The following is a 144179-nucleotide window of genomic DNA, read 5'->3' as shown; positions in this document are numbered from 1 at the left end:
TGGTTGTTTGCAATTCTGTTTTTGTACAGCATTGTTCAGGTATTAAAATAAACCGTTTTACATATTGTTACACATTGGTGACTTTATTGTAATACACAGTGAAATAATCCCTGTGTCCACATATGAGGACTTTTTTTTTTTTTTTCAAAAACTACTTCCTCTTCAAAGATGATTCTTGGTTTTTTGACTTCTTAGGTCCTAAAAATCCCAAATACCTTGGAAAAATAAAAAATGCATACCAAACAAAAGCTCAGGTCTCAGGAGGATATTCCTCAGCTAGAAAAAATGGACACATCTGCACTTTCAAATTATATTTTGACATGAAAACTTCTTTAAAGCGGTAAACTGATAACGATGGTAACTTTGGTATATCAACAACAACAGCTAAGGAAAGACGTTAAATTTGAATGCACAGTCAGGAAACGACAACAATAGCCACAAACCGGCAACTAAAGCTCACCTAAAACACATTAGATGATGTTTAGAAGTGATCACAGATGTATTTTGCTACCTTTGACATAGCCATGCTAGCTGTAACAAAGCTTTGCATAACAATAGACACAAAAATGTTTTTCTGGACCGTACGTATTTTTTAAAGTCTTAAATTGAGAGTTTCAGGATTTTACCTTCAGACTGAGCCAGGACAATTGTTCGCCCCAACAAACTGTCTTCAGGTTCAATATTTCACTGTTTTATTATATTATATTCGTAACACATTTTATGAATTAAAGTAGATTATATATATATACTGTATTATATCCTCAATAGGCTGTCATCTTTTCTATCTACCCCCTTGTTAGAGCAATATTCAAATTAAAAGACTAATGTGAACTTTAAGGGCTCGACCTCCTTGCCTCTTCTCTCTCCATTTTATACAGGCACAAAAGCATGTAAGCCGTGAGTGCTTCCGCTGTACTCTTTCCTTCCTTTGCCACTTCAAACCGCGGCTTCAAAAACAACAATTAATTTATCACCTTCTCCCGCCAGAGATCAGAGCAGACTCGTACCAGGAAGACCGTCTTTGTTGCTCAGGACAGACACGTTACAGCCGCTTTTCCCGGTTGGATTTATCTTAGCTAGCAGGGAGCGTGTTCTTTGGGTTTTCCAAGTTATGGATGCAGGAATTCTCCGCTTCCCATCCCTCTCCGGTCTCCCCTCGTATCTGCCGTGTCACTAAGAGGTGACAGCTGAGCAATGGCCTTCCCCGGGTGTAGCGATAATTGAAAAGTGTGATGGCTGGCTGCCGGCATAGCGGCCATCTGTGAGTCTGAGTGGTTTGGTGAGTGCACTGCGTTCGTGGGTGGGGAGGTCGGGGGTTATGTGAGAGCCAGACAGCCTCCCCTGGGGAGCTGTTAACACCTCATAGATGCCAAAAGGCCCCAAGATGGCCCTTCGCCGAGCCAAGGCTCCTAATGAGAAAAAAGGGTGATTATCCCAACGTGAGGCAAACATGAGCAGCTATGGATTCTGTTGAGGCAACAGCCAGCAGGAATCTGGTTAAAACATCAGCGTTTAGAGATAAATAATCATAAAATGTCAGTTTACAAGTTCTCCAACGCAAATGGCCTTCATCAACGGAGACATTGAACAGTTGGACTGTGATAATCAGACAGAACTGTAGCTGGAAAATGCATGGCCCATAAAAATCAATTAATGCAGAAATGATTACTCAGTTACACAGCTGATCCACAGGAAATTAATCCAATCTGGATTTGATAATTATTTGTCTTAGCCATCTATCAAAAGAGCCTCTAAATGTAAAACAGCTCAATTAAAAATTGTGATATTTAGTTGAAGACATTTCTTCATTGTGTGTTTTATTTGATAATCATAAAAACACTATACAAATAAATGAATCATGTCAACTTTTTATGCATTTTGGTTCATGACACTGTAGTGCCTGTGCTACGGATACTTTAACAAACATCCGAAAATCAGTATGTGCCTCATGTGCGCTCCCCCCCGGTTAATGCCCGTACGCAGTGCTCAGACGACCGCATTAAAAATGACAAACATCTCCAGCGGCAGCAGCGAGAGGAAGAGCCGAGTGATACATTAACCAATGCATTTCTAATATGAATGTTCCCGAATGCATTTCAGTCAACCGTTGCAGACAGATTACCAGATATTGCATTCCTGTCTAAGAATGAAATGAAGAAATAATTATGCAGCCTGCCGGTAATGGGGAGGTGGAGCCGTGATAGATTTGATTAAAGTTGTCAGTGAAAACACACGCTAATGACCGTGTTGATTAGTTAGATTGCTCTAATGCCGCTGCCGGCGCCATTAATCTGCAGCATAAACAAAAGTATGGTGTTGGTCAGTGCTGCGCTTGCAGTTTGTGTTTTCTTTTTTATACTCTCCAGTCAAACACATAAAGTTTTAAGGGTCTTTTTGAAACAGGATGGAAATCAAATGAATATTTTTGTCTTCCTTATCTACTTCTTAATTCCCAGCATTGTTTCCTTTTCTATTTCTGCATCCACACAACTCCCAAAGTCCCCAAAACTGCATGGCAGCATCTTATTCAATTAACACATAGCCTTAATTGAATGATATCTGTACCACAGATGATCCACCGTTTCATCCTCCTCCTCCTCCTCCTTGTCTCTCTCTCTCTCCCCCCCCTCATCGTTTCATCCTTCTCCTCCTTCAGAGGTCCCAAAATGAAAAAGAGCACACTGCGTCTGCATACATTTGCACACACACATGCGCACCCACACACACACTAAGCAGCCTCCCCTCCGCTGCTGCTCCATTAGGTCTGAATTGTAGCTGTGATGTGTGGGACCCAAGGGAGGTGTTATTGTCAGGCCTGATTTACTCAGCACCATCTGACATGGGGCTGGAGGGGGGCCTTGCTTGTGTGTGTGTGTGTGTGTGTGTGTGTGTGTGTGTGTGTGTGTGTGCCCGCATATGAAAGACAACAGGCGTACTGCCAGGCTTAGAGTCCTTTACAGAAGGGACAGTTAAAAGCAACAGTTTAACAATAGCTGCAAAGCAATGGGCACCCTTAGCGGCCATTGAGATTTCAAATTCTACACCTTGTAATTTATAAATTAAAGGTGTTATACTGCCAGCATGGGCAACTCTGTGGGCAATATATATTTTCTATTTTTTGTTGTAATTTAAAAACCTAAAAATCACAAAGTCCCAAATACTCACCAGTTTCACCCAGACACAAAATCTGTAAGACATAAAATGTTGTGGTTCCTATTTAGAGCAATAGTATATACATTATAAAAAAAAAAAACAGTCTCAACTCAGAATTTCAGAATTTACCAATTCTACATCCAGAAAATTAGTGAACAATTCAATGTTTTATAAGATATCTGTTCTTAAAGCATTTTAGCGTAATATATATATGTAACTTTAAATTAAAAAGTGTGTATTTTTTAATTAATGGTCGGTTCTGTTGCAGAAATTGTTTTTGTCTTCTCTTTTCCAACACCATTATTTATGATTTTTTTTTTTTTTTTTTACACACTCGGCTAACGTACAAGTTGTTCACACTCAAGTACATCTGACTTTCTTTGGCAGGCGCGGTATTCTCGTGGTGTGTAAGTGGTCGATATAAGTTGTCCCTCCGCTTTAGAGAAATAAGAAAAAAGCCGAAATTGTGTCCTCATTCTTATTTTAACCTAAAAACAGCAACCAGGAATAATACAAATCAATTCAGTAAATAAAATTTGGGACATGTAAAAACTCTGAAAAGGGGCCAAACAACGTTCGGTGTAATAGAGGAAATGGAAATAATATTCTATAAATAAAAATTTTTCTTTTTTTTTTTTTTTTTAATCTACCAAAAATGTATTACATTTAATGTAATTGCTATGTTTACCATGACAATTGATTTTAAATTTTAATTTATTGAAAAGGGAACCATCTCAGGTTGAGAATTAGATGAGAAGGGCCACAATCCCATTTATCGTCCTTTAAAAACTGCATGAATCAAACCAAACATTTAAAATTTTAAAGGTAATCTTGTTTTTATTATATATATTATCATATATTTTACACACACACACACACACACACACACACACACATTATAGTGGCAGATTAATGAAAAATATGAAAATAAGTTTAATGAACAGCTAGGACATAAAATCTTCCATGCCCAGAAACTGCTCTTGTCCTTAAATACTGCATAAAAGTCAATAATGATGTGGTATTAAATGTGTTTTTAATTTAGCACATGATCAAACCCTTTTGACTTTTTCCATACGCAGTAACCGTAGATTACCATCGTACGTATGATTAGATTACATATCCTTCTATCTCTTATTTTTTTCTCATGTCATTTTCCCACCATTTACTTAGTGCCATCCTAACAGCACTTAAATTGACTCTAACACCCCGCAAGAACACCTTTTCTCAGTCATTCTTATGCAACCCATCAGACAAATTGCATACCTCAGCGTAATCTATTTTCTTTTTACTCAGAAAATGGTGGATTTCCATCTCAATCTGAAAGAGTGGGGTGAGATAATCCCAGTTATTCACTTAGAGGAGTTCATCCCGTGGTCACTAAAAACTCACACCTGCTGTGTGACAGCTGAGAAGTCACAGGGAAGGATAGTATGATTATTCAAAGAGAAATAATTTGACTTCTTCTGCACCAACACGAATAATTACATAACCGTTTCATGAATTGCATAAGATAGGATTGACCAAGTGTGTGTTTCAGAGTCCAGAGGCTTTTGCCATTGAAGCAGAGTGCGTCCTGTCTGCAACAAATGGGCCTTTCTAACCCCAAACACAAACAGCCAATTAAACTAACCAATGTGAGTGTTGTAGGAGAGTAACGCATCCTTTGACTCTTTACTCTCACCCCTTACTGTCTTTGCCAAACACTCTTTGGGTCAGGTTACGCACCTGTTGGTTTTGCGGGGCAACAATGATACCTGCCACTCAGTTGGAAGGATTCAGCTGGATATCCTGTCTGATGTTCCTTTTCTTGTTGTGGGAACATGAGGAGCGAAGCGGGCGGGCATTAGTGGTGGAGGAAGTTGGAGGTTGCACTCCAAAACAAAGGGAATGAGGACAGATGGCTATCGCCTTTGTGCGTGTCATACTTTACAGATCTGCACCCAAACGCAGACAAAACTGCACAATCACTTAGCCAGACACTTTAGCATGAGTTGAAAAACACAGTAAGTATGCAAGAGTATTTACTTTGCCTAAAAAGTGAAAGAATGTACAGATTAAACTATCATTTAAAGGTGGAGTAAAGAAAGAAAGCAATATTTTAAATGTAATGCATGACGTCACATTTGTCCCTTTCCCTTGCATTGATTGCTTTAAAAAAAAAAAGAAAAAAGAAAAAGAAAGAAAGTACTTTCTAGATACTACATCATTCTTGGTGATCGCCAAAGACGGTGAATTCGTAGAACCCAGGTTACATCTGTAACTCTCGTTTCTCTGGCATAAGTTCTGCTATAGATGTAAGCTGCAGACTACTGTACTCTGTCTCAGTTTCTACAGTTGCTCAACTCTTGGCTTTGGCAAACCACTGTGGTTGACGTAAAAGGCAATAGAGCGTGATTGTTGCTACAAACACCGGATTTAAAACTGCGGTATACCGAAAAAAAAACGAAGGAAACCGAAAAATCCCAATCTCACAAAGGGTGTTTTGGTAAAGTAGCTGCTTTAAAAACTTCCTACGAATTTGCTTAAAGATGATCAATCAATAAATACATACATGACATACATCATATATATGTTGTTATGGGAGAAAATATTACACATAATGTTAGGTAAAACTAAAACTTTGAGTCTCCTTTTGAAGGGTGTAGGGGCCATTATGGAAGCAAACACATAAACATGCAACTGCACACCACACTCCTACACTCCCGCACTCACACTCACATTTAGTGTTTAATCTATTTAATTGAACCTGACTTGGAATAACTAAACAAATGAGGAAATTCACAAGGGGCACTTGATCCCTTCTTGGATAATGGATTGGAGATTCCTTTCCCATAGGGGCATTTGGGCAAACAAGACCCAGTAATCTCTGAATTGATGAGTTGACTGCATCAAATTTCTCCACTAAAGAGCTGTTGAACCCCTGATACAGTGTTGGTAGTTAGCCAGATACTCAATTTGCAGACACAGGCAGAACTGCCAGCTTGCTCTGGTTTCACTGTCAGCGCTGTGATACGTATGCTTTCGGATAAATATATAGATACCGCACATAAGGTAAAAGAATGGCTATACCTTGTTTGTTGGCTTCAGTTCCTTGGCATTAGATTTCCCAGTGATACAAAATATATCCAAAATTTTAATCTTCCAAATGAATTGTTTATCCTCTGTACTCAATTACTTTTAAGGGCAGCCATTATTCATACTGTCTCACACGATGCGCAGTTTTGTACACGAACCAAAAAGGATCAAACTCCATTTTGATTTAGGTGACAAATTTATTAAAGTCCTGTCATTTAATTAGGAATCATCATCATCATCATTACCAGAGGGAATAAATAAGACATAAAACATTTTTTTCCACATAAACAAACATATACATCAGACCCCAGGTACTACAGTTCTTCCTCGGGGGTGGGTTTCAGTAGAACGAAACGAACAAGATACGTACATCTGAGAACACACAAATGCATAGAAGTAATTGGACCCCTATAGGTACCATTTAAGACAACATCTACATTTTTGCCTATATCCCTGTTCAAGAATGTACAAAGTCCTCGTATCTGGGTACATACTCATGTCCAAGAAGGTGTTTGTATAAAAATAAAGTCTCCACAATGATAAACCATCATATATATATACTGTATATAGACATTTGGCAACAACCAGACATTTAAAGACTCTGAATGTTGAACTGAATTCTGCACCTGAACACGTTGTCGTTAACAAATATTGGTGGGAGGAGATGTGGACAAAGATTGATGGTTGGTGATCGGTGTCTTAACCTTCTGATCATTGGTCTGTGGTCTCTACATTGTTCTAAAAGAGCTTATAAGTAGTATCTGAAAATGTAGTATTTTGACAGATCCCTTGCTTTGCATACTGTCTTACTACTCAAGGACAATTATTAGGCCAAGTGCTTTAAACGCGGGACATTTTCTTCCTTACTTCCATCCAGATTACCAATCCTGAATGGATTTGCCAGTCGGATACTGGTGAGATCCAAGGACAGCAGTCTACTTCCATTATATAATCACTGTCCTGTGTGACTATTTTTCAATTCATACGATCCAACAGAAGACACAAAAAGCAAAGCAAAAAGAAAAAAAGTTTCTTGTTGACCAATCAAAACTGCCCGTGGTCTACTTCGTCTAGCCAGGAGGCAGGACTGGCAGGAAAATCTGGATATCCACCGCTGCTGCCGGTGGACAGGTCCGAGCTGGGGCCGTTGGTTGCCCCCATGGAAACCCTCACGGCAGGGTTGATTCCAGGCCCGCTGCCCTGGGTCATGATCGAAATGCCAGAGTCGGGGTACACGAGGCTGGAGATGAGAGGCTGGTGTCTGGGTAGAGCCTGGAGTGACCCCGGCGACTGCGGAAGGCCGTAGGGGCTGTTGGAGCGGATGTCGTGGAACTGGTCTTGAGAGGGGAGGACCCCGTGCTCCAGGGGGAAGGTGCTGTGGTTGTTACCCCCTTGCCGTCCCCCCATGGCTGGAGAGGACTCGCTCAGGCTGCTGTAAATGCCGTTGGTGTGACCTAGCTCTGACATGGGCGGTTCATCTGTGCAGGGACAAGAAGATAAAGTGGTATTTGTTATGCTGATTGGACTGCATTTACTAAAACGGTCATTTACAACAATTAAGAAGATTCAATTAACTACAAATACAAATTAATTCACTTCAAAAAAACCTTGTGAACTTATTGTTCAGTTGGTGACATAGCTAACATGCCTGCTTTGCTAGCTTGGAGAGCTTTTCCTCTCTTCGGTATCCCCTTTGATCGAAATGGTACACTAGCAAAATGCCAGTGGCGAAGTACACTGTAGGGTTGCAAATGCGGCAGCACGTGACCGATGTGGTAGCAACTTGCTTACCGGTTGTTCCCAAGCTAAACATCTATGACTAGGAATAATTGCTGCATCATTACGCCTGAATTTTGCGGTTCAACTTTCTGGTGTGACTGCATCTTATTCCTTAACGGAAGATCATCACAATAATCCATGACAAGAATACCCTGCAAATAAGGATGGAAATATGAAAAGCCGAAACCTCTCTTGGAGATCAAACACCTGGTTGGTTATTCATATCTTTTCATATTTTTTTAGTCCTTCGTTATGGCACTGTCCTCCTAGGAGGAAAGGCCCAAGTGCAACTGCTAACAATAATGATGGCTCCATTCAGTTTAGGTGCTCTATAGAGACATGAACGTACTTTACACTGGCTGTTGCACTTACACACCTAAATTGAATACCATCTGCTATGGAAAGGAAGCCAATTTAACACGTCACATTCAGTAAAGAACGTGTGTGGACGACAAACTTAAGTTCATACGTAATAATTACGGAAACACTCAAATGGGATGGAGCCATCTTTAAGTTATTAGTAACATCTGTGCTTATCCTCAGATATGCCGGAGCCGTTTGTCCAATGACCGTACCTGTGAAGGACACCTCAGCGTCACTGTCCATGCCCTCCTCCTGGATGCTGTCCTTGTCCGATTTGGAGCTTCCCCGCGACCTCTTCATATTGCGAAAGTACTGGCCCCATCTCTGCCGCCCGGCGTCTTTCTTCAGCCTTTTCTCTTTAGCTCGCCTGTTCTGAAACCAAACCTGGAGGGTGAAACGGACAAGACGTTTTATCAGGTGATGTTTTGGAAAACACATTTGACTACTAGTACAATGACAGAAAACAGTTGGAGTATAAAATAGAGAGGAAAAAGTATTATTTTAAACGTGTTTGGCTTAATTTATAGGTTATAAAATCTGACTTTTTAACACAGTTTCAGTTAAATTTGGCTAATTTACATGATTTTTTTTTAAGATGTTTTCATAAGTTAACAAATAACCAATGTCTGCATCACATCCCTTATCAAATCCTCTGCTCTTTCCTTGATGCACATGTTCTAAAAGAAAAAGTAGGGGACTGCAGGAGTGACACTGAGCAGTAATCCTGGCTGCAGCATCCCCTACATCAGATTTATCATTTAATTAACTTCACGAAGGCTACAAGTTGTTCTCACCCAGGGTAGCAGACAGGTTAGCGACCCACCGAGTTAAATGATTCAAAATTTTCTCGATTTTGATTTTCTGATCTCATTTTTCCTTGACACACTGCGTACAGCACACACACGTAGTATGCGGCCTAAATCATCTACAATATCACGATTTGAAAATGTATGTGAAAATGCCCTTCTCCTTGTTTTACACTAAATGCACTCATTTCAGCCCCAAGAACAAAAAGCGGCTTCACATTCCTCTTAATGATATTCCACCCGGAGTGTGCCCTCTTCACCCCTTCCCTTTCACTGAATAATGAGGAGCATTTTAGTGGCTTCTCTCTCTACTTTTGTCCTTGCAAATAAAACAATATATATGGCCGGCACCTATAGCAACCGACGCGAGGCTCTTCAGCAGCAGACAATATGCGAGGGGCCCCTCTTAGCATTGTTAACGAGCTTGCACTTAAACCGTGCTGACTTTCATGCGGACTTCATTTTACTCCATCTAGCCGTAAATCCCCCCCCCACCCCCCAACACACACACACAGACACAGGTTCGTACTGTCCACTTGTGCCAGTTCAGCCACAATTGTCCCTAGATAATGAAGTCAGGACACTAATGGAATAGCCCTTAATGGATAATAATACACTTTATACCTGCACAACCCGCATATCCAGGCCCGTCTCTGATGATAGCTGCTCCCGGACGTGGCGGGCCGGTTTGGGAGAGTTATTGTAAGCGTTCTTCAGCGTTTCGAGCTGTTTAGCTGTGATGGTCGTTCGTGGCCTTTTTGCAGTCGAGTCTGCTTCTGAAAAAGTGGACACACAATTCACAGTGTCAGCAAACGCTCAGCAAACATTGCTCTGTTGACATGTGAGTGGATGAGACATTTGAGAAATTGAATTTTTAAATAATTGTATTGTTTGTGCTTAAAAACTTTGCTTTTTTTAATCGACTGTACACAATTTTTTGGAGATAATACAAATATTACTGTCAGAATAGCAAATTTTCCCCAAATTGCCAAAATACTTTATACCATTCTGAGTCAGCAACGTGATTTTTAGAAGCACAACTAATAGCCTAGGGTTTATATAATATACAACTTTGTAATTTCACATAAAAAGATGAATTATCTTCTCGCCTATAAACCCTAATCTGGCACCATGTGCATACTTGCATCATGTCTGCTCGCCAGCACAGCAAAATACAAAAAAAAAAAAAAAAAAAACTATCATCCAAATGGATGCCGCCCAAGTAATTGAGCCCGGTCATTAGTAAAATAAACGTGTGTGTTTTTGGTGAAAACTTGTTTTAACTCGCCGCATAAATCAGCACTTGGTGTGTGGAGCAGTAAATTCAAACAAACAGATGGGGAGATAAAACTTGAACGTGTGCGGGGCTGCCATGTCCGGAACGAGCCTGCTGGGATTTTCAGCATAAAGTAAGGAAATACTCTCGGCTGCTACAAGTCGACTATATATTTCAGTGCAGGACAATGGAATAATCGATTTATCAAAAAAAACAAAAAAAAAAAACACAACCACAACATATAAATCAGTGCTTAGTACTGTACTGAGAAAGTCCTTTAAAAATGAATGGGGTATTGCTGAGTGACAATATCTTAGTTAATTAGATATTGACCCTTATCTAAAATATTTGTTCATATATTGCATATTTGGGGGGTAAACACATATAGCAAGCATCAGTATTGTCACTGGGAGGAATTTTCTTTAATTAATTTTTAGCACATCCATTTTATTATGCACCTCACTTAAAATTGTTTCTCTTTAAAAAAAAAAAAATGGCCATTCATTAATATTCTGCTTTTAGGTTCACACTGTAATTATGCATAATGACCAAATATACATTAATAGGAATGAGATATTATGAGAAATAACCAGTAAATACAAATTCACTGCACTTTTTTTCAATTTAGAAATGATAAATTTAAAAATATTTGCATGTTAAAGTCGTTTCTCAGTCAGATCTTGCACACACAACAAATACAATATTCTATTCCTGCCTTGCATACAAGAGTGAACACTGGACACAGGCATCTTTTAACATGTGCGTCCAGCTCCTATTCTCTGAGTTAGCTACTGTATGCGTCTCTCCCTTTCCGAGTCTCTGCTCGGCCCACATGATCACCATAATAAGAGTTATTGAAAGCTGATCTCTTGGAGTGCAGAGTGCAAGCCTACGCCTCCCGGCCTCCACTTTACGCAGTTTAGTATCGATTGGGTTGCAGGCAATGATGCAATTAGCGCAGGTGGGTCAGAGTTTATGGATGACCTCACAGTTAAGCGTCAGGCGCAACTCAAGGTAACTTAAAACAAGTCTGTACGAAAACACCTAGAACTCGAAACCCTGTAGTGGGACTATTTACTGTGTCTTTTATACCAGTGTTAGGCGCCTTGAGACCAGTGTAGTGTGGCAGCTCACCTCTCTGTTTGGCGGTCTCGTAGTCGGCCTTGCAGACCAGCCTGCTGTCCTCCATCAGATAGTACTCATCACCTGTGGCCAGTTGCCTCTTGCACACGATGCAGGCAAAACAGTGCAGGTGGTAGACGTAGTCCTGCGCTCTCCTCACCACCTGTGTGGGCGGTATCCCCTGCTGGCAGGCTGCGCATTTGGTCCCGAATCTCCTTTTGGGAAATTAGCAGGTTGCGCATCAGAACATACTGAGCAATCATTTTAAATTTTATACACACCAGCTACAGGAGCAAATATATAAAATACACAGAAATCATGACTGTTCGCCCTCTGAAAGGTACTCACTTGAAGAAATCGTCTTTGCAGTAGACGCTGTCGCCCCTGCTGAAGCACTTGTCCGCCAGCTGCGCCTGGCAGTCGCTGCATTTTAGGCACTTGCTGTGCCAGTGGCGATCCAGCACTTTGAGGATGAAGCGGTCCACGATGTGCTGATTGCAGCCCGCGCACACTGGGATTTCTGCAGGAGGCGAGAACGGAATCACGGCGTTTTAGTCAAACGTGTCAGACGACAAGTGCGCATTTGCAGCAGCCAAGCTCCAGATATTTATCCTTTTATTAAGGACAGCTGTTTAATTATGCAGGGCTCTCAGTGAGAAGAAACGAAATAGGATCATCATTATGAAAATTAAATTTACTTCTATATTTCTCACGATTTCTTTTTTTTTAATTTTTGGTTTCAGTAGCCTATTATTTAGTCATTTCCTTTTTTAAATGATTTTATAAGGCACTTAAATTCATATGGAATATATACACAACTGCACTCTCTATTAATATGCACAAAAAAACTGAAGAAAACAATAACTCGGTCATGTTCTTGCCAATATGAAGCGTGCGCGTCGTGAATCTGTGTTAAGGATTATAGAATGGAGTTTTTTTTTTGTCTTGTAGCCCTTTTTTATGAGGGCTACAAGACACACTGTCTAGCCCTCATGTCTATATATGTTATATATTTTATTTTAATAATACAGTCACGATTAAATGAGATGATTTGGATTCCCTAAGCCTGACTCCATGTTACCAAAACAAAGACTGCCCGAATGTAGAACTTAAAATCTGTTGATAAGATTTATCAGTCTTCATCCAGTACTTAACAATTAAGATATTAATTTCTTTGTTTCAGATTTTATAAAATCACCAAAGACCTCAAATAAAACCAATAACTTGTAAAATAACGCAGCAATCATTTCTGCATTTTGAAGGTTGAATTATAAAGAATTACTGGAAATAAATATGAATGTCTTTGCTTACAGTCTTTAAATAATTATACGGCTAAATTACTTATTAATGCATCCATGATATAAAGAGACAATCACGTATTTATTCTGCCCGTATTAATACTGGAAAAAGGACACTAATATTCCATACTGTGCGTAAATCCAAGTGCCTCAGGAATAACTAAAATAATTACTACTGTGACTGTAATGCTGTACCATGTCAGGATTAACAGCTCATTAATCAAACTGTAATCCTCTGGTTATTATGTTTGCCATGAGATACAAAAGACTGCCCTACACTGTAAAAACTACTTTCGAGGTACAAAGTCTTCCCTCTAAAACAACATCCGGACGTATTCCAATTTTAATGTCGCAAGAGAAACAAACAAACAAAACCAAAACAAGCCAAAGTGAAAAATTAGGACAAGTAAAAACGACCTCACCAGGCCTCTTTATTACTAATTAAAAGAAGCCAGACCACTTCATATTCCGTCCGTGCAAGGAATCGCTTTCCCATTGTTCTGCTGTGGACAATTCCTGAAACTTTAATGAACCATTTCTCGTGGCTTCGCCGGCGAGCCCTGCACAAGTGCAGTGGCCGCCACGTCAGGAACAGGTGTAGCCGGGCCATCATTTATTCAGTGCTCTGTAAAACTAGAAAGCTGCGGCCTGCGGTCTCACGGCACAGGCCGATATGATGTCCAAGCACTGTGCTCCCCTCGTAGGGTCCCATTTGAATCGGATAAAAACATATCTGACTTTGGAGGAGGTGCTGCTGCATGCACCACTCCACCAGGAATCAAAAAACGTTGTTTACTCCTCACACGTGGCTAATACAACGTCTGCACATATTTGCAAGACGGCAAAATGCCAAACATGTTCCCATAATTCCAAATTCAACCACTAAACAGCGCACTGGAGGAAATTTAAACGACCATTCAGACAGATCAGAGCGTAAAACCTTATGCGTATTTACGCTTGCCCTGCAGAAATCTGGAGCAACAAGTATGACACATGTGTCCTGTCTCAGCAGCGTTAAAACTGAATCGAGAAATCCCAGAATGAGTTCCAGGCTGCATCTGTGCAGCATCCAGCATCCATCCAGATACCAGCGATGATGTTGCCAATAGGCCTACAGACACACTTGAAGGCTTGCATTTTTCTTCACATGACCACATGCTATATATACACACACATTTATGTAAAACAGACATTTACAAAACGATTTTTTTTTTTTTTTTTTGGCCTTGCCTTTACCTCTCCGGAACTCCTCACTGTGCGACAGCAGCGCGAGGAGCATCTCCGCGTTACTTGGTGCCTCTTTTGGAGAGCCGCGCTCACCACGTCCATCCATCGCTCATGATTTACGCTTACATAAATGCATAAAGCTGTCTCGCTCGCGTCCGTCCACTCGCACGCACGAACGAACGAACGAACGAACGCACGCGGCAGCACGAGCCCCGAAGGGAGCACAGGCGCGCGAATGTGCGGCGGAGTTTGCGTTTTACGCTTCGCCGCGTTGAAGCCTGTGCAGGATTACGCTGCGCCGTTTCCCGGGCGACAGGGAGATAGATTAACATCACCTACCGAGTACCTTACCCGGAAGGAGAATGAAGACGAGGTGAGGGGTTGAAGCCAGGAGAGTTTCAGTGCTCAGAGACGCCTTATGGTGTTGCAGGCGAATACTTTTTCCGCAGAAAATGATCGAAAACATAAAAACTTATGCTTTTTCTTTCAGCTTTTAATTTCGCCACCAGACTGAATTCAGTTCATCTAAAACATTTCACTCCTTTTAAAGAATGGAATCACTTTGTCCTGGTGATTTATTTCATGTTAGTCTTGCCACTGTGACACTAAATGATGCGATTGCAATATGTTTTTGGCTTGTCCTCATCCACAAAAGGAGAAGGCACATAATAGAATCTGTTATTGGATTCAAAAACAGCCTTTGATTGTAAAACTTGAAATTTATATATTAACTATTGTATTTTTTTGATATTTTTATTTTAATCAGTTAGGCTGTAGTGTTGTCTGAATAGTTACAATGCCAAGCGTTTTATTTAGGAAGCACCTCAGATGTCAGTAGCACTCATGTGGGAGCTGAACTGATGCAAGGAGCATATGGAAACAAAAAAAAAACTATAGATCTGCAGCATTAAAAGAAGAAAATGCTCATTATTTATTAAGAAAATGCACCAAAGTGTGTTTTTTTTAGTGTGTATTCACATTGAACCTTTGTTTTAAGACTAGATTTCAGCACAGCCATGCGTAAAGGAGCGACTGAGGGACACCAGGATAATATTTATGTTTTATTTTGGCCTCTTAATATAAAACAAGTTATATTCCTCTTCTTCTTCATCTTATTATTTCGTTTATTAACAATGCATTTTAGGAATTACTTGATTTTGCTGTTTTGTATCAGGTCAGATTTTAAGTCAGTGATTCTAAATTTCTAACGAACACACACACAGACACGTGTACCCTCTCTCTCTCTCTCACACACACACACACAAACACACAATCTTCATTTCAAGTGTGCCGAGTGCCCAGAGACAAGTGTTTATTTAGGGGAGAGATTGGCTGTTCAATAACATGTTGATCGGGCCAGCACCCCAATGAATTTTATTGACACTGATCTTTGGCACAAAAGAGCGCCTGGGGAAATCACGGGTAGTGCCACAACCGGCCCCGAGCGCTGATGAATCTAAAATCAATGTCCCATTTGCCTGTATTCCCGAAGTATATGAAAGGCGTTTTGGAGAAAGGTGTGAGGTGTGGGGTCCGTGGGTGCCCCTCTTACTTTTCAGCTTAGTAATAATTTTTATGTCGCATTGATCGCTTACTTTTGAGCGGGGGAGCCGACAATAATGTGACGACAAAGCCATAAAACGGCCATCAGAGTAATGGTCAGTCAGTTAGAGAAAGTCGCAAAGACGATCAAGTAAATTCTCTCTTTTTTTGCGTTAATGTAGATGTTTAAATTTATTAAGAAATCGCTTTATTAAAACAAATTTATTTTGAAATTCCTCTTAATTTTAGACATAATTCAAAGTGGTTTATGCTGCTTGAACATTGCCAAAAAATAAGTAAAGAGATAGACAAAATTAAGAGGGATCAGACATGCTGTTCATGTTGGTTTTTGGATGCCACAGTATTCTCCCGTAAAACCACTAATAATTAATGTTTTTTTCCAAAGCTCCGTGCGACCACTACCCTCAGACCTCACCACCTCCACCGCCGACCTCAGGTGTCCCACCTGTCGGGCAGGAATGTGACACCTGTTGAGCGCGCTGGGTCGCTGGACTGCGGCTGGGAGCGGCTTTGCGTCTGCTGGCTCAGGGGGGGCTGCTTCGGGCCCGGTGCGCTCGCTCTCTCTTTCTTTCCTTCTCTCTCTTTCTTTCTCCGCTCCCCGCGTCCTGAGCTCCCGTGACAACCGAGGGCGGCGGTGTGAAATGACAGCACGCGCATAACATCTGTTCGTGTGATTCTCCCAACAATGAAGGCTCATTACGGATTCATAACGTCTCCCACACGCAGTGCAAAACAGGCGCCTCTAAACAGTCTGCAGACACCAACTTAGGTTCTGCAACTTTCATCTCCCCCTCTTTTTCTGTTCATAAAGGAACTTTAAATGTCCTACTTCACAGCAAACAATTTAACCCAGAATACTCTTAAAACGTCTGCATCTTTGCTTTTCACCGTGAAATAAAACATAGGGGCCAATTTCACGGTTTCACTCAACACAGCCATCCGTCCTGCTGGGCTAATTTGCTGCATTATCCTCAATTTCACACCCAACGGGGTGACACATTCATGGACCTCAAAAGTCACTTCCTGCATAAGATAGCTGATCTGTCCCAATCCCAATCTATGATTTGAGTGAAAATCGTTAAAAGGCTTCTTACCTTGGCCCGAACTGTACCGGGAGAAATTCCCCGTGTTTTGGCAACTTGACCCCGGGTGCTCAAGCAGCATTTTGAAGATGCTCCAGTTGAAAAAGCGCAGAAATACGCACGCTTGTGATTTCTCTTCTTTTTCTTGTTAAAGTCAAACAAGCTGCCGAGCGTGCAGACACACACTCGCACACACTTCCCAGACGATTTATCCTCTCGACAGCGAGACGAGGTCTGGCGATTTCTGGAAAACGTCAAAAAGAACTTCCGTCGACTTCTGTCCTTTGACGAGCCACCGAGAACGGGAGCTTTGAACCTTCATCAAGCTGCTCCTTTTGATGTCGCGTTGCTGAGCCGGATGGAGACGCGGTGGGACCGTGAGCCCGCACAGCCTGCAACTTTGCTTCAACTAAAACCACCGGCGGTCAGCGCTGCCTCTGTCCAGGGTGCTGAAAGGGGAGTTTCTCTAAACGGGCTTGGAGGGGTGTGTGCTGCTCCAGTGTCCCCAGAGGCTATCTTTAAGCGCGCTCGTACACACACACACACACACACACACACACACACACACACAAGCATATATACCACACACACTTATCCTGCCCCCCTCCCCTCCCCTCTGCCCCCCCCTCTCTCTCTCCTTATCTATGTTGTGTTGCACGTGTCTGTCTTTCAAATCGCACAATGGGCCAATTGGGCATTACTCGGGACATTGTTGCCGTCGCTGCGTCTCTCTTTTGTTCAGTTAAAAATAGACATGCATGACAATGATAAAAGTGGATGGAGCGAACATGCCGTTATCTTATGGAGTTAGTGTTAAGTTACAATAAGATTGAAAAAGAGTGCTACATCTAAAAAAAAAATAAATAAATAAAAAATCCGTACATGTGTGAACGGGTTATAATTATTGACATACATTGGTTTTAATTACGCACGGTGCCATTACGCACGAAGCTCAGAGGAAACTAATGAATAAATCCTTTCTCTTCAGCTGAAATTTAAAAGAAAAAGTGACCACTCGTGCACAGCAGAAAATATAAACTGGAACTCTCTTAAAAAATATGTTAAATTAAATGTTGATTTTTCAATTCAAGGACGCGTTTGCTCAGAGCGAGCTGGCTCTGGGGCCGTTTGGCCGGTTGCCATGTTTCACGCCTTTCAGAATGCATGCGCCAATTACCACCGTATAACGCACGTAACTACTCTGACGTGGTCCTACAACTTTGATTCAATTTTACTCGCCCAGCACGCCAGCCCACAAGTGGTGCAGTAAGCCAATTAGGACTACTATGCTGTTCATTAGTCCACTCGGGGCAATTAGCCTCCCAAACCTGCAAAGAAACAACATGCTTTTTCCTATTTTTGGGCAGCTTTGCATCCTCTCTCCAGCCATCCCACACCTCCATTGTGCATTTACATAATCTTTGCATCTAAAGATTTAAAAAAACAAAACAAAAAAACAAAACAATGGTGGGATGCTTGTTTTCATGGATGAGTTTTTGTGTTGTTAAGGGCTGTAATCCCTGTTCAACATGTCAGCATAGATCTATGCACAGATTAAGGGAGAACTGTTTGTAAATCTGGAAGAAGCTGTACAGAGTAACTAGAATCCTAAAGCCAATGCAGAATCAAAGAAGCTTAAGCTGCAAGCACAACAACAGGACGGCATTTCTTCTCCTCTCATCCACAGTGAGAAGAAAGATTCTCATTCTTTCCTCATTATTTTGATGTACCTATAACAAAACAATTTCATATATATCTTTAAAAGAGAAACAAATGATTCCACGACCTAAATTCAGGTCATAAAAATAAAAAAAAAAGCACATTTGAAGACCTCTGCTTTTCTATCGCCGCTTTCAAACGTTTTGTTTTACGGCGTCCTCGCCTCTTTGGCATGAATATAATGATGAGCCGAGCCTCTCGAGCATGTCAAGGCCCCTCTCCAGTTTTGTTTGTCCTCGGCGAAACCCGGAGCATCTTCGCAGGGAAATTGGTAAGAGTGTCAATACACCTGGGGCCTCCTCGAGAAAGCAGCTGCAACCAGCCATTAATGGCCCTCCATAAAGACTCGGCCCTTTGCACCTATGAGAACTTGATTTCTGCCCTTGAGTGTGAGTCGGTTCAACGAGAGCTGTGCGGATGAGGGTTTACTTCAAAAGAACAAACGCTCCACATGAAACCTCTTTTTTTATTTTTCTCCTCCTTCAAGCGGAGGCACTTGCCTGAAAGGAGAATGGAGCAGTTTCCTGAATACAAATATTTACGCAGATCCGTTGTTTTTCAAGTATAATAGAAAAATCATCTTGACATATGTTTGTGTCTTTGCATTGAAATGATTTTATTTGGATAAGAAAAGAAAAATACCCAGTTTCCCCCATTTTTCTCTCGGATGTAAACATGAAACATGGTTTTAATACAAGCTATATATACTAAAAGATCCCAAACCCTTTAATAGTTATTTAACTATTATTTATTTTTGCCAAAATATTCTGTAAAATATATATAGAAGTTTATAATCTTGCTGTTTACAGAAGCAATTTGCAAAAAAAAAAAGGAGAAATAAATTGATTTAATGAACAGCACTGAAATTAAGCATTTTTTCTGCACAACAAATAGACTTTACAGAAATTCTCTGAACCTATAGTTTAAATTTCCCCCCAAAATGACTTACCGTCAAAGCTTTTATGCAAATAACTCCGCTTGCACATATTGGAGCATGCTTCTTTCATGTCCACAAGTGTCCTGAATTGTACTGTATGTGCATGCGTGTTTGCGTGCAACTGTTTGCGCACGGCAGAGTTGCACGGGCTGAGTGTTACCGCGGGGGGTCCGTGTGTACCCATGCCACCCCTCTGACACCAGGCCGTCATTGTGCTCCTGTCATGATCAATCATGTCCTCCAAAGACTGGCCTTGTCCTGGAGGGAGGGGACCAATCACACGCCTCATTACCCAGGCTTGGTTACTCCTAAGCGGAGTGGTCCCAAGGCACCTCAGCCTGTTGCTGTCTGGAGAGGAAGAGGAAGAGAGCAAGTGTGTGGAGAAAAGGGGATCGGGAATGGTTTGCGAGACGATATCAAAGGTGGCATTAAGAAAAATAAAAAGGAGTGACGGTACAAGTGCAAAAGAATGAAGTGCAAAACCTTTGCAGCAAGATTAGGGTACAACTCGAAACCAAACTTTAAATGCGACTTAGTTTTAGAACCTAAAAACACATCCAGGTGCTCCAAACCATTTGATAAAGTTCCACCGTCTGTGTTCCCCGAGTAGCCAGCCTCTATTTTTTAACCATCGCGAGCAACTCTCATTGTTTTGAAATGGCTCCATCTGGCAAGGTTTCACTGACCAGGCCGGCCGAGACTCGCTCCCCAAGCAGCTGGCTAAACTGCCCAACCGCTTTTCCGCTTGGCCCTCGGACTAACCGACACTCTCTGGTGGCTTTGCCCCTCAAACGTACACACAAACACACTCACACAATACTACACAGGGCTAACTGTCCACCGGCCTGCCAGTCTTGGGGTCAGCTGGCTTGAGTCGAGGAAGGGGAGGGAGGTGAGGGGCGGAAAGGGTGACACCATTTAGCCCATTGTTATTGAGGGAACTGGAGAAATGGGTCAAAAGTGTCTAACGTGGAATAGCAAGACATTTGAGATGATCTTTTTAAAAGGAAAGGGCAAGTTGACAAATGCTCCGAGCTGTGATCCAGAGTCGTGATGTGATTCATCACACTTCTTCTTATCAATTATGTGCTTAACTCAACAGCTGGCCCTCAAGGGCTGAATGCAGGTTTCATTATTTGTGTAGGAGCGTCTACTCCGGGCTAAAAAGGCAGCCACCTCTGCCCAGCATCGGCCCCTTTGAATATTGATATGCTAATGATGAACAACGCGGGGGAACAAAGGTGGGACGGCTACCGCTGGTAACCAGTACAATGGCTCTTCAGTCAGGCTTTGACACTTTTACCACCCAACATGTGTCCCCGGTTTCATGCTCGGACAATAAAAGGGCCAACAACTGTCCGTCCATTTACAAGGGGACGCTGTTACTCAGTTCCGATGCACCGTCTGGGGTCCTGACCGCTTGTGGGGTGTTTTACACGTCTTTGTCCAGGGTGGGAAATATCAGCTTTCTGGAGCAATGCTAAGCCACCCCAGAGCCAGACTTAATGCCTGGGAGGTCAGAGTTCAAACCTTTCAGGCAGAGCTGAGGCTTGACCTGCTGTGTCATTACAGATGTTGACCTGCTGTGGGGTCTATCTGGTCTGCAGGTGGTATATACACATACATATATATATTAGAAAAACAACAAGAGAAACTAAGGAATTCGAAAGAGATTACCGGTTATCTGTGCTTTACATTTATAAGTAAGTTGTGTAGTCCTAATCAGCTTTGGGAGCCTTGATAGGATTATTTATTTTTTCTATATATTGTTTGCACGGTAATAATGTTTTGATCGAAAAAAGGCGTCCATGCTGCTAAGGATGCCGTCTATGACAGGCTGTTTTATCAGAAACAAATCAAAATTGACATCACCTCAATCTCTTCGCATGTTTTTTTTTTTTTTTTCCTTCTGCAGAATTGTTTTCAGGAACAATTAAAATCCAGTTCTTGCTCAGCATGTTGGATTTTTCACAGCAGGAAATGCTAAAAACATTAACACAAATGCAACGTTCCGGTCATTCATTCATTTATTCATTAATTTTCTGTAACTGTTGTCCTCTGGAGGATTGCGTCCTCTGGTAATGCAACACCTATCTGGAATGCACGCATTAATAGTGGTATTAGAAATCTATACTGTGGGTTTACGGTGGCAAATTCAAAGGAAATAAACCAAAGTGTGTTATCGAAGCAGCAAAACTGTTCCATCAATCGAAGATTTATCTTATTACAGCTGAAAAAATAACAAAAATGTGTTCCCCCATATAGAGAAATGAAGTATTTCTAAACCTAATGATGATTTAATGCGGTCTTTGGATTTTTTTGAAGGAGGTTGTGTGCTGCAGCATGTCTTACTACTTATAATTGAACTGTAATTGAAATCTCACCCCCCCCTGTCCCTCCATTGAACCCTCCAAGACACACAGAGTCATCCAGCCCCTCCTTCCCCCAAATCTGGACCAAAACAATGACACGAGCGGATGAGTTTCCTCTTTTTGGCCCAAACCAACAACATCCCCACACAAGCTTTCTCTATCTGTCACTGATTTACAGTATTTCTTTATATTTCCATCGCCAGGTGGACAGCACAGAGAGGAAAACTGATCTCAGACGATGGCTGCAGTCGTTCTACCAAAAATGTATTAATTTATCATTAGTAATTTATTTGCAGATTAATCATTGTTCCATGTTGGAGCACACCGAGCTACGGGCTGCCATTAGCGCCGCAGGGGTCAGCTGTTTTAAAAGCTAGCATTTATCATGATGTCGCTAATATCGCTGAGCTGGTTCAGGAAATTAGGAAAAAATTTTGGCTTTGCGTCACTTTCATCTCTTGCTGTTATGTCAGAACTGTCTTAGACTAACAAGCTTATAGCTAAAGAGGAATGTTTGTGTACCATGGTGTTGGAGGACACAATGTGTTTTTCTCTTTTTTTTTTTTTTTTTTTTTAACCACTGAAGGGAGGAGGTGGGGGGGGGGGGGGGGGGTGGAGCAGGGCGGTATGGTCTAAACATCACGGATAAGAGGCAGCCCGGCACACGCCCGCATGACGGTCAGTAATCCTACAGTCTCAGACTCATGACCCACTTTCTTGGAGGAGCATGATGGAGCGGCAGCCTCCTCTTACCCAAGAGGAGCCTCCAGACGCAGGGTGGTGGGGTAGAGCTGCCACCGCCACCCCCACCCCCCTCGCTCACTTTGTCAAGACAAAGGAAAAGGCAGACTCCTGTGAAGACCTTCTGAAAGCCAAATAAGAGCTTCAGGAACACTAATACCTAAACCTGATGCTCTTATCAATTCTATCTTATAAATAATTCAGAGGACGTGCCACTTTGTTCTCGGTGCAAAATATCTGTTAGTTGGAGGCTTCATGCTTCCTTGATTGCACCTGTTGTTGCTGCTTTGGATTCTTTGTGGATATTTTGCGGCCAAACTTTGACCTGTGGGGAAATGTCACTTTACGCTGACGATGCTCTGTTTTACCGGAAAGATTAAGAATCAGCTCGGTCGGTGGAAAAACATGTCAAATGCAGCCACTTTGAGACTTTGGCTTTCACGTCAGATGGCCCGTGATCCCTTCTTGTGACGCTTCTTAACACTCAGTGCCCCTGCGCCGGATCCAGCGAGTTTCTTTTGTTTGCCAAATCAAGAAAATGTGCGACTAATAATATCAAGCCATTTCCTGATTAAAGCGCCGAATTAAGCAGAGATCATCCACAAATACAAAGGAAATGAAAAGAACAGCTTCTCCACTATTGTGTCTTATCCCTCGGAAACATGCTGACCGGCATCGCGGCACGAGCCATAGGCAAAATAGGTCAACAAATGCTGCGTCGATGCATTAGATCACATCACCAGCATACATCTTATTATCATTTGTTTTATTAACCACCACCCTCCCCTGCTTTTTTTTGTTGTTGTTGCTGCTGAATACATCTCCCCACGCGCACCACAATACACGCCGCTCTTACTTCTCTCTTTATCTTAATCCCTGGCAGACTTTAAGTGTCTGGCATCGGGGCAAAATCCCAAACTGGAGAGGAGCGTGTTTGGAGACCTAATCCCCTTACCCTTAGACTGGAGTTGCCCTCAATTCACCTCACCCAAAGTAGGCCAAGAACAAGGAGCCACAACAGAGAGGCAAGCGGCTTCGCAAGGCTCAGCATTATCACGCTGCCAGACAGACGGACAACACATACACTGGAAAATACGCACAGAAGGACATGTGGACAGATGATGTATAAGCTGGTGCTGTATAGGCACACTTGCGACAAGCTGACATGCTGCAGACACAGATGCTAACCTTAAAATATGCAGACATGTCAGGGTTACTCTCTTGAAAACACAAACCTCTCCATATTTGAAGGAAAAGCCGTTCAGCTCCACTCCACTGTGCGTCTTCTCCATTTCTCCTGATTAGATGATAACTTTCTTTGAGCGTACAGCGGCTTAATGGGGGAGAGAACGCCCCTGGTTTTCAGTGACATGACGGGAGGGGCTGACTATAAGCCGTGGACACAAATCAATACGTTTCCAAATCACATCCCCATATGCTGTTTGTTTTAGGAACGTCTAATCTTGTGTCGGTGGTCACCTCACAGTCTACGGGTAAAGCTCAAAGATCCGTGAAAAGGCGCGTGCGATCCAAACTTTACAGAAGCTGACATGACAACCCTGGACAGAAAAGATGAAGCTGATGTTAACATGTGCATGTACTGTAGGTATGTTACGACCCAGCTCTGGTAGGGGTGAGGGAAGCAACATTAAAACCAACTGGCGTTTTAGTTAAGGTTTACTGTGAAACGATTAAGACAACAGAAAGCGCAGCACTAAGGCTGGACAAAGGGGTGATGAATAAATCAAAGAAATTAGTGAAACAAAATAAAACTAAACATATAGACCAAGTCCTTGTTAAAAATGAAATCTCAAAAGAAAACCCTCCCTCTTTAAATTACAGTTTTTTACAACCTGGACCTTATTTCTGGCATAAAATACAATCGTCATTTGGAGTCGTTCGGACGATATTTAGATCAAGCGTAGTGCAGTGTATATCCATATAGTTGGAGTGACTGGGGCACCAAAACGCAGCCTCTAAATAACGCATTATCTGCCGCGAAACTCGTTCATTTCACCAATATTTTGTTATGATACACTAGTGCTATTCCCCGTTGAGTCCGGAGTTACCTGTTGTCTATTCGTGGACGTGCAGCTGCCATTGGACGAGAGGTGGGGTACACCCTGGACAGGTCGCCAGTCTATCTCAGGGCTAACACAGAGAGACAGACAGCCATTCACACTCACATGTACACTTATGGCCAATTTAGAATCACCAATTAGTGGGACAGTGGGAGGAAGTCGGGGTACCCGGAGAGAACCCAAACAGACACAGGGAGAACATGCAAACTCCACACAGAAAGGCCCTGGTCGGCACATGGATTCAAACCCGGAACCTTTTTCTTAAATCTTCCCAATTTGAAAATGTGAGTCCAGTGTGAGTCACAGGGACGGAATTCAAATGACGCGTTATGTTGGAAATACATGACTGTACGATGACCATTTACACGGGTCTGACTCAAAGTCGTTCTAGTGCCAACTTGTAATCTTTTTGTCACATAAGGGACATTTAATTTTGGAAAAAACATCTTTATTCACCTTGTTTACCAGAATAATGAAACCTCATATTACCTTCAATGCACAGATTTTTTTTAGGACCACAAGAGAAAAATTTTAGTGCTAAAAACTGTTTTGATGTACAAGTGTGTGACTAATATTTTAACATGTCACAATCCACGACTCAGTGCATTGCAATCATCACCTCATCAAGTGCCTATCTTTAGTGAACACTGACCAGAGAGGAGTAAACAACACTGCCACCCCTTGGCTGTTCAGAGGAAATTTACCCACATGTGTCGAGTCTGTAACAAAGCAACAGAACTTACACCGATCAGCCACAACATTAAAACCACTGACAGGTGAAGTGAATAACACAACTTCTGGACCTGGCATTTGTGTGGATGTTAATTAGACATGTAGCACCCACCGAGACCAGACCAGGCACCCCCACCCCATAGCAATGACACTCCTTGATGGCAGCAGCCATCCCCAGCAGCAGGATACAGCCTGACACAGGCACACACACAAAAACAGTTTAGGAACATCTCAAAAAAACATGAAAAACAGCACAAGGTGTTGACCTGGCCTCCAAATTCCCTTGATCGCAAATCAAGTATCTGTGGGATGATCCACAGAGGCACAAGGGAGACCTATACAATATAAGGCAGGTGGTCATAATGTTACGCCTGATCAGTGTACATACTACATACTGTTATCTATACTTATGAGGCTAAGAGACCTCAACTCCCGTTAGATTCTGATTCAAAGGTTTACCACTTCCCTCCCTCTTCCTCCCGTCCTTCCTCTCCTTCTCCTGATCTCCACCTCATCTTCTCTCCAAGCTCCCAGGCTGATTCCTAGAGAGGATCAGGTCAGATGTTTTTTTTTTTTCCATTATGCTAATAGTTTCATCCTTCCCACCCCACTTAATTTGGCTGAGAGACTGCTTTAGCGTTATTACCAGACTTCACAGAAAACAGGCAGATTTGGAATAAGTGTATCGTGACACTTGGTCCTGATTTAAGAAATTAGAAAGCCCGCATGTTTGAGGAGTAAATGCACCTCCTACCTCCAGAAAATGACAGTATTGTGATGGATTCATCTGATGTTCACCATGTCATCTTGCACCCACAGTCTGTAGCATACTGCCTGTTATTTGGCATGAAAAACAACAATAGGTGGGACGACTGCTACTTTCTTTACTCCACCGAAATTGACTGGACTACAAATAAAGTGACAATATCTTAACATTAATATAAAGTCAAAAAGTTTCTACAAATGTCTTTATAAAGCACTAAATCCCCCTGATTAAAACAGCGAGTACACAGATTTGAAGGTAATCTTCGGTCTCTCTCACAAGAGAGAAAGAGAGGTCAAGTGTTTAAACAGGCTTAGGCTCTGATAAAATATGTAAAGCTTGGACTTATACAATCTGTACCGTATTTTAAATGGCCCACTTTACACCTCTGTGTAAGTAAAATACTATTATATTCAGTCAGTGTGTGCCTTTTTAAATGAGCTATATTTTGCCCCTGGATAGTGGACGTCTTAGGAGTGTATATATAATAAAAGTATTAACCGCCCGACAAGAAGTCTTATATTATTCTGGGTAAACTCATAACACATTGATTCATATGCAGCCCAAGCAACTGTAATAAGAACGGAAAGCTGCAGCCGTGCCAAGTTTCAAGCAGGTTTGATGTGATATCTTAAGGATCCATGGCACAAAGATGAAAGGATTGATTAATTTTCAACATTTTTAAACTCCCGGTAATTTTTTCCACCTGCACATTCCTCGCACGCACACTGTCTCACTAGATCCTTTCAAGGCTACACCTGTTTCTTGTAAAAGCTGGATGAGCTCCGAAAGGTTTTGGCACAAACTAATCCTCGGATGCTGAACGGAAAAAGAGAAGACCCATGGGCTTCTGATGGGAAACGTGTCTCAAATATACAGTATACTGGTTAAGTAATGTACACCGGACAGCCACAACATTAAAACCACTGACAGGTGAAGTGAATAACACTGACCATCTTGCGACAGTACAATGTTCTGCTGGGAAACCTTTGGACCCGGCATTCATGTGGATGTTACTTAGACATGTAGCACCCACCTAGACCTAGACGAGGCACCCCCACCCCATAGCAATGACACTCCTTGACAGGAGCAGCCATTCCCAGCAGGATGCAGCCTGACACAGGTTTAGGAACAACTAAAAAAAAACATGAAGAACAGTACAAGGTGTTGACGTGGCCTCCAAATTCACTAGATCCTAAACTGATCAAGTATCTGTGGGATGATCCACAGAGGCCCCTCCCCTAAACCCATAGGACCCAAAGGCCCCCCACTAACAACATTCTGCTGCCAGACACCACAGGACACCCTCAGAAGGCCCATGTCCATTCTCTGATAAGTCACAACTGTTTTAGAGGCACAAGGGAGACCTACACAATATTAGGCAGGTGGTCATAATGTTACGCCTGATCGGTGTATAAGTAATCTCAACATTAAAATTAAAATTTAGTGCAGCTGCATTGTATATGACGGCCGCTAGAAATGGATAAAGGTTTAAGAAGCACCAACAGAGTAACGCGTTCATCAGTGGTGTACTTAAAGCTCCTGATATCATGCTTTTATTATATATTACGGAATGAAATGAATGTGTTTTTCCACTTTAATTTTAGGTTTTATTGCCTTTGGTTCATGTAAAAACGACGGCTTCTACAACCTGGTGAAAAACAATACAGAAATTTCCAAGATCATCTAATAGGCGCAGGCAGATGGTTTTGTTTTTGTTAAAAAACAAAAAAAGGGCTGCCTCACAAAAGAGAAACAAATTATAGTTGCTCAGTTTAAATCTGAAATCAGCTTACCTCAATCTCATTTTGCTTTTGTTGCTCCTTGTTGCCTGTAATGAGCCGTGGCCCACGTGGCCCGCGCGCAAGATCCCGCCGAGGATTAAGGCTAGAACAAAACAAAATGTAAAACAAGTGACGACGGAAGAAAACATGTTTTTTCGAGGGGTGAGAAAAGTGAATTTAAAGTAGCTGCCTTGAGGAGCTTATTATTCTGGAGGTACAAATAGAAACTCATTCGTGTAAGTGGTCTCTAGACAAAAACAAATGAAGCGTAAACAGAGCCTGGAGATTAGCGGCTGGTCCTTTGTCCTCCAGGAGTATTTTCTTAACAGTTTATAAAAACCAGCAATTCAGAAGAATCAAGTGATTTCATATATTAATGATCTGAATCTAGTCATGAAAATGCTATTTAATATGCCATTGAAATACTAAAAACAATCGATTATCGCTAAGAAATCAGCACAACACAAATTCTGTGGAACATTGTGGCTTCACCAGCTGTGTTTTAGTCTTCTATCATATTACAGAATCCTTGCATTCACTCACAGATGAGGACTCTTTAAGCTTATCATACACATTTAATATTTACTGAGAAATTCTTGATTTCTTGTGCTTGTGCGTGACGGTTGTTGGGTATGTACGTAAGGACACGTGGCTGCATCATACCCCTCCATAATCGGTCTGATCAAAAAATGCATCTTACATTTTTATATCACATTCAAACAGACCAATTTTGTTCATTATGGGGGAAAAAAAAGTATTAATCTACGTTTGTGTTCATGCAATGCCAGGTGCTATGAGTTACGGTCTTTCATCACAAGCAAATAAAGTGACAGGTCAATGATGTAGAGCAATAAACAATAAATAAATAAAATAAATAAATATTAAAATATGAATGATTTATGGTTTTGTGTCCACCCTCTCTGCTTGCTGTCATGTGTTTCTGTCTCTAAAGATGCTTCAGAATGGACAAATAAATCTTGGGCCTTTTTTAGCTTGTCATTCACCAGTACAATGCTGCCCTCTTATGGTGAATCGTGGTACTCAAGATACTTCTTTAGACAAAAAAAACAAAAACATAACAAGATGATAATTAGATTATATAGTGTGTATAGATGTAGGACAAATTCATATGGAAATGTTTTGTATTTAAAGTCTGAACTATACACGGATCAGGTATAACATTATGACCACCTGCCTAATATTGTGTAGGTCTCCCTTGTTCCTCCAAAACAGTTGTTACTCATCAGAGAATGGACATGGGCCTTCTGAGTGTGTCCTGTGGTGACCCTTCAACCCATAGGACTGTTGGGTCCTATGGGTTGAGGGCAGGGGCCTCTGTGGATCATCCCACTTGATCAGTTTGGGATCGAGTGAATCTGGAGGCCAAGTCAACACCTTGTGCTGTTCTTCATGTTTTTTTTTAGTTGTTCCTGAACCGTTTTGGTGTGCGTGCCTGTTTCAGGCTGCATCCTGCTGGGGATGGCTGCCGCCATCAAGGAGTGTCATTGCTATGGGGTGGGGGTGTCTGGTCTGGTCTAGGTGGGTGAATACCAGATCCAAAAGTTTCCTACCAGAACATTGTATTGTCACAAGACGGTCAATGTTGTGTACTTCACCGGTCATAACGTTATGCCTGATCGGTGTGTTTCTGAAAGTACAAACAGAACTCCACGCGCATTTGGTGCAAACACGAGCATTAACAGTGTGTGACATTAACACTGAGATCAATGACTGTAACGTTTTAAACCACTGACTTGGAAACACATGATGTTACTGCCGGTTCTTTCCGAAAGCATAAGGTTAGGCATTGTTTTAATTTCTTAACTTCTGGGCATCTAGCACCTCATGTCTTCCTGTTGGTAATCTCATGAGCATTGTGAGGGATCATGATGCTCTAAACAGCACACAGTATGATATAACAACCGCTGGCATATCAACCTTCTATGAAGTCACATGTGGCATATAACTAAATTAGGCTGTGAATGGGAAAAAACACAACATTTTCTATGTGATATATGCTTTCCTTGCTAATAATGCTACCCCATAAATGTCTGAGACAGCTCAAACTAGTTGATGACCAGTAGCTGTATACTGCAGCACAAGCATGTACGTGTGGATTAAATGCAGCATTAGTAGCATGTAACCACCAACGTCAGCCACTGTCTACACTGACATCAGGAGTAGTATCACTTGGACTGCTGTCTCTCACCATCTGTTAAGTGCAAATCCGACATTCGCTCGTGTTAAAACTGTTTTTCTCACACCGCCCACCTTTTTTCCTCCCCCTTCTACGGTGCAGGTTGCTGTGGCAGCAGATGCGCTTTCTCCGACGACCGACTCCTCAACACGAAGAAAGAGTTAACATGTTTTCTCTTTTGCTTGTTACACAACTGACGCGACCGATTCGTGCCGGTGACCTTGCTTAAGGCCAGTAGATGGAGGGGTGGAGAGGAAGGTGAGTTTTAATAGAACTGCCAAACACTGTGCGCAGTCATCTGTCGTCCACCTGCGTTGAGAATGATTTATTGTTTCTTTGTGGCACGAACAGTACCAGAGACGGTTAATTGTGTTTTCTTTCAAAACCTTGTCTTTGATTGCTGTGTATTTTGGCAGGAGTATTGAATATTATTACATTATTTGTGCTAAAAAACCTGAAAGAGAAATTGAGAAAGGCCCTCTGGAGTCAGTATTTGGTGTGTCCATTCTGGGCTCCTGTAGAAACGTGGCATAGCAAACGCACCTGCGCCCCATTTAGAAACAAATCTCATTTAAGGCAACAGTAACAGATCTAACAGTCACAGATCAGAAGTTATTAAGTTATGAAGAAGTTGCGAAGTCCATGGTAAGGAATTGACAGAGGCAGGCAGCAAGGAGGTTGTCATAGCTGGAGTGTTGACCTCATCATAATCCGTCTCCTCCTCCACACACGCACTTTGGAAGCAGGCGAAGTTGCGCCGTAGACGCAGTTTCTTTCATGCGCAGGTGTACTCCCGCCTCATGTGACATCAGTGTGTGTACAGGTAAAATAAAGACATATAAGACTCCACGCCTCAAAGTAGGCAGTGGAAAAAAAAACAACTGAGTAGTCAGAGTGTGGAGAGGGAAACAGGCCTTACTTCTTCTAAGTTTGGGAAAGTAACGCTAGCAGGCTTGTGCAGGCTTGAAAACTTGGATGAAAAGCTGCCTTTTTAGAAGTTACTCTGACTAAGTTACTCATTAGAAGGCAAAAACAGTTTTTAGGGCAGCAGCCCAACATACACCGATCAGGCTTAACATTATGACCATATTCCGATATTGTGTTGGTCTCCCTTGTGCCTCCAAAACAGTTCATCAGAGACTCATCAGAGAATGGACATGGTCCTTCTGAGGGTGTCCTGTGGTGTCTGTCAACCGAATGTTGTTAGTGGGGGGCCTTTGGGTCCTATGAGTTGAGGGGAGGGGCCTCTGTGGATCATCCCACAGATACGTGATCAGTTTGGGATCTAGTGCATTTGGAGGCCAGGTCAACACCTCATGCTGTTCTTCATGTTTTTTTGAGTTGTTCCTAACCCGTTGTTGTGTGTGTGCACCTGTGTCAGGCTGCATCCTGCTGTGGATGATTGCGAGCATCAAGGAGTGTCATCGCCATGGGGTGGGGGTGCCTGGTCTTGTCTAGGCGGGTGGTACATGTCTAAGTAACATCCGCACAGATGCCAGGAGCAGAACATTGAATTGTCACAAGATGGGTCAATGCTGTTCACTTCTCCTGTCAGTGGTCATAATGTTATGCCTGATCCGTGCAGATTGTGTGAGTGCATATATGCGTGGCATGTGAATCCACACTTTGCCCTTGCTCACCAGCTAACAGCACAAGTTCAACCGGTGACGTCATCTGGGGGGCGGGGCCTTGGGATTTTTATGGTTTATTTGCCCAATACCTCACTTCCGCCTCAGTAGCTGCCATTACTGGGGTGAATGAGGGAAGAGGAGAGGGAGAGACCGGAATAGTAGAGAAGAAGGAGAGAGAGAGAGGGGGAGGGAGGGACGTGAGAGAAGCGGAACGGCTCAAGAAAGAAGAAAAAAGGGGCTGCCGCCTCTGACATAACTGTGAAAGTGGGCCTCGTAGCGGGAGGAGGAAGCAAGCGAGGAGGCAGACCAGCAGCGCTTCTATGGCTCAGTCGGCTGCTAACGGCGTGGACCAGGATCTGGCCAGCAAGAGGCTGCACTCCAGGTAGGAACCCAGGGGGAGTACGTAGGGAGACAAGGAGGGGTGTCACCTCAGTAGCATGAAAGAAAAAAAAAAAAACAGTGAAAGAGTCTGGGAGCGGCTGCAGGGACAGAGCAGAGTGCGGGGGGGGGGGGGGGGGGGAATAATAGAAGCTGCCTGCCAGCTCACCGAGGAGGAGCTAGGCAAGGGGCAGCTTTCACCCGGTTTTGAAGCCCGAGACCCAGCCACGCAGCTGCAGCCAGAGCCCGGTTCCAAGCCTCATTCCTGGCTCGGGTCATTGAGCTGCTGTGGCTGGAATGTACAGACTGAGAGGAGCCTCATGAGATGTGAAGGAGCGCAGAGGAGAGAGCATGTCTACAAGCTGGACACACCAAGCACTCAGGGGGGTTTTGATTTAAAAAAAACGTGTCATGTGGACATCACGCCATATGTATGTCAGGTGAGGGTCACAGGGGATGAGACATGAAGAGGATGTCCATCACAGTGCACCCTCTCATTTGCAAATAACTCATCACTGCTTAATATCAGCGTTATAGCTCTATCTGCAGGCCATTTGTCTTTCACTGACTCTATAGAGGACTTTTTCCTTTATGCAGGAACAAATCATACACATTATTTAATTTATTACTGGTTGTAATGTTTAATTAAATAGTTTATATTGTCAGATTATTGTCCGATTACTTAATTTTGACAGATCGGTCATATATTAAACACCACTGATGAGAATTTCGTAAAGCTTGTGGAAACTACACCCACTTGCCAGTTCATTAGGTACACTAGTTGAAATGAATTCATTCTAGCATAACAGTCCTGCACTAAGTCTTAGCTTCATGTGGGTTATCGTATCCAGCATTTGTTCAAAACACCTCAGAGAGATACCGATCCAACCGTGTTTCGAATTGTACTGCTTTGTACCGACACATGTTTCTGTTATTTTGACATCCCTAGTTTAGTCAGTGGACCGGGGTAAAAAAAAAAAAACACTTTTGTGCTCAATTCAACACAGTTTAACAGCACCACAAACTACATCCTCCAGAAATCATCAGTTGAATTACCGCATTTTTAACACTGTTGATGCAGCTAAAAACCTTAATGTACTCAATGAAGTGGCCGGTAGGTGTATATCTGGATATGTTGGAAATTGGTAATCACTGTACCACTGCGTCGGTTTCGGCCATCCAGATTCCTAAACTGTTCAAATATCACTAATTGATATATGCAAAAAAAAAATAAATAAATAAATAAAATAAATGCTTTGTCTTAATTAGTGCATTTTTTTAGAGGAACGGTTTGAGTGGGATGATTAGTCAACGGGCTTCTTCCTCTATAGGGAACATATCAGTTATTATTGTGTAATTATTACATTACTGCGCTGGGAGTGTTTGGAGAAGCTTTGTTAAGCTAGCTAACAAAACAGACTGTCGCTCTGTGTTTGCCTACTGTCTCCGCCGTCTGAGCGGGCCGCTGGAAATGTTAATAACCGCTGAGTTGAGAAGTGACATTCATAAACCCTGCAAGGTTGTCATGTCCCTGACAAACACACACATTAACACACATTAACACACACAAAGATAAATACGTGGGCAGATCCACGGTGCCGGTCATGATACGACCGCTTCTCCTCTATTTTACAAACACACAGAGTCAATACATGACCTTTCTACAATGAGGGTTGTGTGTGTTATCTGTAGCTTCCAAAAAAAAAAGATGAGACACAAAAGGGATATTATCTGTAGGGTCTTTGTTTACAGACAATTCCTGGTAAAACCTTTTGTTTTGTTGCCAAAATGGAAACGGTGTCAGGCCGTAGAGCGAGGCCACTCTGGGAAATGTATTCCATGGCTTATATGTCTGCTTATATCACATGTTTAACAGATCAAAGGCCTTCTACCTGTCTTGCTCATCTGAGTGAACGCAGAGAAAAATAGATGTTAAACTAGATGGTAAATCGTTGGACTGAAACCTCAGCCGGCCTTGCTTCTTGTGCAATCTGTGTGTTTGCTTAGATGAGCAAGAAAGGTAGAAGGCCTTTGTATCTCACTTTTGTGCTCATTCTCCTTCTTCAGTCTTCTGCCAAATGGAAACGGAGATGTCCTTAAAAATCACCTCGCTCTTGAAGGAGAGATGCAGCACCCTGGAAACATGTCCTTAAATCCATCATAAAAAAAATAAATAAATACAGAAACTCTTATTTGGTTGCGAAACTTTGTCAGCTTTGGAAATCGCAAAACTCACAACATTTGACATAATGACACAAAAAGTAGGTTATTTTCTCTGTGTTTTTTGGGGCCATATTACACGTCGCCGCCCAATTAATAACACTTCCTGCTGAAAACACGGTTAAGAAAACCAGAACCAGAGAGAGTAAAAATGCAGCATTATTAGAAAATCATACAAAAGAAGAAAGTAGGAGACGGCTCTGCTCTAACTGAAAGAGACGTGCACTGCGAGAGGAAAAACATTCCTAGAGAGTTTCTCTTTGGTTTCCCTGACAACTAGTCATGGCACTCTGTAATTATGGCTGGATTACTACCCTGCGCACAGGGTTTCTTAGCTAAGCGAAGAATCGTGGGGACAGTAGTTTAGATCCATGGATATGAAACAAGCATCCGTCAATAAAACCGTCACCAGTTTATAGGTTGTCAAGGATTTTTCTGATTCCCTAACTATATCTAAGAATGATCTGGGCTGTCCTGTCTTTGATTATGAGTTTCTTCATACATCATGTACTATTTGAGGTTAATTTAGTTCAACTGGAAACACAAAGAGAAAGACACTAAATTTAAGTTTGTGTACTTTTGCTCCTGAGTGTTTTATGCTTGCTTTGAGTGCCAACTGAAACCAGACCGGGAACGAGTCCCTAACTGCTGGGCCAAATATTTGTGGATTTCCAGGATTTGGATTGGACTGGATTTACCCCAATACAAAATATACTCAAAAAGTGAGAGCACTGTGTGTGTAGTCTGTAGCAAATGTATGTTTTAACATTTCATACAACTTTTGATAGAAAAATGTTCACGGTTTGAAACTGGTTGCAGAGAACCTACTTTTATGTATCAAGAGCACTCCAGTGAATAGTCCAAGCTGCTTGTTATGAGCTCGTAAAACATGAGCCGTTTCAGTGCATGTAGCGTTGCACCAAATCTTCTTTCATGCCTCATTACCTTACAGGAAGGAAGTACTGTATATGAAAAACATGCAGTACCATCAATGGGCCACAAGTAATGATCATAAAGCTCTGGCTTTACTGTGAATCCCTAACCTAGTCCACCTGTAGCCCCGTTGCAGGACTGCACTGAGGTCAAGCAACTTTAAAAGGGCCAGTCCTACTGTATATTGGAACTATCATTCTTCATTTATCATTGTATTTCACTAAGGACTTCGTTGGCTAGTCATTTCCATGTTAAACTGGTGCAACTTCACCATTTCCTAACTTTACAGATGTTCACATACCCCTCAAATTAGTTTTTTTCCAGTTGTCTTTTGCAATATAATCTTCCCATTGCAGCAGAACACGATCTTCACATATATTAATATGGACAATGAATACACTGCAATTCCTCACATGACAGTGGTTTATTGTTCCCCCTGAAACGACAAACCGTTGACATGGCGTAGTTGAGCCCACACTCGAACGTATTCCTTGAAACCTGTACGTAGCATGACCACACACACTCTTTGCTGCCATGGTAACTACACTGGGAGATCTCTCCTAGACCACAAGCAGGCTATTATGGCATGAGTGTCTCCCAAACAGACCAATTAGAGGGGTAATCAGAGAAGAGAATGGCAGACTGTTCCACAGAGATCCATTCTTACGCCGAACCACAAAGATGTCAAGAATGAAAGTGACTTTCTGGAAACCCTGTCATTGAGACCGAGCTGCCTTTTGTCTTGGGTTTTGTTGTCCCGTGCCTTTTTTTTTATATGTTCATAAATGTCTTTTCATCACTTTTTGGTGTGTTTGACTTTCTGTCTGTCAGTTAGCTCTCATGAAGCGCAATTTGTCTGCTTACGTTGATTAAATTGAGCGATGTATTGGACTCTAACTTTACAATTGTGGTGCTTTAGTTTAGCATTTTTCTTTTATCCACTTTGCCAGACATTCTTTAGGCGGCACCCTTTTCCACAGTTTGGTTTACAACTCAGGGGGTTTTATAGCTCACTGGTTGTTTTAAAAGTCCCCGTCACCATCTGTGACTCATCCCACTATTCTTACTTCTGTCTCCTGATCTTCTGGCTTTCCTCTGTAACAGCACCTCTGAGGTTACCTGCCTCAACTTTAATCCTCATCATTGTCATGCTCCCAGGAAGACTGCACTGATGTCTTTTCTAAGCCTCAGCATCCAACTTTAATTGGGTTGATCCTCGTCTTTATCCATGTATTCGTCTGCACTACCTTTATTTGCTTGGGTTGGACATAGATCCTCTTCGTATGGCTCTAAAAGAGAGTGCAGCCTTATCTACCTTTACCTTTTAAATTTTATGTCTGGCATTTCCCAGATATATAGTATGTGATTCTCTTTGGCAACGGCCAACAGTGTCTCTTCCACTTTCCTGTTTGCAGCCTTGGCACGGTCTACAACTCTGTCGGCCTATCTTTAGGTGAATTGTCCAGATCTGGAATTATCTTTTCAGAGCCGGAGAGTTTCCACTGATGGGTTACAGAGCGGCTGTTACAGAAATAGCTGTTGCTATTTTAAGTTTACCGGGATGATGACCATGCACAAATTTAAGGATTGTTATTTAAAGTGGTAACCAGGTCCATTCATGCAGTCACATTCCAAAATATTTCGTGTGCTTTTGCCCCATGGCTTGATGTGTTGCTCCAACAATAGCAAAATTCATTTACTCTGTGCAAGGACGGAGAGGGCTGTGGAAAATGATTGATTTTCTTGCCCCAAACCCACTCTTTTGTTAGCTGTAGTAGTTTTATGAATTCTGATTTAATATTTTTATTGGTGTAATACAAAACCTTGTTGTCTAAATCAGTCGGGTAATATACAGTATTATCACTGATATTTGTTAGATTGGGGTGAAATGTCAGCGTGTGCAGAGGAGAGGACTGATAATTTACCTACTACATTACAGCCATTAGTATCTCTGAATTAGTGTACTGTTGACAGTGTTGTTGACTTGCAATTCAATAAATCAGCAATGTTTTATATGCTTTTATGGCCTTTGTTCTGAGATAAAGTACCTTTTATTTAATTGCATAATTGTTTTATTACTACCTAATTAAATGCGTAGCTAAATGCGTAGCGTAATTTCTTTTTGGATATTTCATCCATATATGAACCTCATACATACAATGCGAGTATGTTTTATACCAAAATTTGAAATTAGATTTTCCCACTCCTAAAGAGTAATATAGGGATTAAAAAATACCCTTCTACTAGGTTGGTTTTCTTCGAGAGAGGTTGTTCTGCTTTGTGAGTTTCAGAGAGGTCTACACATTTAGCCATTTTGAAAAGTATCAGCAAAAAGCCGTGGGTGTAAATACGAGTTCTGTTCAGCTTCTTCAGTTTCATTGTGCTTGTGTCGTGCACGCTGGCTCGCCGACATTGTCGCGGCTTAACTGGAGGTCTTGAATACAGTAAAGCCATTGTCTTCCCCGTGCTTTTCCCACCGAGTCAAAATGTCATCTGTGAAGAAGGCGGTCAAAGTGATTAACTCGGTCACCCAAAGAGCATGCAGGGAGCCGTGTCGCAATACTAGAATGAGAAAAAAAAAAAGATGGATGTTCTCTGTGTCAAGCCTAACGGGCACAATCAAGCGTCTTTACCGGGCTGAATAATGGGTGCTCTATTTATTCCTGCACTGGCGTAATCTTGAATCTTAAATAATAATAGTATATTGCTCCATGAATCAGGAGGTCAGTTTGAAATGAACACTCTAGATTTTTCATCATACTGGCGTCCGGTCCAGGGTATACCCCGTCCTGCGAGGACAGGCTCTGCATATGTTGAATAAGACCTCAAAGTGAAGAAAAAAAAATTACAATCCATACATTTGTTGTGTGTGTGTTTTCTTTAAGTGAAATAATCTGATTTGTATTCACCTACTGGATCCATTACACCTCGTTTACTCACAACGTTATTTGTCTTGGCCGGCGACCTAATCATGTTTTCTGCTCATGTCAGCAGATAGTTGGATTAGTCCAGGCCACTCACCGCACTGGATGGTCTTTACCAAGGAGGTGCAGGTGGATTAGACATTCTCATCCTTTCTCTCCGTCTCTCATTGGGCTGCGCTCGCTTTGTCATTGCAGACTGTACCCCTGCCCTCGCACCAGAATGTTCCCTATGTTATACCCCACTCCCTATTTTACATGGTGGTTTGCAAGGCACAACAATGGATCTCACAGCTGAGGACAGGATGAAGAGGGTCAAAAGGGAGGGCCCGTTTCACTCGGCAGTAGTAAGAGCTGAATGACGTAACAGCAATGGACGTCTTGGCTTCGTGACCGAATGCAAATGGAAAGTTTTTTTAAATCGACATGTTTTTGCTGAGGAATGCAATTGTAACCAGAGCTGCTCTCTGTTGGAGTTTTCTACAATCAGCTTTTGTCTGGCTCGACTATGGGAGTAGATGGCTGACCGTTCAGTTTTTCGGACTCTCTTGAGGACTTGAAAAGCAGATGTTATTCTTGGCTGTTAATGGACTGTGGTCAGAACAGCTAGTTGGAATGTGTCCAGGTTTGCTGCAATGTTGCTGACACCGCAGATCCTATTGGAGCCTTTAAATAGACAATATGGACTTTATATAGAGACATAATCCGTTCTAACTGGAAATTTCATCTGATTAGTACCAGTAGATATGGCAAAACAAAAAGTTTCAGCATTGCATTATCAAGGATAGATGCACTGCTTGACTGGACTGCAGAATCTGAGAGTTTGTTTTTTTTCTAGTCTTGTTAAACATTACCCTCATGGCATCTGAGCCTTGCCCTCTGACTGGAGCAGAGAGAGCTATGTGTAGACTGGTCCACCACGGCCCCCGACCTCAAGCTATGCTCAGGCCTTTGCACCTGGAGCTGCAGGTGTACGTGGACAAAACACGAAGCAAACAAAAACGCAGGTACTGCTGACCGGAAAGGAACGATTCTGCGGTTATTTTCCTGCTTGGCAGGCAAAGATTCACAAACCAAGCACACTGTATTGTAGTTTAGGACGTGTGAGATCATGCTGGTGCTTAATTACTTCAACAAATTATTTGGGCATTTAAAATCTTAACTGTTGCAATTACAGTGTTGTTATTTGGAAAGCAGAAAGGCAGCTGTATTTACATTACGCCTATACCTGAATGGACCATTTTATAAAACAGATTAGGTTCAAGGATAATCCTTGCTTAACTCTACATTCTAGTGCCTTATCTGGAATTTAGAGGTACTTCCACATTGGCTGCTCTTTAGTTTATCCTGGATTACACAGTGAATCCCGGGTTGTATGTTTTCCGGGGACAACTCACTGACGAGGCCTTGCTGTGCTTGTTGTGGCAGCAAAACTGGGTTTTAAAGGATCTAAAAGGCAGTGCACAGTCAACAAATCCTCTCTTGTAATGTGCAGTTTCAGTTATACGTCTGCTCAGCAACATAGAGTCGGTGAGTCTATTTTCTTACTGAATCCAGTGAGAAGATTAAACTGCATCACAAGAGAAGCGTTGCTGGAGCACATATTGATTTTTTTCTTTCCAATCCTCATGCACTGGGCAAGTATTGGCCAATAAATTGCTAATATTGGGTAGATTTTTTCACTTTACAGAAAATGCAAGGTTGGGTTTAATTTAAAAACCGAGGAAGCAGCTTCATCAGCTGAATATACAATTCGACAGAACTGTGCGTCACTGGAAATCAGATTCTCATGCTGATATGAGCGAAAAAGTACGACACCTTTTCAAGGTGCTCATCTCAGAGCTTAGGTTCAGTTGCTAAGGCAACAGTCCACAGAAATGGTTACAGACCTTGTTGTCATGGCGATACTGCCAATTTGTTCCCGACCGCGAGATGATGTTGCGCTGCCACTGCAATAGTATCCACACTACTGTACGTTGTTATCTCTGACGGTGAACGGTGCACTTGTGCCGTTTGGTGACCTTCCCCTGTGTTGCATGTGTGCACCATTCAGGATGGAGGCCTCTTGCTTGGAGTTGGCCCTGGAAGGAGAGCGGCTGTGCAAGGCCGGTGACTTTAAAGGGGGAACCGCGTTTTTTGAGGCGGCCGTACAGGTGGGGACGGAAGACCTGAAGACCCTCAGTGCCATCTACAGCCAGCTGGGCAATGCCTACTTCTACCTCAAGGAGTACGGAAAAGCCCTGGAATACCACAAACATGACCTTACATTGGCCAGGTGGGTACTGTACCTTTAATAGCTGATAGTAAACAATGGGCACTACTTAGTTTTATTGTAAAGCAGTGATAGATTTAGTAGCATCTTCATTTTAAAGAACGTAACAGGTCAGTAGTCATGTTGATAAACCAACCATATTTCTTTTCATGATCTACAAAAAATATGCTGAGTGCTGAGCTATCTACCAGTATGTAGGAGTGATATGCTAATGATTCTGCTATTTCATCCTCCCAAAGTCTCAGAAGAGAAGGTTTCAAATCACCATCTGCAACAGATTTTATTTACTCTTTTTCGAGATACAAAAGAGCATCAGGAATTTCATCAAAAGGACAATAGACGTCACAAGAAAAGTGAGGGCACTTTTCTATAGTAACAGTCGATAACCACCAGCTGGGTATTTAGCTTGTGAGTAATCCGGTCCCCTGCAGTGAGTGCAGCTGGTACTACAGCAGGGAAGTGATTAAAGACCCCGGGGAGATTTACCTTGTTACATTACAGTCTCACCAGGCCCACTGGGACGTGATCCTAGGATGTACTGTACAGCCTCTCGCAATTAAATCCCGTTGCAGTACTTTAACAGTTTGGAGAAGTGAAAATATAAATAGCCTTTGTTCCTCGCTTGCCAAACGATGAAAATGATGTGTTCTCCTGCTTTCTCAGAACAATAGGAGACAGAATCGGAGAAGGAAAAGCCAGCGGTAACCTTGGTAACACATTAAAAGTGTTGGGGCGCTTTGACGAGGCGGTTGTCTGCTGCCAAAGACATCTGGATATTTCTCAAGAGCAAGGCGACAAGGTGCTGCGCTGAGGGACGCACGTTCACAAATCTTGGAGGGGTGCACCATCTGCGCTGTCTTTTAGACGGTCTTTTCTTTACTCTCTTGTTGCAGGTCGGCGAGGCCAGAGCACTGTATAACATAGGGAATGTCTTTCATGCAAAAGGCAAGCAGCTGTTATGGGGCTGCACCCAGGAACCAGGGGACCTGCCTCCTGATGTCAGAGACACTCTACAAAGAGCTACTGGCTTCTATGAGTATGTATTCTTGACAAGGAACTATCAAATAAGGCCAAAAAATACGAAACTGTTCAGTACAAATTGGAGAGAGACGAGAAGTAAATGGGCGAGGGAGTGGGGATGACATGCAGCAAGGGGCATGGACTGGAATCAAACCTCGGCCCCTGCAGTGAGGACTATGCTCTGATTGAGCAGGTGCAACCCGGTTTTATTTTAACTTGCAGGAGCAGTTTAACTTCGCAGTTTATTCACCAATTCATCATTCTTGTCATGAGTTTTGAGTTCGATATTAACTAACAGCTCTAGTCTTCGAGCTTGCCTACTCATAAAATGAATAACATTTACATTAATTTGCCTGTTAGTCTCTGAGGAGTAAAAACAACCACCACTCCGCAACATGTTGTGGCAATGAGCAGGCCGCGGTTGCATCCACGGGCACTGTGGTTAATCAGGTCGGTCAGGTGGGCAGGACCATGAAAATCAACACTCTGATTAATAGAGGATGTGTGAAATAATAGCCTACATCAGTAAATGAGGAAAATATCAGATAATTACACTCTCTAGCGAGTGTCTGTCGGGCATGAATTTGCAGACTAAAGATGTCAACCTGTGTTCAGGCCGTTGCGGAAATAGCTGTTTTTGGTTTAAACAAAAGTTTATGTAAAACCAGATGACTTCAGAGTTATATCGCCATATCATTAAGCGTACACTGTATAGACTTAGATTTAGACTAAGACAGACTCTATTCAATCACAAGGGGAAATTGCTTGGTCACAGTAGCTCAGTTGCACATAAAAAAAACACCCTTGAGAACCACAAGTAAAAAAATAAAAGATAAAATAAAATATAAGTAAAAATGTAGTAAAATGAAATAAAATAGAGATCTATTACAGAGAGGTGAGTTGTTGTACCACTTAGCATCAATGATCTATGAGAAAATAATTTGTGTAGGAATGCAGATGGGGTCAGAGTTGATCTGTGTATCACCAAGAAGTTGTTAAAGTTTTCATCACAGTGTAAAACTCCAGGCGCGCATTTGCTACTTGGAGTGCCTCTTAGGACTGCTTTTCGCCAATGTTCAGAACGTGTGTCCTTACCTCTGCAGGATGAACTTGTGTTTGGTGAAAGAGCTTGGCGACCGAGCTGCTCAGGGGAGAGCCTACGGGAACCTGGGCAACACCCACTACCTGCTGGGAAACTTTGTCGAAGCTATCAAGTTCCACCGTCAGGTGAGAAAATGTTTACCAGCTTCCACACTAGTGTAGAGCCGAGATAGGAGCTATCAGCCATGTTGTAGTGCCAGGACAGCACGGTGACCTTCAGCAGCAGAGTAGCGGTCTAATCTAGTTTGTGACACAATGTCGTTCACTGCAGCTGTTCAGTGACTTTGTGGCCTGACATGACATCACTTACTTTTGGAGGACAGGATTGCTAATTAATTAAACTCAAAGAAGCAATAAAATTCTTTAATTTACATATTTTTACATCCATTTATATAGAACGAGCAGGCATAACATTATGACCACTGACAGGAGAAGTAAATAACATTGATCAGTTTGTGATAATACAATCTTCTGCTGGGAAACTTTTGGTCCTGGCATTCGTGTGGATGTTACTTAGACATGTAGCACCCACCTAGACCAGACCAGGCACCCCCACCCCATAGCAATGACACTCCTTGATGGCAGCAGCCAACCCCAGCAGGATGCACATAAATGGTTTAGGAACAACTACAAAAAAACAAAACATGAACAGTACAAGGTGTTGACCTGGCCGCCAAATTCACTAGATCCCAAACTGATCAAGTATGTCCTGTCCCCTCAACCCATAAGACCCAAAGGCCCCTTCAGGTCAGAGCAACTTGTTAAATTGGCAGCGTGCTTTCATCCTGTTCAACCTCAGCTTCTATCATATGCAGCACAAAGCAAACAAGCGGCTACCATAAAATCTGGTTTACTGTTGAGTCGAGATAAAACATGTTTGCAAAGGTGCAGCCTGACTAGACTAGCTAGACTAATGCCCTTAAATGAGTTCACTGAAGAAACAAGACAGTACGTGTATGTTTTACGCGCAGAGACAAGATCTTGCCTAGTTTGACTTGCTAAAAGCTGACATGCAAACTAACAAGATTCACCAATGTGCTCTTGGTTTGAGAGGGAAGGAGGACAAACCTTTTGCTGAAATACCTTTTTTATTATATTGTTTCTGTCAAACAGCACTGTAGAAAAGATGGAAGGGGTGGTGATCACGATATGTGCAGTTTTCTTGTGAAAAGCCAGATGTTACATAGCTAACTGTTAACCTTACAAGTTTTACTCCCAGAGTTCATTTCACCGATGCATGTTTTTCAGGGTATCACTGTTCATCCCATGCTGTACAAGCACACAATGTGCAGAGATTGATGGCTACTCATAAAGAAAAGGGAGGAAATTGGTTTCTTGATGAATCACTGGAAAGTATGGCTTCAGGCTCTCCCTCTGTGTGTTTCCTGTCACTCTTCATTGTAAACCACTTGTTTCCTAGTGTAAGAAAACGGCCTCTCCTCTTCTCCCTATTACAAATCTATCAGTACGCCACAGAGGGGAGCACACTGCCTGTAAAGAGAATCAGAGGAGCTTATTTGATGCACCACTGCTGCAGCAGCACCTCTGGTCATGTAATAATGTGCCCAACAGAGCCTGCAGCTCCAGCTTGTGTAACTGCCTCTGCTAAAAACTGTGCCAAAAAAATACCGTCAAGCAAAACACACTTGCTTTAGGATGCCATTATGCACTGCTACAATTAAGAAACTAAATGAAAATATGTGTTTCATTTTATATGACTGTGCTCCACTGTCATTTACAGCGGTTATCCATTGCCAAAGAATTTGGGGACAAGGCTGCTGAACGGCGAGCCTACAGTAACCTAGGCAATGCTCTGATATTTCTGGGACAGTTCAACACAGCCACGGAGTACTACAGGTGAGGACAGAGTGCAGACTGACATCTAGTGGAGAGAAGGCGAAATGAATCCAGTTCAGATGAGGAGAAAAGAGGATTGAAGTAAAAATTCACTTTGAAAAAAAGGATTCTGCTGAATGTCATCATGTACGATGTAGTTTTGATCCAACTTGTCTCTCTCCGTCAGCCTTTTTATCCTTTGTTTCTCTTCCTGCAGGAAAACTCTTCAGCTATCCAGGCAGCTTAGGGACCAGGTGATGGAGGCTCAGGCTTGCTACAGCCTGGGAAACACCTACACTCTTTTGCAGCAGTATGAGAGGGCCATAGAATACCACCTGAAACACCTTTACATAGCCCAGGAGCTCACTGATAGGTAAAGGGAGCAGAAACTATAATAAATGCATGAGCACAGGAACAGTATTCAATATTTATGTCTACTACGTCCATTTCTCGTAAGGGTTGGCGAGGGTCGTGCCTGCTGGAGTCTGGGAAACGCTTATGTGTCTTTAGGGAACCACAAACAAGCACTCCACTATGCCCGAAAGCACCTAGACATCTCGAAAGAGGTGAGAAGTTTTTTTTTTAACAATAGTAAAACAAAGTACATCTTTTGCATTTTTACCTAAATTGTTTGTCCACTCCCTTTTATATCATCTTTCAGATTGGTGACAGGAACGGGGAACTGACAGCCAGAATGAATGTGGAGCAGTTGATGGAGGCGCTCGGGGTCAATGAGAGTGACCTTTCACCCTCCAGCTCAGAGTTTGAGATGCAAGGTACCTTTTCCTTGAAATGTAGTGTGATGATTGTCAGTCATTCATCAACCTTTTAAATGTCTCCACTAATTGCGTTTGATTAGATATCGTTTATAGTTTAAATAGCCTTCCTTGCCAGTTAATTAGATACGCATAAGGTGAAAATTAATGCATTATAATAGCATTACAGTCCTGTGCTAAACCCCCCTTCATGACTGTTTGTAACGTTTAGTGTATGTTGAATAAGAAAGGATGTACTTAAACTCTATGAATACCATTGGAGGATGTAGTTTGTAGTCAAAATAAAAGATACATGTGTCGGTGCATCACAATACAATTCAGTAGTGCTAAACACCACAGCCTTCAAAGTGAAACAGCCTTTTTCATTATTTTAAAGAAATGCTGCCCCACAATGGTGCCCCACAATGGTGCCCCACAATGGTGCATCGGTTACATTAGAATGTGTGTGTTTTCACAAGGGGTACCTAGTGTAAGTTTATCAGTGTAAATGTAACACATTTGGGGTCTTTATGAACAGCACATAACTAACTAAGCTGTTAACATTTGGTGTCAAATGCCCACTGATTTTAGGTTTAAAGTTCCTGTTCAAAAAGAGGCATGCTTAAAAAAACAAAACAACAACAACGGTGTCTTTTTGCACCTGGGAACAAATAGTCACATGCAGCTGTTCGGCTGTTTAGACCCAGGGCTGTAGATCAGCCCCCTCATATCCCGCCCCCTCTAGCAAAAAAAATAACTTTTGGAAGGTCAGGTGAGCTTGTATAAAGAGCCAGACTTTTACCCAGGCAGTTTGAAGCCAAAAGTCAGCCCAATTTGCATATTAACCTATAAATAACAACAACTCCAAACATTTCCCTTTGTTTTAGTGCAAAGAAGAACATTATGAAGGTGTTTAAATTTCTGTATAGCTCTAGGTCTCAGTGTGGTGTTATGTCCACAACTCTTACTAAAACTTAGACCCTCTGGTGGGCCGGTTTTGGCCTTATGCTTGACACCTGTGCTTTAGATCTTGTGCATTTAGCATTACTGGTCACAGACACCTGGGTGCTCGTCTCTGCATTGCTATACACTTGGGTATAAAAAGCCACATTGGCTATCCCACCCTGGTGCAAATAGCATTGCTGCCCACTGACACCTTGGTATCAATGGCATCTGCCAGAAAACAAAAAAGATTAATGTGGATTAATCAGGTCACTCTTTTTTCCCCCCATTTGTACTTATATAACCCAATTTCTTCAACATTGTGTAAGCAAGTTTCCTCAGTTTCCTTAATCATGGAATGGGAAAGGGTGCGGCAGGAATAAAAGCCTAGCTCTGTGTGAGTGTGTGTTAATAAGTCACCGTGTGAGAATGTGTATTTAAAACAGGGACATGTCTGTTTATCATCTTCAAACTCAGTTTGACAGTGGAAACTGTCTTGGAGCTGTACTGGCCTCCCCATTAATGGAATTAGAAATGTAACCCAACAGTAGTCATCATAGACTGCTGATGGGTAATGAGTTAGTAAAAGGACACGGATCACATAAGAACATACACTGCCTGGCCAAACAAAAGTTGCCACCAAAAAAAAGGTCACCCACTCTAATATTTCGTTGGACTGCCTTTAGCTTTGATTATAGCATGCATCCACTGTGGCATTGTTTCGATAAGCTTCTGCAATGTCACAAGATTTATTTCCATCCAGTGTTGCATTAATTTTTCACCAAGATCTTGTATTGATGATGGGAGAGTCTGACCACTGCACAAAGCCTTCTCCAGCACATCCCAAAGATTCTCAATGGGGTCAAGGTCTGGACTCTGTGGTGGCCAATCCATGTGTGAAAATGATGTCTCATACTCCCTGAACTACCTCTATTCAGGTAGTCAGCTGACCTCATTCTTTGGGCACATAATGTTGATGAACCGAGACCTGACCAACTGCAGCAACACCAGATCATAGCACTGCCCCCACAGGCTTGTACAGTAGGCACTAGGCATGATGGGTGCATCACTTCATCTGCCTCTCTTCTTACCTTGATGCCCCCATCAATCTGGAACAGGGTAAATCTGGACTCATCAGACCACATGACCTTCTTCCATTGCTCCAGAGTCCAATCTTTATGCTCCCTAGCAAATTGAAGGCTTTTTCTCCTGTTAGCCTCACTGATTAGTGGTTTTCTTAAGGCTACACAGCTGTTCAGTCCCATTCCCTTGAGTTCCCTTCACATTGTACGTGTAGAAATGCTCTTACTTCCACTATTAAACATAGCCCCGAGTTCTACTGTTGTTTTTCTTTGATTTGATTTCAAACGTTTAAGTGATCGCCGATCAAGATCGTTAATTTTTTTCCGACCACATTTCTTCCTCAAAGACAGTGGTTCCCCACTATCCTTCCAGTTTTTAATAATGCGTTGGACAGTTCTTAACCCAATTTTAGTAGTTTCTACTATCTCCTTAGATGTTTTCTCTGCTTGATGCATGCCAGTGATTTAACCCTTCTCAAACAGACTAACATCTTTTCCACAACCACAGGATGTGTCTTTAGACATGGTTGTTTAAGAAATGAGAAGCTACTCATTGCATCAGTTGGGGTTAAATAACTTGTTGCCAGCTGAAAGATAATCACCCATGCAGTAATTATCCAATAGGAGGCTCGTACCTATTAGCTTAGTTAAATCCAGGTGGTGACTTTTTTGTTGGCCAGGCAGTGTATATCAAGTCTTTAAAATCAACTCTAAACGTCAGTGTTTGACAAAAATAGCAGGTGTGGGCTTGAGCAAGCTAACTAGAATATTGTATGTGTACACAAAGAGACTATATTAAATGTAAAACTAACATAAGGTGAGACAGTGTCTGTGTTATGTCTGAACTGAGGCTAAATGTGACTTTTTTAATGTATATTTTTGGGGTAGGATGAAGATTATTGTTTAACCCCCCTGTGACAGGATTATGGGTCGTTTCTAAAGGTCTTAGAAAAATATTTTCTTCAGCAATCTCTTCAAATAATAAAACCGTTTTCATAGATTCCCCTCAAATAATCCCCAGACTTACATATTTAGACATTTGAGCCTTATAAAATGAAGTGCGGAGAAACTGTAATATCTGCACAATCTGCCTGGCCTTTGTGTGATATTTGCTTTCATGAACCCCGGGCAGAAACTCACACCCATGTCCTACATTTCCCCCTTTGAAGCAGAGCTGGCAAACAGACTCTTATTCAGTTTGTTTGCCTGGTTGTCTGCCCAAACCTCACATCCACATCGAACATCATGGGACCACTATTGACATTACAGGCTACTACAAAAATAAAAGATAAACAAAGAGCTGCTTGCAAGTTTAAAACAGCTCATGAATCTATTTTACACTTAGATGTGCTTGTTGTGAAGTATCTTATTTGCATTTCTCTGTAGGAGCGAGACCCAAATTCACCAAGAGAAACAGCATGGACAGTGTAGAACTGTGGAAGTACTCTTCAGATAAGGTGATTTTTTTTTTTTTATTTCTTATCACTCTTGTCAGTACACTCCAGAAGAAAATGTGATCCCCACACCTCCCCCTCCTAAACAGACGGCAGCCCCTCTCTAACAATATGTTCTTTTACTGCAGAACGGTGAGAGCCAAGACATGGAAAGTATACCTCGGAGATCCAAGAGTCAGCTGTCCCAGCCGGGTAACAGAAAAGGCTGTTCCGACAGTCAGTCATCAGATGAGAGGCCGTGGTTGGACTCTCCTGTGGACACTGATGATATCACTGTGCAAGTCCCGCCTCCAGTGCCGGTAAGTAGTCGTGTTATCAGCTTCATGAAGGGCAATGTCAATTTTGGGTCGCCGACCAATGTGAGCGACTGCTGGACACATGACGCCAATACAGAATTCCTTCCACACCTTTGGGTCCTACAACTAAATTCACCTTGCTGATAGTGGGACGGGAGCGCTGGGATGAACCCAGATGGAACGATGACGCCAAGCTTTGTTCAATATGTTTAATTTTTTTTTGCTTGTTTCACTTGAAAACACTTGTATTCGGAAATGTACAAGGTGGTTACCAAGACAACCAGAGCACGGACTTTCCACTTGCGTCCAACTGTCTACAAAGCTACAAATTGATTGGCCTTATATATGGACTGAGCTTTACTCTGACCTCACATTACTGCATGGTCTTTGTGAATACTCACATCTGATTGGCTTCAGGGTGTTCATTAATGCTTGATATAAGAACCCCTATTAAGTAGTTGTAAATTGTTAACCAGTCTAAATTAATGTGCCGGCTCAGCTAGCAGCTAAAGTGGCTAACCATAGCAACAGAGCCCTGAAGCCAATCTGAGCTGAGTATTCATAAAGACCAGGCAATAATTTGAAATAAGGAACATGGCCTCTCTTGCTCTGGACATACATGCAGCAAGAAGGAGGCCACGGTGCTAAACTTCATCTTGATCTTACATCTCATAACCTTTTTTAACTTTAGCCGACAGCACTCGTGGGGTATCACTGGTTCTGGAAAATCTTGATACTGATTTAGGGAAAGTGACAGTGCTGTTGTGTTTTTTTTTCCTGTTGTGTTATTGACTTTGAATCTTGCTGGCATAACCTTAAAACCCTTTGACTAAACCATGAGCCAGAAAGCTATGAACTCAGCAGACGAGTTAAATCTCCTGCTGCCGTTGTATCCAAGTTTTCTCATATCACTGGAGTAGTGAACAACGCTATAAGATGGATTGATTTTTCCACGTATTAGTCAAACCCTCTGGTGTTACCAGGGCAAACAGGTTCAGTGTTTCCCATGCAATGTTAATACTATGGCGGCCCGCCAGGGTCTAATTCACTCCGCCATGGTCTCACAATGAATCGCAAATATTTTTGCATGTCTCAAACAACGTTGTGCTTGCTTTATCTTTTTCCTATTGCTCCCGAAAGCATCTCTCCCTTCCATCCCTCCCCTCCACGCCTGCCCCCAAACCCCCCCTGCACACACACCTGCCGCTCACCTGCTGAGTTTAACCTGACGGAGAAAACAGCGCGGTCAACTCACATAGCACGTGAAGCTATTTGTGTTGTTCACCAATAAAAATTTACGTTACCGCCGCCGTTTAAAATCCAATATTTGTGCTCTTGACCATCGACATTTAGAATTATTTTAAGAGAGTTGGTCAAAACCCCGTCTAGATGTGACGTGAACTAGCTTAACTTTATAAGAGCTAGCGCAGCTAAATTTAAAGTCGACTGTTGACTATGACTTCATTTTATTCGCTGAATCTTGTGGGAAACACTGAGGTTGCTGTGAAGAAACTTAGATTTTTGGTTTTCTGAAATCCTTTGTAGTATTAGAAGTGAATGTGGTATAAACAGGACAATGCACTTTGAGGTATCAGGAATTAACGGACAAAGTATAGGCAGCACATTGTAATGGACGCCTTGCTGCACATTATCCCTTTTTATCATTTTTATCATTATATTCATGTCTACTCCACTCATAACTTAATATTCAAAATTCTTAACACAAATTCTTGCAGCTTTGCTCGATAGCACCAAAACAAGACTTTAAGTGTCGACACATTTTCTTCTTTTTGTTTTTTGCTGACAATAGAATAAAGGGCTCCCAACTACTCATGCTCTAAATTTAATTTCATGCCTCAGAGTATTAAGCACCTCACCAAAACGTGTACCCACCACCGTCTAGTTCATGCTCACCTTGTAACCAAGATGTGTCAGACATTTAATCCAATCACCGAGAGCTTATCTGAGAAAATGGGGAGCTCATTTTTCTCCCCAGAAAGCCCCGAGCAGATCTGAAAGGCCGTCTGTTCCACTCAACTTCACTTTTAAAGCTGCTGTTAGTTATGCCGTGTGATTATAAGATGTCATCTTAGAAGTGATTTCTCAATTAAAGCCAGCAGTGCTCAATTGGCTGTGAACTAGGCTCTTGATTAATATGTTTTTTCGCAGCTGCTGTGTCTCCAAAGTCCCCGAATGTCCTCGCAGCACCTAATCGTGGCTTGTTTATATGACACAGCTAATTGTTGTAATCAGTGAGCTGGTTTGCGAGAAAAGAGTGTAAATTGCTGGGCTGTGAGATAACAGTTCATCAGGACGGAGTAAAAATAGTATCGAGAAGTAAATGTTGGTGATCTTGTTGACGTTGACCAGGCCAGCTGTGTGTCTGTAAACTTGGGCACCGCTTTCCTTCGTCTTCATCGGGTTTATCTTTCATTTTGATCCCTTTTTAGGTCATTTTTCCGGTATTGTTGCCCTAAAAGTGAAATTCAGTGGGTCATTCTTGTTGTTAAAACTAGGGATGCACCGAAATGAAAATTCTTGGCTAAAACTGAAAATGAAGGATTCGGAGGTGCAGCAGATAAATGATTAGACTAACATCTAAAACATTTTTATTTATTTTTTTTTTCCCCCAATGGCACGCGATCTACCCGGACTGCCTTCATGATCTACTAGTTGATTGCGATTGACATATTGCACCATCACTGGGAAACTTCCTTGCTTGGATGTTTGGATTTCAGGTGATAAATTAAACCCGACATGGAGAAATTCTTTGTAGATGCATGCCTCTTGAAATACTTTATATATTGAAACGTCCACACGGTAGACATGCCCGTGCTGGCTGCGGTTGTTGCTTGCGTCATCACAATGTCCTGTTTTGGCCATGTTGTTTCTGTGATAAAAGTCTTTCGGCCAAAACCCGAAAATGCACTTTTGAGCCATTTTCGGCCGAATTTTTTTGGTGGCCGAATATTCGGTGCATCCCTAGTTAAATCCAGGTCGTGAATATGTGTAAGACAATCGATACGTCTTTATGGTACAGCCGTCACGTGGTACGCGCAGATTTAACGCCTCCTTGTAATATTGGAAACAAACGCGTTTCTGTATGTCCCAGGCGGAAAGTCAGCCTCCTCTCCCGTTGATAATCCATTTAGAAGACATAAAAAAAACAAATAGTGTTCTTGTTTCGTGATTAGTATTGGTATTTTAAATATAATGAGGAAGAAAAAAAAAGTTTTATAAGTGGGCATTTTAATTTCTGAACACATGTTTAGTGTGTTTTTCGCTATAATGGATCCATAACTACAGCTACATTCAAATGAGGAGCATAAGATCAATAGTGATGGAACATTTTATACACTCGGATCTGATCTGTTTCACACACACACACACACACAGTTTAGACAGTTTAGTTTCACTCGCCCTCCTTCTCCCTCTCTCCCCCTCATCATCATCATCATTACTATCACGTGTTCCTTTCTCTCTTGTTCCGTCTCTTTGGCCTACTTGATTAATTGGACGGTGCGGAGAGGGAAGTGTCGAGCTCCGCGCAGATACTGTCGGGGGGCCAAGGACACAGGACAGAGGCTGGTGTGAAGCTCAAATGCCCTTGATTGTAAAGAGCGTAGTGTATGTGCTATTATAGCTGCAGATAGATAGACCACATGAGATTTGAAGAACTAGGAGGTGACATTGGTGGTCCTCGCCATTTGAGGGCAGCAGGAGCTCTGCTGGCAGAGGTCGCTGGCATGCAGTTTACTCATAACTGCACTCCTGCGCCCATCCTTCTACCCCCTATCACCCCTCCCTTCCCCTTTGTCCACCACAGCTCTCCCTCTTCAGCCGATAACGTGACCTTGATCACAGAAGCACTACCCTCCCCGCAGGGTCAAACCACCCCCCCCAGCTCCCCATAATGAGTTGTTTTCCCACAGTGGGCGAGCAGGACAAAAATGGGCTGCCGGAGAGCTGAGAGAGAGAGAGGAGGGGGCAGTGGATGGTAGAGATTAAAAGAGGGCTGGAATAGTCATGTACAGCAGGACAGCCTAGAGAGAGAGAGAGAGGGAGAGAGAAAGGGTGATGTAAAGTAGGGGAGAAGGAGGTGTGGGCCAGGCGTGTGGACAGAGCGAGAGAGAAAGAGTGCTCAGAGAGAAATGAGAGAGAGAGAGCAGGGTAGATAGAGGACAAAGAAGAAGCGTCGCTGGTAAGATGTCTCACTTATGTTTAATAGCTCCAATAACAAAGGATATCAGAGGTTATTCTTCATTTTCATTTAGTTCTGATACGTGTAAGTGTGAATGCATTTACGGCGTTTGAAATATTTTACTCTGTTTTTCAGGGAGCAGATGGAGTGAAGAACTTTTTTTTTTTAATTATTAATTTGTTTTACGATACACAGTAAAACTTCTGTTTGAACAAGGGTCTGATTTTGCCGAAAGTTAAAAGTGGGAAAGATTTCCTAGAATAGAGCTGAAATTTGGTGGCTGCTGACATACTTCACATCTTGCTGTAAGGCAATGTTATTATAACTTTATCCACTAGTTGGTGCTAAAGGGGCTATTGCTTATTCTGACGTGGTGGTACACAGGGGTACGTTTAACGGTAAATACTGAGAGTTGCGTTCTGTTGGTTGAGATATTTGACCTCGTGTTCCATTAACCCAATCTGGGAAAAATGTTTTCATGTCCCAAAAAGCTATAATAATGTAGTGAATGTTGCTCATTTTTGAAGTGCAAGATCCCCAAAGAAGTCTTAAATGAATTTAACTTTAATGAGCAAAAGTGATAAGATTAAGAAAACACATCACTCATTAAGATAGGCCACTGTATTTATAATCTTCTTATATAATTATCTTAAAATCGTTTTGATAGGACGAAAACAACAGTACAGTGAAGTATTATTCTGCAAGGAAAGCTAGAATCTTCAATTGTTTTTTGGTTTTTAATGCTTAATAAACATATATATGTATATTTGTAGTACATATCCTAAAATTAGCACCAAGCAGGCAGATTTAAACTCACGAGATGCACGCTGTTTAAGACCGAGCACTTTGATTTTCCCAGTCGAAATGGTCCGAGGCGGGTCTGAATAATTTACGCGGTTAATTATCCCGGCTAAAAGTCCGAACGCGTCCCTTTATAGCCGTTCGCGTTCCGTATTTGATGTTTGAGAGCGATTCTGGGTTGCAGGGACGTCTTTGCAAATCTTCGAGCAGACCCCAGGCATTTCTAAGAACGGCCTCTTTAAGTTGGCAGGAGGCGGTACTGTAAGACAGACTTCTAACTGAATATTACAGCAATGTTGCAAACACAGCTAAAAACATGCTTCTTTTTGCTTTTTGGCATTTTGTTTTAAAGATGAGTTATATATATGATCGTTTGGATATTTTAAATTAAGACTCTTCTCAGTGCAAATACTATTCAGGCTCTGGGCAGCAGAAGCACACCTTGATCTCCATAGTGCTACAGTGTATGATGCATAGCTTATGTGCATTATTATGTACATTATTTGACACATGCAAGCGGCAAGTAAACCTAGTTACAAGTGGAATATGCACTGGCCATGTAAACAGGTTAGTAAGAACACTGTGTTTTTCCTGAATGAGGCCAAAAGCCGAATTATATCATGCTTGTGAACATGGCCGGTATTATTGACTCGCTTTATTGCTGCTGCCCAGTAGGTCGGTATCATAATATTGCAGTGCATATTTCAGTAGCACCGAACGGATATAATAAATTCCACATGTGCTTTGCTAGCTCGGTGGTTTGTAGCTATAACGTCTTTCAAACGTAAGTCGTTCACTCGTACGCACACGTACGGAGACAATGCTGACGAGAGAGCATTGAGCAGGGCGACGTGAGAGAATATTTTTTGGATGCAGCATCACCATAAACAATATGAGAGTGACTGTGTGGCCTAGCAGGGAGGTCGATATGACGCACAGACAGGGTTGAGTCAGTCGATGATTGAATCATTAAATTGATTGAATCCAAAACTAAGGACAGCTGATGTTTAACAACTCCACAGTGCATTCGAGGTAGCAGTCTGCGGCAGCCACGGATAAATCTCTTCATATTTTCCACATGGGCAGTTTCACTTCCAGTAAATATTGTTTATTTTATGACATTGCATCACCTTCAGTATCTAGGCCAAGGTAGTCTCACCAGGAATCCATCCCCTGTGGGTTAACCAGATTAATTTCCTCTATCTTGGAAATCCTCATTATGCAACTCATAACGGCATTGAGGTTAATTAACTCACCTGCGAATCACGTTTCTTGGATCTAAGAACAGTTCAGGAAAAGCTGAGTGAACTGCAGAGTCTTGAAATCAAAATACATAAACGGTGATGGCACTGAAGGACAGAATACCCCAGTATTATTGTCAGAGCAAGTACCTCACTCAGAAAAGTGGAGCAAAGCCAGATTACAAACAAAGTACGTGTGTTTTTCATAGAGGATCTTGATTCCCGTAGCGGTAAACAAACAAATGAAAGGATTTCAAAGGATAACACAAGGTAATCCCTGTGCGTTCCGAGCGAGAATGAGAGATTTGTCATTTCTGCCGCAGAAGCTGGGCCGCGACCCCTCCGATGAAGACTGCTTCTTTGACCTCCTCAGCAAGTTCCAGAGCAGCCGCATGGACGACCAGCGCTGCCACCTAGACGAGCCGCAGAACGGAGACAACGGAGAGGGCGCCGCCAACTCCGTGCCATCCCTGAACGAGATGTTAGGTCGGTTGAACACACGTGTGGCGGCGCGAGCTATTTTGAAGACGGTGAAAGCTAATCCCTGCAAAACCTGACACCACGAGATCACATGTGAACTCACTGGGCTTTTTTTTTTTCTTCTCCCTTCTTCTTTTAGATCCTGCAATTACCACTTCCCCCCAGACTGAGGAGCTGTTTGACTTGATCGCTAGCTCTCAGAGTCGCCGTCTTGACGACCAGCGTGTTAATGTTGGTAACCTTCCAGGCCTGAGGATTACCCACAACAACCTGGGACACCTGGTGGGTGAGGGAGATCACCAGGAGCCCAGTGATGACTTCTTCAACATGCTTATCAAGTGCCAGGTAGAGCTTCAGTTCTCACATAAGCTTAAAGCTTTAATCCTCTTAGATTCCTAATTATCTGACTTTAGAAAAATGTTTGTTGCCCACATAATTCTATTAGAGCGCTTTAGTGTAAATATCAAGCCTCTCTTTAAGTGATATTTTCTACTCTTGCACTCTGAACACGTTCATCTTTCCGATCCCAGTCCTCCAGGATCGACGATCAGCGGTGCTCCCCTCCAGAAGCGGGCCCCCACGCCCCCACAGTGCCTGACGAAGACTTCTTCAGCCTAATCCAGAGGGTGCAAGCCAAGCGCATGGACGAGCAACGCGTCCAGCTGCCCGAGGACGACCAGGACGGCCCTCAGCCCCCCGACCCGGAGCCGCCCGGCGGATTCTCCAGCTAGGATTCGGCGAACGGCGCCGCGCGAAACTTCACGTCAGAGAAACAAAGGATGAGCCAACATTTAAAGGCGGCACTAAACGGTGAACCCAACACCGTTTATGAAGACAAAATTCCATGTGCAATAGGTGGTGCCCTGTTAAATGTTGCTTGATGTGTTATGTATTAAATGTGTGTAAATAAACTGGGAAAACAATTTCAACCTGTGGTGCGGAGAAGAAGAAGAAGAAGATGGCGATGGAGGTTTGGGGGTGACATGGAAACGGAATATGTACTCAATCTAATGCCTTAATCAGCATTTCTTTCAGACTCAAGATTGTATTACCTGGCGTCAGATGTGTTTTATTGTTTTTTTTTCCCCCCCTTAGAAGCACATAATGGGCATACAGCATAATGATAGCAGACAATTAAGGTGGAGAATTTGAGATTTATTCGTGGGAACAGTGTTCGGCGAAAACACAAGACAAACGACAGATTTGCACTGAAAACCCGACCACGTCGAGTTTTGAGACGTCAGCGATCAATTCTGCTTTTATCAAACAACTTTTGTGGCTTCCACCGCTCAGAAAAGTAGTGTTAATCGTGCAGAGACAGTATTAGACTCGGCCATGTGTTTCTTTAAATCAAAATGCACTTCTAAAATGCACCGTTGCACGCGGCAGCCGAGGCTACCGAGCAGATGAAACAGCTGCGGGTGCAAGGCCGGGGTTGCGTGATAATTGAAGCTCCGGCTAATGTTCCTGCTTGGCTTTTAAAAGGTGACGCTGCCCGCAATGTTCTGAACATCTGATAACTGACTGCTGCCATCATTATAGCGTAACGCAGACATAGAAGCAGACGGATGTGTCATAGTCTGGAGAGTCTTAACACCACGAACAATGTTAAAACCCTTGTGTTGCTGATATGTTGCCTCTCTGTGGCCAAAAACGTGTATTACCTCTGTGAGTTACAGAGTGCAGAGAGTCTCTTGGGGCAATCCCTAGGACGACATTGTGTTCCAAGTATGACAACTTTCCTTTGGTTCTACCGACAAAGTTTTGCTAGCTAAGATTTGTTTTTTTTGCAGATAATTCCACAAAGTGTATCCTCTTTATGAGCTTATTTTTGTTTGTTTTAGCATTAGAGGAACAGCCTGCAGAAAAGAAACCTTACAGGCTTGATAAGAATTACAGTAAATGCTCAACCATACCTAGTGGCTTGCTTTTTTATTTCAAAAGTACCTCACGTTTGTACCTCGAAGCTTAAAATGAACCTTAGATACATGGAGCTCTGGTGGATCAGTACCGTAGTGGTTGTATTTGATTCATCTCTCTTTATAAACGACGCATTGGGAGCTACAGTTGATATTTTGTCTTTTTTGTGAATTAACATTTTTAGAAACGATCCGGTACGCTTCTATTTGTCTCCGCCATAATTTGTACATATAAATATATTTTGTATTTATGTTCCCTCTGAGGGCATGGATATGTCAATTCATGCTTTTAATAAAAATGTTTCAGATGTTTACTCGGGGGCTCTGCTCGGTTTCCTTTTTTCAAGCTCGAGAAAATAACCCGTGAAAAGTTATTCCCCGGTCTAACTCGCACAATCCCGTTGGATTGGGTTTCTCAAGACGAAGTAATCTCAGGTGGAACAATGCACAAAGGGCTGAGTGGAGCTGTTGGCCAATTTAGGGTACGGTTGCATAACCGAGATTGTGCAGGAATGTAAACGTATCAAGAGGCAACACAGTCTCAGGTGTCTCATAGAAGGAACAGTAAAAAATATATTGTTCGATGCAAGAGTCATCACCTATCTAACGTGACTCCTACTGCCATAACAGACCAGTACTACTTTAGTACTATTTTTGTTAAGACTGTTACAGTCCAGCTCATCTGGCTTTTAATGGTTGCACACCATCTCAGATAATCCTTCCTCTTTAATCTTATAAACACGTCTCCTGTTGTATCCAAAAACGTTCAAAAGAAAGGCGACTGGTCTTGTGGAGTTTCTTGAAGATGTAGCTTCTTCAGTTTTAAAGGACTGGCGGGGAGTTGAGGTTTAAATAAGAACATCTGTGGGCGCGGCCCGTCAGAAACTTGCTCGACCGGTTGAACCTCAACTCCCCAGTAGTTTCCTTAGAACTGAAGAAGCCGATTAGATGAGCGGCGGAATGCTTTCAAGAAGTCCTGTTTCCTTTCTTTAACATTTTTTTGGATATACCATGACCTGGATGACTGAGAACCTTCTCAGACACGGTCTCCTTTTTGTATCAGACACACAAAGACTTGCAAGAAAAAAAAAGAAAAAAAGATGTTAATGTTAATAAGGAGCTCTTTGAATGCAGCTGTCAAACATTCTGCCCTCCCCTCCCCTCCCCTCCTTCCTCCTCATCTAATTTCACTCTCCTCGCTTCCTCTGTCCATCATCCCATATCTCCCACCCTCCTTCTCGGCTTGCCTGCCTCTTACCCCACAATGCAACGCGGGCTGAGCAGGCTCAGCTGAGCTATAAAAAGGCATAGGAAGGAGGAGGGAGGGCTGCCGTGCAGTAGGAACTGTGCAGACACACACACACGGGGATCCAGGGACAGCAAGCCCCTTGCACTGGGATCTAGAGCTGCAGCGCGTAAGAGAGGTCAGTACAGAGGACAAAGGCTCAATAGAGGGAGAGCTCGCAGTCTAACTGTGTCAGGCAGGGGGGAGTGATGAACTGGGAGATGTCAGAGAGAAGGAGAGCAGACAGGCAGGAGTGGGCAGGGCTGTGAAAAGAGATGAAGCGGAGGCTGTAATGGCAAACTGTCATCTGGTTTCTCGGGACACTCGTTAGTCACAGCTGACAATGGTTGACACTCAGGGGATCAGGCATGTCTTTGCAGTGCACAGGCATGTGAGTCTTGTGTGTCATTCACAGCAGTGGCACTGAATGGGTTGCATAACAGTTGTCTTAAAAGAATACACGCTGCTATCACCGGTTATTATTTGCTTCCTTGATTTTCCATCTTCATCGCCTCCACTTTTATGGTAGGTTTCCTGAACCTGCAAGCCATTTCAAGGGCATATTCATACAAGCCTCTCTGGCCATTTAAGCCTTCTGCCGTGCTTTTAGACAGGTTAATGGCCATTAGCAGCTGATCAGGGGCTGAGTGCTATTGATTCTCGGGTGCACGCATGAAAGTGCATTTTCCACCTGGGACACAGAAAACAGCCAACAACTGAACATCTCCCGCTCCATCCCTTCACAAACAACATGGAATATCTCCCTCTGCACTGACGTCAAAGGTTCCCCTGTTTTCCCCCTTAAAGGGACAGTGCTCTCAATTAGACAGAGGCGCGCCTCAGTAACCAACTGTTACACAGAGAGACTGTGCTAAAAGGACGGTTTGTTTCTACTCCGGTTGCTTCCAGGGGGAGCCAGTCGAAAGCTTCATGTGCTTTTGGAGAATGGTTGACACGATATCCCTTGACAGCTGCAGTCTGAGTCTTTTTTTAGCCAGGCTGCATGTTTAAAAAACAGTAATAAGACATGAGGGTGGTGCATGGAGTGACACTGGGGCGGGGGTTGAGGGTAGTCCGGGATCATTATATTGCAATTTAAGGGTAGAGTTACAAGAATCGCAAGTATGAATTGGTCACCACTGATGCATCAGAGGCTCTGCAGTACTTTTTACCTTCTACATTTAATTTGCATTATTTATTTTGGTGATATCAAGCTCAAACGTCATGCCACGTGTCAAATATGATGACAGTTTATTTAGGGAAATGCAGCAGAGCAATCCTTCTGTAGGAAAGCCACGTTTTGTTCCACTGCACTGTCGTTTTCATGCAGCATTCACATGTAATATCTCGCACTCAGGAGCCGTGTAATGCTACATGCACTGTATTACAACCAGGAACATGTCTGACATGCCAAAAAAGCATGAGCCTCAAAGGATGGCACCATACTAGGGCGGAATGGGGTTCCCAAACCGGCTCCGTGCTGACTCAGACCCAAGCCACCAAGTGACATTTACAAAGAGCAGGGTTAAAGGCCGCTGACATAAAAACTAGACACCTGAGAAGCAGCACCACCAGCACCACCAGCACGGAGGTGCACCGCAAGTGCGAATCAGGGAACAAGACGGTGGCTTTTGCAGATCTGGGATGTGTTCTGCTCAAGTGTATTTATATGATGAACCAGGGAACACAGTGATAATGTAATTTAGCATACTTTAACACGGTGCAACATGATGCTTTTATTCCTGCTGCAGTGACACTACTTGGATCACCTTTCTAGCACCCTTCATTCCTCCTATCTGGCGCTACGTGGACAAGGTTTTTATTTGAATAGCAGTCATGTGCCCGGGGAGCAAACAGACACATTGTCACCGGGTCACATTCAAATTTTGTTCGAGCTATGAATCAATGTCACTTCCCAGTTTTGCAGCTCTTGTACAATAGAGCAAATAAAAATACACGCAGGGTCTTTCCATTTGTTCTTTTCGTGGTTTGTGCACATCAAGATTGGATTGTAAAACCGTAAATATTCAAAACTGCACTTAGGACATGACGAACAAGATAAATATTAGAGTCACACATATCATTCTGTCTTCCCTGGCACTCAAATCCAAGTTTGGAGTCACCAAGTAACCCAAGAAATCCCAAACGCCAGCAACTTCTCGGATTACTTTGGCGATGAGCGTGATGTGTGTCGCTTAGAAACGGGCACAATGGGTGGAATTTGCATAACTGTGAAGGTGAAACTACACGATAATGACTTTGTATACAGATGGCGTGGGGAATACCGTTTTATTTGAAACGTAATGTCACGCCCACTTTCAAACAGCCCTTTCGAACTCATTTAACAAGGCACATGACACAGGCAAGCAGCTACTCGCACATATCCATTTACAACAGCGGCTCGCCCAGTCTCCTTCCTCATTCTTTGGTCTCTCTGAGCACTCTAAAAGAGAAGTGTAAACAGGAAACAACTCTGGCGCTTTTCAGACATATTCTGTACCACTAACATGTAAAACAAACAGTCTAGCCAATCAGGCGAGACTAGAATTTTGTTACTGTTGGCGGCATAAATAATAACTTCCTAAAAAGAGAAGCTTGCACTGTCTGTCACAACTGCCGAATCTACAGGAAGTCACTACAGGTTCTGTTTTGCTTTTCAAAATATATTTCAAATGGCTTTAGAAGACTCGTTAATATAACTTAAATGCAGCAACATTGTGCAGCCTCCTCTAAAAAAAACACTGAAATGTGACTTTTCTATATGCATGACAACTCTATGCAACACCAGCATTACTAAAAAGAGAACGCACATATTGCACCCATTGTGCAGAAAGCAAGAGGTGCTACATTATGCATGTCATGTTGGTGTTATGGTGGAAAATAACTCTTTATGATAAAAAATGCTTTGAATAGAGTATTGCAGACTTAACTAACAGATACTTTGACTTAGGAATTGGAGCAATTTTGCATTAGCTGTTGAAAAAACCCCAAAAATGAATAATTAAGTTAATAAACCACCAAATTATAACACGCACAAACCCAGACAGTCAACTGACAACTTGTATGACTTATGTTTGTCTTTCTGTTTATTGACTCCTCTGTGTCTCTCTTTTCTGTCTCCGCAGTTGACAGAAGACACTCAGACACGACACAATGGCAGGTAATCAATACCCGATGTAAGATGATGAATGTGTGATGGTTAATGAGGTGGAACATGTTTATTTTGTGTGTTTGTTCTTAGTCAGCAATGAAGGTGAAGAAAAGCAGTGGAAGGCTTTAGGTGTCTTCAAGGGCTCTGCTGCCCTCTTTTGGTCGTTTTTGAGAAGACACTTCACATTTAGGTAGCTCTAAGGTGCCAGCATTCAACCATTACTGAGGAACACAATATACTATATTTAATTATCACCAAATTATGTATTATGAAAGGCATTAATTATGTGAAATAGTTGTTAATGGACATTATTTTAAGACAGAGTTCTTCCTCATTAGTTTTAGACTTGTCCTGGAGTTTTACTGTGAACATCTGACTGTATGCATAACATCGTTGGGTGGAAACAGTTGCCATGCCAACGCCGTTTGAGTAAAAGCAAACCTAAACCAAAGCAAGCACAGCGAGGACATCCTGTTTGCAGCAGGTGAAGCCGCATTCTGCGACTAAATATGGATAAACCGTGTGGCACTGCCGTTTGCTCCGGCTCTCAGGACGGTTCGTTGCAAAAATCCTTTTCTTTGTAGGGGTAAAAAAAAAAAAGCAAAAAGCATATTTTGTGTGGATTTATAACCTCTTTTGTTCGTGTCCATTTCAGACAAAATTAAAGACGCCAAGATCATCTTTGTTGTGGGTGAGTACGCTCGGTTGCTCCTAACACTTTGCCAGCAGCTCATTTATCTCCTCTGTGCTACAACTGCTTTCTTTTTTTTTTTTTTTCCTTTTTTACCCTTTTTCCCAGGTGGGCCTGGCTCTGGAAAAGGCACCCAGTGTGAGAAGATAGTCGCAAAGTATGGCTACACCCATCTGTCATCTGGGGATCTGCTCCGAGCCGAGGTGGCTTCTGGCTCTGAGAGGGGCAAGCAGCTCCAGGCCATCATGCAGAAGGGAGAGCTTGTGCCCCTGGTAAGACGGTCCCCTTCATTTGGCATTTTCATCAAACAAATATCAAACAAAAATGTGCACAGAAAAAAAAAAATAGAAATGCTACATAATAGTGAAGGTTGATCGTATTTTTTGGTGCCCGCTTGCAGGACACAGTCTTGGACATGATTAAGGACGCCATGATCGCCAAGGCCGACGTCTCCAAGGGCTTCCTTATTGATGGCTACCCCCGTGAGGTGAAGCAGGGAGAGGAGTTTGAGAAGAAGGTAGGAGCGAGGCCGACATTGTTGCCGTTTTATCATTCACCCCCGGCAGCTGTGCATAAAAGAGTGAGAAACTAACAAACGCCTCTTTGATCCCCCAGATCGGCAAGCCCTGCCTGCTGCTGTACGTCGATGCCAAAGGAGAGACCATGGTCAAGAGGCTTTTGAAGCGCGGCGAGACCAGCGGCCGTTCTGATGATAATGAGGAGACCATCAAGAAGCGCCTGGACTTGTACTACAAAGCAACCGAGCCCGTCATCGCCTTTTACGAGAGCCGTGGCATTGTCAGGAAGGTGTGTGTGACTGCTGCGACAAACAAAATGGAAATCCTGTGTCAAAAAAAAACAACAACATTTTTACTAACACGTGGGTTCCTTTTTGCTTCGCTTGCAGGTCGACTCCGAGCTGCCCGTGGATGAAGTCTTCGCCCAGGTCGCCAAGGCTATCGATGTGTTGTAGTAAAACAGCATATTTAGATGGGCTGTGTATGGTTGTCGCTTTATTTTTTCCCGTTTTCTCATAAGGACTAAACATGATCAGCAACAGAAACTTTTCAACTCATCTTGGTTAAAAGAAGAGAAAAAAACAAAATACACAAGGTCATTAATGCTCAAAGACTCAAAGCCTTAACTCTAAAACCATCCCAGCAATAAGAATCTAAAGTTTTAAAGTTGCAGGAATCTGCTTAAGGCAGCATCTGTATATATATATTTTCTTTCTTTATAAATAATATATAAGTCTTGCTTCAAGTCTGTGCTTAACATGTGCAGTACGTGGCTGTATACAACTCAAAGGTACTGCATACAGGACCTTTAAGGCAACCTGCACTTTACTCAATCTTTTTTTCCTCTTAAATACTGCCATATAGAGTCCTTTTATTATCATGTGCCATTGAGATCACACACTGTGGGAAAAACTGGTCAAACTCTGTATACAGTGAACCTTGAAACCTTTAAATTTTCTCAACAACCCAGCGTAAACTTCATACGTACATTTCTATGAATCCGCATCCAACTATATTTAAAGCACAGAAATGTTTTTAATTATTTTCTACTTTTATTTCATCGAGATGTACACATGTAACATTTGGGTGTCTATAATGTGGTATGTGTGGAAGAAGGAAAATTAAAGTAGCCTTTAATGGAAGCATATTTGATATTTATTAGCGAGCTGAAGGTCCTTGGCCAGCGTCCGGCCGCGGCCGAGCATCTGGGGGTTTTCATTTTGGCAGTTTTGTCCCAAGCTTTTGGCACCGGCCCGGGCCGCTGTTGGCGGCTCTTCAGCGGAACGGAAACAAAAGATTACTTAGATTGGCCCATCGGCTTTGCAAGGCAGCGTACGAGAAAAGGAAATAAACAATGCGGCTGAGTTCAAAAGGTCACGCAGAAGGCTCTTTGAGTTTTAAAGCCTCGTGCAAAAAGCTCTGAAGGACGGTTTGTAGCTCTTCCTAGCATCCTAGCCTCCCAGCTAACCGCAGCTCTTCTTGTTTCCCCTTTTGCATGAATGAATGAATGTAGGCTACTGCCACCTGCTGGTATGAAGAGTTATTTCCTTTCACACACTCCTTGCAGTTTGTTCAATTGCAACTTTTTGGTCCAGACAGGAAAACGTGAGGAAATGTCTGGCCTTTGTTGCCAGTAGTTCTTTGATAATTGTTTGGGGAGTCCATGCCTAAAAACCTGCATTTTTACAGCTTACTGCTACTGAATAGGGCACAGGGTGACACTCTATGTAATTTTGCACAAATGCAAACAAGATGAAACGTTGACAACACCTCTAAGTGGAAAAGGGAACTGCTTTTCTATTAGGAAAAAGCGGCGAAGGTGCTGGAGGATGCAGACACAACAGGAAACAGGACACACTGCTGCAGCCATAGTTCACTTCTGTTATTCCAAATTTTTCCTTTGAGGCATTGATGAACAAGTGGTCTTCCTTTACCTCTCACCTTCCTCCCTACGACACACACATATTTCCAGCTGGCCAGGCAAACACTGCAGCAGGTATCCGGACTACTCTCCGAGGAGGGCTCTGATCATGACTTTGCGCCGCAGGGGTGAGGAAGAGGAAAACGGCCTCTGAAGGTGCACAGGATGTGTTCATCGGAAAGTCAATCACAAGGAGGCGTCTGTAAGGGCCTTCATAAAGTCGTTGAGGATGCCGCTTGAATGCTAGGAATGCTGCCCTTACTTAATAAAGGTGCAAAACAAAGGGGCTGCGGTGGAATTCATCACGTACGACAGAGACGGGAAGAAAGAGGCACACGTCTGTGAATGCGGGGAAGAGACAAAAAGCCTCGCCGTCTGTGTGGATTTAGAATCCTGCAGCTCCGGGAGCTAAAGGCGAGTTAACCCGCTATGAATTACGTCCCCATGATGTACCAAGCAGAGAACATTTTAGCATTCGAGAGAGCTGGAAGAATTTGCTTGAAGTCGCAGTGTGTAGGATTTGAAAGTGTTTGACTTCAGAGCCCCCCTGTGGTAGTTTTAAAATAAAGACAGCAGTGAGCTAAACACCCATTTCTGTTTGGTAGCCGGATGATGAAAAGAAAATACTGCAGCAATGCAAAGCCTCTACAACAAAGGAACAGCACAGTATATTCATTTTTTAAATTTTGAATCCTGTTTTATTAGAATGGTAATAGTTCCATGTGGGAGATGCAGTGTAGAGCAGTAATTACTTCATTACATGCAGATAGTTTTTTGCATACTATATGTGATTATTGAAGTAAATGTCCATTTCTTAATATTGGAATAAACCCATAGGAGACTGGTTAATAAGCAAATTGCAAATGTGCAAATGAAACCCTCTCTGTGCAAGACTGCAACCGAGGCAAATTAGATGAACCGTGAATTTGTGTGCGTGTTGTGCATGTGTTCATCTGTTTGCCATGAATGGTTGCTTTTTAAATCAGTGACACAGAAATGAATACGGTGTACAATATGGCAAGCAATAACTTCCAGGAATGAGCAATGAATCCAACGTCAAGTGTCAAAAACTGCAGTTCCTCAAATGGCCACTTGATGCTGGCTCCAAAAGTGAGTCAACCCTCATAGACCTCCGCATTAAAATCCCAAAATAGCCAATTCCCTGATTCATAACAACAGCACAGGGGTGTGTACCCGTCCGTCTCACCTCTGCTTCCTCCCCCGTTTTTGAATTAGCCACGAGTTAGACGGAGTCAGTCATTTCCAAGATGGCGGCGACTGTGTCCACCACGTTTTTGAGCTTCAAAACCACACGTCAGGAATCCAACAGGTGACTTTAAAGAGGGTGAGCATGTGTCAGTAATAATAATAAATAAATAAAACCTGTCACATTCCAGCTTTAAACAACTTGCTGAGAAAATAACCCCCTTTAAAAATTAACCAGGTCCCCACTTAACTGAAACCCGACTGCAAAACCTTGAATTACACTCAGAAGTGAGATATTATTTTACAAATGGGACTTTTCTGTAATGAGGGCCTTGTCATTTAGCTACCTTAGGGGATTGTAGATGTATATTAAATGACTTTGTAACGCTGATAGGCTTCTGTTCATCATGTATCAGTCTGGGATATTACCAGAGCAGGGCCATGCGTCAGATCCCCCCCCGGAGGACGATAAGGAAACGAGCAAGCTGGCGCATACTCTTTATTCTCTCCCTGTCTTTCTACCCTGCTGTAGACTGCGGTGCCCTGGCTGGCCTGCTGGCAGGCAGGCTGGCTGGCTGGCTCGCTGGCACCACAGAGACCCAGTGGCACCGTGCGGGAACCAACGTCAACCTGCGATGAAAGACGAAGGCCGATTGTTTCCTGTTATTGAAAAAGTGTACTGAGGGGTGGGTGTGGCTAGAGTTGCGGGGCTGGCTGCAATAAAAAAAGGAATGCCATTGAAGCAGAGCCCTACTGCAGAAGCGTCCTTTGGCCAGCCTCAGATGTGAACCGAGCACCCGAGGTGACTGCCAGCCGTGACATATTGCTCATCTGCTAAATGCAAGGCACCCGAACTACCAGAGGATTGCTTTTAGCGCAACACAAGCAGCATGAAATTGTCTCCACTTAGTGCCGTATCCCATGCGCATGTCTTTGTTCGTGCTGCCTGAAAGAATGAGGTCAAGTTTATGGAGTCAGAATATCAACGATGGAAAACAAAACACTTTGTATGACTGCTCTTTGTGGGTTTTCAGCCCTTGTATATTACTCATCAAATGCTTATTGTTATCTGCAGCCCTAAATTAACCACAGGGTAGGCTTGTCTACAGGACGATGTGTGTATAGTCTAAGCATTAATGAAGAAGATATATTCTTGTTATCGTATCTTATAGTGAATTTATTAAAGTGGACATCAATAATGTATAATTTAAGGTGCCTGGACAGCTTCCTAAATATGTGATTGATTGGTTTGTTGGGAGACACCTGTCTTGGCTCTGACTGAAGTCCTTATTGGCACCAGCAACCATCTGCTATGTCTGCCAAAGCAGGCCAATACTTGCACCTCAAGACTTGCGTATGACATATTTAGCCGTATTCAGTCTGCAACATGCAGTTTTTCTTTGCACTTCCTTTTTGCAATGTGCAAATAGCATGTTCCCGGATCACGGTTTCATACCGCGTAAAGGATCAGCATTCTAGGAACCATTTAAACTCCTTCCACTGTGTTTTTCACACCCAAAACTCACGATACAGACCGCGAGAAAGATAGTCATAGTCGCTGGTGATGTTTTTGTAATTATAAATGCTATCGTGGCAATGTTGAAGTATGTGCCTGTTGGTTTCCCCTCTTTTTTCCCCCTCCTCCTCTGCTCTGCCAACACATTTTGTGTGGAGAGTTGATTCGATGGGTTGATGACTCCTCTGAGTCTGTTCAGCACAGAAAGGATGTTGTGTCTACTCTCTGCAGCTCTTACTCTGGCTACTGCACCGTCACAAAGTAAAAGATAAAGAGTGCTCGGAGAGAAGCTTGCGCTCACTGTTTTTGGCTTTACTCCAAATAAACTAACAAGTTTCCAATAGTTTAATGTTTGATCAGTGCTCTTATCGTGTCTATTTGTGCAGATTTCCTCTGCAACACCAATTTGATAGGCCTAAACTAACAGCAACTAACAGGAAGTGCATTTGCCTCTTGTATCTTCACCTTTATTCTGGACTTTTAGTTAAATTAAACCCTTTTTCTAGGCTGCTATCACAAGTCACAACAACGCCCAGTAACTTTAAATTCTCTTGCTGAAATGGTTAAATGTACATCTCCAGTATATCGCTCATTTAGTCCTTCCACTTATCTATTTCATCAAAAGACTCGAACGAGTCTACGGTGACTAAAACACCAATCAAGTTATTTTCCATCATCACTACTGACAGGTGTTTGCGTCAATACAATTTGACACAATGCGGTACCCTGCAGTATCACCCGGTAAATAATTTTCACTAAAATGGACTCGCTAATATCTTTAAATTATGCGCCAGGTTCCTAAAATATAGCAACGACCTTTAACTGATAATAGGTGTGCAATTTCCATAATGGCACTGTAATGACACTGGAGCTGCTTCCCTGAGGCATACAAAAGCTGCCGATTACAAGATTGCTTGTGAGTCTAGGGACAGTGCTGCATGCGACCAGATACTGTACGCAATGGAAAATTAAAGTGCAGACCATAAATTGAGCAAAATTTCTGGCATCATGAGACCACGGAATCCGGTCAGGGCAGGTGGACCTTATTTGATGTGTAGACAAGTGGGGAAAAAAAAAAAAACATTTAAGGCAACATCCATGCCTTCTTGTCACGCTGAACACGTGAGACTGTAATTTCACACAAAAACTCAACATTGCGCTTTCTCCTGTCAAGATCACATGTGTTGCACTGTGTTGCAGATGTGTCACGTGGAGTTACCTCTTAGAACGTTTCTTGTGCTGATTGTAGCTTCAACGCTGACTCTTGTATGTGCAGTAATTACAGGCAGGACTCTTCTCTGTTAGTACCTCATATATTAAAATAAATCCAGTAAAACTTTTGTAAAAATCTCTGTTTCTCGTTCTCTTTGGTCGCAGTTAAGTAGTATCTGCAGGTGTGGTTTTGAACCACCCGCAAACCAAAATAAGGTGATCAAATACCAAGAACACGATCCTTGGACTGTCATTTTTGGTAGTTCGGACTCGACAAGTTTGACTCTGCAGGATGGTCCTACTGAGTCCTCTCGCCTGTTCTTCAAACGGAACAGCAGAATGCAAAATGCATTCTGGGATACCTAGCTGTTCCGAGTCCACACAAGTTACATCTTAAAGCGTGCTCCAAAAAAGGGGCGGGGCGTTCATGTGGAAATTTGGACTGTCCTTGGTCAGATACTTTGATTTATTGGGTAGCGACTGAAGGCGCTGATGTGACAGGAACAGATATTAAGAAATGCTCATCGTGTCGCTTGAGTGACAGCTGTCAGCTGAATTTTAGCCCCGCCTACTTCAAGCAGGAGCGTCTCCACAGACACCCTCTTCCCAATTAACACTGCAACAGGACAGAATTGTGTTTTAAACTTCATCGGTGGGCCAAAGACTTCTGTTACTTCATTTAGCGACAGATTTATTTAAACTATGTAAGAAGTAGTTTAAACACTACTGTTTAAAGTAGCACTCCAATTTGCCACGAAAGTGAAATCACCAGTGAAATGTGTATTATTTTTTTTACCATACTGACATGGGTTGGCAGTGCTATAACAATAAGAAGGAGAGCGCTTGTTAGGCTTTCACAAAAAAAAGAAAAAAAACTCCGGTGGGAGGGGTAACAAAAGTAAATCCGCACCGCCCAGACGGCACAAAAACTTTGGAAAGTCCTGGCATCGTCACATTGCTGAATGCAGCCACATCCTGGCACGTGGATTATAAATCATTCTTAATTCAAGAAAGCCACCTTCTAAAAAGGTAAGTTTGAAAACTCCTCTTTTTCTCTCTCTCTTTCTTTTTAACGCGCTCGCCTTTTCCCATATTTCCCTGAAAGCCTAGAGGGCAGCAGCGCTTATATTCCTTATGATTCTGGACCGGTCAATTATTGTCGATGCTGTGTTCAAATAACGGTGGAGAAGTTGCCAAATATTGGATCCAAGAAAGTCAAGACAAAAAGCAGATTGTCTATAGTGGACCTTTACTGTCCATGTCACTTCTGCGCCTCTAGAGTGCCATCAATATTAATGTGTTAATATTTGTTAGACCCAGTCTCTTGTTTCACCGTGCACTTTATTTATTCCTGAAGTTCACTTTAAGCAGCCGTTCTACTCGTTAAAGACATTTTTTCTGAGACTTTTTTTTTTGTTTTCCTTTGCAGCCGCGTAAACAGTTTACACAGGCTCTTCCTTTCCCCCTCTATATGATTCATATAACAAGAGCAGCCTCCTCCTTATCTGATCGCCGCATTGTGATATTATTTAAAGAAAGCGATGCCGTGGCGCTTCCTGAAACAGCCGGCCAGAAGTGTAGTGACCAGCAGATAACCCCTGGGTTCAGACCCTCATTGTGCGCCAGGAAGAAGGGGAGAAATATTGTGGGATTGTCTCATGTGGAAATTCCTGTCATCCTATGAGGGAATTTAAGAAATTTTAAAAACATCTCTCTCCCAATCTGTTGTTTAAATGACCCTTTAGGGGCTCTCAATTGTTTAAGAGGACATTTTGTTGCATGGAAAAAGAGGTAAACAGCACTTTTGTGGCTTATTCAGCGTTCATATTTTGTGTTATGCCCTTTTTTTTTCCTTGTCTGACCACAAGAGTGACATGCACGAGATTAGGAGTTGGTCATATCCTGATCACGTCTCCTCACTGGATTCTTCTTTCTTCCCCTCTGACCTTTCATTCTTTTTAAGACTGCGACTGTCTGCTCTTCCACTGCTGCAGCCATTGCCTCTCCGCCACTAGACAAGGACACTTCAACCGCTGCCTGAGCGCCTTCACACCCCAGAGACCGAGATTCAGCTTTTACCAACACCTGAGCCTAAAAAAAAAAAGCAATAAGAGATGGAGGGTTACCTCACGCGGTCTATCCTGCTTCTGTGCATCACCATTGCAGCTTCTGGTAAGTCCACGAGCTCATATTCATCACTTAGATCCTAAGTTACTGCTTACATTTGCTGAAAAAAACCCAACAACTCTAGGCTGTTGGATTTAGAAGATTTTGGCCCCTCTGTGCACATTTCTGTCAACCTAGAGTTCAAAGCCAGATATTAATCTTGTCCTGGCCTGTATTCTGACGTCACTTTATTCTCAAGACATAAAAGAGCATTATTTGCGCTGGTGTTTCTTCTTGCACGCCAAATCAGGAATTTACAGCCTTCAGAGCGAGGTTATGTGCTAAACAGATCTTGAATTATGGTTTATTCTTACACAAAGTCAATATTTTATTAGAATAAAACGTAGGTATTCAGACCGCCGGACCACCAAGCCGCCCCGGGAAGCCTTTGTTTGTGCAGAGACAAAATACTTTCTTTGAAAGAGTTCAGACGCCAGGAACAAGACAACGTGTGGATGCTCAAACATTCCATGTGATCCTCCTCTGTTGTCCCCTCTAACGGTCCCTCCCTCTTGGCTGCATGTGGCAGACCATATCTAATTCAAACCTGTAATCCCTACAAGGTGGCAAAGGGATCAGAAACCCTCCCCGTACCTGCAGGCCATAATCCAGCCTCACACGCTTACCAGCGCTCTGCAGAGCCGCTTCGGGGGTGTTTGTGCTCCACTTCCCTGCAGCAACATGGCATTTGGGGTGGCCGCGTTTATAACCACGTGTTTTCCAGTTAATAAAACATTGCCTTTTGGTGCACATCTAAAACTTTTTACCTAGAATGTATTAAAAAGTAGCCAGCTTATGCAGTTTTCCCCCCATGCATTTAAAGATCTAAAAGAAATATATGTTTCAAGCTTCATTTAATAGCCGAGTGTAAATGTTAGGTACATTTTCCCCCAGACTCTAAATGCCGTAAGAGAAAGCATCATACGCCCTGCTGTTAGTTAATATAGTTTTAACATAACATGTCAGAAAAATAGGTCTGTCCTCATTCATTTTTCAACACTGCACTTTAAAGTGAAACACTTTAAGTGCCAAAAAAATTACTTTTTCTCTACTCCTTTTCTGTAAAGTGGCATTTTCAAGTTGCTTTTCAAATAAGGCATAATGTCCCCGGCGAGCATGCATCGTACCGGGAAAACAAGCCTGTTTTTCGAATCCGGCTTCAGCGTTGACCTACCGTAAGACGAATCTCAATGTTGCCACACGTGCTAAGCACCCTCTCAGCAGGGGTGCCGGCGGCAGGGATGCAGAGGTATTTCTTTGGCCAACTGGCAGACCTGTGGAGAGTCGACCTTATGTGGCTTCCGCTGCGGGGGTTCTGTCTCGCTGTCTGCTGGTGGAGTCAGTAAGGAGCTGTTTAGCTCAGCCTTAATTGCCTCTGTGACACATAGTTCTGTACCTGCTATTTTTTTTTTTCTTGAATGAGGCTCCCAGGAATTTCTTCTTCTCTTCTCAATTTCGCATCTTCTGCATCAGCTTTAAGAGACGACCCAGAGGGAGCCGTGACACCGTTCTCCGCCAGCATTGCGCTCTGACCCGGTGTGCTGAATGTTTGAAGCGTTACTCAAAACATTGCCCTGACACACATATATATATATATTCCTCTCTTGTATTGTTTATTCATGATTTCGTAGTCCAGCATTGTCAAATTAATTTGTCGTTTTCTCTGACATTGTCTCCTGGGCTTAGCGCTGTTTTTGGTTTCTTCTGTCGGGTGAATCAAGCAAAAAAACACGAGGTGTGACACGGTACAGCCAACAGTATGCTCCATATGAAATCACATTTTGCACATTTCCACACTGACACTGGCTGTGGAGAAGAGACAAAATAAAAAATAAAAAAATGCACCACCGGTGTATCCACTGTGATTCGAAGGTCTGTTTGTTTAATAGAATCCCAGCCAGCTGCAAGCCGCCGTGGGAGCAGACATGATGTGAAAGCTACTCAAAAGAAGAAGTAAACACAGAAAAAGTAAAAGTAAATGAAAAATAGCCTGCAGCCTGCCACAAATCCCATGACTCTCTTGGCCAACTGCAAGCAAAGATATATTGTGTTTTGCCGGAGCTCAGTCTTGCTTTAGTTTTTATTTGAGCTTTCTGTGTGTTTGACCCTCCACGTCTGCTCCCTGGTATCAGACTTATGGACTCGTAAAACCGGTTTGAATGTGCAGCAGCTGTTGAAATCACAGATATGTGACCAAACCCAAACTCCGTGGACAGATTTGCTCCACATCTATACATTCTAATAACCTCGCCGAGTGATCCAGTAAAGCCAGATGATGGCGTCTGAAAGCTGCGACACACCAAGTCGACGGCTGGACGTTGACCAGGTTCGGTGTACTTGCACCTCCGGCGGTAGTCGGACCAATGTCGATGGCTCTTCAGCCGACTCTGCGCGTTGAACTGGCGGTGGAACGAGTCGTCCGCTCTGGTTGGCGGTTCACCTTAAGGAATATGAGGGAGGGAAGGGGCAGGGCATCTTCAGCTATTCACCTTTGGATGCAGAATTTACTTTGCACCAGGCGACCATTGCGATGCGTTCAAGACACCAGACGCAGTTGGCCTTTGTTGCCAGTAGTTCTTTGATATCAGTTCGGTGTGTCTTGGCTTTAAGTCTGAGATTTAAATTAGAAATTAGAAATATAAATGCTTCTTGGAGCCCTCCTTAGTCTGTTGACATGCATTCATTTACCTTCGGATGATGGAGTATTAGGAAATAATTGAGGAATTTGCATTATGAGACACTATCACATTACTTGGCAACAGTTTCCGATATAACACTTGCAGAGTATGGCCTGATTCTTAATGTCCTTATCAATTCTGTTGAGTTTTTCTAATTCCGAAGGACTGAAATATTAGTCCTACTCCAGGAGCAGAGAAGGCGCCTTTCATTAAGATCATATTATATATCCAATCCAGACTCTATAGCCGATGTAATATTCTGGATGGCTCACAGCCGTCTCTGGGTAAATCAGAGTAAAACTGTGTTATCTTGTTAAGCCCACCAGTCTCCAGTTCTTTAGTTCCAAACGCAGACTTTCCATGACTGCGCCTCTTAAGCTACTGGGGAAAAACAAGTTTTAATCTTGCCTTGCAATTTGACAAACAAGGTTTCATCAGTTATGGATTGTCTATAAAATCAGCCACCGTCTATTTTTTTTTATAAAAACAACCTTTTCTTTCAACCTACACCGCGATTATTAGAATTCCCTTTGTGTTCTGATCAGCCCGGCCTCTCTCTTTTGTTGTTTCCACCTCATCCATATTCTCTGGACAGGCTTCTGTCAGGCTCCAATAAAAACAAAACAAAAAAAAAGCAGACCACATCACACTGGTCTTAGTTTCACTACACTGCCTCCCTGTGAGGTTAATTGTGTTAAAATGTTGCTGTTTTGTTTTGCAGGCCCTACACGGTCCAGCCGGCAGGTTTGCCTCCGAGCGCCTGTGGTGCCGCGATTTGTCTGAATCCCTTTTAGTCGTTTAACTGATTGGTTTGTGCCAACGCCGTGCACGGTGCAAGCGCCTTTGCAGCAGAGGAACGTGTTCTTCCTTTATGCTGGATCACCTGAGGCTTTCCGTTTAATGAACACGCCGAAACATAAAAAAAAAACAATCAGCTTTTAATCTTGATTACTCCCGCGTACGTCATGTGCTTTCTCGCAAGTGTGTCGTTTCAAAGGATTCGGTGTTTCATCTTTCCTTAGAAGAACCCATTACTCCTGGATTCATTTTACATGGCTCTTACGGAGGAGCTGCAGTGATTTTGTATAATTTTTTTTTTTCATAAAGTTTGAGATTTTATGAGACCTTCTTCTCTATGCCGCTCCCCCGGCTTGTAACGCAGAGTTTCTCTTTTAAATCTGTAGCCTCGAAGGCCCAACTGAGATAACCCTGAAGATGTCATCAGGGTTATTTTCCCATTTTCCCCAGACATGACCAAGCTCCTCCAGGACACAGAGGACATTATGCAACTGGCTTTCACAGGCTATTTAGTCCTCTTCAAGATTAGTTAACTGATCTTTGCGTGTAAAGTCTGCAGAGTATCCTTATAAGGCTTTGAGACGTGGATATTGTAGCATGCACATATGTTTTGAAGCTAGACTTTCTGTCTCACTGGCTGCTTATTGGAGGCAGCTGTATGCCACCTCCTCAGAAGACGATTTTCAGATTTTCTATATTTTTTTTCCCAGACCAAGCAGCATAACTGCAACCACTTAAGCTGACTGTGGCAGTTGGGCACATAAATAATTATCTTTGCGTCTGACTGAAGTCTTTGTATTTAGCGATTTTTATCCACTGTGTGTCCGGCATTTCCTGGCAGGCAAATAGTGTTGAATATGCCCCCTGCCGCAACAGCTTCCCCCGTGGGAGTCCGGCGTCGTGATGTTAACTGCCAGACCTCCTGCTGCACTCTTGCCTACCCCAGAGTCTCCCTCCACGGGCTGGAGGAAAAGTACAAAAGTGATTAGCGAGCCGCTGGAGGAAGAGGAAGAGCCGTCTGAAAATGGATCATAAAGGGGGAAGGCGAGAGAGAGACAGACAGATGGACAAACAGAGATAACTGAATTCATAAAGGCTGATTCATGGAGACAGCGAGGGAGTGGGGGGTCAAATTTATGTGACTGTCAAAAGGCAGATAAGTGGTTTAGAAAAGGGATTTGGGGGAAGAGTAGTAAATAGGGGATTTAAAGAACGGAAAGATAGGAGAAAGGGACAAGACAGAGATAAAGAGGCTCAAACTATGAGTAATTAGACTTGGCGAAGGGAAGAAAAATACTGCAACAAAACATTTGTTCGCTGACAGAAATGGGGTGTCAGGGATTTCAGAAGAAATGGAAAGCGATGACGGAGGTTTCTCAGAAGGCACGTTAAAAAAATAAATAAAAAAAAAAGAGGGAAGAAAACAACGTCATGTTAAAAATGGCTTTGAGAGTCAAAACAGTCCACTTCCCCTGTTTTACTGCAGTGAGCCAGCTCAGCCTGCAGTCAGACTGGGTGGCAGGGAGACGCGACCACTTGTCGCTGCCTCAGACCGATTTCAATCTCCTCCAGTGTTATGCCCCTCCCAAATAACAATCCATTTCTGACTGGCTTGCCTTTCCTCTGTTTGAATACAGAAGGCGGTGTGGGGGAGCCTCGCCAGCGCCATGTTCCTCTCCTCTGTTTGTTCCCACGTGACTTTTCGCTCGCCGACACGGTTCCAGCATGTGGTGCGGCACGTTTTGATCCTGGCCACAAATTGTAAAGTAAATCCAGCGTGGTAAATCCTTGTGTTATCTCCCCACTTTCCATTCAGTTTGTGCTGAAACTTATTTTACACTGTGCTTGAGAAGGACAGCGCAGTAAACAAACCAAATAAATGCTCAGTCAGGCCTGATCCAAACCGATTGAAGTGCAGTTTAGCATCATAGTTAATCACAGAACTTTAAGATACTTTACTGAAACTCCCCTGAACATCATCACTGTGGGATTAAAATGTCTTGCCCCCTCTGGCCCGACGCTTTTCATTATGCAGCTGCATGCATGAGGTCTGAATGGCTCATTAGTAGCGGGCGAGATAAACGCCTCGTCAGCATGGCGACCACTTGCGCCCATGTCGACATGCCCGCTCCGCTGTCTGCGGAGATAAGGCATGGCGTTGTGCATTCTTATCTCGAGGTCTGTCTGCCGCGGTCGACCCTGGGGTCTGCACAAACACAGGAAATTGTACCTGCACATTCGGGAAGGAGTTTAGTCGGAAAAGTATCGGGAGTTTTCGGCTGACTCACCTATGACTCGGAGTCAAAGGTGCCCGGTCAGAGAGGCGTTACGGAAACTTCTGGGTGGGCCGCCACCTTTTTACTCCTTAGTGACTTTAATGATTATGCAGGGCCGTATCACAGCCATCTTCTGTCAGACAGTATGAACAAAATGTTCTAAGATGAAATGTTCTAAAGTGCTCTCTGTCATGTTTTGGCACGTACAAAAAAAAAAACAAAAAAACTTTTCAGTTCAGTTGTACTAAGAACTATTTTCACTGGCTTTCCAAACAGAGACACACTGGTTGCCATTGTGGTCACACTTGCCCACTGTGCAGTTGACTGTTGTCTCATGGCAGAGCCTCTTGATTCAAGCACTGGGTGCATAGTTTTTCTTTTTTTTCTTCCCCTGTTGATTCAGTTGCCGCACGGGTCAATCTGTATTTAAAGAGCCGAAATCTCCCTCTGATGTCGGTGTTTGATGCGGTGACAAAATCCTCGCCGGATTTGGACGCTGGATTTTTCATTTCGCTCGCGCTTCCGCGATATGTCATGAGGCGGTACGGGTGTGAGTCAAGGGAAAAAAAAGCCTCGAGACATCTGACAGATTATTTTAATCTGCTCATATGCTGCAACTACAACAGATCCAACAAACTCGGGATACTTAATAACCTTTTCACAGATGCTGCAGGGAATAAAGTTACACTTGTCAAAAAAAAACCCTACCTAACCCTAGTCTTGACACTTCCATTAGTTCAGCGGTGAAAATGAAATCATAAACTTGAACCTGTCTTACAGGTTGTTCTTAGTAGGTTTTTAGCGACCACATAAATTTTAATGCATCTTCACGGGAATAAAAAGGAAAATATTTCTTGGCTTTCTTAGTTTCTTGGCTGATTGTGATGGAAAATTGGTTTCTCTTACTGATGTTCAAGAACATCAAAAAGAATTAGTAGATGCGTAGCTGCGAGTCCATTAAGAAGTGACAGAAGCTCCAACCGTGCGTGGCGGCGGTGGCGGCGGTTCGTCGACCCTTTTGTCAACACGCGGATCATCGATCGGCCTCACTCGCTTCAGATATGTTAAGAAAACATCAGCGCCTTCATTGCTATGCCGCCTTCACGTCGGAAGGCATTAATATTCGCTGGCAAAAAAAAATAAAAAAAATCAGTAGGGAAAAACAAGCTGATCTCCGTTGGTTCTACGCGAGGCATATGTTGTGAGGAGCCGCATCAATCTCGAATGATTGGGAGCAGCCGCTGTGCAATGAATCTCTTAACGCATCAGCCTGCTTTGGTTGCACGTCGTTAGCATGAAGCTTGCCAAATTAGTCTGTCTATCCACCAATTAACACCCGGATGATTAATTGTGTTTTGCCCGTGCTCTTTCAGGAAAACCTAACCGCACAAGGGAATGTAAAAAAGGCACACCATTACCCAGAAAAGGACGGGGCCCTTGAATGTGAAATATTATCAGCCGAGAGTATTGTATCGACTGTGAAAAGTTTCTGCTCTCTGCGCCATCCTTGTGGTCAAGTTGATAATAATAATGAATTGCTAAATGCTAGCAGCGGCCGAGTGGATAAAGTGAGGGGCCGAACAACGCCGCTGTTAGACTTGTTGTTCCTCTGGCTTCCGACAACGATGAGACGACGGACGAATGGCTCCCCGAGGTGTAAACAGAACTAGTGTGAAGACAGGCTGTCTCCAGACCCGCTATCACATCCTCAGTTCCTCTCCGGCTAACGCTGGAAGCAGGCAGGACTTGGCACACGGTCACACACACAAAAAAAGTCTTAAGCCATTAAACTGACAAGACTAATCAGCAATTTTTTTTTTTTTTTGATAGAGTTTTAGGATTTAGAAGTGGGAGGTGAGATGGGTCGGGAAGCCTGTGTGTTGTATGGAGTGTGTAATGTGTAGTACGTAGGGGTGAGAGGCCAGGGGACAGTGCAGGCCCCTGCAGAGCACTGATAAGCGCTTGTTTACCTTCCTGTGGATGGTCAGGCCTCAATCTACAGTTGCGGAAACGCTCGGACAATAGGTGTGTGTGTGTGTGTGTGTGTGTGTGTGTGTGTGTGTGTGTGTGTGTGTGTGTGTGTGTGGAGTCAAGAGAGAAACTTGAGCCAGCCTTGAAGCTCCCCTTTCCCTCTCCCGACTCACTCTGATAGGACCGCCGACCCTCCCTCCCCCTTCCCCATCACGACTCTGTCGCCCGACCCTGGACACAAACAGTTTACACTACCCCAAGGGACCATGGGAGACAGTTGGTCTTGACGTTGTTTGCTGTCAGGGCTTCCCCTCCTGTTTTTTTTCCCTTCTTCCTTCCCTCCCTCTCTCTTTTTGTAAGTTCAGCTGCTGGCTCTACAGGTCTCCATTATTGCATCTAAACTCCAGGCGAGCGGCGGACGCGCCTTTCCACTCACAATGAGGGAGGGGGCATTAAAGACAGGGCATGAAATCAAGCCGGCCTGCCTGCCTGCCTGCCTGCCTGAGCCGAGCGAAAAAGGTGAAAAGGCAAGCTAGTTATCGGGCTGCGCGCACTCTGAATCAAACTCTGAATCTGAATCAACATTTTGTAAAGGTTTGTCGGTACTCATACGCATTGCACGGACGCTCAGAGCTGAGTCAAAAGTCTGAGTCTGCCTGTGCATAGTTGATGTTACTAGTAACAAGCCTAAAATTTAATGCATTTATTTTTTTTTACATACAACAATTTCACATGTTGACCATTTCCACCATTTGTCGACTGTGCATGCTGTAAAAATAGAAAGCGCCACCTCAGCTAATCACATCACGCCGTCTGCAAAAAAAAACAAGAAGAATCTTTATTTTTAATCTGAACAATCACATTTCTTTTATTTCATTATAGGAAGTTTATGAAAAAAGTTGCATTTTTCCATGAAGTGAATGGTCAATGTCCGATTTCTTGTCATTTTAAATTTAGTAATTTTCGTTATTGCCGATGCTCAGAACAAAAAGTGAACTGAAAAATGACCTGCACTTCTTTATATACAGTAGATACTTCTGCTTCTCCTTGCAGTTACAGACAGTCAGGAGCCACAGTGTCTGTACCATGTATGAGACTGATAATGGGCTAGTCACTGATGGAAGCAGAGCGGTACGCTTTTCTCTTCTCACGTTGATAGAGTTGTATCGCTTGATGTGCTGTTATTTTAAAGTAATGCTTGCGGGACTGCACACACACACACACACACACACTAGCCCTACAATGCCAATGACTTGGCAGGGACTCGCTAATTTATCGACTGCATAGTTATCGACTGGCATTCATCTTGTCGACTGCCATCGGCCCATCTGCAAATAAGACGATGGCAGTGGCCGATGCTAATCCACTGTGCGGCATCAATTTCGTGCTGGAGAAATGCTAAACAAGCCTATTTTAAATTCAGATTAAGTATGTTTTATTGATTTTCGAATCATCTTTTACCTTTAATTACATTTTTCAACAACTGCCAGCCAGCGAGCGTCTCACCGTTGCTAAAATCTCAAAGAGAAAGTCTGCGTACAGGTACGGTGGTGAATTTGCTCCCACTGGCATGTTCCGACAGTGTCCCGTCATGGACGTTTGAGATCATATAGATTCACATTATGGGGATCTCAGCAGTGTGTGGGGGCAACTTTGAGTCCTAATAATGATAAATCACCTCAAAGTCTCCAGCAACGCCTGAGCGCCGGGCTCAGTTCAGCTACAGTGCACTCTCCATAATTATGTGGGTCCCTCCTGGACAGTGAAACCTCATTTAAGAGGTTCAGGATGGCATCCTGAATTAATTACATTTTTACAAAGTGTTTTAATTTAAATCGGGAAACAATGAAGATACCACTTTGACGCGCACGCGGACACTCTGTTAGTGGGCTGTTGTTGGACGGCGCAGTCTATAAAATAAGAGAGTTAACCGAACGAATACAACAATATAAGAAGCAGTCACGTACATCTCAGGCTGAGCTCCAACCCGGACTGCGTTTCTTTTGGAAGTCTGAGCTCTACTTCGAGAGATTGCTCTTCGCATCCATCTCCTCCAGCTGTGCATAGTTGACCTTTTGCTAAAATATTACAATCGCACCATTTGCATAAAGCGGAAAAGTTAACGCCAGCTGGCCTCCCCGCAATAAGCATCTAAAGTTGACGGATGAAGACAGAAACTGAGTGAAGCGCGACAAGACGAAGCGCGTCGCGTTGAGCGAAACATGACAGAGTGGGGCTTTGGACGTAATGAGTGAGAACATGTCAGGCTGAGATATCCTAAAATGGACACCGTTGCGCACAATTGAACGCATGTGGGAAACGGATGTCTGTCATTTGCCGAGCGACTTTTTTTTTTATCTTCTTCTGGAATGACCCGGGGGTCAGGAAAGCAGCAGCAGATAGATAGATACCTCTACATTTCAAGGGACTTTGGACAGGAGATTTTTTTTTATTATTATTATTTTCCTTGTTATTTATGGGTCCAGGGTGCCTCAGACACATGTATAATACAGTTTGTTATTCATTGCTCACAGATATTGACCCAGTCCACAAAAATGTGCTTTCACCTAAGGCTATTTTACTGACACCAAATTGACCATTATCGATTTTGGCTTGCGCGCTCGTTGCTCTTCATTTTCTATGCTTTCCATCAGTTTTCTATGACTACATTCAACCGTAAGTCTGCGTCGATTACATGGTCACGGTCATTTGCGTTGATCCATTACCATAAATTTAAGGAATTTGCATTAAAGATTAAAGAGCAAATGTTATTTCACGAGTTCGGCCCATTTTCCATCCTCCTCCCCGATGATTTCTACCCCTGATGCCCAGCATCTCTATAGAGAATCACCCACGTCCATAAACATGTCTTCTCATGGAATGGGAAATGGAGGGGACTGATATAAGTAGATAAAGAGGACAGGGAATTGAATGGCTCTTCTATACCTCATTTACCAGCAAATCGCTTAGCGAGGCCATTGGTATTTCCGGGGTCAAGAGGCTAAAAATGAATGTTCTTCCTATCCTATGGTGAAGGGAGACTAGTGACACATGCATTTCGGCACACACACACACTCTTACGCAGTCAGTGTGATTTATACCAAGACCTCTCTGGCGACAGTCATGGGCCGTTGACGTTGTCACAGCGGAACAAGAGAGAAATAACTTTATGGATGTGGATATTGAGCAACAGACGTTAACAGAGAGGGCCAAAATAACAGGAAGCCAGCTTTGACCTCTGGGGCGAGGGGGGGTGGGTGGGGGGACGCTGCTCTCCATCTCGATTTGAAAGAAAAGCAGAAGCAGAAGATGTTGTCCTCAGTTTGAAAAAAAATAAGATAAGAGGGGCTAAAAAAAAAAAAAAGATGTTATGGGACAAACAAAAGAGGCATCGCTTACAAAATTGTCAAGTAGCACCTGAGTTGATGTGTGTGTGTGTGTGTGTTTGTGAATAGAAGCAGCTCTCTTTTCATCAATGACATTGTGAGGGTACAGATGTAATAAACAAATAAATGAAGTGAACAAAAGGCTCGGGGTTTCATTGTGGATGGGGAACAAAAACAGGAGAAAGAGCCGATTATGTAACATGTTCTCGCTCCCCGTGTCTTGCCGCATTCATCACTTTTCCATGCCATTTTATCTCCAGCTCTGTCCCCCACTCCCCCCCCCCCCCCACGAGCGGCGATGACATTGCCCCAGCCAAGGCCTTTGATTAGTGCTGTATCTAAATAAGGCACATCCGGTTAACCTTCCAGTCTCTCAAAGTTCCCATTAACCCCTTCCTCTCTTTCTTTCTTACTCTCTCGTCTCCCCCTTTCCCTGATGGATGGATGGATGGTGGCCTCCTGGGTAAACACACCACATGCATCATAAAAGTTAGTGGAGCGGTGTGTCATGCAGCATTTGCTTACTAAATTTGGAGTCTCTGTTACGGGATCACACTTGCTCGCTTAAATGCTTCAACGGCAGCTGTTTGGGGGGGGGGGGGGGGGGGGGGGAGGAGGTGATGGAGGCATGCATATATGGATTATATTGAGTTTATATGCTTATCTCTGGCGCAGGACAGATTTCTGACTGAACTCATGAGAACTCATTCCATAGCGAAGGTGCGTTAAAAGGATAGTTTGGGCCCTTTTGAAGTGGGGCTGTGTGAGGTACTTATCCATAGTCAGTGCAGTGGTGGTTAGCACACCCAGGCAGTAGCTGCTGTGAACAGGGTCAGCAACAGAACATCTAAAAAAACAATGTCAGTTTACCTGTGCACTATATTTACAATATGATCAGCGCTTTACTTTCTGTCAAGCTATTGTGCAACTGAAGCCACTATATTCCTTTGACAATAATAGTATTTTACCTCCGGGACCACCAGGAGATGCCGCTCTACCGCTGTGCGACTTTGGGCATTTAACACATTCATTTGGAGTCGAAATAGTGTGTCAACACACCAAAGTCACACAGTAACACAAACAAACTTAACTGGCTGAGACAGCGGTAGACCAGCAACTCCCGCGTTCTCCGAGGTAAAATTACAGTTTTTCTCAATGGAGTCTGGTGGCTTTGAAGAAAGCGTATAATAGCAGCAGTGAAGCTGTGATAGTATTCCAAGTATAGCCTTTAGGTGGGCTTTCTTTAGGGAGGCTGAAATGCATTTTGGTGTTGACCCCGTCCCCAGCTGCTCGCTGCTCGGCTTTCGCGCCTGTTCTCCCGTCTGCTTCACAAAGCTGTGGGCGCGCCAACCACCATCCACCGAAGGGAATCCGCCGACTACGGATAAGTACCTCATACAACACTACTTCAAAAACACCGAACTATCCAATTTAAGGTGGGCTTTGTCCTGAGAAGTAAATCCAGACTGGAGACTCAGTCAGTCATGGTGGCTGTGACTGTAATACCATAGAGCTCTCATAATTCCCCCAGTCAGACTCTTTCATCTCAAGTCAGCAAAAGGGGTTGGAGATTGGACAGAAAAGAGATAGCTGATTGAGCTGGAAAAGAAAGACATCTGACCTCCGTGTTCTTTCTACCCGAGGAAAGGGGAAGTTTGCTTGAAAATATTTTGCCCCTGGCAACTTCGGACAGGTTAAAGTAAACATGCACACGCGCATATTCATTATGTTCTAATACAATAGAACACACACACACACACACACACTCGGCCCAGGTCAAACTCCAGGAATTTATACTCAACCTCACCCATGACCGTACAGCCCCGGCTCGATTAATTCAGCCTCCAGAGACGTGGATCCCCAGGTTAAACAGCAGGCTCATTTCAGAGAGCAGAGTGAGCGGCCTTGATGTATGACTGCAGCCCTGTGTCCTGGCATGTCTGATAAACGTGAACCACGGATCCGTTTTTAAACAATGTAGTCCTATCCACACATTTAACATCCATACTCTGAAACCAGGGAAAAGCTTTCACAATGATTAATAACAAATTTAGCCCTGTGGAGACAAGGAATCTTTAAGATTGCTGGGTCTGTCTGTCTGTTAAATAATTCCTTTTTGTCTTTCACAGACACAGGTTTACATTCAAGGTGCTGCTCATGTAGAAATGTGATAGGATTGTTATGGACAGAGTTGAAATCTTGCATGTCTTGGCTGTTGACACGTGACACTTGAGAATACAAGGAGATCCACATTAATGTTGGAAGTCAGAAACTGTTAACTGTATTGACTAAGATATACACCGCTTACCCATTTTTTATTTGATTTCTTTCAGCGTCAAGTCAGACATGCGATCCCGTGGATGCTAAAGTTGACCCATGGGTGAACATGAGTGAGATGCTCCTTGGCTGCTGGACCAGCTTTGTCAGAGACGACAAGGCAGAGGTCCACATCCTTAACCTGAATTTTGGCGCGGTAAGCATGTCAAGTTTATACGAACGATACTGAGCAGCTTGAACTAATTGTGCAAATGTGAACAATCTGCTCGACATGGAGTAAAATGTAAAACACTAAGCTGGTACGACGCCAGTATTTTTAATGGAAAAAAATAAATGGTAACTGAAATGCTAAACTGCAACCGAGTACATAAAGTTAAAATCCTCTCTGTCAAGCAGCTTGTCCTACAAATCCAATATGCCACTGTGTGACATGGGTATGTTATCGTCTGCTCATTAATCATACTTCTTAGTTGACAGGACGATATGTCAAGTCCAGTCATGCTGAAAAGAAGGAAGCAGCGCACACATGTTCACCTTGCATTTCACACCTTTCTGATAATGAAATATGTCATTCATTCTTACACGGGCACAGGGGATCTGTTTGGAGCATAATTCTGAATTGAATTTCACTCTTTTTACACAGTTGAAGGCTTTGCCTGATCACATGCAATGTGGCACACCATTACATTTAAGTAAAGCCAACTGCGGAGGCTGACAAAATATAAGTAGGGGCAGGTTTTAAAACTACCCAAGTTAGTCTTGCAGCGCTCAGTTCCCCTAAAACCATAAACTTTTGCTTCACATTTTTGTCAACATTCATTTATTTAACACCCATCACTATGCAATATATAAATAATTACTCACTCATCCTGCCGCCACCACCTACACACAGACATACATGCATCGCTGCACATGCACCCACCCACCTTCCTCTTCCTTGCTCGCTCTGCCAACCTTGACGCAACTGGCTTCTTGAAATCCATTTTTTTGGCAACACTGGGAAAATGTGGAAATCTGCATGTTTTCAAAGTATGAGGGAGCTTCTTCAATTCCTTAATGGCCTTAAATGAAAAGGCAGATTGTGCGAAGGCAGAGCATCTTACTGATTCTACTCTCGCCTCTAGCAGTTGACCTTGAAGCTTTGATCATTTTCTTTGAGCTTGTGAGTTTTGCAAAGCTTTCCAATGGTGGAGGCGAAATTAAAAGATATTAAGCACCAGATGAATAACTGAACGCAGAACTAAAATTCTTAAAGTTCAACATCTTAACATCTTAACTTCACTAATTATACAAAGCTTATAATCTTTTGCATGAATATTGTACATAAAGATTTATGGAGTGACAATAGACTGGTCTCGTGCTTCGGCCACTTCCCAAAGAGAGAGAAAATATAATTTCTTCATATGTACATCAACAGAAATTAGTTTGTTATTTCCAGAGAAAGCATTGTTGTCATTTCAGTGAATGGTACATCCTTTATGGTCAGGTATTCTTTGAACCCAAAAGTAGACTTGAAATAAACTGAATAACAATGGCCCGAGTGTGGAGCCTTGTGGTACTCCAGTGGTACAATGACAATATTTGCTTAACCAGATACACTTCTATCCAATTATATTTATTTAATGTGCTCTTAGACGATTGGGAGTAGTTGCTTATTTGTATTTAAGCTTTGTATTTAAGCTACCTCAGCCCTGGGTAGGCAAGTGATTGGGTTATGAGCTAAAGACAGGGAACAAAACACTTATGCTCAGCGAGCAAGAGAAAATGACAGGTTAATAATTACACAACAAGAAATTAGTTCGTTCCACTTTTTCATTTATCAGAGAAAGTACAGGCAGGCAGCAGAGGAAAAAAGAAAGAGTAATGCAGCTGAGCAACAGTGCAACTCTCTGGCATGTACATGTCTTTAAACGAATCACAATCGCCTTGGGCAACACCAAACCCCAGATGATGAAATTATGGCCCTGCAAAGTAGTGCTGGGGGTAAACTTGTTTTGGAACATTTAATGTTATTAAAAAGGCGGGTTCCCTGCAAAGGAAAGCTCCACAAATACACTTCCAGATGTACAGTATGTCAACTGTGTGGTACGACTTTCACTGATAAACTGATAAACTCCAAGAGCTTACTTCAAATCCTGTGTGCAGTTCTTGCAAAAATGTATTTAACCGCTATCGCTCAAGCTGTGAAAAAGCATTGCCACATTGATTTGACCAATGTCACAGGTGCATACCACTTCCACAATAAATATATGCTGCACTAAATAAATGGATCATACAAGAAAGGGCCAACTTGTAAATTTTTACAGCAGGCCAGAATGTGAAGACTTACTCTGGCTCTGAAATAAATAAGCCCCCCAAAGCAACTTCCCACGCTATAAAATGTAAACAAACACACACTTTCCATGTAGGACTTTTATCAGCCTGATAACTAGCTAGCCATTAACAGATTCCAGACATGACAGTTCAGTTTTTTTTTTAGGCCTTCATAACCACCCAGTTCTACTCAGCTGGCTTTGTGTTTGAAGAATTTCTTTAAAGCTAAACAAACTTTAACATAATTGCAGATAGTGTATTGGCTCATTTTGGTTTTCAAACTTATAGATTAAAAGTTTTCTGGAGTTACTTTTTTGGTGTCATTTCCTAAAACTATGTGTTGTTATTGCTCAGCCAGACCCCATTTTTCACTGTCCAACATTGTCGGTCAGCTCACATTAGTCATTTCTTTATCAGTAGGCTCTGTTTGTTTGCTTCTGCTGCTTGCTCTCACTTAGAGTTCTTTATGTAATATTTTCACATAACCTTTACTAAGCAACTGCTCTTTATTGATTATCTCCCTTTATTTTTCACTCCATTGGTTATTCTTTCTTATTTGGTAGAGATTATGAGTAGAGACGCAAGTGTGTGCGCAGTGTAGCTACAGCACTGTCACAAGATAGTGGAATACAATGCCTGCTTGCCCATCAATCACCAAAAATTAATAAGCGTATCCAAGGTCCTCTCTTTTAGCTGCTTCTAGGAAAGCTATAGCGAATACCGTCATATATAGGGAAACCTTCTCCAGTAAACTGAAGTGGCAAAAAGTGATGTTCTAGGAGATTTGGTTGTCCTAGCAATGTTGCTTTTTAATGGTACCTCAGTCTGTAGGTGTATTTTAAAGCTACAGTGGGGGAGCTTTGTAGTGGTTAGAGAAGCAGCTTTGTTCACAGCCTATCCCAGCCGTCATTGGCCGAGAGGCGGGGTACACCCCGGACAGGTCTGCAGTCTTATTACAGGGCTAACACAGAGAGACAGACAACCATTTACGCTCACATGCACACCTACGGCCAATTTGGAATCACCAATTAACCTAACGAGCGTGTCTTTGGACAGTGGGAGGAAGCCGCAGCACACGGAGGGTACCAAACTCTGCACAGAAAGGACCCAATCGGCCAGTGGGTTTGAAACCCAGAAACCCCTTGCTGTGAGGCGTCAGTGCTAACCTCTACACCACTGTGATGAAAATTAAATGAAAAGTACATTTGAGCCCTTGCCAAAAGGATTCACACAGTGCTTATCGAGTTAATTAATCGGCACCGAATAAAGCCGTTTACAGTATACCAGAGTTTTAAATCGGTCTACTGTAATGACATTCCGATGCTGGCACATTAGTAGCTATGTGCGGTATATCAAGCAGCAAGGATTGTTTGCCAGAGTTGAAGAGAGGGCCAACTGCAACAAAGCTGAAGTAGCCCACAGCAAACAGGATTATGGCTGAGAAGCGATAGTAACTAATGTAACCTGGGTTCTATGAATTCAAAGTGTCTGTGGTCAGGAAGAATGAAATAAAGCCAAGGAAACTTCCAAGAAAAGTTATCGATCCTCCAGATGAAAAACTCTGCTTTCATGACAGCTGACGAAACCCTCCGAATAGCTAGACGGGGTAGAGGTAGTGCAGCGTGGCTTTGAGTAAGATTGCTAACATTGTACAACCATTTTCTTTACCTCAAAATTTGAGTCACTGGCATCAGTGTTGCTAAACTCATTTAATGGACTGTAAATGAGAAGAAAGTGCAGTTTGATGACAAAACAGATTTAAAGCATAATAGGAAGGAGTTTTTTCTCTGTCATTTCATTTGGCTTGAAGAGTAAAACCAGACACATTGTACTCCGTGGGAGCAAAAACACAATTTCATGGGAAAAAAGTTTCCTAGAATGGTGCAACATCTCTTATAAAGTACTTGAACCCAGTGTTGAGTTTGTGGGAGTTCACTAAAGGAATTTGGCTTGGGATCTGTGTGATGCAATAGAAATTGTGCAGAGCTTGCATATTCCGTCCTGGTGGGACTACAAGTGGATGTTTTATCACGAAAAGAAGAAAGTGCACGCGAGATCTCTTAACACAGACCCCTTATCTGTTCTTCACCGTCTCGATTTATTTTTTTTCCTTGTTAACACAAGAAAGGGAACATATTCATCTCTTGCCAAACTGTCCCATCAGAAGGGAAGTTTGCTCTTGCCTCCCCCTTTCTTTGTCCTTTAAAATCTTCTTATCACCTTCTTCCCCATCCCTTTATTTTCATGCTGATTTACAACCTGCCAGGGACACTCGACTCTCACAGTTTGACCGCATAGAGAATTATGGAGGGAGCATCAAAGGGGCTCCACAGGCCAGGAGAATTCACTGGGAGGAGCTGCTTGTGCGGGGTCCATTGATGTCACATGCTGGCTTTGGTAGCCAGGGTCTTGGCGCGAGGCCGAGACTAGACCAACGGAGCCAACTCAAGTTAAGGGAGAGAGCCAAAAGAATAACTGGAAACTGCATCAGCAAAGCCCCTTCAAAAAAAATGGTCTCGAGAAAAAAAAAAAAATCAGAAAAGGAAAACAATTGTATCTTGAAAGTACAGGAACAAAAGAAGCATAGGTGAGTGATCAGGGTCAGAGGTCGAAATGAAAGAATGAAAAGTCAGAAAAGGATGAAGCGAAGCCAGTCAGAGAAACAATGAAGCTCATTAGGAAGGAGTATTTCAGGAAGAACATCGCTGAGGTATCTCTGCGTGGAGCACAATGAACTCCAAAGGGGGGATGCCATTCATGCATTTACAACATTAGCACGTACCGTTTGAGGTAAAAACTATAATAAGCGGCATTTCTGGGAAGATGCCGTTTCATGAAATTGTTGTAAGCAGAGACACGTCTTATCGTAATTACTCATTCCTTCTTACGTTTCGTCTGTCAGCAGTCCAGGCTGTCTATTCTCTATTTATAACAACTATAAGAAGGCAGAAGATGGGAAGCAAGCGTCTTCTCAGAATGTGATTACCTGTGGCTCCCTTTGCCTTTTGTCACTGCATCACTCACATTACACATGCATAGGCGTAGACACATGGAAAACATATACGACACAAGGTCACATTTCATGGTTGTCTTCTCCATTGCCCCAGAAAACTGTCATACTGCAGGTTTATCTGTCAACTTATTAATTTTCAACACCCTTTCCTCCTTTTTTCGTACGCGATATTATTAAAAGAGTTCTCTTCTCCGAGCTTTAGATTTCCTACTTGGTTCTTGTGACAACTTATTATTTTCATACTGGTAATAAATTACATTTATTGTTGCCATTAAAAATAAAAAAAAAAAAAAAAAAAAAGTGATTGTGACCAGCTGGGATTGCAGTGCTCCCTTTAGCCGTTTTTTCCAAAGAAACGACTGAAGCACATTTACGAGGTGCAGAAACCATTATGCAAAACCCACTACACACTGATGGTGGTGGATGTGATGACATATCCCTCTGTCCATTTCACTCGCTGTGCAAGCCACTCTGTAAGTGCACCTGTTTGGCTCATAGGCCGTTTGTCCGCGGTCTCCTTAGACCCAATTTACGGAACATTTCCATAGCTCATGCCTGAACTCATCACCATTCGCCTGGACCACACTCTGGCAACATCAGGTAGCAAGTAAATATATTTATTAAGGATTCACACTTTTCCCCCCCAACCCAGCATGCTCATTGTCTCCCCAACAGGCTACATCGGAAAACAATCTACCTTCAGATAAACAGGATATAACAGAATAAAGGTGTCAAAAGGCGTCACAGACTGATAAAAGCAGAAATTTGTCCTTATAAATGTTAACTTCGCACAAAAGCCCCACACTGGGGAGATATTTCCAACCTTTTTGTTAGGCTATTGTTCATTTCTAATGCATTGAGTCATAAAATTGGAGCTGATTGCGAATCCGTGACTCATTCACTTTTCCAAACCCAGTTATCTTCAGGGCCGTTATAAAAGTAAAAGTAATTAGAAGTACAATTTATTAGAATTAAGTCGCTCTTGAAAAATATTAAAATAAAAACTATTCTGAACTCAGACTTGTTTTTCCCGTAGCGAAAAGGTTTGCTCACCACCACTTACATCCATAAAAACGCAGCGGTACCAGCTTTACCCCACGCACATGCGGAGCATAGTAATTAAGGCTGATTCATAGAGTGACTGTGGTGGTGATTAGCGAATCACATCGCCATTGTGTTACAATAGTTGAAATGCGGTTAATGAGATATTACATTATGTGTTAAATTGTGTAAACGGGGTTTAATACATAGCACACAACCACAGGGTTGAGACATATGTGAGACAGCATGTGGGTTGCCAGTTAGAAGAATTACGTGGAGTTGTGTAAAAATGATGTTTGCTAAAGTAATTCTGAGCGCGAGTAATTCAGGATGCCATGTTGTTAAAGAGGTCATATTATGCTGATTTACAAGTTAGTAATTTTATTTTAGGTGGGTTTTCTAGAATGTGTTTGCAAGCTTTCATGTTCAGAAAACTAATTTTATTTATTTATTTTACAATAAGACATTTCTGCACCATCCCCTTTCACCTTCTGTCTGAAATGCTCCGTTTTAGCTCCTGTCTCTTTAAAGGGGAATTTCCGTTTTTTTACAACCTGGACCTTATTTCTGGCACAAAATACAATCGTTTTCTCACCCATATAACTGTGGTGTCATTTGGAGTCGTTCGGAAGATATTTAGATCCAGCGGAGCGCCGCGTATATCCATATAGTGGGAGTGAATGGGGCACCGAAAAACAGCCTCTAAATAATGCATTCTGCCGCGAAACTCGATCATTTCGCCAATATTTTGTTATGATACTCTAGTGCTATTCCCCGTTGATCCTGGAGTTACCTGTTATCATCATCCGGGGTCTATTTAGATCCGCTGGATGTAAATATCTTCTGAAAGACTCCAAATGACACCAAAGTTATATGGGTGAGTAAACGAGTATTTTATGCCAGAAATAAGGTCCAGGTTGTAAAAAACGTTAGTTTTCCTTCAAGGATGTCCTGAAAAGCCTGGTCTGCTCTGATTGGTCAGCTGGTCTACTCTGTTTTTGATCAACTGTGCTGCTGCGTTTGAATGGGCTCGTGTTTACCATGTTCACGAGATAAGACCATACGAACATCTTCCTCTTGTGGCATTCGCAACCTTGTGAGGGTTTTCCGACATGGCATAGGTGGATGATGTGTTGATATTCCTGCTCATCCTGTTAATTGTGTCTCTGCATTTGCCGCGTTAAGCTGCCCAGATGTTTGCCCTGAAGGTTTCTAGCTGCGTTTTCACGACTTCCGACTTAGCGCTTGCACGCCAAGAATCGTGGTTGTAACCACAAGCTAATGGAGTTCATTTGAAGGCTATAAGTATATTGTGCCAAACTAATCGGTATGTGGCCCTTGTGCAAGTTTTACATATTAGATAAGTATTGGAAGAAAAGACTGGTCCCCAAACACAGCATTTCATATCTCTGGGAGAGTTGATTCTCTTGAAATGAACAAAAGCTACTCAGCATACAAAATTAACAGGAAAACCCCCAAACCATAATGGGGCCTCTTTAATGCTATAGAATATAAAAATACTTCAGTTCACATCAGGTAAATAATTAATTTTGATAGCTTTTTCATTTGGTCGCTACTATTTTACCCCCATGCAGCGCATAGAAATGTAATAATAGCACCAAGCTGCATTACCTCATTATTGTCTGTGTCAATATGAAGACAGACAGCAAAGACACCTTCCTTCCTGCCCGTCTCCGAGCCCTTCTCAAATGACTGGCACGGCTTTTTCTGTAGAGAAGCATGTGTTGACATTTTCATAGTTGTGAAAACAAGGAGGAATTGTCATATATATCCCCTGCCGATTCTTTTTTTTTTTTTTTTTTTTGCAGCGCAGCACAGAAACGGAATCAAACTTGTGGAGAATTAAACTGCAGTCGGAACTATTTTTAAACTTGGTGCTGCAGGCAAATGTCTCCCTACTCTGTCAACCTGAGGGCTGTTAATTTAATGACAGATGGGGAGGTTTGCAAATTGGATAGTGGCCTTGCGCGGAACCGTCTCAAAGTTGGAATATTGGCGGGTTTTGATTCCGTGTGAAAAAGGTCGTGATAAATACCAAGTTATTTTGTAAGTTCTGTATTTATTTGTGATGGATGGACTTTCCAGACTCCTCAGTCGCGGTTTATGAAATGTTTAAATCACACATTTATGTCTTTTCATTTTTAATCTTTGCAGTAAAGTGTGAATCTTATATTTTAATTGTGCCTTCCATAAAGGTTATTTCTCTGCACTTCATCACTGGATATGTTTCATGGTGTGCATTTAATCAGGCCAAAGAAGGATTTATCACAGCTGTTGTGTATTCAGTGCGTTGCTTAGGTTTTTGCTGTATGATGACACAATTTAAAACGATATATTAACACCACGGAGCGTTGAAGCATGAAGCAGATCTCACTGACTTTACTTTTGCTTTGTTTCTATGACACAGCGTAGTCTCAGTTTGGTACACTTACCAGAGAATGCATCACAGACAGCACAGCGGCTCCCATATGGCCTTACAGTGTGAGGGAATATTTCAACACTTGATTGCTTTGTCTCCCTAATCAGTCCCAGAGTTCCACCTGGAGCTTTCACACCATCTCCAAACTTCCTCTGCCTGCAAAACTATTATAAACTCCAAACTATTTGGCTTCCTGACAGAAGCTGTTAACTTGCCTAAGCGTTACTGAATGTGCACCGTCATAAAAGGCACTACAAATATGCAAATGTGCAGTTTGAACTGATATTTTAACTGATTTCCAATGTCCAGTGTTTTCTGTTTTAATCATTGTGATACATTTTGAGTAATATTTCTGTTTTTTTTCTTCTTTTTAGAATCCACTTTTTTCTCTCCAGATGACCAAATCAAGGCCGATGATCCTCATCCTCACGTCGTCAGGCACTTCTTACGGTGCACTCAGCATCACTGCAGATATTAACATTTATGTGAGTAATGTCTTTTGTTGTTCCTGCATGAAATTTCAGGCTCATGCCTAGTTACCTGGGTGCATAATGGTTGAATGTGTGCAAAGCCCTTTAGCCCCCCCTTTTTTTTTGCCATCTTTACAAGCATCTGCTACATTTCTCAACCTGCTATTGTTACAAGAGGTTGTTGAACAATTTACAGCTAATCGTGATAAATGATCAGGTTGTGGGGACTCCAGTACAAGTAGCACCAATAATATATAATTTCCATATATTTCCAGATGTGCTCAGCTCCCGTCTAGTGCCAGCTGTTTTACATACAAAACGACACAGCTGTGTGGGCCCCGTTTGCAGAGAGTGAACCGTGTTGATTTTCTGCGCATATATCCCCCAGTGGCTTCTCTGCAAGAGGCAGTTTGTGTTTCAGATTTTTTTTTTTTTTTTTATGATCCACACTATAAAACTGGCGAGAGAAGTTTTAGAGTGGTCAGTAACGAGGGGGGCTGATGGCATCGGTTGTAAAATTAATGTGCCAATAAAACTGGAGATTCTGACTTTTATACACTGTTCCCAGATTATATCTCTGGATTGAAACCGGGGAGGATACAAAACGTCCATTGAGCTGCGTTTTTAAAAAGCCGGAATTATACTGGAATATGCAAACGCACAATATTGCCTGAAATCGGACTATTATTTCTAAATGTGCTACCGATGATACGCTTAATAGTTTCATGTCCTGACCAAACTGAAATCCTCTTTTAAAAATTAACATATTTAGGTTTTTAATGTCAGTTTCTGTCTATAGTACAAATAGATGTAGTGCTTAGTGTTCCCATGTCACTTTGCTGTCATTCTGGATGTTGATTTAGATTGAAGACTTCCTTAAAGGAGCCATTTCCTTCCACAACCTCAAATGATATGCTTTAACACGTTTGCAATCTTGAACTGTTTGCAAAAGTCTCCTTGAGAACAGCCAGCTGCAAAGTGATAAGCTCTTAGACGCAAGAAAATGACAGTCGTTTTTTAATCGCGTTAAAGCTTACAGTTCGTCTTTTGTCCTCTGTGTCTTAAAAAGCGCCGATATGAATGCGAATGATTTATAATACTGATGAAAACAAGTCCAGACATAGATAACAAGCCAAAAAATGCTTACATTTGGAAAAAAAAAATCACTGCCGGCCAATCACGATGGTGAAATGTTTATGGCAGTGTCAACAGTTAGTGATATGCTGACAGACTGGGGACACCGCATCCTGTATCATGTCCTGTCGGGAGCCTGGACATCATTGCCTGTGACTGCGGGATGTTTTTGTGGGATGAGCTGTATCACTGGGGAGAGGGGGGGGGGGAGATAATGGTGCTTTGCTGCGAATTGCAGCGTAAGAGAATCAGCATCTGTTCTGCATCTGAGAAAGTACGTCACCGGCTTGACAGCTTGGCTCGGTGTCACACCTCCTGTTGGCCTCCCACGGCTGGCCTGAATACACATACAGTATGAGGTTCTTTAAAAAAAGAAACACAAAAAACACAGGGGCAACCTTTTATGTTTATTTAAAAGCTTTGCTAGTTGACAGTTTGTTAATTGCAAAGGTTATTGATGAGGTGAAACAGTGACTAATGGGGAAGACGTCAGAAATTCTAAAATTTTAAAATCCCCAGTAGACGGAGATGTTTTTTTTTTTTCTCACGAGTAAGGCTTCTTAGACATGCTGTGAAGTCAGTTTGATTTTCTCCAGGCTTCCAGTAGCTTGAGTTAAATTCCTTTGTAATCATTAAAAGGATCACCACTGTTATTTCCCCTTTTCTTTCCCATCCTGCTTTCGAGGCCTTCCCTGTCTGCCTGTTTCTGTCGTGACTGGCTTTTTATTTCCACCTCCTCCTCCTCTCCCCCTTTTCCTGTAGTTACTCTTCGCACTATTTTTTGATTCTGCGTCAATCAAATATTCATGCGGAAAGACAGACGACTCCCCAGGGCTTACTCGGCTTTCACCATTTTTTTTTTTTTTTCAATTTTACTTTTTTCCTCCCCCGTCTCGCTTTGTTACGCAAGAGCCGACACGCATTACAGTCACACATGCGAGACGGGTCAGGAGAGGGGCTTTTGCCATTTACACAACACTCACACTTGAGAATTGCAAACAGGATGAGGTACGAATCTCTGCAACTTTCTGGAACTTTTCCCCATTTCGCGTCATTTTGGTACGATGCCGCAAGGTGTTGTTTTCACCCTGAATCCGAATGTCCATCTGATTAGTAATATAGTTGGCAATGAAAACACAGATGAGACAAAGGAAGCTGAACAGTTGAGTCAGAATCCAGTAAGTATGTATCACACCGTCCACGTATTGTGTTTATCCGTGGAGGATTTCTTATAAATATTCTGGTCGATGACCTCATTGTGCTTCTAAAGAGGGCAAAATTAGCTGCGCTTGAGCATCACTGGGCGTTCACAATATGCGGAAGTGTGGCACTTGTACTGTATTTAATTTTCTTCTTCAGCCTATGAAGGACAGAAGGAGAAGGATACATCAGCATAGACAAAAACTCATTAAAGGCTGAGCCCAAAATAAAACTGGAGCACATGTTTTCTTTTTCTTTCCTGAATTGTTCCTTATCGAGCACGTTTTTTTTTTTTTTTAATATATCTAACTGTGTAGAAGTCGTCTACTGTAGACAGTCTCCGCTCTCTGTTCCTAGCTCCTTCCACTGCCTTCTTCATTCGCGCTTAATGTAAACTCCATTATTTCCTATCGGCCCAGACGAGGAAACAGCAGTGTCTAGTCGATGGGATGGATGTATATATTTATACCTTGTATGGAGCCAGATTCCAGCCGACTGCGGTGACGCACAAAGCTAAAAAAGGTCCCATTTCCTGGCCCCACTCAGGAAGCAAAGGAAAGACCTTGGCTCCAACGGGGTTGTGCAACTGGACTCGTGGACACTTAACCATAACAAACATTTCTTTTTAACAAGGCCATGCTAAGAGAATAGGGGGAGAGTTGTGGAGCGGAGAGAAAGAAAAATTAAAGGGAGGAGAATGAGAGGGATGGGCGGACATTGATCTGACAAAAAAAAAAAAAGTTACTGATTTTAGGGGGTTTTCTAGAATGTGTTTGCAAACTTTCATGCTCAGAAAACTAATTTTATTTATTTATTTTTTTACGATAAGACATTCTGCACCGTCCCCTTTCACCTTCTATCTGAATTTGCTCTGTTTTAGCACCTGTCTCTTTAAAGGGGAATTACCGTTTTTTACAGCCTTGACCTTATTTCTGGCATAAAATACGATCATTTTCTCACCCATATAACTTTGGTGTCATTTGGAGTCATTCGGGCGATATTTAGATCCAGCAGAGTGCCATGTATATCCATATAGTGGGAGTGAATGGGGCACCGAAATGCAGCCTCTAAATAATGCTTTATCTGCCATGAAACTCATTCATTTCACCAATATTTTGTTATGATACGCTAGTGCTATTCCCCATTGAGTCCCTCAGAAATTAGGGTTTTTTGTTTTGTTTTATTTTTTTCTCTCCCCAGGTCCTGAAAGCCATCATGACTCATGTTCCTTCTTTAAACTAACTGCTACGGTTTGGGTTCTACTTTTCAGGTGGATGTTAACACCCCAATTTCATTTTACCCTGTTGGACATATAAGCAATATCCACAAGGAACCCATCCCCACTCAAGATGCCGAGCTGGTCGTGTGGGCGAAACAAAAATTTGGGGGCGTGACTTCATTCACCACCATTCAAGATCTGCACTCGATCTTGCTAACAGGAGAACAAGGTGAGCCACATTGTAGCATTCTGGCTTATGTTAATACAGATTTTACACTTTCTCAAACTTGTTTGCTGTAATTGGCAGCTTGCGTCAAGTTAATCCCAGGTTCTGGTGACACATGAACATATGAAATGAACTTGGGAAACAACATAATAGAATTCCATCAGATCGCAGCAGCACTGCAGACTTTCTGCCTGCCTGAAAGCCTTTCAGATTTGTCAAACTTGACACAATGGTTTTTATCTAAGATACACTATCTGCATATTTGTTTGGTCTAAAAAAAAAACAAAACAAAAAACAGTGTTTGGTGCTAAAGAGAACAAAGTAATTACAGTCTGAGCACCATGCAGCTCCAGCTTACATAACCCAGGAGAGAGTCTGCAGTATAGTAATCAAGGATGGATGCAGCACCGTTTCCAGAGCTCTCTCGATAATATTCATCACCAGCCTTCTCTCATCCGAAGTGTGCATAAAAAACATTTCTGATGAAACCCACTGTCCTGTGACGAAAGGTTTTTTATTTATTTATTTATTTTTTTAACATTTTAATTTTCACGCCCAGGGTTTCTATGACTGACTAACATCGGTGCATTTTGTTTGCAGTATTTTCTCTGCAAGTGTCTCAAAACGCCACATATTCTAAACGCAACTGACAAGCTTGCCATGTGGTAAAAGCAGCCAGTCAAAAACCTCAGTTCGATAAAACGCTGGGGACTCGTCAACGTGTCGGCGCGTACGACAGAACATTTGGAAGGAGAAGTCACGGATACGAGGACATGCTTTAGACGGATGCTTGCAGAAGCACTGCCATTTAAAAGGGAACGTTAACGGCCGAGTAAAGGCTGGACATAAGGATATTATGGAGAGGTCACTGACATTAGCTGTAGCAGCGGGAAGCTCGGTGCAAGGGCAATTATTTCCCTAGCAAAGCCTCCTCAAGGCGGTCTGAGCCAAAGCGGGTTTCTGACACAAGTTCAAAAACAAATGAGCTGAAATAATGGTGGTGTATTTTCAAGGAATTAATCTCTTGTCACGATTCCCTCTGCTTCCACAGGTCCATAAACTCTTATAACAGATGACGGATCACCTTGTCTGTCTGCACTTCTTCCATTTAAAAATGTCTTGCTTGAAATGCTGAAGAAGTAGCTATTTTTTTTCTTGCCACATGTAGTTTTAGTGAGTGTTTTAACTGACTCATAGCCCTTGGGCATTAGAATTACTGTGAAACAGTGTACAGCGCTATTTGCTTGTATCCCTGGGCCTGTACTGGGGTGTTAGGTGAACTTGCGTAGGCCTCGTCGTAGGCGTTTGAAAAGTCTGTGCAGTGACACGCGAGAGTGTTGCAGAGCAACTGAGCAGAATATATCTGCATGTCCCCCCAGGTTTCGCGAACGCCTCACTGCGATTTCAAATCTGTGTCATGCCATCGTCTGCGCAACAGACAAGCGTTGAGCAATGCTGTTCTCCTCGCGGTCTGTTCCAAACACTTATTTTAGTGACAAAATGCTGTGTTGTGTTTTCCACATGTTTCTCACCATGCTGGGTACATGGTAATTGGTGTGATGATGCCGTGTGAGGTTTTGTGGGAAACCTACTTTTCAGTGTTTTGATACCACCCAACACGCGTAGCTTTTTTGGGCATCGTAGGAAATTGCACCTGAAAACCACCATCCACTGGCGTAGGGTGCTCCTTTTAGGCTGATCCTGGAGGTATTAATGTTTCTGGGCTGTTGCTCCCCATTGTTATTCTATGGAATAGTTTATCCAAGCGTTACGAACACTCATACAAAAAAAAATAATCTAATATGTAAAGTAGGTTTTAATTGGAATTGGCATTGCAGAGTTGTCATTTTTTCTTAAGGCCGAACGCTGATGGAAGATGGATGATTGTGGTTTTACAGGAATCAAAGCTGGCTCTCCTGACTGCAAGCTCGAGAATGAAGATGCATTGCAGAAGCACTTTATGCAGATTGTAACGGAGCCCGCGGTTCCTCGGTTCAGATCTTGCTCCCCACAGCAACAGAAACCCAGCAACGCAGCTGAGCTCCACATCATAAACATCCCAGAGAACTCCAGCATTAGGTAAACATTGATATTCACACATCAAATTGCATTTTTTATTTTTTATTAATTTTTTTGGCAAAATTTCTTATGTCATACTTGATTCTGTGCATTGCAGCAATGTGTCAGTTCGTGTGGACTCGGAGAAGATCAGCTTGTTCCTTAGAGGGCCTCAGGGCACCACGTGGACAATAATCAGTCGAATCCACGTCGCGTTTGTTGTAAGCTCCCAAATACACAGTAGATAAACCAGAGACCACATATGAGATATGATTTATTTAGAGGTAGAAGACTGATGTGATTTATTGGAACCCCTCTTTTTTTCCCCTTACAGTCTAACAATGACGTCGTGATGGCCGCCATGGCATTCAAAGTCCCACCATTAGTAACACTCAACAGCGACAATGCACACGATGTGCAAAGGAAGGCTATGGAATCTTTGCGCATCACCACTTTCACCAGGTACACTGAGCTGAGATCAGAGAACTCCACAGTTATGCTGGTTCTTGGAAATAAAGACAGCGCTGCAGGTAAGACAATGAAACTTAACTTTTAAACATTCATAACATTTATCCAAAGAGCAGGCTCTAAAAATTGCCCACTCAGTGCCTTATATTATTCTACATAAACTGTGCTGTTCTGCAATTTGAATGAGACTTTGGAGGGTTTTCAGTTCTGAAAGCCAATAAAGCAGAGTGACCGTGACAACGATGTGAATGTTCAATTTTTAATTTTGTGTTTTTAATTTTAGGGATGTCTCCCACCGTTACGGAGCCTACCACCACAACCAGACCCCAATCTAAGATGCCTCTGGTGATGCAGCTGTACACCTCCCCGGACTACCGTTCACCCCTGGACCCCAACACCAAGGTGCAGAGCGACAAGAGAATTTATGCAGAGGTAAGAATCCAATTACCCTTTCGGTTGCATTTAATGTCCCGTTACTCAGCTCCTGGTTAAACATGGCCACTCCTGGTGGGTAAATGTGGAATATTATATAAACACGGTACCCAGATTTTAGCGCTAAAAGAACAGATTACGGTGGATTAATCAACTGAAAGCACTTTGAAGAAGTTATAGTGGACATCAGTGATAAAACATATCAGCTCTATCTTTAAATTTGGGTTGAATGTAAATCAAACCACCCCCTAGACTGCTCTCAGGGTGGTCACTGCTGTGTGTAAGAATGGATGAGTTAAATTTCCCTTTTAAAAAGGTTTATTGTTAAAAATATATTGGTCACATACATTTCAGCATCACTTATCACTTGACAGACTTGTCCTTTTTATCTTTTCTGATGAGGTTTATTTTTTTTTTTTTCTCCGTTTCCTGTAGATTTCGGGGCACACTCTAGGGGGCATCGTCTTGACCATCAAGGTGATCAGCTGCTTAGTGCGCTCCAAGGGCTCGTGCCCCATAGAGACAGAGCTGCCCTTCATTCCCGAGACCTGCTCCTTAAGTTCATGTCCCAACAGCGCTCGACTCAGCTTCTCTTTAGATCAGCTCCAAGAGCCGACAACCACCACGTGGGAACTCGAGTGCACCGTCAATCTTTGCTTCAGCGAGGTAGGAATTCGCCAACCGTTTCTGACTCACCCCTTTACAAAAAAATATTGTAGCGTGCTTTATTTCATTGTGCGTCAGCGTGGATTTCTTTTTTTTTTTTGTTGTTGTGACCTCTTGGCTGTTTTCTTTGACAACTTCCCTAGATATGTGGCGAAGGCGGAAGAGTGAAGAGGAATCTGGAGGTCACTCAGCAGTGTCCGAAACCACCAAGTGAGTTCAGTTTAAACTCCAAAATGCGGATCATTTAAATTCTTAGAGTCCGGTTTTCAAAACAAACCTCATACAATGGCCTGATGGAGGCCCCGAGTTTAGAATGATTCATTTTTTTTTGACAACGAACCCTTTCTATGAAGATGAATGCCTTCTATTTAATTCTAACAATAAACTCCCTGAACCCTCACAAGGAAAACTAAAACTTTTAAATTACCTTTTATGCCTTCAGGACTTAATTTTTAGTCTAGTGCTTGGTCAGAGTGTTGTTGCTGCTCGCTGCTATAATTTTCTTTCCCATTATTGCTTCCAGAGCACAACAAATGCTGCTCAGGCGGTTGTCATAGCAGTGAACTCAGGATATGCGGTGAAGCCAGTAAGGGGTTGTGGGGCAGGGCCCTCGTCCTTTAGGAAGGTCTGCAGGCTGACCTTGTGGCCACAATCAGACGTAATAGCCCTCGGGGGAGGCACGGTGGATTCCTTTGTGTTTCCAAGGGGTCTGACTGTGTTGCTGTCCAAACACAGGCGCTGGGGCCCTGTGCTATTGTCGGACTAATCAACACAGTTGACTCAACGAAGGAAAGATGTCATTCTTAAGAAAAAGAAAAAAAAAAAGACGAAGAATTGTCTCCACATTTGATTCATTTTCTAGGAACACTCGGATGATTTAATTTATGAGCTAAAAAGACACGAGGAAGTGGAGGATGATTAAATGTGGGCACACATAGTGTTTCTTTGTAAAACTGATTATGGATTTGTTTATGCCTTAAGCTTCCTTTATGCTCCCGTTCCTTCCAGAGGAGAAAGATAAAAGTCGGTACGTCAGTGTCGCAGTGTCTGTGGTGGGGAAGCTGACTAAACTACTCATCCATGCTTTCCTGTCTCCTGTTTGTCCTTTTCTTTGCCATTTTTTTTCCTCTCCCCCCCCCCCCCCCAAGTTACGTAATTAGCGATGTGTTTTTGTTCCCGGAGACAAGGACCTACTTAAACACTGGAATGGATCTCAAGTGACATGCTTGTTTGGTGCGTTCAGTTCAGTGCGGTTCAGTTCATTAGCGAGCATCAGAGATACAAGGGTTACTGTATATCAGCGGGACTAGCAGACTGCATTCTGCTGCAAGCCTTCACTGGGCAGGACTGAGGGCTCTATTCAGTAATCTTTCCTGTTTGGTAGTTTTCATACAGAGGGCTGCAGGGAGTCACAGCACAGGCCTGCTGTCTCTCCCCTCCTGTCCACCTGCACTGGAGCGTCTGCTTCCTGCTCCTGTTTATTCAGGTTTTGCAGTCAGAGCCCCTCTCACACAAACACACGCAGTGGCTGATTGCAGAGGAAGGGTCTCTGGAGAAAGCCTGCTCAAGTCACGGTGGCGTTTCTGGGCCTCTCGGGGTCAAGGAATATTCCCTTTCTGTTAGACCAACAAACAGGGTTGGCTGTCTGGGATGCAGTCAGGTCAGACGGCCACAAGATGCCACTGTTTCTGTGCTCGGCTTCATGTTCGATTCGACTCCTTTTTTGGATTGTTGAAATTAAAATAAATTCTGTTATGTTAATATTTTAAATTTAACTATGTGTTATATCAGACTTTGCATAGCACAAAGGGTGAAGTTCATTTTAAATGTTGTTTGTTCTGACATCAGAATTAAATGGTTTCATCTCAGCTCCCTGCAGGTGGAATTAGACCAGCCATTATTTGGATGCACATAATGCGTTGAGAAGTTTCTGCAAAACCCACCCATTGTTTTCTGTATTCTCTTTAATATGCCTCAGGGCAGAAGGGCTGTTTTGTGTGAAGCCTAGAGTAGTAGCTAGCATAGCATGTTCCACCAGGAGGCAGGAGGCAGCAGAAGCAGGTGAGAGAAACTCATGCGAAGGTGAAGATTACTTTCTTCCAAATGTTCTGGATTCTTGTGGGAGGATCTCTATGGGTAGCAACAGTAGGGAAGGAGGGAAAGCATGTGTTTGCGCACCGTGCTTGATGTACAACACACGAGAGCATGCACACACTGTCCAAAAACGTGTCGGCTGTCAGAAGACCTCCCCCGCCAAAGATGCATGTACTGTATGTAGTATTGGAGAGCCGCAGTTTGGCAATCAATTCCGTACAGTCAGATACCAGCGCACACTCAACCAGCCAGAGGTTAGATCACAACAATAGCTTTCCTAACTCAAAAGCTCAATCAAGATTATTTGAAAACTGCTGGAATTGGATTTAAGAACACCTGGCGTGTTTTTCATTTCAAAAATCAGAAGCGTGGATCAATATTTCATTTATACAGTCAGAGGTCGCGAGAGTTTAAGGTGACATCTGAGTGAGGGTTGGGGGAGAGCTGTCAATGATCTGTTGTGCAGCCTTTTTGAATTGACATCTGTCTCAAGGTAATCCATTCATGGCTTCGATGAGCACAATGAGCGAAGCAAAACTGCATGATGGCCTTGCGCGGCGTGCTTGTACAACAGTGCTGTATGTCAAAGGCTTGAGCGAGTTTTAGTGTTTGCATGTTCTCTAACTCTTCTTTCAGTGCTGCTTTTAGGGAAAGTGGTATTTTTATGGCGGCTGGCTCCGAGTTTTATGTTGTCTATTAAGTTTGTTAGCCGCAGAGCACATTGCGCAGGTCAAGCCGACACACTGCTTGCTCAAAGAACATCGCAAATGGCAACCTTGATTGTAAATTAAAATTTGCGGCGTTATAATGGAACTGAGGAAATGATAGAGTATAGTCAGGCTGAGGTCTACTGTTAAAAACGTAAAGACTCATATTTTCTATAGAGTATATATATATATATATATATACACACACACACACACACACTTGAGATCTTCAATATGGAGTGCCAACTTTAGGGGCTGAAGGAAAGTTTTATAATGCCATTACGTTTCTTTATCGAGGGCCCGTTGCCTGTGTTCAAGTTAATGAATTTAAAAGGGGATGGTTAGGTGTGAGACTTGGAAACGGTCCCGTTTAATGGTTAAACTTTTCATTTTAAAGCTAGTGAGAGAGATCATGAGTCACCACACAACTGTTTCCTGATGTGCATACATGTCTTCTGTTGGTACATAGGACAAACCCAAGTTAAAAACACATGCGTATAAAACGGCTGTAGTCTTAGGTGCAGCAGGATTTATCTGAAAGATCTGTGCACAGCTCTGTGTCAGCACATTGCCAGTAGCTATAGAAACAGGCAAGTGTATTGGCCCTCCGGAAGAAAACACACTCTGATTCTGCAAGACGAAATGAAATTTCTGTTTTATTGCTCATCGTATGAGCAATTAAGGGACTTATAATCATCGGTGCAGAATTAATCGAAATAAGGAACTTGAGATGCTATTTAGTAAGGCAACCTTGCTAACCGTACAAACTTATTTTCTGATTCAAAATGATCCATTTGTAAGTACTTCCTGTATCCTCTCATAAATATTGTTGCAGTCTAGCGGGACTGACATTAAGTTTATGAAAATTTCCTTCAAAGTTAAGAAAAACAGTTCAGAAACAGAAATATGTAGATATAATATAAGGACCCTGTGAATCAGACAGTGTAGTTCTGCTACTGTCGGGGCAATTTGTTGAAAGCAAGAACATTTAGAGTCGAACGTGGGTCTTTAAAATGCTTTCAGGATTCCTGGATAAACGAGGTAATCCAATTAAGCAACTTAATCTTTTCGCTAGTCCCTGGGTGCAAGATATTTTACATGCCCTTGGTAAATTAAATACGCCGTCATATCTTAGCATGCTCGCCACATTAGGAGAACATTTCAAAGCTCTGCAGGTTTTGGAATGATGTTGTTGAAATGAAAGGAACAGTCACTTTTCACTTGGGTTAGCTGTTTAACTGAAACTTTCATACATTGTTTTTTTTCTTCATGTTCATGTTTCAGCTCAACCATGCTTTGATTTTGGCCTACCTGCCGTCCTGGGCATTGCTTTTGGAGGGTTCCTGATTGGCGTATTACTTATTGGAGCACTGTGGTTCATCAAAATTAAAACGGGTAAATGTTTGGCTCAGCGTTTCTGCTTAAATCAAGCTATGAACCGACATATATCCGGATCTGAAATGGTTTCATTCTGCTTCATTCAGGGTACCCGACTGGACTGGACATGAGGTCGACTGCAGCCAGTCTTCCTGGTAAGAAATTTAACTTCTACTTTCAGTTTTTTTCCTCCTCTTCCTCAGTTTCTCATCGGTTTTTATCGTCTTTCTTTAGGGTGTCCATGCTCACGGGCTAAGCGACAACCCGTTTCCACCAACCCTTCCCCCTCCGAGAACAGCAGCGCCAACGCTAGCATTGGAAGCACCCAAAGCACACCGACCAGCAGCATGGCATGAGATTAGGATATTTTCCACCACCAGGACCACCATCTCCCTTCAAAGTCACCTATATGGGTTTTGTGCTTTCTTTATTAAGGCTCAAACACCAGCCCCCCGACCCCCCCATCCCTTTCCCCCCATTTAAATTCTTATTCAAAAAGCACAACCCATGTCTTTGACATACCACGTCCGAAATGGATGTGATTTGGGAGTTTGTAATTGGGAGGTCTGGATGACAGGAAACCAAAGTCTTATCAGTGGCTTCTGATGCTCACCGTTGCAGCCTCTCTATAAAGTCAAGCTCTTAGAAAGGAAGTTAAAGAGGGCAAGAGAAAGGGAAAAAAAAAAAAATCGGCTCCAGGAAAAACAAACCATATCCCCCCAAGAGCTAACAGGAAATTCGCTGCATTCCTTTCAATGAATTGTGCTTGCGTGATGGCAGCACAATAGTTAGACAGGAGACAAACCAGTCAAAAGACCGACTTTGAAAAACAGATGAAAAGCTGTTTTTGCATTCAACATCTAAGCTATAAAAACATGAAGGGCCATTGGCTAGGTCAATCCAAAAACCTGTGAACAACAACTTGGGGACTGAAAAATAAATAAATAGATGTCCATGTTAGGATCTCAAACCACTCAATGAAATGCTTTCTTCAAGAGGTCTTAATTGGAGTTTGAGGTTAATTGTTAACATCTACCTCCTATTATTATTTGGAAGTCTGGGGCTAAGTTTAAGCTTAACTAGATTTCTCTTCTGAAATGACCGTTTTGTGTTTCTCTTTTTAAAAAATTCTGTGTCACTTTAGGTTAACCTTTTATTGACCCTCTTGGTCTTTAGCAGCTCACAAAACAAAGTTATGGTGCAATTTTCATGCTTATTCAATATGTGTAGCCCAGTGCCCTGTGTTAATTGGAAATTACAAAGAAATGTGCTTCATTTACCGACTATAACAAAGCCAATCTAAAACATTATTTATGGCCCAAAGGTAGCAATAAATTATAACCATTAAGGAGAAAAAAAACACTTTATGCGAGTTCATCGTCACTTTTGCAATGTGCGGTGCCACATGCAGAGATGTATGGCTGTATTCAGAGCTGAGTAATGAGCCCACAGCGAGGAGCTTGTACCAAAACTCTGCACATCCGTTTTCAGACTTATAAATGGACTTGAGCTCCACTCATACAGTGAAGACCACAGGGTGGAGTTTCCCAAAAATAGTCTATCAAGAGGTTGAATTCCAGTACTTTTCCTTTTGCACAATACCCAGTCTCACCAGAACTGCTAATAAGTCCTTCACCGATGCCTTCACAATTTTTCCACCATAAATTTAAGATTTGTGGAAAATCCTTTAAATATTGCATTGATTGATTGTTATTGTACATCTAGATTGTTTATGGTAGACTTAAGACTTGAAATTAGATCCAGCCTGGCAGTGGCGTATTACTGCTTTACCATTTCCGGTTGTTTCTCCATCACAGCAATTTTCGAAATGATTGTTTTAGATCAACACAGGCTAAGGGGAAGTATAAGCACAGAAAAGATTAGTGTGGTGATTAGTGAGTATTTAAGCTGAATGATATCTGTGAAATTTAAAGGCACAAGTGTGTTTTGAATTAAAGGGTTTGAATGTATCTATATCTAAATCCTGAAAATAAATCTACCTCCGTTTAATTTGAGTATTTTAAAGTCAGCTCTGAATACAGCCCATTTGGACCTGCTAGTGCCGTTACTATAGATTATACTACGGTTTTTACTGTAGTAACAGCCACAGTACACGTAGTTATGCTTTTACTCCATCAAAATTCCAATCAGACTTTAATTTCCATTTGTCGCTCGACATGTGGAAATACATGGTAACGCATTTCAAAAAGAGATCCGTTTATTGAAACTGGGAAGTCACCTTCCGCTTTCTACGTTTGATAGGCTGCATCAGCCGTGGCAGTGCTAATGCTAGACATAAGCTGCATCGTTGCATTACGGGGACTTCCAGGAGGGCTACGACCGTAGAGTGACGGTTGATCCGTGAACCCGCTTTTGTATTTCAAATGTACAAAATGTAAATGTTTAATATTGTTATTGCCACTTTTTTTTTTTTTTTTTTTTTTTTTTTTTTAATTTTACCTCTTTAAAAATACTCCTACAGCATCACACGTCAAGTCCTGTGGTCCACGTAAGCAGCAGCAAAGAGATCAGTTTGAATGTATAGAACATAGCATCGACATAAAACTTCTCTTTATATACTCGTGATACTTTTCCATATATAGATATGTATATTCACATTTCAAATAGTTATTCACCTGCTCATTTGGATTCTTAAAATAACTTGAGACTTAATCTCCAAAATGTTCCAAACCAACTGCATTCGTCTCCTCACTGTATGCGAGCCTTGTAGCGTATCCCCTGTCCCTTTTTTAATTTCTTTTCTTGTGGAGACAGATCCATGAGGGCCAGTACAAATAGCCACTTGAGTGTTTGTGCAATATGATGAGGTAAACTTGTATGTAATGTCTATATGTCATTTTTATCATTTTTTAAATTTTGTTTTTTGGAGCTGTTGTATGATATTCTTAACTTTGAACCATGTCTTAACCTGATTTGTTCTTTTTTTTATGTATTTGAAGAACTGGGACAATTCCTAATTAAGGCACTTAATCGAATGCACAACGTTTTGTATAGCGATTTTGTTTTTAACACTCTGCAAAAGCACCGAAACTTAAGCCTGTATCAGTGCGTGACACATCATGTCGAGAGGCGGCACATTTGGTTTTATCGGTTTTGCCGTTTGACTTTTGCCCTCCGCCGAAGATTCCCCTGCAGACCAGAAAAAAAAAAACAAGGCATGTCTCCACGAGCTGACATCCTGACATTGTATTGTGTTCATTGTACTATCTTCAGTGGGTGTGATGGGGAAGTGCATTCTGAATTCTGAAGGCAGGATGTCTCACCACACAGTAGCATCCCAGTGAAATATTCAACACTGTTCTGGCAGTTATCTGAATAAATTCCCCACTTGAAACAGTAAAAATGAAGCGATTAGTGGAAACTTTTTTTTAGTTTAATTTTAGGTTGCGGTTGCAGTATTAGACGTATTCTTTTTTTTTGTTAAATATATATATATTATATATAAATGTCAGGTATTCTGCACCTGTGTTAAACCAGCCACCGTGACTGTCTGAGCACTGACAGTAAAATCAGACAGGCTGTCAGTTAATCCACTTGTTAACCCTGCGGATCTGTTCGTTACCTCTGACAACACCTTCCTCCTCCTCAGACTCTCTACAAAATATGTGTGTCTGCCTGTGTGTGCATGCACACAGTATGGGTGTACAATAGAAACTGCGTTTATGTGAGCAGATTCTTCCTCCAGGCTCCCTGTCCGAATTCTGCATTTGACCAATAACTCAGAAGTGGTAACAACGTGTCAAAATGTCTGCTTTTGTTTTTCCTTCAGTATAAGACGCAGTGTTATATTTGTGCTAACGTGGGCAGCCTTTTACCATTTCAAATGGGGCCCCCTCATTTGTTGAGATAGTGCTCAACGTATTCATTTCTATGTTGTCTCTGAGAAATAAAATTATCTTAAATGAATAAAAATGAATTTGACAAACTTTAGTTGTGCTTTCTGGTGCGTTTCTCACACACTTATGGCACTGTAGTGGATAAACCTATACCAATATGAGACAGCAATAGTGCTATACACTCCTTGATGGCAGCAGCCATCCCCAGCAGGATGCAGCCTGGCACAGGCACACACAAAAATTCTTTAGGAACAACTCAAACAAAACATGAACAGCGCAAGGTGTTGACCTGGCCTCCAGATTCCCTAGATCCCAAACTGATCAAGTATCTGTGGGATGATCCACAGAGGCTCCTCCACTCAACCCACAGGACCCAAAGTCCCAACAACATTATGTTGCCAGACACTACAGGACACCCTCAGAAGGCCCATGTCCATTCTCTGTTTACTGACCGTTTTGGAGGCAAAAGGGAGACGTACACAATATTAGGAAGGTGGACATAATGTTATGCCTGATCGGTGTATGGTTTGTCTTAATCCTAATAAGAGGGAATTTCGCAGCTTACCGCCGTCTGAACACATTAAATCCCGATGGTGTGTCATAAGCAAGCAGCCGTCTGTGTAGCCGACACTACAGCAAACAAGATTTAAAACCTGGATCACAAGAATTTCCGACAGCCTTTCCGCTGCAAGGATGGAACTCCAAATCACAAGGTTTCGTATGCAGTTAAACTTTTGCAAAAGCACCTACTTGTCTTATTATCACCTATATATTATCAGGTAGCACTAATGATACACTGATGGAAGATTGAAAGACAGCTCAGGAACCATTAAAATTGTACTTACAGTAAGTGAGATATCCAAGTCAATGCACGTCCACCAGTATTATTTTATTTTTTTCCACGTCATCCTTTTCTGATTCAGCACAGCTTGAGACACAATGAACTTAAATAATCAAAAAACATCATTATCTAATGATGTTGTGAGTCATATAACCTTTATTGTTAGATGAGATAAAGAATACAACAGTGTTTTTTCCCCTCCTCCATCTGTGTCCTTTCCTTAGTTCTCAAGTCTTCCTTTTTACACAGAAATTCAGTGTATTCGGGACAGGAGCCAAAGCACACAATACATGTTTATGGACGAGCTTCATCTCCAGATATGACCATGGAACCATTTGGCCCTGAGCAGGACACATTTAGTTGAACGTGTATGTCGTTTTTTGTTTTTTTCTTCTTTTTGTGTGCGCGCCTCTGTGTGGACAAATCTGCTCTTTCCAGCAAAACTGTGCCCGGTGAAATGTGTTATCTATGCATAAAGCGCGCCGCAACGGCCTCTCGGCAGTAGTCACAGCTCCTTTTCTATGAAATGAAGGCATGAGTAGGTAAGAGAGAAAGGTTTTCCCTTTTCTCGACAGCATCATGTATTCTCTGCGTTTAATATTTTAAGCTATAAGAATACATTTACAGGAAGAAAAAAAAATGTATTGTTGCCAAGGAGTTGCTTACCAGCTGTATACATCATAGTGTGTTGCTAGGCTAGGCTCTCAAGGGCAGCAGAGTCAGTAACACAATTAATGTTTAGCAGCAGATCATTACTTCTCGTTCTGTCATTTAAAATGAGTTTAATAAGTAATGCACTGTAGATGGCAACTGTTAATGGTCTCAGTTTGCTCTTAGCCTCAACTGAACTGAGATCACTGCACAATTGCAATAAAAAAACAAACAAACAAACAAACATCTTATTCAATATGAAGTAGTAGGACATAAGGTAGGAGTGTTAGCTCATAGACAAAGTAATTTTGCCATCGACATTCATCATAAGGTGATGAAAAGTGTAGCGTAACCTCTTGATCTTCTGTCAGCTATTTAGCAATTCCAGCATAGGAAATAAAAAATACACAAGAGACAGACGGGAGGGAAAAGAAAAGGGAATCTTGTAAAAATGAGCTTGTACAAATATTGCCTGGGAGAAAAATGCAAGCAAATGATGTGGTAGTGTTGAATAAATAATAAAATATATATAACAGAAGACATAAAAGAGGAGGAAATAAATGCCCAGTGTCTCTTTGAAGAGCAATGACTTGACTAATGAAAGAAATAACTTTATTATCCGGTTTGGATTCTTATGCTTTGGGGCTTAATTCCCATTATAAATGCGCTAAAAATAAAATCACTTGGAGTAATTTTCTGTCAAATACATATTTGAAGCGTTTAGAAACAAGTTTACAAAGAGCATCATGCACACAAAAGCTGAAAATACACAGAGCAAGTAGAGGGAAAAGGAATCAAAGGCAATAGAAGCCTAATATGGTAATGAAAGGTCATGTGTTTGATTGGATGTCCCCGAGCACTGCCTTAGTACTTGACTAGTCAATTGTGAAGAGGTGACCAGTGACCACAATAAAATTAAAAAAAGATAAACTATTCCAGTGTTGCTTTCAATATGGTGTTAAATCTGCTGGTAGCGCTGCATAATGAGTGGCTGAAGGGAAAAGTCCCACTCCATTTAATTACCATGATGAATGGATTTCCTTTGGACGCCACCAGATGGTGCAGTATTTTTTGTTTTCCTGCGTGTGCACAGGCTGCATTGTCTGGGCAGAAGAAGACGATTCTTGGGAAGCAGGGCACAAAGCAAATTTGCTGAGAAATATTAATGAATCAATAATGAAGTCATGAAGCCTTGCAGTCAGGAGTAATGAAAGCTCAGACTGCTACATCATGCTGCTGCTTTTATAAAAGACACATCTTGGCCACAGATGGCAAAAGGATCTGATCTGGACTTAACACGTTTGATTTTCACATCGTCATGTATCTATATTTAAATGCTTTTCTCAGAATCACGTTAACAAATCTGTGACTGATCCTGACATGGAGCCCATAACGCCTTAGAGGCATGTTGAATTCTGGAAGCGACATCTGAGCATAACTGAAGCTACTCGGAGTAAGCCGTCTCTCCCTGAGACTTTCACACCCCGAGGCGCTGTGCTGCACACAAGGTTGTTTACACTCTTCAAGACTGTGTACAGGCTCAGACTTTCTCCTCATCTCTCAGCCACACTCAGGCATTCACTCCCTCACAAGCACCCATATACTTTCCCCCCACACCTCACTGGGTATCCACAGCCCGGTCCAAGGTAATCCTCTAACTTATAGGCAGTGCAGTGTGCTTGAAGCAATCCCCTTCCTTCAAAATGCAGACACCTCTGAAGTTGATGTTTGGCTGAAACACCTCGGGGGTGATGCAGCACAGCTTTCTCTTCTTTTATGTTTGCTCATTTCGCTCTGCAACTTCCTCCGCTACATGCAAATGACTACTAGACACATGTCAATGCGTCATAGCCTGGCAACATAATAATGTAAATGTGGTAATCAAAACAGCCTGTATTACATGGTCATTTTTAGCAAAGAGATGAGTAGGTTTAATAATTTGCCACTATATATAATTTGGTTTATTGCTAAAAAAAAAAAAAGAAAAAAAAAAAAGAAAAAAGTAGAACATCAAAAAGTAGAATTTGGATGCACTTTGGATGCATTTTTTTCATTATTTGGAGGGCAACATGTATGCAACCCAGGTAGGTAATACAGTTCCAGATGCTGTTGTGTGAAAGAGGAATGATGGATGGTCACCTCCGACCCAGCACACCCAGGCATATCTCATTAACTTGCACCGTCAAAATCTAACAAATCAATTCAGCGTACAGTAAGTGGGCAAACTACCCATCTTTTTATTTTTTTTTTAATTTTTTATTGGGGTGCTGTAGTAAGTGCTTTATTTGGCCTTAAATGATATCACTTAAAAGGCACTTTTCTGTGATTTAATATTCCTATAATTGATACACACCACCTCTCTGCTGAGGCTGTTTGATTCCTTCAAGTTGAAAAGCATGGGTAGTTGAGGGCAATGCGGATGCAAACCAGGGGCTTTCGTGGTCGGCGACAGGAAACTCAGCAACCAAAATTATGTAACATTCGTTAATACACAGGATTAGATGTTACAATCCCTTGTGCCAAGATCCCAGCCAAAACGCATTTAGAGGCCCTGTCCAACTGAGAAACCCTAACAAACCTACAGTCATGAGATATGACGATTAAGCCTACAATCTAAATAAAAAAAATAAAGTAAATGCTGCTGGCTTGTATAGCCCACAGAGCAGCAGACAGTGGACAATTCAAACCAAATATAAGCTAACCAAATGCTGCTGGCTTGTATGGCCCGCTCAACAGCTAACCAAACAAAGAAATATTGCTACCAACCAACATGAAGACAGATACCTGGCCTAGTCAACAGCAGTATGCAGCGTGTCATTGGGGTTTTCAAGTGGGCACCTCCCTTCACCGATGTTTTGTTAAGTTAGGCCCGCGACACCTCAAGAAGGCTTAACAGTGAATTCCAGCGTCCTGGAGTCACCCCCCCCCCCCATCCACGATGACACTGCACAACCCCATTTTTCTCACCATTCAGTGACTAACAACTAATCTAAGCCTAGCCCTTTTATGTAACAAACGTACCCGATACGTCGACGCAGACTGAATCACGAACCAATTGACCAAATCTACCATGATTCGCAAACACTAAAGTTACGCTGCCGGCCTTACCTTTAGCGAGCTCCCCAGCTAGCATGCTTCCTACGTACCCACAGCCACACGCTTGCTCTTTCTGCTGCAAAAAAAACTTATATTTTCGGCCCATTTTCTTTGTTGAGACCAATCATCTCTGAACCACTAGTCCAGTGCACATCAACCCTAGCTGTCGAGTTTGAACAGCCTCACCTGGATGTGAGTGAACTACAGCACAGGTCCCACTCCTCCAGAAGTTTTACCTCCACATACCCTTGCATCTAAAACAAAATTTGCCAGGTTGTCAGGGATGCACCGGCTGAATTCTTCTTCAAATTAGATACCCAGACATGGTGCCTGGAGCAATGCATTTTGAACTGCTGCAGGTCTGACAGACAACCTCAGGTGACAGACCAAAGGCTTGGCTGTTAAATGTATTGACTGAATCGATACAAGCTGGACTGGGAAAAGGTTGCGTGTCTTATAACTTTCGAAAATTTTCTTCCACCTGATACTTGGACTGAGGTTAATTTTAGGAGAAATCTCACTTATTGTAGTCTTTTCCTGTAATGGTTGCTTTGGTAATCATGATCTTAGGAAGAGTTGCACCTTCATGCCCTGGAGCACAGTTTGCTAGCTTGCTGACCACCAGGCTCGAGCATAAGCTGACAGTACACTTTTTGTATTGCACTGGGTGCATTTTTCGTAGGAAATGCCACATTGTCGCATAAATCTGAGACTTCTGTTCTACAAACTCCACCCTGCCTCCGTTTTCAGAGTCTTTCCTTTCCCTGTCCCATGTCTTTCCTTTAAAAATCAACTCTAGGAGTAACACAGCGGGTACTGAAGATGTTTTACTCTCACCCGGTGATCCAGCTGATGTGTAATTGGCCACAGCTAAATGCTTTACAGGTATTGGGTTTTATTTCGCTTCTGGTTTGGCTCTCTGCTTACTGCCGCAACAGATTATAGTTTTCTCATCCTGTTGCTCTCTCCTTTAACTGCTGAAGCTGGTCTATCAGAGAGCACTTTTCATTTACCACTTTCACCGAGAACAGGCTGAGCAAGGTAAGACGTACAAAGTGCACCGCTGAGGGCTTGTTTCTACCCATCATGTGTAACTAAATTGTATACAATGAAACTCAGACACCCCTGAAACTGGCTAGTTTATTGATCCCGTGTTGTCTTGGGTGGAGGAAGGATGGATGTTCAGCTCAGACCCAGCACAGTCAATCATATCTCACAAAGCAGCATCACGTCATACAGATGGCGTATAACAAATACAATAAAACCCACATGCGTACCAGGATATGAACAGGATGTACGCACTCGTCAGTCATGTAGCTGGCTCACCATGACTGTCTCCAACCCTGCACACTATTGAACACGTTATCTCTGCACAATTGTTCTGATGTTATAGGGCCAATTTAGCATGCACTATAGCAAATTATACTGTGTAGGCTGTGTGTTCCCACAGGAGCGCTGAACCAAACCTGAATGTAAACTAAAAGGCTTTGTTGCGGGAGTGGGTCTCTGGGCCGAAACTACTTAAGTGTTGTGCCTCTGCAATGATGGGGTAAATAACTCCTTACTCCTAGTATATGACTACTCAAATTTGATTCATATCAAAGAATGGCAGACCCACAAACCTTTACTTTCATTTTCTGTATCTGCCTGTTCTCATGGAGGGTCGCATGGGGCTAGAGCCTATCCCAGCTGTCACTGGGCAAGAGGACAGGTCGCCAGTCTATCGCAGGGCTAACACAGAGAGACAGACAACCACACTCACACCTACAGCCAATTTAGAACCAGCTAGCAAGGATGGTGGATGGTGGGAGGAAGCCAGAGTACCTGGAGAGAACCCAAGCAGCTATTGGCCTTTCTCACCACCACACCACTGTGCCGCCGCCCCCCTTTTCTTTCAGGCACTGGTATATAGAGTTGTGCCTTCCAGTGGAATAGTAAAAATGCTCCACATTCAAGTGGTGAAATTGGCCAAAAGTTCTGCAACTGCCGGAGCCAAAGGAGGAATGTGGACAAAGGCAAAATGAAAGGAGGCAATCAGCCTTTACCTAAGAGGTCATACATTTTTTTTCTTTAAATTACATATACACTATACAACTTACAGTACACAGCCTCCAGCATTTCTGAAACCATCAGGAAATATGACTTGTGAACCCTTTAGTGTAAAACCTATACCATTTGCAGTGTGATGTGAAAGTCACGTAGATTTGTCATGATTACAATTTGACACCTTGTGAGTTTTCAACAATAGTTGCTCAGTGCCACATGTCACTGCCTTAAATCATACCAGAAACATGACATATTGGAAACACACACAAAATGGATGCATGAACTTCAAGTCTGTATACACCCACAAGAAAAAATATGGATAAAGATCACATCTTGATGAAATTCAGAGTCAGTTGAACCTAAGAAAACATTGGACAAAAATCTTTTTGGCAGAGAGCAGCTAATTAAGTTTTTTCTTGTTTTTTTTTTTTAACAATTGAACATATAAATATATTTTCTGCTAATTGCAGGTATGCACCACTGCCTAATGGTGCTTGAATGCCAGGAACAGTTAGGCCTTGGCACAATTTAACTGCTGAGGAGTGAACAGTTGTTTCTTGCTGTCATAATGAAATCTAATGATATCCTTCCCTCTCATCAAACATTTCCCTTTGTAATACTTCTCTTACTTGATCAAAGTACACCTCTCAACTATAAAGTTATTGGGGAGAATTTCAGAATTGGATGTTTTTACTTCACTTATGTTATTTTGCTTATTTTCCTAAGGCCTAAACTGTTATTTGACCTCGCCGGGCAATCCTGTTTTTCCCTGCTGATGAAGTTATTGCATCACCATTCAGTAACTCCGTGCATGCCCGTGTTTTTTTAGCACCGAAGCAGCTTGTGTTAGCTGCAGCTTAAAAGCGATTGATAAATTTCTTGTGTGAAAGCAGCCTAGCCGCACAGTGTCAGATATGGAAATAAAGTGAAAAGGAAAAACACAAATGTAAATTAGCGTAAGCAGTAAGTGTAGCTCTAGATAAACCCCTGACTGGCTGTAAAGACAAGTGCCTCCGTGCAGCGAATGCTGAGCGCAGCTAGCCACTTGTAAACAAAGCTTCTGCTATTTAGTTTCAGTTGGCTTAATTAGAATGAATGAGGGGGCCTTGTGCAAAGAGGACAGTTTTTGTGGGGAGAGGGAAGAGAGGACTTGGCCACAGTGGATAGAAAGCTGGACTGAGAGATAAAGTTACTAGCGGGTGGCACGGACAAATTGGACAATGACAGACAGAGCCTCCAGCCAAATGCACAAACCATAATGAATTAAGAGAACAACATACATGTTAATGTGCAAACAAATCTAATTATTGTGATTGTATTTTGAACATACACCAAGGAGAGAGGAAATATGCTTGTGTGTGCGCTTGTACAGCTGTCTTTCTGAGGACTAGCTTCAGTTTTATGCCAAGTGAGGACATTTAAGACTCGGTTTTAGGATAAAGGATAACAAAGGTTACAATTAGGTTATGGTTAGGGTAAGGGTTATGGTTAATTAGTTGAGATGGTTAAGATTAGGGGCTAGGGGATGCATTGTGTCAATGAATGTCCTCACAAACATAGCCATACAAACGTGTGTTTGCATGAGAGAATAATTTTTTGTGTTTGTGAGAGGGTTGTTTTGCGGACTAATACTTGGCATTTAAGTCCTGCTGAGGCACTTCTCGATATGTATTATAGAAAAGGGAACGTAATGTTGTTTGGAATCTTTTTTAATGCCAGCGTAGGGGAGAGTTCAGGCTGTTTTAAACAAAAGCCAGAAAATGTAAATCTGTAAATTCACTCAACTTTAAAAAAAATAAAAAAATAAATCAATCCATCTTGAACTGTAATGTATTGACTGTGTTTTACCGATATGCAATTGTTGCGATAAACACATGCATTGTAAAAACACAACTGTCATCAGTCATTATATTTTAATATGCTCTGGTTGTGTACTGAGCTGGGGATCAATGCAGTTATAAGCACAGCTACCCATCTGCGAGGTGCCAATCAAATGCAAGCCAACTTAATGCGAGATATTCATAAATAATGTAAAGTAAAAGAACAGAGCAGATGGTGCATAAGACCATGTGCTTCTCAACATTGAATTGACAAGCACTAGTTAGGTCTAAAATGTATTAAAAATACACACTGCTGGACTGCACTGCACTACACTATTGTACCAGGTTTCTTGGCTTGATAATTATGAAAATAGTTTAGTAGTTACAACTTTCCAGAGACATGAACATGGCTGTTACTTTTTTCCCCTTCTGCATCAACTACACGTCTCATACGCACCTTTGACATAGGTGGGCTGTCAAAATTTCACGGGAGTTGTAGCAGCAGCGTAAACTGTCACAATATGCGATTAAGGAATCCATCAATTCCACGTCCACCCACAGACATGACATATTGAGGGCGGGCGGTCACGTCCACAAGGAGAAGGTGATAATGGCCGATGTTTGTGACAAAGATGGAGACTGGACCCCAATCAGGTAGGTGTCACGGTGCGTCGCATCAACCACAGAGCCCTGGATGATGAAGTACAGGTTTAAACTGAACCCAGAAATAAATGACTGTCAATGTTAACTTAAAATCTTCAGATACAAAATGTACCGATTTGACATCTAAATTGAATCTACTTTTTGTTCATAAGACGCAGAGCAATGGCGATTAATCAGCTTCGACCATCTTTCCAACCGAGGTTACACTGTAATGTGCTCAAACATCAACAGGTCTCCCATATTGACTTTGTGTCACCATTCCACTTGGCCTTTTGTTTTGGTGGGGATGGCCTGTCACTGGAATGGCAGTCGAAGGAGGGAAGATTTCTCTGAGGAAAGACTGCGAGAGAAAGGTCACGGTGAATAAAAGGCTTTTAATCTGAGTACCTTGTGTCGTGTGCCCAGGGAATATCAAAGTCATCCCATTACTAGAGAGGTCAGATCAGGTCAGTCTACCTGTTTGCCCGGTGTTTTTTTCCTATGTTTTTGATGCCTAAATACCCAGGCTTGGAGAGCCCCAAGAAAAGGTCAGAAGCCGCATTGTGTTTTGTCAAACAGTTTTTCCTATCTTTTTTTTCTTCCTATATTTTGTCCATGTGGTGTTGTGTAAAGCTAACTGCGCAGCGATGATATATATATATATATATATATATATATATATATATATATATATATGTTTGAGACTCATCCTTCCCAAAGAGAAGATAAGGTATTTGCTGAATAGGTAAGTCGCTCTTGCAAAATTTAATATAACGTTGGGATTCAAATTTTGGCAACCACAGGATTGGATTTGGATTTCAACCCTTTAAGACGTGTGGTATTCATCATGAAAGGTGTGTTCGTCTCCACTGTCAGTGGAGACAGATAGTGAAACTTTAATTTGTTGTCAGCGGTGTTGTCAGCCTTGCCAAACGTCTTGGCCTTTCCTTTGGAATCTCTAGCAGAAGGAGATGGCTTGCCAGTCCATTAGGTGTGAAGTGGAATCACGTTTTCCACAACACTGGGCCCGAGCATCCATCATGTCACACTTTCACAACTGTTCAACTCCACTACAGTGCTCCCCGACAGCTTTTAAGTCACACACCAGACATAAACAAAAGTTTAGACCCCCCAAGAAAATATAACGTGGGACATTTGCCCTATATAAAGACATTTGACAAATTTTATGATGTTCTTTTGTGAAGGTTTTGTTCTAGAACTTGTACCGACCTTGAAGATTTTTTTTTTTTTATACTATTGTTATATGCCTATTTGATCCTTATTTCAGATAACTGCATACACAGGAATTCCACTGACACTTCATTCCAGCCTCAACAGGGTTTCGTTCGGTCCTCTATACGTCATCGTATCCCACAGGGAGCTTTTAAAGAATAGTGTTTAGTCTGCAAGCAGTTGTTGACTTGCTGATTCAGTAATTTTTCCTTGTTTTCTGGGCTGCAGCCATGGTTACATAGGCAACGTAATTACATGGTTTGGCATTTCCTACTAGCATGTAGCCATAACCTACAGAGGGTTAAATCCAGTTATGAGCAACATGAATCAAATTTGTTTTAGTAGATGTTAAGTAGGTTCATCCTTAGTTATTTTGTGCATGTTCAACATTATTTTTGAGAGTAATACACAATAAGGAAGAGCGTGCACAAAGCGTTTATTTTGAAAAACCGACCGGATGCTTAATGCCCTTTCTTCGACTTCCTTCGCACTCAGAGCAGCTTGACATGGCTTCTGTGAAACAGAAATAGTCTAGACGATTATTTTTAGCAGGGCACGGAGCCACTTCTGGGACTCTTCTGAAACATGCTGCGGAGCATCTGGTGGAAGCAAAAGCTAGGGTGACCGTGATCAGATCCAGAGGCTGTGTCGTGGCCGGAATAGTCACTCTAGTGTGATTAATCCTGGGAAAAGAAGCCTTTCCGTGGCAAGGAAGATTTGAAAATGGGACAGCCTTGTTGGCGCCTCGTCTTCACGTGCAGCCTTCAAGGATGTGACAGCTTATATAGCTCACCCTAGAACCCGTAGAGAAAACTATATGAGACACCTACCAGCCACCTAGTGTCTAGTGGGGGCACTCCAGCAACCTCCAACCAACCGACTGCCCAGATTTGCAAGTTAAAAACAAAACAAACAAAAAAAAAAGCACTAAAAAGTAGTTAGAACACTGCATCCGTCTGCGTGTCAGATTGCAAAAGCATTAAGGTTCTTCATATTTTAGACCCCTGCACCATTGCGATTGCACTGTTGTACTTATGTCAAGGAAAATGGAGCATGATCTAAGACTGGAGACAGACTAGTAGACTGCCTTCTACCTTTCCGTTATGATAGACATGTCAGGAGCGCTGATAGAGAAGGCATATTTATAAGAGGAGTCGGTCTATTTAACATAGCTCAGTATATGGGTGGGACACTAAGTGCCATGCATCCATGCGTGTCCCTAGTTTTGGCTGATATTGGAATATACGGTATGCCTGACGTACTGATATAAGAAAGACAAATTATATTTAAATGGTTCTGTATTGAAGTCTTTGATTTATGGCATAATTGGAAATACACAGTACCTATTTGTTTTCATATACCTTTTAATTCAAAAGAGAACATGCAGTATGTCCTATGGGCTGAGATTCATGCAGATGTCTGCTGCACAAAAATCAATGACTGTTAATTGAACATGCACGCATCGTGCATAGTCATTTATATTAACAGCACCCTGTAGGAGAAGGATTTAAACAGCTTAGCATCCCTCCCTGAGTTAGACTAAATGAGAGAAGTCAGGGATGACACGCAGGTCAGGACGAGTCGATGTCTGGGTGACTGTTCTATGACTATTCATCTTGACAATGTACTTCTACGCTCGTAGGCTGCTTTCAGCTCCAGTCAGCATGCCAGATTGCCTTTGTGGAACACCGGCCCAAAGAAAACATTTGGAGACATTAACAATCAAACAAAGAAACCTAATAGTGATAGGCTCCTGGCAGCTCAAGAGTGTTACATGTCACACTTGGTTTGAAACAAATACACTGGTTTTAGGAAATCATATGGACAGCCAGCACCTGCTGAGAAGCCCTTTTTATTACTAATCCCTCTCATCAGGTTTTCCCATTATTTGTAATTTGCTCTTTTTCAGACTTTGTGACTCAGGCCCTTTCATCCTAAAAATAGTCTAATATGGATAACAGTGGTTGGGGAAAATTCTAGGTGGGACTGTGTCATGTCCAACCTTTCAGTGACTCATGAATAAATGGAAATGGGTGCAGTCCATTTCTCAAAACTGTTCTGATTAGATTCATTATTTGCTATGAATGACATTTGTCTACTCCTGCACAAACACCTTGGTCAGTATGTTCCCCTTTCACCGGTGGGACAATCGCCTGTGTTCCAGTTATTCAGTCACCTCTAAACTAATTGACACCAGGCCAAAGGAGTCGATAAAGTCTGGTGATGAACAAGTGTAAACTTTGTCCATTACAGCTCAACGATCAACATGGCATGCAATCTAATAAAATGGTTGGTTTAGTGATGCCTGAAAGTAATGGACGTTCATTTAAAAGTCCAGTACTAGAAATCCGTTTGATTTTAAAAAGGAACAAAAGTGACTGGAGTCTTTAGGATATTTAAATAATTTGTCCGATTATGTCTGTAATCTTCAGATGATACTAGTTCTAAAGATGGCAATATTAAGCAGTTAGAAATTTCAAAAGCCACAGTGTTGGGTTGTAAGAGAAGGATGGGTGTCGTTAATGAGATGGGGATGAGGTGCCACTATATGGAGGTCAGCAAGATGTATTGACTAGAGCCAAGGCAGCAGGTAATGTCACTTCTGCATCAGATTTCTGTCTCTGATGTAGCAGAAGCGATATAAAGAAGAAAGAAACTGCTTTTAGACTTAAAACTCCATCTTAAAATTGACATTTATGTATGAAGCAATGCCCAAGAAACCCAGCGTACGTACATACAAAAAGGTACAGGATATTAGGTAGCCATGCTTCACTAGAGGATTGTGCATCTTGGACAGGTTGACCTTTCTTGTATAATGGAATTCCCCTAAATGTGTTGTCATTGCCTCACCCAAACCTAACATTTGTTCCCTTAGAAAGAAATCCATTAATCTTTTGTAGCTTCATAGCATTCTCATCGAATAAGGTTTTGTTTTTCCACTGAAAGGAATTCTGCGACTTTCAGTTCTACTCCTGCAAAGCTTTCAGCATGAGAAAGAAATATTGCTCGTTGATGTGCCAAAGCGTTGAGTTGCATGCTAAGCTCTGGTAGCAGTCATGTTAATGGACCAACTTGTGAAGTAATGTGATGCAGAAAGTTTGCATTTCTGCTGAGTAATTTCAAATGTAAAATGCAGAGTGGATGTTGTTGCTCCAGAGAAGTAGAACATGGAGCCGAGCCGGAGCTCAAGCCTAAGAGGATATGCCTGCCATGCTGTGTTTGATTAATGGCACCACAGGCCCGCTCATCAAGAGGTAATAAAATATGAGGGCATAAGTCAGGCTGCATCCTAGGGTTCTGGCAGGTGTTCAGGTCTTCATGCATAAGCTTCTCCAAACCGAAAGATCTTTCCAGCCTCCATCTCTGTTTCTCGTTGCGCTTTCACTGCCATTGTTCTTTCAAAAACAGGAAACCTACTTTTAAGGGTTATTAAACATTAAAATTATATTACAAAAAAAATCACTCACTGTGATGCATGTGATCTATGCATGGAAGTTTTAAAGTAGAGTTGTATATCATTTCTGGCATGTGGCAATTTCAACTTTCAAAGAGAAATAAAAACATGCTTCTCAACCTGGGTTTTCATTAGAAATGGAGATTCCCAAAAAGTATAAAACCATCTCCTGATGCCTCCATCACAGATAAGGTCTGGCCAAGAAATATGCGGTCACAAAATGTCATGTTAGGAGATGGTAAATCCTTGAAGATTGTCTCAAAAATCCAGTCAGAGGAAATCTCTGGCCTCAAAACCAGCTGCCTCCAAGCACTTGATATGAGAGTGTGTGAGTGCATATGACTGAAAAATAGAGTGACAAATGCCAGCTACCAGAGCCATTATTCAGCTGAATCTCTGGTTCAGTTTGAGGTGTGCTACAGTTTTTCTCACTGTATCCATTTAGCAATTAACAACCTGCATGCATGCAACATAATACATACAACATTAGATGTATAGAACCAAGAAAAAAAAAAAATATATTCACATACACACACCCACACATTTCTTTTCTTGATGAGCATTAGCATGCATGTTGCGATTCCTGTACTGCATACGTTAGTTGCCTGGGTGCTAGCGGGTCCCAAATAGTATGCAAATTCAGTGCTCACCAAATTAATGATCTGTACCCAGATAAGCAATACCGTCAAACACGGAGAAGAGATATTGGAGAATGTGCTAATGAGACCATAGTTGCAGAATATACCTTTCTATAGTCAGCACTTTGACGTCTAACTATGTTGGCGGCATCGGCGATACAAATGTATTTGCCTTCTGCTTGCAATGAATCTGCAGTCAGAGGAGACACTGCAAGGCACATTGTCGCCCCTTTTGTCAATACCGTTTTGTTCCAGATGAAAATGGGAAATAGCTGGGGAAAAAAAAAAGGCACAAGCACTGAACCAAAATACTTGGGAACCAAATAAGTCACTTTTTCTCCACCCCCGAAAGTCTGAAATAGTCACACTGCAAAAAAAATAAAAAAAAAATAAAAAAATCACTTCATTGGAACCAAGCTGTGATTCATATTAGCCTAGAGCAGTAGCTCCTTAAAATGTTGCAGTTCTAATTATTTATGTGTAAATTGTATAGATTGGTCAGGGATAGTCTTGAGATTTTGAAGTTCAGCATTGCAGAACGTCCCAACTTTTCCCCTCACGCCACTGAAGGGCATATTTAACAGAGCTAAACTGTCATTGCAGGTAAATGTTAACGGAAGGAGATATAGGGGTTTCAGAGGATGACATTAAACATAAAGTCCTATAGTAACTAGAGTGAAAATGTAATCTTGCAAACTCAAAAACTAAAATAATCCACAGCTCAGTAAAGCTCAACAACCAAATTGCAAACGCTTCCTTTCTTCTTTATTTTATTGGCGGTTAGCAAACAATCTTAAAGGTGCATTACTGCCACCAACTGGACAGAAGCAGAATTTTCTGTCTTTAAAAATAAAGTGCAATTTTGTGCTCCATCTGTTATCCCAGTCAAGATGTCAGATAATGAAAAATCACAATGCTTAATCTTCCTCAGTTACTGAAATAGATGGTTCTTCTGAATATTATGCTTGGTGCAATGAAGCATTACATGTTCAATTGTTTCTGGTTGGTTGTTTTTCTGTTTCATATAACTTGTAAGGCAGACCTGAATGAAAAGACAAGATACTCAAACTCAACAGACAAATGAAAGGGGACACTGGTTCTGGGGGTTTATATACAGCTCTACAGATGACCAAATGAAGTTCAGGTGTTGGTGATCCAGGCGATCAGAGAGGGGCGCGGCCGACCTGACACAGAATGAGATAGACCACTCCCCTCCAAAACGAGCCAGTTGATGAAAAATATAATTAAAGCTTAGAAAAAGCTTAAATAATAAATGTAAACATCAAATAAATTGGCACTAAATAATTTAATGTCACAGTGTTTTTTGTTTTTTTTTTGTCATGCAGTTTGTACACATATACGCTTGTGACCGTATGTGTGTATGTTGGCTTCTCTTGATCCAAACTGACTTGGGTTTGCAAAAAGGCAATAAACGTCAAGAGGAATCAGCTACTGCATATCCAGAAGGTGAAGTTACAGTGTCACAGCGATGATAATAACAATAAATAAAAAAGTACGACTTTTTTTTTTTTTAACAGTTTAAACCTGAAAATATATAAATAATATAAATATAAATATATATATCTTCCCGTATCAGGAACTGTCAGCCCCCGGTATAAAGAATACGGTGGCAAAGGAGTCAATTTCACCAGTATCTTACGGGATGATCTCTCAGCGGCGCAACTATCAACGATTACCATCGCGGGGGCTCACTGAACAGGAAATTTAAAACATGAATCATTGATTATTTGCAGTAATATTTTATGGTTTCAAGAAAAAAAGGCAGTTGTGCGGTGATGCCAACTAAAATACTTACCTTATATACACATTGCCTCATTTTACACTTACATCTTAGGGTATTAGATTATTGAAATAGTTTGGACATTAAGTCATTTAGCCTTTTTTTGAGGGGGCGTGGCCTCTGTGACTAGGTCAGGTCGGCCACGCCCCCCTCTCTGCTTGCCTGGATCACCCACACCTGGACTTCATTTGGCCGTTAGGCTAGCTGTATATAAACTCTCAGAGGCAGTGCTCCTTTTCTTTTGTTTGTTGAATGCTTTGCTGTAGTTGTGATTCTTTGTTTTCTGTTTCTTGATTGTTCTTTCTTGCCTGCTTCCTTCTCTTCTTTGCTTGGCAATTTCCTTCTCTAAATTGTATGCTTTTCTGTTTTGCCTTTGATTTGTCTGATGCCATCCTTGGTTGCTGGGTTCTAGCAATGGCACTTTAACTCTGTTCAAAATGTCTTTTGAAATCCCATGTCCTTCACTGTTAAGTAAACTTTAGACAAATTTGTGAAGGCTTTTTGGGTAAAACCTTACACCCTGTGTTTCAGTACAGGCCATAATACATGAGATACATGTTCATTACAGATAAAATATGGGTTTCTAGATCTCTGCATTGGCTTGTTTCAGAATGACATTTTCAGAAAGACAACACTACAATGTTTTCAGAAGCTGTAAAAATATAAAACCATGACGGACATGCTGTTCTGACATTCCCTTTCCCAACAGATTGTCAGAATAACTTCATGTCAGGCTGTCGCTCCGAACTCCACTCGTAGTCAAACTGATGAGTTTGTGCGTGAATAGGATGGTGTCTTGGCAAGTGGGAACCATTTAACAATGGTCGAATGCAGCATTTTAAAGGCCGTAACATAATTAATCTGCTTTTCTAAGCAAAGCACATGACGGTTCCCAGACTTACTTACTTTAGATATAACCTTTATGTGAATGCATGCTTTAACAGTTCAGCTTCTATAGAGAACACTTTTTTTTTTTTTTTTTTTATATATTTAAGTTGTTCCCAGGCTCTGATCACCATAGTGAGAAGCTGTAGATGAACACTTTTCAGACATGCACATAACTTTTCCTTGCAAGCCGCCTTTCTTTCAAAATGCAAAGAAATCCCAAGGATTGCGTTTGCCGAGCTTTCATTTTCTTAATAGCCCGTTCAGAGTAAAAAATGTCTCATGTAACCGCCCCAACTGAACCGGACTGGCTCGATCTGTCCGGAGTGGAAGACCTTTTCAATCAGATCAAGAGGGTTGGCGTAAATTGAGAGGGTAGCCAGAATTGACGTGGGCTGTGCTGCTGAAATAGTGGGTCCATGTTGATTATCTTTATTTCAGTGCTGTCAATAGAGTTCAAGGGGGGCTGATGCCAGCAGATTTCACACTCTTCAACTGGCAGGCCCACTTTGTGCATGTCAGAGATGTATGCTGATGTGTCGGGGTATCTATTATATGCCTAAAGTTGGAATCGTTTGAGAATGATTTCACTCGAGTTCAAGAACTCCATATAAACATAGCTACTGATGGTCAGAGGATGGTCTAATCTTACTGCTAAATGACCCTATGCATATTAAACTATAACTATTCTAACTGTAAAACGAATACACCCTCACGTTCTACTTCTGGTAGAGGCATTATATAAAAGAGCTTTCATTTTGCATGTCTACTGATCTGCTCTCATGCAGGTGTATGGCATTTGGCTAATTGGCCCTCTCCAGTGCCAGGCCTTCAGCGTAGGCTTGGACACCACCACCTCACACGGCTGTCAGCGAAAAAAAAAAAAGACTGTATTATTCAGTTAATGGTAATGTGGCAGCATTTGGTGCTTCTCGTGGCCTAATAAAAGTGACTCAGCATGGCTATCATCTGGGCAGGCAGAGGCTGCACAAAAGCATGATTCAGCCATGAATTGCAGACTGGCCTCGTCTGTGTGGGAGCCGTTTCCATCACGGCGTAGCCTGACGCATTCACATAAGCACAGTGTGTTGCCATGTTACTCTACGTGCACGTAAAATGGCAGATTGTTGCACTGGCCTTTTTTATATGCAACTCTGCCTCACAGAACTTTGTGAATTCATACTTGCGTATCCTCAAGACCTTTCATCCAAGTAGATGACTCTGGTTTTTGCAGCTAAAACGGTTACATTCACTTGAGTTCAAGGAAAGGCATACTTGACAATTGGGGTCTTCCACAAAGCAAGAGACAGAAAATCATTAATAGTGTAGGAAAGGCACCAAAGGAGGGGTTAGCTTTGGATGTGACCCACAATGAAGAGGGTTTTTTTTTTTTTTTTTTTTTTTTGGCTCTTTGGCAGTATTGTTCTGAGAATTGAAGCCGGTTGTTTTTTTGTTTTGACACAACTTTCTGCTTCGATGTTCAGCTCGTGCGGGCGCCTGGCTAATTAGACCTTCTGAAAATAATAAAGCCCATGCAAAGCGGCTTCCCTGACAGATACTGGAGCTCGGCAGTTAGATCAGCTGCCATCTCGCCGAAGGATCCTGAGCTCAAACTCGTCTCTCACCAACATTTACCACACATGGCAGCTTTACCCCATCAATGCTAGATTGCAACGGTTTTCTTTCAATTAGAGATGGCAGTACAAAAGCTATTGTATTTGGCAACACAAAGGGAGTAATGAGAAAATCATACTCTGCTTCATGACAGGAGTTTTTAATTTTGAGGCTCATCATCATGGCACACAAATAAGTCTGGACTTTAGAAACTTAAATAGTAGATGACCATTCATGCCTCCAATTCCAGGAGGGTGAGATATCATAACGTCCTCTTGGCAGGTTTTCCCCCAAAGAGACCTTTCAGCTCTGAACAAGAAAAGCTGTGTACATTATTCCTGCACTGAAAACCTTACACTCCCTGGTGCTTATAAAATAAACTGGTGCTGTGCTGCACACAGAGCTGACTTGTTGATCTCAAATGTGCAAAAATCACGGGGTAACCTGCCATAGTATTGTAAAACAGCTACAGCTAGGACTAAACTACTTTCCAAATTGAGCTTTGCTTTTCTGTTTTTATTTTGTATTTAAGTCTTAAGACTTAAATGTTATACACTGATTTTGTCTTTCAGCATATTTGCATCTTAAGTTCATTCATTTCAGTTTATTTTTTTTATTTTTTAGAGTCAAGGATGCATAGCGCCACTATTTTGTAGCATGGTAAAGGCTGCATTTATTAGAAAGATTAGCAAACTTGCTGAGACCCTATGTTGCGAGAGCAGAATTCGTCCCCATCTAAGCCTATTTTAATATCAACACCTTCAGCATTGACCCTGGACTGAGACACCGCTCTAAGGCACTGGATACTACACTGCCACGCTATTTAGCGGCCCTTACCACGTGCATATCATCCCCTATCTTTCACCTCCTTGCCTTCTCCGTGGAAAAACTATCCAATAAAGATGCAACGGACCCAAAAAACCGCCACCTGGATTTAACTATACGATCCTCCTATTGGATAATTACTGCATGGGTGATTATCTTTCAGCTGGCAACAAGTTATTTAACCCAAACTGATGCAATGAGTAGCTTCTCATTTCTTAAACAACCATGTAGAAAGACTCATCCTGTGGTCATTGAAAAGACGTTAGAGTGCATTGGCATGCATCAAGCAGAAAAAACATCTAAGGAGATTGCAGAAAAAAACTAAAATTGGGTTAAGAACTGTCTAACGCATTATTAAAAACTGGACGGATAGTGAGGAACCATTGTATCGGGTTAAGAAGAGAGGCAGATGAAGTGATGCACCCATCATGCCTAGTGCCTACTGTACAAGCCTGATCTGGGGCTGCTGCAGTTGGTCAGGTCTAGGTTCAGCAACATTATGTGCCCAAAGAATGAGGTCAGCTGACTACCTGAATATAATTTATTTATTTTTTGGCCAGGCAGTATATAATGCAACCAAACACCTATTCATCATGTCTGCCTACCCACCAACCCCAACACCATTCCTTGCTTGAATGCATCAGCACCAAATATGTCCACTTAGCTGCTATTGTACCATTCCATAATTTCATCAGCACGGAGTATCTCATGCACTTACAATTCACAATTAACACCGCAACATACACCATTTCTATTACCTTGGGGAATTGTGTCACATTGTGAGTTATCCCTTTTTCGTCTGCCCATCCTGTACCGCATTAAGCACATGCTGTTTTGACTTTAGACCTATCTGTCTGTATCTGCCAGCCGCCCCCACCAGACATAACACAGCAACGCATTTGCTTAAGAGCTGAAGCAGAATGTGCTAACCGCTGTGAAAATGAATGCAAACAATTCCCCAGTTGTCATGCATCTCAGTGCCTGCTCCCCTAAAAGACCTCCTAAATGATGGAGCCTTTTAGCGAAATCAGATTTAGTCCTAATTGGATGACAGGCGCAGTGCGGACTCCCTCAGGACAGTGATGCACATACGTGGGGCGGATGAAACAACAAGCGCATTAAAGCATAATACAATACAACTTTTGTATTACATTATTACAACTTTTGAAACTTTCGTTTTATGTCGAGGAGATGTCGATTCCGTGCTGGCAAATCACGAGGCCGGAGTTTGGCATTGCAAATAAAAGGGTAACTGTTCTTCAATCAGTGTTGGTGTGGGTCTAATTGTAAGCACTGTTTGTCTTTGCCAGTGCCCTCCTGTTTGGCTCTTGACACGTTTTTGTAGTGGATGCGACCAACAATGATGTGGTGACAAAAAGGCAATCACTGCCTGGATTATATTCACAGGAAACAATTTTTGAGTGAAGCGCCATAACAGCATAGAGGAGCTTGAGGTGGATGGCCAAAGCTGGGCACTACAGAGGCCGAGGCTCGCATCTCGTCTCTCTCTGTGGTTGGGATGAGGCAACAAAAGCAAAGATTGGGGCAAGATTTTGGTTTCAGAGAAATATTAATTGTCACATTGTGCTTTTGTGATTGGAGCCACTCCAGGCATTTTATTATATTTTTCTGTATCGACACCTGCAGCTTGTTTCTTTCTTTCTTTTTTTTTTTTTTTTTTTGGCAGAAAACAAATTAAATGTGCGGTCAGTGCACACTTTTCTGATACTGCTGGAATCAACACTTTTGTGACTTGCTTGATTCAAAGAAAATTTCTCGTAATGCTAAAAATGGATTTACTTCAAACATATTTGCTACAGCAAATTGTATAATTTCAAGAAAACGCAGAAGTTCAAACTCAATACTGTATCCCCTGTTTTAATCATTACCTATAATGCTAATTTGGTTTCATCCTTAAACGGTGCTAATTTTGTTCACTTGAGTGACTTATACAAAAAGCGTTTAAGGCAACTGGACTTGTAGAGTTTTTTGAGATGTTTCGTCACTCATTCGAGTAGCTTCTACAGTTCTAAGGCACTGGAGGGAAGTTGAGGTTTGAACCGGAACATCTGTGGGTGTTGCTCATCAGAAAATTTCTTAACTTGTTTCTGTTAACAACCAGGAACTGGCACGACTGGTGTCCATGTACGGCTAAACACTTACCTGTCGTTGAGGTCCCCGTCCTCCCCCAATGAATGGTGCTCAACAACCCATTATCAGTCAGAAGCTCCAGTCTCAAGGTGTGAATGGGGTTGAAACTTCTTGACTGTATTGTAAACTGATGGCAGATTATATCTCAGTCCACCTCCTCTTTAGAGAAGGTTTTTCCAATCTGACATGGATGGCTTCCTTTACTCCTCTTTTCAAACCATCTGTCCACTCTGGCTAAGATTTGGATGTTGTTACCTTCAACAGTGTCCTTTGTCCTTCAGGTGTAGGTGGACCACTGAATTGTTTCCTGACGAGCTGGCTCTCCTGTGTTAGGACACGCGTTTGTGGTTGGGTTGTTTTTGTTTCCTCAATGTACAAGTCTGTACATTCCTCACTGCACTGAACAGCATAAACTGCGCTGCTCTGTTTTTGCCTGGGTGTTTTGGGTCTGTGACCTCAGACTTCAGAAATGTCTTTCACGTACAGGCAAAAAAAATGTTTATTTTTATTTCTGGTGCTTTGTCACAGAAAAAGCAATTCTTGATAACAGAAATGGTCAAGAATCCATAAGAATTGAACTAATTTATCTTGAATAATGTGGTATGGATAAAATGGGATATTTAAAGTAGAGACGACACGTATATGAATGATAAAGATGTTTACCCAATTAGCAAGACAAGAATCATCCCCTTTTCAGTCAGAACGAACAAAGCCTCTTAATCACCCAGAGCCCATATAGATTCTGAGTAAAATGGAAACGTTAATAAGAGATTCTGCTCTTGCTCTGAGCTCTAACCACTGGAACCCTTTAAAGGGTCTCTGTCTGAGGAATGTCCTGCTGGTTTCCCAGAAGGAAGATTCAGGCTATGTAGCCTGTCATGATCTTCAAACGGGAACAAAGACAGAAGCAGCAGGGCTAGTGGCACCCCATGATATCTCCTCTGAACACATAGCACAAGAAATAAAAATGAGGGGGAAATAAATAAATAAACCTTAGATTAATGTGTTGCTCTTCAGCGGGAGGCTGGGATGTTGGATAACGCCTCACTTCTCACACAGGTGTTGGACAGACGAGGCGCCGTTAAGACCCGTCGCTAATTCGCTTTTGTCAGCATAAAATAAAGGCGATGTGGGGATGGCTAAACCATTTGACTGTCTTAAAAAGTGAAAGGTGAAGTCATTCACTCTCCCTTAAGCGCTGCTTGGGGATTCAAGGCAATATTTGATAATGGCATTGCTGGAGTGCTTGTCAAGATATGTAATCAATTCAGAGTTTTCATCCCAGGGATGTGTTGACCCCCTATTTGTGTATAATTGTATGCCATAAAACACAGAATTCAGCATTTTCAAAAAAGTGACTCTGCAGGGAGCTAGAAGAAAAGCAAGGGAAACCTGAAGAACAAAAGCACATATCACCTCACTAAATGTGTTTATTTTTTTTTTCTTTCAGAAAGTAATGATTCACATCAAATGGACCAACAGTCAACTTTTAAACCTACAGAAAATTGAAGAAAGCTATCAGCGTAACACTTATTTCCGTTCTTTCTGACTTGAACCTGCACGGCTTTCTAACACGCTTGATGGGGCACGAGGAGGAGGAGGAGGAGGAAGGGTATCTGACTGGGCGCTGCTGCAGTCCATCGACTGTTTTCTTCAGAGGGAAAGGTCAGGATACAGTACGATGGGGCACCTGCTGAAGGTAATCATTAATGAGCCTGCTGTCCTGTCAGCAGCCACTGGCTTTACCAGATGCGCTCCATTTAAAGTAGGAAGTGTGGTAGGAGTGTCCTCGCATCATTATGATACTGTTGGGCAGTTCTGAAAAGACGATCGGTAATTCTGAAGTGTGATGCTGCAATTGCTAACTGGCATTTTGACAGTTGTTACATGTGTGACTAAGAAACTGGAGGCCACAGGGCTTCTTCTCTAGGAATGTCTAATTTAAAGCTTTATGTTGGGTTACCAAGACAACCCTCCCTCCTACAGTACCAAGGACGACCATTAATGTTAGAAACTAAGTTCTGATGCAGTTATAATGGATACAGCACTGGCTAAAACATTAACAGCAATCCTGTTATTTATTATGTGTGCACAGTACCTCAGTAAAAACTGATTTTATAACACTATCTATTTCTATAGGGCAAGGTTTTGTTAAAAAAAAGTACTGATTGGCATATATATCCATGATTTGGGTTTTGCCTTTGTGGCCTTATCTAACCTCTCCTCACTATATTTCAACTGCAGCTTCATGCAAATAAGTCTCCTGTCCTGCAGAGGAGAAAAGGTGGGAAACCAAATTGGATCGAATGTAATTCAGTTCACCAAGCAGGGAATGAATCGATAATGCTGAGAAATGGCTTTCGAAAGGACTGAGTGCCCACCTTGGCTAAGAGGTTTGTTCTGTTTACAGCACAACCTGGGTCTGCATGCTTATGTATTTTACGACGGGTTAATCAAGAATCACAGTGCCTCCCCGCTCCGTTCCTGCCATCTCATTCTCGTGTCGTTGGCCGCGCAACGCTCCAGAAAAATGTCTTGCCTGTTTTTCGAGTGTGATAGGCCGGCCTATGTGCTGATTAGATTTGCATTCTTATCTTTTTGTGTGATGTATTTACCGAATATAGCTGAGAAAACAAATTGGCATAGTTTGCATTTACACTCGGGCACATCAAGACACTTACAGGCAACAATGTTTGCATACTTTGCAGACGCCTCATACAGTATCCTGCATGTGTCCTTAAAATGCAACTTTATGGGTGCAGTATTTTCTATTCCATTTTCAACCTAACTCACGCACACACTTACAAATGGCACAGAAACCACAGTGCATACAAATGATTATGTATACATACTGAATATATTTTTTTCCACTCAATATTGACAAAATGTTAATGCAGATAATTTTGTGATTGGTATTTTGATGTAGCCGTGCTATTTTTATAAGTTCAAAATATAATTTTAATCTGTTACAGCAACCAAAGGCATTTGACAATAGGGTGTACTAGTGATCTGTACAGGGACCTTGGAGTTGAGCTATTATTATGCTGAGAAGGGCTAGAGGATTGTTTGGGCACCCAAGAAATATTAAATGAGCCTCGGTGCAGACAAGGAACGGGACTGCATAAAAGCCCATTGAGATTCCACAGTAGTGGATGGAAGGAAAAGCCAGAGAAGAAATGCCTGGGTTAATGTGGCCGACTGTACTGTAATGTAATGCTTTCTTGGACACCTGGCTAGAAAACGTGATAGCCGAATGAGGGAGCACCCAGTGTTTCACCAGGGGCATTTTCCCAGCCAAAGCACCTTGGAGCACAAATTCATCAAATGTTTTGGAGATATGCACCCTGCAGATTTGTCTGTCTCTTCATTTGTTTCCTTCTGTCCCAAACGGAGTCGAGACAAAAGCTAGAGAAGGTAAAAATGTGTTGTGTACAACCAAGGAGTTGTATTAAATTTAACCAAACTGGACAGATACACTGTTCAAGGTCCTCCTCGCGAACCACATTTTTAATTTCCGCCCTTCTACTAAAAGGCCTGAAAGTGTCAGAACCAGAGCAATCAAAGATGGTTGGTTTTGTTTTTGCAAGTTATTTAATCCTTCAATAAAACCACAGTGCATGTGAAGTCTGTCACTTTCTGATTATCAACAACCCCATTGATCAGTACAACAGTCAGTCATTATTGGTAGGCACAACTTCCGTTTCTGCAAAGTCTCCTCCTTTTTGGTGTCCTCTATCTTCCCACCCTATTCCCAGCTCAGCAGAAAACTTATTGCAGATTTTGTGGCAACGTGTTAAAGGAGTCGTTGGGTTTCAGAGGCATGTAGTATATATTTACGTTGCGAGGCAGCTGGATTTAGAGATTGTAAGAACGTAACTCCCACTTGCCAGGTGGTCAAACCGCATCCTTAACCAGTCGCTGTCCCCTGAGGCACGGCAGGCAGCAACAGTGCGTGGTGACGATGGAAAGAAGCTACTGTTCATTCAAAAATAAGAATGGTGCGCGCATTGTTATGCACACATTTTCCTCACAGTGACCAGAATAGTCCACCGACACGCTAGTTGCTCTGACTACAGTCACCTGCCAAATATATTAGTGTGGGGTTCCCAGGTAAAGCAAAACCAGCACATCATCTTGGGTTCCTTGTGGCTTAAAACCCTGGTAAAGCTCCTAATATGCATTTTCCTTTTCCCCGTCTGTTTGATGAGAGCAGTGGAAACAGTCCTCAAAACACCATCTAGGGACTCAAGCTGCCATGCTACTGGCGTCATATTTACACAGGTGTCATGTGTAATCTTATGTTTAGTCAAACTCGGACAGGACCAATTCACTCCACATAAAGCAGGTCTACCCATAACACTAGACTTTTCTGCCTTTATGTAGGGCCTGGGTTTCTTTGCGTTGTCTAAATGCCTGTGCAGACTGAATAGTTTGCCAGCTATTAGGCAAAGCTGCAGAAAGCAGGGATCCATTAGCAGACCATTAGCATTTTGTTTGAACAGTTCCTGGCTGTGTCCCGGCTTGATTCAGGGTGGATGTGAGAGGGTGCAGAGAGCAGGAGGGAGGGGAAAAGGCACTAAAATAGACAAGGTGATGCGCAGGGTAAGGGGAAAGGGAACACGGGGAGAAACAAAAAAAAAAATTAGCTTTTCATCTTATGACAGCTGCAACTCGGAGAGGGAATAGCCAAGCGGAGAGGAAGGGAAAAGCCAAAAGATGCAAAGTGGGAGTTGCAAAGAAAATTGCTGGAGGGATCAAGAGAGGCGCACACAGTAGAGGGTGGGCTGAAGGGAAGCAGGTCAGAGTGAAAGAGGCAAAAAGCAGCGAGGCTACAGGAACGGAAGGGGAGGAAGGAGCTGCAACCTTGTACACATTAAGAATGACTGGTAGAGGAGAGGTGTAATTAAAGTTCCATTAAGTGATATTAACATTAAATAAATGTCTGTGTAATTAACTCTCCGTGTAATGTAGAAATGTTGCTTGTAGGCAAGTGTCAAACCCACAGAGAATGAACCTTTTGCTACTGTTATGCTTTTGGGTTTCCTCTGGTACATGCTCAGACGGTGTACTTGTTACCTATGGCTCTTGTCGCATGTTCAGTCATACTGTCATATCTGCTGAATGTGTAAAATGCCGTAAGACCTCGAAGAGTTAGGTCTTTATAAAGTGGTGATCAAAAATTCTTGGTCTGCCTTCTGCTAGATGATGGAGAAAAATCCAATGTCCTGAGCAGTATTTCATATTAAGAAATATAATTCAGCATAAAACTGGATTAAAACGTGATCTGGAAAATGTTAAGATTAGCTTCCTGTCGTCTTAAATGTTTGTCCACTCCACTGCTGCCAGTTGTAGTAATGAGTTTAATGCCATTGACTAGACAAAGCTGATTATTTTGCTTGTGTAGCCATGGACACCTCTAATGGCACTCGAAAGCACTTATGACAGACACAAAGACGGATGTACCCAGTCTCAAGTCACCATACCCAAGGAGAGCTGTGTTGCCCTGAGCAACGGTATCTGCTGTTCTTCTCTTCGCCCATTGAGAGGCATCCATGACAAACAAGCATGTCCAGCAGCGTGCCTGGGCCTGGCTAGATGCCCTGCTTTCATGTACCCGTGCTCAAATAGGAGGGGGAAATGGATAGAGGAGAAGTTGAGGCACATTGGAGAGAAAGTAAAAGAGAGAGAGACGCAAAGTGGGAACGAATGCTGGAAAACAAACACGTACATCGGGGCTACAGATCCCACAAAGCAATGGATTGGAATTTAATGGGTTGGTCATACACTCTTAATCTGATGCAGCATTGGCAGTGGTCACCAGAGAGGCTGAACACAATTAGAACTGGTTTTGGGGTACTGATTTTCTGATAGATGACTACTTAGGGGCCTTATACCTCCTGAATAAGAAGCCCAGGGTGGTGTCTGGGGATGTTGCATCAATGCAACTCACGTAACATTCTGAAAATAGAGGGGTGAGTGGCAGCCGTATGAGGGGAGGGGGAGCCACGATATTTCGATTAAATCCACTAATGTACAATGCATGGGCTGCACACAAGCAGCAGTTGTAAACATGGAAAGCGTATGAAGGCTGTAGACATACAGGAAAAACAAGAGCTTGCATGAATGCTTGGATTCTCTAAATGGAAAGATACTTAATCAGACTCTACACTGAACATTTCTGAACCTTTTTAGTTGGAATGGCCTGCTGTCAGAAACGGGCCTTCTAGTTTCCAGACGACCCCGTTCGATCATTCTCTGCCTTTGCTAATTTCTATACTTCATTCATTCATCTTCTGTAACTGCTTGTCCTCTGAGGGGTCGCAGGGGGGCTGGAGCCTATCCCAGCCGTCACTGGGCGAGAGGCGGGGTACACCGCCTCAGTCTATCGCAGGGCTAACATGGAGACATGCAACCATTCACACTAAGGCCAAATTAGAATCACCAACGAACCTAACGAGCATGTCTTTGGACAGTGCGAGGAAGCCAGAGAACTCACGCAGACACGGGGAGAACAAACAAACTCCACACACAATGGAAAACGATCCATTGTTGGCCCCAGTCGCCAATGGACTCGAACCCAGAACCTTCTTGCTGTGATGCATCGGTGCTAACCGCCACACCACTGTGCCGCCGCTCCGGCTGGTTGTTTTTTAGAAATGGAAGAACTTACTGGCGCAGTTCAAGTTAGTTTTATTTTTTGCAAGCTTGAGTTGTCAGTCTTCTAAAAGGTCACAGGAGAAAAAAAGAAGCAAAAATAGGGGTCCCATCCAGAGCAGAGAAACCATAAATAAACTGTCTGATATGACATTGCATCAGAGCGTTTTTTTTTATTATTTATTTTGGCCTCTGGTTTCATCCACATCCTTTTTGGAATATTAAGGCCTGTGAGCAAAACACCTTGTCCTTCAGATTTTGGCTGCAGAATCCCTATATTTCTCCACCACCAAAGGGGGGGAGCATTGGAGCAGCTTTAACTTCTATTGACATATTGGGTTTCAAAATGCGTTCCGTGGCAGCTTGTGAATTGAAGTATCCAGTCATGTGGAATACTCCTCAGTCTGTCCTGTAAAGTTTGCTACCTTTCGGCGCTCGCTACTTTCCCTCCAGTTTACCGCACCTTGTCATTGATTCAGCAGTTTTTCCTGGGTGGCATCTGGTGTTCTGTGGAGTCCAAGATATCCTTGGGAAGTTAATAGCTCAATCTTAGCATATTGGCTCTTGAATGCTTTCACTGGCTGGAACAACAGTATCAACCTTGCAGAAGCACTGTCTGTTGCATACTCTCCACCAAGAATGTCCATTTGTTAAGCTAGCTCATTGATGTTTTTATAATCTTATTGGACTTTACCACTGAACTCACTATTGCTTAGAGTGCTCCACTTGATCTGGGTATTTCTGAGGTCCTGCATTTGTGTTCAGATGGGTATTGCGGTGTAACAGTCGGTTTATGTTGAGCCTTGGCCCCTGTAGCATTTCACTGACATATGTACCAAAACTTCATACAGAAGCACATTCATAGTGGCAAACCTTTTGCACAGTAAGTGCTCCAGTGATGCATTAAAATTGCATATCTTGCGGACCTAAACGTCACAGAAGGACCTCCACAGCAGATTAGTAATTCAAAGAACCATGTCAAAAACTGTCACTCTTTCAAAGAACAGCCAGATGGTGAATATACGAGCTGACGGCCAGGGAGCGTGTTCTTCTGCACACAAATGACTCAAGGACACGGCATGAGCGGCAAGAAAACAAAACAAAGTCCTGTTTTCGGGAGAAATATCATAGATAACTGCCTCTTAAAATTAATTAGAAAATGGCATTGCTGTAACACTTAAATTATATAATTAGAATGACAACAGCATAGGACAGTATAAAGGAGAAGGCCGTGGCTTTGACCACCATGGTTCACCACTAATAGAGGTTTGCAATCACAAAAAGGTCATTCCATTGTGTCCTGGCGAGGCAGGGGCTCTTTGAAGGGAGCAATTACTGCGTTCACTGCTGCCAGGGCCCTGACTTATTTCTCTTCAGAGAGTGTGCTGTACACATAGTCCATTTTGCTTTCGTCCTATTTACCATCATTCTGTCTCCACATGCTGTTCTGAGCTCTTGGTACGGCTGCTGTGGCTTCCAGTACAAAGACCTAATTACAGTAATGGCAAGGGATAAACAGATAAACAAGCAAACAGATGAACTGTGGGCCATGAAGGCAGTTTGATTATATGTAAACCTCCCACGCTGCTTGCAAAAAATTATTCCAACCATCCAGTTAGCTAGTCAGGCTGACCAGCTAAGGGCTACACCGTTGCAGATTGAAAATATGTATCAATATATATATATATATATACACAGACACTGTAATTATTCTGGAGATGTCCAGCAGTCTCATAAAACATGCCATTAAAACGAAATCAAATGTAATTCAAATATACTTTTGAAACCGTATTTGAACATATTTGAAAGTCAGCATGAATGTGTATGTGAGGTGTAAATATATTCAAAGCATGTGCAGTGAGGGTAGCTCCAGGCTAGATAGCGGAATAAGGAATGGGTGACTAATGAGAACTTGTTTTACCACCGTAGCCTCCACTCTCCGAGTGTAGTGCTTAATCGTGACTGCTCATCGTGTCCATCGTTTAACCGTGGAACCCTGTCTGCACAATGAAGGGCTCGGTGCAGGTGTTGAAGAAGGATGAGGGAGATCTAGGAATCTGTTGTTGTCCTTGATACTGCATAGTCCACGATTATTGATCCAAGGAAAACCACTCAATCATGACTGTGTGCTTTCTGCAGAGCCAGCACAAATCCCCTTGCTTGAAAATGGAGGGTCCCAAGGTCCATTCAGCAAAAACAAAGAAATCACAAACACTGTTGAATGTACATGCACGCATTTACACAAAGACTGTTAAGGTTCTTTTTCTTCACCCAAAATATGATTTAAACTATAACTCCGGCAAACAAAATTAAGGAGTACGTATGACTTTTAGACTGTGTTTGCCAATTGGTGACCTGTCCAGGCCACTGGGCTGTGAGCCTGGACTGTGATGTTTAAATAAAAGTGTCTTAAGAACGATGTATTTAGGGAAGACATAGATAATAAAAAAAATAAAATAGAATGAGTGGTAGCTCTCAGTCGCAATGAAGTGCAACACCTTTAAATAAGGCACTGAGAGGCATTCAGATTGTGAATCCTTGAAACTTGCTGCGAATAATCAACGCCAAGTTAATGCCGTTAGGGGAGTGTGGCTAATGCAGATTTAACAAATGGACCTGAACCTCTGCACAGAGCACCATGTAATGGAATGTAGGTGAGGGAAGCAAGGTAAAGGGCCTGACCCGTTCGCGTTGATGGATGATGATGATTTTCTTTTTCCGAGCCAGCGCGATGAATTAACTTTTTGTGGGATAATTTTTCTCTTAATGAAACAAGCCACAACGCCGGTAGCTTTTGAAAGTCTGCTTGGCAGTGTAAAAAGGAGCGGGACATAATAAATCAAGGTGCATTTATATGGACTCGAGGGTCTGGTGTATGACGATGAGTTTTCAAGTGTTGCGTTTTAGGTTGTTTTGAGAATGCCAATTATCCTAGCTGGAGTACTCGGAAAGAAACCCGCAATAATGTTGCATGTATACATGAACATTATTATATTAACGGGAAATTACCGTTTTTTTTACAACCTGGACCTTATTTCTGGCATAAAATATGATCGTTTACTCACCCATATAACTTTGTCATTTTGAGTTTATTTGGACGATATTTAGATCGGCGTATATCCATACAGTGGGAGTGACTGGGGCACCGAAATGCAGCCCCTAAATAACGCATTATCTGTCATGAAACTCGTTCATGTCACCAATATTTTGCTATGATACACTAGTGCTATTCCCCGTTGAGTCTGGAGTTATCTATTCGCGGATGTGCAGCGAGTTTCGCAGCAGATAATACGTTATTGAGAGGCTGCATTTTGGTGCCCCAGTCACTCCCACTATATGCATATACACGGATCTAAATATTGTCCGAATGACTCCATAATGACAAAGTTTATATGGGTGAGTAAACGATCATATTTTATGCCAGAATTAAATATTTTCCATATTGACTTGAAAAGAAATTACCATTTTTTACAACCTGGACTTTAAGTATCATTGTGCCCAAATGTCAAAACCAAAGAAATGGCTCTGATCCAGAAAGAAATAATTGTAGACAACATGCTTAGTCACTGCCCACCAACTGGGACAGAGGACAGTGGTGCTGACATAAGCTTCCCTTGTGTAACAGATGCCGAGCCTCTGCAGGGTGACACATCAAATCCAGGCAAGTTGTTCAGCTAACAACAATGGCACATATATATTTTCTCAGCTTTTTCATTTCTTCCTTCCTTGTCAGTTTGATGTGCCAATGGGAGGAAATAATGAGTAAAAGGGATACCAGTGTATATATCATGCAGCATGCTTGCATTTAAACTTATGATCAAAACTTGGGATAACACTCATTACTATAGGTTACTGGTGTGCATGTAAACCCAAAAACAAAAAGTGATCACTTATACGTACATTTACGGAAGCGGTGACCAGAATAGCCTGTTTCACAACATGCAAAAAACTCATTGGAACCAACTGCATATAAACGTCAAACTTAGATTACCAGCACAAGTTAAAGTGCAAGTTGAAGGTCGGTTATTACTAACTCAGTGCCCATTTGCTACAGCACATTGAACACCAGTGGCGAATGTGTGCAATGCAATCTGAAATGAACGTAATGTATACGGTTACATTTACCTGATGGACGGACGCGGGCATTATTTTGACAACGTGCGTTACAAATATCCCGAGGTGTGTCCTTCACGAGCGCAGAGGGAAAAGTAATTGGAGAGTTGAAGCCAGTGACAAACAAATGTGCATGAATGTTGTATCTTGATACAACCAGGTGTCTAGCCAAGCGGCTGCTTGCTGACTGCGAGGCAAAAAAAATAAGGTCGTCTATCAATCTCAAGGGTGAGCAAGAACCCTGGGTTTTGTACATTCCCCATGTTGGGCAACAACTCACTACCAGGGCAGTGAGCTGGGGGTCGAGGCTCCCTTTTTTTTTTTTGTCAAAGTATTGGCAGAATTGATTACGAGTCACCAGAAGACGGAACCAAGATGACGCTCGATTTAGTGCCAAGAATGTGGATATAACCATTTGATAATATAATTCAGTGAATGCTTAGGGTTTTATTCGGATGGATTATTCCATACTCTTCCTCCTGTTTTTCGTTTCCTTTGCTAGAAACAAATACTTCAGGACACAATTGGGGACAACTGTCATTGCCACTCTCGTCAGAAGCACGTAAGCCCTTGTCCGACCCCAAGGACAAGTGCACTCAATAACTGTCCCTGTCCAGATGCGGTAAGCCTGTGCCACAATCCCTTAAACCCCTGAACTCTGACATGCTTCAATGAGGTACATGAGGCATCCTCCTTTTGGGAGATTAAATTGAAAACTATTTCCTGCTAAACTCCTGATTAATAGGAATTTCTTTATTTTTTCTTTTTTTTATAAACTTTGCTAATCTGAACTGTTTATTATCCGCAAGCAGCGAAAAGCGATAACATCAGGGCACACTGCCGAGACGTGACAATGCTCCAGATCGGGACTTCTATGCAGATAAATGATCTGATGGCGATGGCCTTGCATATGTTCCTCAAACAACTGCTCTCGCTGATGAGGTTTTTGCGCCGCCATTATTCCTCATATTAAAAACTAATCAGGGAAGTGAAATGTATTTTTATTTATTTATCCACGGCTGTGCACAAAGTTCTGTGCCCTTGTAAGTGCTTATTTCTGTTCAGCCACTGCCTTTATTTATTTTTATATATGGACTCAAGATAAATGTGTCAAGTCACTTTCTTTTGTAATGCGATTATGTGTCCCTTTTTTTTTTTTTTTTTTTTCCCCCCATCTGCCACTTGTGTCCTACAGTTTTGCGTTGCATTTCAGAAATGAAAGCAGGACCCTCTTAGGATGTTCATGTATAATGCGTTCTTTGTCACATACAAGGTCCAACATTAATCCTCTATTTATCCCTGATGATATGATGACATGGACAGCTCCAAGCGTAGGTGTGAGTACACTGAAGAGGTACTTTTAGAAGTGGTCTGTTTAACAACGTGTAAACCATTGACTGTATAAATATGGACGTGTCGCCATTTCCTTGTATTAGGGGATACAGGCAGCACCATCTTGTGACTTTGGAGCCAGAGTTTGCGCAGTATGGTCCGAGAGTGGAGCTGCGATATTGATGACCTGACCACATTTCCGCAAAGCTCACCGCGTTTTCGTTTAATACTACGCTCTGCTCTACCTCCACCAGTTAAAAGGAAATGTTGGATTATGCACTGTACTCATTTACAGTCCCAAGGACTAAACTGAACTAAAAAAAACAACCCAAAAAAGTGACACTTGGTGCATCAACATTGTATTAACTACCTAAAATGACAGAAACCATCCTTGAAGGGAAAAAAAAAAATTGACAAGTATTTTAGTGTTTTTAATTTGGCCCAAGTCCGGTCCACTAACATTGAGGAGGTGGAGCTTATGAGCTATACTGCAGCCAGTCACCAGGGGGAGCTCTACTCGCTTTAGCTTCATGTTTGAGGAGCAGTTGCACCTCCATATTTATATCGTCTATGGTGTAACCGAATGGGACCTGGGCACAATGAAGGACCACCTACTCAACTAACTTCCTCTTTGTAAGCAGGAGTAGGCGCTTTGTCCTCTGTACGCCCAGGAAATCCGTGTAACGTATATGGTCTCACACATAAGCAATCTTCATGAAGTAAAGGCTTATGGAATATACTTTATTTTTTAGGTGAATTTTTCCATTGCTGTTGGCCGTTGTCAAAAGTAAAACTGTCAAATTGGAGGCTAATGGCAGAAAACGTTACAATTCTTAAGGGGAAAAAAAGCATTACTCAAGGGAGATGCTACCACAGTAATTGGGACTTCACAGGATTAGTTGATCGTTTTCATCATAATTTGCGGCAGATTAGGCACAGGAAGTGCACTGATGCCTTCCAGTGGTGGAAAAACCCAATCGATTGATCGACCTGGCGATCTCTCTCTTGATCTCTATTGATCTGTCTTTCTTTGTCTCTCTGTAGCCATCTCTCTCTCCCCATC

At 42.3% G+C, this 144179-nt stretch overlaps 4 protein-coding genes across 7 annotated transcripts; 3 read left to right on the top strand and 1 right to left on the bottom strand.

The window, feature by feature from the left end:
- Positions 1–7186: 7186 nt before the first annotated feature.
- On the bottom strand, positions 7187–14205 carry lhx3 (LIM homeobox 3; the record flags this gene model as incomplete). Its single annotated transcript, XM_084571817.1, has 6 exons — positions 7187–7706; positions 8583–8754; positions 9801–9952; positions 11587–11789; positions 11923–12094; positions 14109–14205. 6 exons carry the CDS (start codon positions 14203–14205, stop codon positions 7273–7275), a joined length of 1230 nt encoding a protein of 409 aa, XP_084427943.1. The 3' UTR covers positions 7187–7272.
- A 17609-nt stretch (positions 14206–31814) lies between these two features.
- Positions 31815–58591, top strand: gpsm1b (G protein signaling modulator 1b). 3 transcript variants are annotated; one of them, XM_084572043.1, is made up of 14 exons: positions 31815–32083; positions 40207–40428; positions 41089–41224; positions 41319–41461; positions 42549–42672; positions 44288–44403; positions 44600–44755; positions 44840–44948; positions 45044–45158; positions 48548–48618; positions 48744–48914; positions 55481–55640; positions 55774–55979; positions 56165–58591. In XM_084572043.1, the coding sequence occupies exons 1-14, from the start codon at positions 32022–32024 to the stop codon at positions 56363–56365; spliced, it is 1992 nt and encodes a 663-aa protein (XP_084428169.1). In that variant the 5' UTR covers positions 31815–32021; the 3' UTR covers positions 56366–58591. The 3 variants fall into 3 exon arrangements, with proteins under 3 accessions (XP_084428169.1, XP_084428168.1, XP_084428170.1); XM_084572042.1 differs by having other exon boundaries at positions 55478–55640; XM_084572044.1 differs by lacking the exon at positions 31815–32083 and having other exon boundaries at positions 40361–40428; positions 41097–41224; positions 55478–55640.
- Positions 58592–58856: 265 nt separating this feature from the next.
- ak1 (adenylate kinase 1) lies at positions 58857–64340 on the top strand. 2 transcript variants are annotated; one of them, XM_084571716.1, is made up of 7 exons: positions 58857–58977; positions 61964–61998; positions 62645–62680; positions 62789–62952; positions 63081–63197; positions 63296–63487; positions 63588–64340. In XM_084571716.1, exons 2-7 carry the CDS (start codon positions 61992–61994, stop codon positions 63651–63653), a joined length of 582 nt encoding a protein of 193 aa, XP_084427842.1. In that variant the 5' UTR covers positions 58857–58977; positions 61964–61991; the 3' UTR covers positions 63654–64340. The 2 variants fall into 2 exon arrangements, with proteins under 2 accessions (XP_084427842.1, XP_084427843.1); XM_084571717.1 differs by lacking the exon at positions 58857–58977 and adding an exon at positions 61176–61479.
- A 6476-nt stretch (positions 64341–70816) lies between these two features.
- On the top strand, positions 70817–107877 carry eng (endoglin). The gene is made up of 13 exons (XM_084572437.1): positions 70817–71225; positions 84662–84801; positions 93787–93897; positions 97487–97664; positions 99560–99740; positions 99838–99940; positions 100042–100249; positions 100471–100619; positions 101055–101285; positions 101429–101495; positions 105371–105481; positions 105571–105618; positions 105698–107877. The coding sequence occupies exons 1-13, from the start codon at positions 71168–71170 to the stop codon at positions 105817–105819; spliced, it is 1707 nt and encodes a 568-aa protein (XP_084428563.1). The 5' UTR covers positions 70817–71167; the 3' UTR covers positions 105820–107877.
- The last annotated feature ends 36302 nt before the right edge of the window (positions 107878–144179 follow it).

Source organism: Chelon labrosus (assembly GCF_963514085.1).
Source record: "Chelon labrosus genome assembly, chromosome: 22".
Taxonomy (NCBI): domain Eukaryota; kingdom Metazoa; phylum Chordata; class Actinopteri; order Mugiliformes; family Mugilidae; genus Chelon; species Chelon labrosus.
This window is presented reverse-complemented; position numbering and strand designations above follow the sequence as displayed.

What these genes read in the sequence shown, in the direction of transcription:
- gpsm1b (XM_084572042.1), top strand. Translation starts at nt 32,022, where the DNA reads ATGGCTCAGTCGGCTGCTAACGGCGTGGACCAGGATCTGGCCAGCAAG. An exon ending in AGAGCTACTGGCTTCTATGA is followed by an intron (nt 41,462 to 42,548) that starts GTATGTATTCTT and finishes TTACCTCTGCAG; the next exon opens with GATGAACTTGTGTTTGGTGA. An exon ending in AAGTCCCGCCTCCAGTGCCG is followed by an intron (nt 48,915 to 55,477) that starts GTAAGTAGTCGT and finishes TTTCTGCCGCAG; the next exon opens with AAGCTGGGCCGCGACCCCTC.
- ak1 (XM_084571716.1), top strand. An exon ending in CAAGATCATCTTTGTTGTGG is followed by an intron (nt 62,681 to 62,788) that starts GTGAGTACGCTC and finishes CCTTTTTCCCAG; the next exon opens with GTGGGCCTGGCTCTGGAAAA. An exon ending in GAGAGGAGTTTGAGAAGAAG is followed by an intron (nt 63,198 to 63,295) that starts GTAGGAGCGAGG and finishes TTGATCCCCCAG; the next exon opens with ATCGGCAAGCCCTGCCTGCT.
- eng (XM_084572437.1), top strand. Translation starts at nt 71,168, where the DNA reads ATGGAGGGTTACCTCACGCGGTCTATCCTGCTTCTGTGCATCACCATT. An exon ending in CTTGCTAACAGGAGAACAAG is followed by an intron (nt 97,665 to 99,559) that starts GTGAGCCACATT and finishes GTGGTTTTACAG; the next exon opens with GAATCAAAGCTGGCTCTCCT. An exon ending in GAATCCACGTCGCGTTTGTT is followed by an intron (nt 99,941 to 100,041) that starts GTAAGCTCCCAA and finishes ACCCCTCTTTTT; the next exon opens with TTCCCCTTACAGTCTAACAA.